The following is a 120016-nucleotide window of genomic DNA, read 5'->3' as shown; positions in this document are numbered from 1 at the left end:
TAAATTCTTTTTTTTTCCTTAATATTTTCAATTTGATTGAGCTTCAAGAAAATAAAAGAATATGAATGACCTTAAAATATTTATCAAATAATTTTTATTTGAAATTTGGGATATTATTAATAAACTCTGAGGGGTCGTTTGGTATGCAGGAATCTAGACACGGGAATGAGAATCTGAACACTTTTCCATGTTTGGTACTGGGTTTGAGTTGTTCTAACTTGGGAATCTGTACTCCAGGGACTTTAACTTTTCCTGATTCTAGGTTCAAGTGAAACCCATCTGACAAGTGGTTTTCAGATACCCAGGAATGTGAAACACTTCAAAATTATTATTATTATTTTAAAAACAATTTTAAACCAATAATTTTTTAGTTAATGACTTATTTTATTTTTGAAGCTTATAATATAAAACAAATATACACGTATCAAACTATAAAATGATAAATAATATTTATTTATTTAAAGAAATTGATTTGTAAAGCCTTTATATTATTATTTTAGTTTAAAATAACAAATGAAATATTATTAAAAGTAAAATAATAGTATTTTTGTAATTTTAAAAATTATACTTGATTCTAGTATTCAATAAATGTATTTTTTTAATTCTATTAAAAAATATTTCATGAGTAAAATTGTTTATAAATTATTTTGATGAAATATATTATTATATTAATTTTATGAAAATATGAAAACTTAACAGATTCTTATGCACAACCAAACACAGAAAGTGATATTCGCAGAAATCATAAATAAGATTACAGTGCACAACCAAACACAATGATGTAAGTTTCCAGACTATCAGATTACCCTCTTCAACTTTCCCAGTAATATGAAAACTGTAAACTCCTCATACCAAACGACCCCTGAACCTAAACATAATTAGCTTTCTATAATATATTTTTTTTATCAAAGATATTGAAAAAAAAAAAGAGTAAATATGATCTTTTCCCTTGAACTATTACCACTTGCAATTCGTGTTTTTCGAATTTTTCACGTTGTTAAAAATTCCCCCTAACTATGCACCGTTACTGAATATGGGACTTCCGTAAGTTTCTGGGTGATGTGGCTAACAGATTGCTGATTTGACACTGCTACATCAGTGCCACGTGTATAATTAATTAAAAAATAAAAATAATTATATATTTTTTTGTAAAAATATTATTTACTTCTTCTTATTGAAATATTAAAAAATCATATACAATAGTAACTTTAATAGTATTTTAGTTGTACTATTTGCTTTAGTTTTATTTGCATATACAATAAATTTCTTATTTGATTAATTATATACTTCAATATCTTTTCCTCAAAGATGGTAAATTTTAAAAATTAAATATATTAAAAAAATATATTTATGAATTGGAGTAGAAAATGATGATATGACTAGTAGAAAAGTTATTCCTAAAAAAAAATTGTAATTATTGGGTAGTGGTGGCCGGGGTCATATTATAATCATACAATATTTATTAATTTATAATTTTATTTTAATCATACTTTTCTACTCCAATTTATAAAATATTTTTTTTTTTTATTTGTTTAATTTTTAAAATTCACCATTTTTGAGGAAAAACAATTGAAGCATAATCAATCAAACAAAAAATTGATTGTACACGCAAATAAAACTAAAGCAAATAGTACAAATAAAATACTATTAAAGTTACTATTGTACATGATTTTTTAATATTTAAATAAGAAGAAGTAAATAATATGTAACGCCCTGGATGGCCAAGACCGTTACACTGTGTACTTATAAAGGTGCAAGACCCGCTAATCAAGTCATTAATTTGAAATCGTGTCGCTAAACATGTAGGAGCTAAGGTTAAAAAGATTTTGGTCTCAAAAGACTCATTTAGCATTTATAAACTGTAGAAACATGGGATCCCATACAAAAACGAAGTTTAAGAAAGTTTACAGACTCCCAAAAACACATGAGGAACCATTAGCCACACTAAGGCCAAAACAGACAGTCTTCAGGTTCCATGTCCTTGCTTAGATCTCAACCATGGCGGCCGAGCACCTGGCTATGTTCATTCTGCTCGCCGAGCTCTCCAGTCAGGGCTGATCTAGCTTGCCCTTGCCTTTACCTGCGCCACGTAGCACCCGTGAGCCAATGCCCAGCAAGAAAACATCACAGATAACTCAAACAATAACAACATGCAAATAGCTCAATAAGCATGTATACTTATCAGATATTCCACAATAGATAATCAGCATATACAATTCAATCCAAGACACATTCTATATCATATAACGTTCATATCGCATAATATTCAGGGCCGACGACTTAGGCCGCACCCTCTGTTTAACCCACTGACTCTGACTCGTTTAAACCAAGCTCAGTGCATAATAAGCTGTCCTCGGATACCAGTGTCTGAGCCGCGCCCTGTGTGCTAGTGAGACCCTTGGCACCCTTAGGCCGTTGGTTCACTAAATGGCTTGCATGGCATAATACCATCTTTTCAAGCATCTACAATAGGGAGCCCTTAGTCCCGTCAGATATATTCAACCAGGTGCAATTTTCTTACCTTTAGTCTGTACGGTTATCGAATTACGAGCAACGTCCCTCAAGCATGATTCGTTCCCGAGCCTAAGCTTTTATCACCTAGCCACAACCAAAGCATAGGGTCTCATAAATAATCAAATATAGGTTTCCAGTTACAAAACTAACTCCCGGGACTCCTAATTCCACCAAGCACGGTGGTGAAACCAAACCCGAGCACCCAAGACCACTCTCCCATGCTTAAAACCCTCAAAATCACAAGTGTGCAACTAAGGGCTGCGACCCCAAAAGCCTAGCCGCGACCCTTCCCCAAAACAGAAACTACCCCTACACTGAACCACACACGCGCCACGGCCCTTGCCTTGGGCGCCGCGGCGCACCCCCTTGGCCGAACCTCCTTGTCTTCTTTGCATGCTAGGGTCGCGGCACTCTAGAACAAAGTCGCGGCCCTCCCCTTCGAACCCAGTTTTTTCACCATTCTAGAGCTCGAAACCTTACCTTAAACCATCCCAAAACTCCCCAACTCTTAACCAATTAATTCCCAACCTCTTTAGCATGATCTAAACAGCATAATTCCCAATAAAACACAGCCTAACACACTTCAATCTCTTCCTTTCAATTTCTGAAACCCAAGTGTTAAAACACACACAAACCAGCCACCAAACTCAATTTAAAGCTTCTAACCAAGAGTGGAAACTTACCTCTGCTGTAGTACCACTTTGCCAAGTTGTAGTCAAGTCAAGTCCCCAAATTCCCTTCCTTAATTCTGCCTTAAAACACCAAAGCTATACTGGTTTCAACACTTAACCAAAAATCCAACTAGAGCACAGAATTCAACCACATAAAAGATGTTTAGATGCTTACCTTAATCCCTGTTCTAGTGCTTGACAAACCCCTGAGCTAGACCTTCAATTCCTTACCTCAATCCCAAAATTCCAGCTTGTTTCCCCTTTGATTTTCTGTGTTTTCTTCCCTTGGTTTTCCCCTTTGTTTTCCTTAAGCGTGAGAGAGAGAGAGAGCTGAGTCTAAATTAAGTCGGTTTATGTTTTTCTTCTAAAAGCTTCCTTAAGTCTGTCTCACATGTCATACTAATCCCAAGGCTTGGGGTGCCGGAACCATCCCCGAGGCCAAAATGGTAAAATCCCCCATTATTCCCGCCTAGACATCCTAACCTCAAATATATCTCCATATATTTATTTTCATGTCCCGATAATCCAATTCACTATCCGCTATCTAATAACATCCCCGACTTCTCCAAAGTCATAACTTAAACCCCATTGTGACTTTTCCCGCTATCTGACCCTAGAATCGTCTTGAGTCATGCTCAACGAACCTGTCCACATAATAATGTGGTTCTCACATATATCACATATCATATTACCACATAATACAATCAATTATCATATAAACAGTATTAAACACATAATTATTCATTAAATCACAATTATTTCAGTAATGCCCTCCTGGCACACTAATCAAGGCCCTTAAGCTTTATTAGCGATTTTGGGTCGTTACATAATATTTTTATAAAAAATATATAATTATTTTTATTTTTTTAATTAATTATACACCTGGTGCTGATGTAGCAACCAAATCAGTATTCTGTCAGCCACATCACCGAAAAACTAACAAAAATCTCATATTCGGGTAACAGTGCATAGTTCGGGAAATTTTTAACAACGTGAAAAATTCATGGGGACACGAATTACAAGTGTAATAGTTCGAGAAAAAAAATTCTATTTACTTAAATAAAAAAAGCACATAAACAAATTGTTTTATATCATAATTGTAAAAGAAAAAAAAATTTAGTTAACAAAATTTTAGAAAAAATACGATTATTAACTGTACCTTGGTTTCAAGTCAATATAATTAAATGTGTAGTGGTTGGTTGGCATCAATTGTTTGTTAATTATTTGTTGGAATTTTGTAACTCAAAAGTCCTTTTCATATGGAAGATGTCCCCTATTACCAGGACTAGGATTCCTTGCCCCATTATTTTTAGTTATCAAATAAAAATATGAAAAGTGTTAAAATAAATTTCTAAAAACAATGTATGAGACAATTTTAAATAAAATAAAATCATTGGAGAAGTATCTGTCACTGCTTATATGAGAAGAAAGTTGTAATTGAGAAATAAGATATATTATGGAGGTGGAAATTGAGATTATTGGAAGAGGAGAAAAAGAAGTAACATGTTCAACATGATCTATCATTAGTTGTAATTAGAGAGAGAAGTAATCGAACAGACTATATAAAGAGAAGGACTTGGCAATTTATATCGATTGACTAATAACTTAGTTGTAATAATTTGATCGATGAGCCTCCGTTGACTCTAATTTATCAATTTATATCGATTCACATCAAGCCAATGAAAACGTGACACCTTGACAACATAATTAATCATTTATCTACATATGTCGCACATCGTATTAGAACTGAGAAGATTCAAAACCTAAAATAATATATCAACTATAATAAGACAAGGACATTAGTGCTTTGGAAGGCATTGCACAACTTGTCATCATTACATCATAAATATATATTATTGAGATTCTATAAGTCGTACGTTGTTAGATCAAACTTAGTGGATAATAATAATAATGAAAAAACTGTTATGATAACCTAATTTTTGACTTGGGTGACTCAGCTGTACTAACTCAATCACCCCCAGTTCCCTCCCTGTGTCTCGCTGGCTTCGGTCGAAATCGAAATTTATCAACGAAATCTGAAAGCAATCTTATTAGTTAACTTTTGTTTTCGTTACTTTACAAAAGAAGAAGAAAAGGAGAGATGAAATAGTTCTCTCCCAAGTTTTTCTGTCTATTCTTGGCTCATGCCTTCTGTTCGAGTTCTTTTACAACAGTCACGCATGTACAAATTCGATGACTTGTGATTCAACTCTAACCCAGGACAGGACCTACCTCTCCAATCTCAATCTCAATCTCCTCTCCTATCTCACCGCCAGCGCTACCAACGATGGTGGCTTTTACCAAACCACCGTCGCCAGCGGCACTCGCGACGCCTCAGCCGGCGGGCTCTTCCAATGCCGCGGAGACATAACTGCTTCCGTATGCCGAGAATGCGTTGGAAACTGTTTCAATAGGAACTTTAGCGGTGCCCACTAGAGGTACTTAAACGGTTTAAGTTGCTAAGACATGTAGAAGCTTCAACAAACAACTGTACCTTTGGTTTCAAGTCAAATTAATTAAATACGTAATGTAATGGTTGGCACATGTAGAAGCATCGAACAACTATACCATGGTTTCAAGTAAATATAAATAAATATGTAATGGTTGGCATTCATAGTCTAAATCAAAGTTTGTTAATTAATTATTGAAATTCAGTAACTCAAAACTCATGTCCCTTTTTCCGGGACTAGGATTATTTGCCCACTTATTTTCTGTTATCAAATAAAAATATGACACGTGTTAAAATAATTTTCCATTCCATAAGCTAGTTTGACCGAATATTTCTTTCTTCACCTCAGATTTTCTTTTCCAGCTTTTTTTCCCCTCAGTTTCTTCAACTTATATCAGTCTGTTTTCTTCCTAGGCCCGTTTGTGAGAGCTTAAAAAAAAAAGCTAAAAGATGCCTTTTAAAAATTATGGAATAATAGTATATGATAATCAGTGAGACTTATTGAAAAATTTATGCAAAAGTTATAGCATAAGCTAAAATGACAAAACCCAATTTTTAGTTTTTTTTTTTTAATATTTTTTTACAATAAACTTATTTATTATATATTACTCAAAATGAAAATACTTCAAATAAATTAATATTATAATAAAATGAACAATATTTAAAAACACATTTAATTTAAATATTTAAATTTGTTTAAATAAAATAAATATGATATTCTCATACAATTTTTTTAATTCATAGCACTTCAAAATTTATAATTTACTAAACATTTAGTAAGTTTTTCCACATAATTGCTACTGTTTTTTCTTACAGCACAATCACAATTGATTTTCCTCACATCACAATTGTACCAAATTGACCCTTAGTCTAAATAGACACTATATTTTTTGTTCATCAACTTACATTTAAATTGTGGTTTTGAATTAGATTTAAATTTTGGAATGGTGTGTTGTGATAAAGATTTGAAAATTTCTAAAAAAACATTTTATGAGACAATTTTAAATAAAATGATATCATTGGAGAAGTCTCTGCCTACCTGAGAAGAAAGTTGTAATCGAGAAGCAAAGAAATATTATGAACGTGGAAATTGAAATACTAGAAGAGCATAAAAGGAAAAAACATGTTAACGTTTACTGAGGTCAAGTTTAAGGGAATGGTAAAACTAGTGCCAAATTTTCACTATATCATAATCTAACGGCACCACATTTATCTCTTCATTTTGTTGATAAATTATAGTATTCTACCAAATAAATATAGTGGGGCACTGAAATATTATAGATATATATATATAAAATAATATAATTATATATAATATACTTTTTGGTATAAATTTGGGTATTGTGATTAAGTTATAAGAAAATGGTGTTAAAATTTTATTATTTTGGCGTTCATTAAACACCCAAATTAGTTTAATAATTGGATCTAGTCTAAGAGAGTTTTTAACATAATAATCATTCAATGAGTTGTAATAATTTTATTGGACGGAGAAGTAATGGAACAGACTATATGAAGAGAAGATCCTAGTCATTTTCTAGTGAGCCAGACATAATTAAAGTTTGATGAGCCTCCGAAATTGACTCGAATTCAGCAATTTATATCGATTGCCATCAAGCCAATGAAAACGTGATATCCTGATAGATAACATAATTAATATTTTATCTATTGGATAAGTACCAAAAATTTGAGGTTTATAACCAGTATGGATTTAATTTTTTTTTTTTTTAAGTAGAAAAAGTACCTAAAATTTCTAAATTTGTAATTCGGTCTAATTTTATCCGTTAAGTTGTTAAGGTGATGACTAGATTGACACGTGTTATTTTTTTATTGGTTCATCTGATAATTATTTTAAAAAATAGTTTTAGTTAATTTTAAAATAAAAAATTAATTAAAAAATATATTTTTAAATAATATCAAATTAAAAAAATAAAACTGATTTTAATTATATATTTATTTATTTTTTTTGAGAAAATTGATTTTAGTTATTTGATTAAAAACAAAATAAAAACCAAAACTAAAATCCAAAACCTAAACTAAATTCGCTTACGTTTCTTCCTCCTCAACGATTTCTTCTTTTGGAGGCTGATGTTGGTTGGCGTGTGGAATTCAGAAGTTGGTGTGGAGCTCCAACGATGGCTGAAGACAACTAGGACTGGGCAAGGCAGAGGCTTCGGGATCGACGGAGGTCCTCTTTTCTTGGCATGGCTATGGGCAAGGCGGAGGCTTCGGGATCGACGGAGGTGGGGGTTCTACTTGGGTTGCTGGTGTTCTTCGTTGGGCTAGGCAAGGCTTTGAGATGGTGGAGGGCTAAGGAACTCGACGGAGATGGTGGTTCTATGCCAAGGCTATAAATGTTTAGAGAAGAGATTGTTTTCTCATTAATATTATTAGCCTTTAAATAGGCAAATACAAGATATTTACAGTATATTTTGGAGAACTAATTCACATAAAGTACTGCTAGAAAATAGCAGTAAGACTAGGTAAGCAAATATGAATTAGAATAAAAAAATATACAAAACATATAACAGAACAGACTTTAATGTGGAACAGACTTTGCATTGTGTATATCTTCTATATTCCCCTGCAAGATGGACGGTAGTTGAGCAAGTCCAATCTTAGTAAATAAGAGATGAAGACGAGACTTAGGTAGTGGCTTTGTGAGACAATCAACCAATTGATCATGACCTGAGATATGTTGCACACGAAGTGTGCCTTTCTGAACTTGATCTCGTACAAAGTGGAAGGCCAGTGCAAGATGCTTCATGCGTGAATGAAAAACTAGATTGGCCGGATAATGAGTGGCTCGAAGATTATCACAATAAGTACTAGAAGGTTGGTGGAGATGAATATCTAACTCTTGGAGAAGAGACTGAAGCCATATAACCTCAGCACTAGTGGTTGCCACAACTCTAAATTCGGCTTCTGTCGAAGATCGAGCGAGGCTCTGCTGTTTCTTTGTACTCCAAGAGAGAGGATTTCATAGACAATATAGCCAGTGGTAGATAAGTATTTATCACGATCACCCGCCCAATCCGCATCGCAGAAAGCATGGAGTTGTGATGGAGATTGGCGATGGATGATAATACCATGTTGAGACGTACCATTAAGGTAGCAAATGAGTCTTTTGAGTGTAGCATAGTGAAGATTCGTAGGCTTGTGCATGTATTGGGAGAGCTTGTTAACCGTAAAGGCAACGCCCGACTTCGTTAAGGATAGATATTGTAGACTGCCAACTAGTGCACGATACTCAGTAGGATTAGCTAAAGGCAAGCCATCAGTGAGGTTGAGAGAGGGATAAGTGACCATGGGTGTAGGTACCAGCTTAGCATCTAACATCTTGGTACGTTCTAATAAATCTTGAACATACTTCTTTTGACTTAAGAACAGACCATGCTCATCGTATTAATATTTCTTCTTTATGACCTTGATATCTGTTTATTAAGAAAAAATATGGCCCATTGGCCCATAAAACCCTCATTGAGCCTATAAATATACATGAAATAGCTCAAGGGGGGATTGGAATCTGAAAAAAAAAACTCTTGTTGAGAGAAAAAAGCGAGTTATATTGCTATTATCCATCATTTTTGTATCTTCTTCCAAGGTCTGTAAAACTCAAGAACCCTAGTTCTTTGATCACGCCTTTGAAGTTCTTAATTAATAATAGCACTAAGTGGACGTAGGTCATTACCAATCTTTAGGGCCAAACCACTATAATTCTTTGGTGTCTTCTTTTTTCCATTAGATTTCAATTATCACTTTATTTTCTTTCACGTATTTGACTCCATGTCAGTTGGCCAAAACGAAGGTCAACAGACTGTTCCTTGACACGAAAAAGAGAAGGTAAGAATTCAATTGAAGTGTTGTTTTCTTGATAAAACTTTGAGATGGAGAGGATATTTCTTGAGATAGATGGAACATGTAGGACATTAGAGAAAGTAAAAATTTTAGAAGGAGTGGTGAGAGAGAAAGAACTAGTATTTTCTATGGGAAGGGACGAGCCATCACCAATGACAATTTCATCTAAGCCATCATATGGTGTGTGTAATGAGAAGTTGTTGAGATCATTTATGACATGGTGGGATGGGCCACTATCCAAGAGCCAGCCACGGGATGAGGTGCCATTGTGAACAGCTTGCATTATGTGAGCTTGAGGTAAGGAAGGAGGCTGTCGACCCATCTGAGCAGGCTGAGCATAGACCGGAGTGGGAAGCTCAATGGTAGGAAAAAGGGTCTTGAATATATTGCATTTGTTGAGAGCATGACCAGTGACCCGACACCATTGGCATTTACCCAAATATGGCCGTTGTGGCTTGGCCGAAGAAGAAGATTGAGGAGTGGGAAGCAGGGGTGGTGATGAAGAGCTTGATTGTTGACCTTTAGAATAATTTTTTTGGTATTGCGTAGCATGCACAGTGGTCGGGAATTGGGCAGGAGAAGATGTGTTAGCAACAACAACCTCCTTTGTGATTAATTGTAATGACCCACTAATCTAGACTAATTGGACCATTATCGAAACTATACATAAAACTTACATTTTTACAAAAATACCATAATTTATTGAGTAACTTGAAAAATAAGAGTTATTTACAAAGAAACAGAATACTAAGAAGGATTATGGGATCCCATTGTTTTTAAAACAAAACATGATTTAAAATAAAAGACATTACATAATAATGCGGAAAATACACATAAAAACCATAAAAACATAAAAGGAGACTATATCCTCGAATCGAATAACGCTCGGCCCCTTGACTCCATTCATCATCGATACACATTCTCCAAGCGTCACGAATCTTTCTGCCTCTAAACTTATTTTCCTGCACATAAACAGAAAGGAGTGAGCCTAATGCCCAGCAAGGAAAATCTAACACAAAATCATATACATAAATTCATAAGAAAACATAAAGACTTAACATAACACATATAACATACACTTATTATAATGGCCATTATTACTTGGGGTCCCAAAGACTAAACAAGCTTATGCCCATGAGATTAGTGGGGTCCTACCAGCTAAATAGGCTTATGCCCACAATCTTTTTGGGGTCTTGTTAGTCAAATAGGGCATAAGCCCAAGCCTACAACATACACATCAATAACATATTCATAACAAAACATAACACATTAATAACATAAAACATATAGATAACACAAGCACATAACATAATAATTCTAGCCTATTTTCCTTACCAAAGTTACCGAGATTATGGACTGAGTTGGGATTGTTGGAACACTCCTAAAACCATAAGAAAGAGTAAGTCTAAAGAAAGGAGATGAAATGAAAGAGATGGAAAGACTAAACCATAGAAAACATACTTACCGACTTATATGCTTAAAAGCTTGGATTCCCTAACCAAAATAAGAATAAGGTTAGGGGACTGAGTAGAAGGTTTTGAGAAAGGAAATAACATAAAAATACAGAAAAGAACTAGAGTTTTTGGGTTTACCTCAAAGATTGCAAGATCAATCTAACATCCACCGAAATACTATAGCACTCACTTCCCAAAGTGTTTGATAAGCTTATGATGTTTAAGCTTATAGTTTTTCCCCAAACCAAGTGTTTACACTCTCACACTCACTTAACACTAGCAGCCTCTGAACTTAGAGCAAATGGTGAATAATGGCTGGGTACTAGGTCCTATTTATAGAGGTTGGGAATGAAAATATCTTGATTTTACTTGAATAAAAATAATGGCTTTTTAAGTGAAAATCATTTGAATAATCGTTCAGCAGAGGCTGAAGACTCGTTCAAAAGATGCTGGACTGTTGAAGGAGTTTGAATGGCTGAAGGGAAAGGAATTCAAAAGTATTTGAATTCATGCTGGTGGAGGCGATATATCGCCTATAGGGCGATATATCGCCTGGACCTTTGTTCCCGAGGCGACCGTGCATCGATTCGTGTTTTCCGTATCTACGTGCTGCGATATATCGCCCCCTATAGTTGCGATATATCGGCATACGCTGAATATTTAAACACGAATTTACACATTTTTAGCTAAGTTTGAATGGATTAAACAGCCTTGACTAAGCCATCAACGTACTCAAGGCTGCTGACTGACCCTATAACATTCAAATTTTACCCTTATTTAATTTAATCCTAAAAAATACTTAATCCTTAATTACCATTCATAACATGTGCTTAAAATCCTATTGGTTGATGTCTAAACCTTATAATATAATAATATAATCCTTAATATCAGTCACATTAATCAAACCTTAGGTTATACTTAATATTCTTAAACTATAGGTTAAACTTAGAAAATCTATAAGTACTACTATGAGTGTCCAAATAACTCCCGGTCTGAACCAAAAATCCAAAGTAACAATGATAACACTAAACATACTATAATACTACTAAACAATTAGCTAAGTAAAGTTCTTGGACTCTACAATTCTCCCTTACTAAAAAGAATTTCGTCCTCGAAATTTACTTACCAAATAACTCCGGATACCGGCTCTGCATGTCCTCTTCCAACTCCCACGTTGCCTCGCGTTCAGAACTATTGCTCCATAGGACTTTAACTATAGGAAAGATCTTGGACCGTAACTGCTTCATCCCCCTATCTAGGATGCTAACCGGTCGTTCCTCGTAACTTAAGTCTTTCTGGAGCGCTATGGTATCGTACTTGAGGACGTGAGATGGGTCTGACACATACTTGCGTAACATCGAGATGTGGAAGACGTTGTGACTATCGGCTAGTGCTGGCGGTAGGGCTAGTCTATACGCAACTGGTCCCACTTTGTCCAATATCTCAAAAGGACCTAAGAATCGGGGACTGAGCTTGCCTTTCTTCCCGAACCGCTTGACACCCTTCATAGGAGATATCTTCAGGAAGACTTGATCTCCAACTTGGAACTCCACATCGCGTCGCTTGGTATCCGCATAGCTTTTCTGACGGCTTTGAGCAGCAAGCATACGCTGTCTAATAAGCGCTACTGCTTCTTGAGCTTGTCTAACAGCTTCGGGCCCTAGAAGCTGCCTTTCTCCTACCTCGTCCCAGTGCAACGGTGATCGGCACCTTCTTCCATATAGCAACTCATAAGGTGCCATCTCGATCGTCGACTGGTAGCTGTTGTTGTACGAGAACTCGATCAGCGGTAAGTACTTGTTCCACGATCCTCCGAAGTCAAGTACACATGCGCGTAGCATATCCTCTAAAATCTGAATCGTACGCTCGGACTGCCCATCTGTCTGAGGATGGAAAGCTGTACTAAGACTTAACTTAGTACCCATGGCTTGCTGTAAGCTTCTCCAAAATCTTGACGTAAACACTGATCCTCTATCTGATACTATCGTCCTGGGGATTCCATGCAATCGTACAATCTCTTGGATGTAGATGTCTGCATATTGGTCTGCCGTATAAGAAGTCTTAACAGGCAGAAAATGAGCCGACTTGGTTAGTCTATCTATGACTATCCAAGCAGAATCATGCTGCTTATTTGTCTTTGGCAGACCCGTCACGAAGTCCATGGCTATATCGTCCCACTTCCACTCCGGTATGCTAAGCGGTTGCAATAATCCTGCAGGCAGCTGATGCTCTGCTTTCACTTGCTGGCATACCAGACACTTAGATACATACTCCGCTATGTCCTTCTTCATCCCTGGCCACCAATAGACTGCCTTGATGTCATGAGTCATCTTGGTAGACCCTGGATGAACCGAGTATGGGGTGCTGTGCGCTTCTTCTAGGATCGTCTTCTTAATACTCTGATCGTCTGGCACGCATACCCGATCCTTATATCTCAATAAACCTTGACTGGATATTGAGAAATCTGTAGTCTTGCCTTCTCTGACTGCATCCATGTGCGTTGCTAGCGAATCATCATGTCTCTGACCATTCCGTATGTCTTCTAGCAGATTTGATTGGATAGACAAGTTAGCCAGCTTGCCTACAACCACTTCTATTCCGGCACTGATAAGCTCCTGTTGCAGTGGCTTTTCTATTCCGGATAAGGCTGCTAAGTTCCCATAACTTTTTCGGCTAAGTGCATCGGCAACTACGTTTGCCTTCCCCGGGTGGTATAGGATTTCGCAGTCGTAATCCTTTACTAATTCCAACCACCGGCGCTGCCTCATGTTAAGCTCTTTCTGAGTAAAGAAGTATTTTAAACTTTTGTGGTCCGTATAAATCTCGCACCGTTCTCCGTAAAGATAATGGCGCCAGATTTTTAACGCAAAGACCACCGCTGCCAACTCCATATCGTGAGTTGGATAGCGTTGTTCATACTCCTTTAAATGACGTGAGGCGTAGGCTATCACCTTGTCATTCTGCATCAGTACGCATCCCAATCCTAACTTGATGCATCACAGTAGACAACGAACTTGTCGTTGGGTGTTGGGACACTAAGTACTGGAGTTGAGCAAAGCTTATCCTTAAGCAACTGGAAGCTTTCCTCACACTTATCATTCCAGTTAAACTTTTGTTGCTTCCGGGTCAAGTTGGTGAGTGGAGTGGCTATTTTAGAAAAGCCCTCTACAAACTTTCTATAGTAACTTGCTAGCCCTAAGAAGCTTCTTACTTCCGACGCGTTCTTTGGTCTAGGCCAATCTTTCACGGCCTCTACCTTCGCTGGATCTACTGCAACTCCGTCTTTCGATATGATGTGCCCGAGGAACATCACTTGTGAGAGCCAAAACTCACATTTCTTGAACTTCGCGTAGAGTTGGTGCTCCTTCAATCGCGTCAAAATCATCCTCAAGTGTTCCTCGTGCTCCCCTTCATCCTTGGAGTAAATTAAAATGTCGTCGATGAACACAACGACGAATTTATCCAAGTAGTCCTTGAAGACCCTATTCATTAAGTCCATAAACGCGCCGGCGCGTTAGTAAGACCAAAAGACATAACCAAGAACTCGTAATGTCCATAACGAGTCCTAAAGGCTGTCTTAGGGATATCTTCTCCCTTTACCTTGAGCTGATGATACCCGGACCGTAGATCGATCTTAGAAAATACAGTTGCGCCTCGGAGTTGATCAAACAAATCATCAATCCGAGGTAGCGGGTATTTGTTCTTAATTGTTACTTTATTCAGCTCTCGGTAGTCTATGCACATGCGCATACTTCCGTCCTTCTTCTTCACGAATAGTACCGGAGCCCCCCATGGTGAATGGCTTGGCCTAATGAAACCCAAGTCTAGGAGTTCTTGTAGTTGCGTCTTTAACTCCTTGAGTTCCGTAGGTGCCATCCGGTATGGTGCCTTAGAGATAGGCTCGGTGCCTGGTACTAATTCTATCGTGAAGTCTATTTCTCTAGTTGGCGGCAATCCTGGCAAGTCATCGGGAAATACTTCTGGAAATTCTTGTATGACTCGAACATCTCCAACTTTGAGTGATGTCTCCTTCTCCACATTCGTGATGTTGGCTAAGAATGCTTGGCATCCTTTCTCCATCATTCTCTGAGCTTTGAGAGATGACACTAACAGTGTGCGTAGTCCTGAAGCTTGTCCCATGAAGCACAGTTTCTGGCCGTCAGGAGTATCGAATGTCACCTTCTTGCGTCTGCAGTCGATCGTTGCGCCATGCCGTGCTAGCCAATCCATGCCTAGTATGACGTCGAAGTCTTTGATCACCAGCTCTATCAGGTCTCCTTCTAGTTCCTTGTCCTCAATCTTGATTGGTACGCCTCGTACAATTCGTGATGATAGAACTACTTTGCCCGAAGGCAACTCGGTTGCAAACCTAGTTCTAAATCTTTCACTAGGTTTGTCTAGTTTATCTATCATTCCTAACGAAATATACGAATGAGTGGCTCCCGAATCAAATAATACATGATATAATTTATTGAGGATGGAAACCTGACCTGTGACCACCTTGTTGCTAGCATCCGCCTCTCCTTGGGTCAAAGCAAAAACCCGAGCAGGAACCATCTTTTCGTCCTTCTTTCCTTCCGGCTTTTGCTGAGGACAATCTTTCTTGCGATGCCCCTCTTGACCACAATTGAAACACTCCTTGGTGTTGGCACGGCATTCTCCGGGGTGCTTCTTCTGACATTTGGCACAGGACGGGTATTCCACGTAGTTTGACTTATTTCCCCCATTATTTGGTCGTGCCCTTTTATTGTTGTCGACTTGCTTGTTGTCAGGATGCCTTCTCTTCTGTCCGTTACCGTTGTTGTTGGACTGATTGTTGCCGCTATTGCTAGACTGAATGTTGTTCCGACTGGCCTGAGGTTGGCTCTGCTGTCTGGGTTCAGGCTTGCTGGCTTCTTCTTTGCTCACGTTGGCCTGCAACCTTTCTACTTCAATTGCCGTCTCAAGAACGTCGGCATATGAAGTGTTTCCCGGGTTCGCTAGTTTAACCCCCATCTCGATCTTCGGGCGAAGTCCTCTAACAAACTTGTTCACCCTTAGATAGTCGGTTGGAACCAACTCTGCTGTGAACTTGGCTAAGCGATCGAACTGACGAGCATATTCCGCCACTGTTAAATTCCCTTGCTTCAGATTGGTGAACTCCTCAACTCTCGTAGCAAGCACTGCTGAATTGTAGTACTTCTTGTGGAAGAGCTCCACAAATCGGGTCCACGTCATAGTGGCAGCATCGTGGGATTGCTGGACCAAATCCCACCATATCCTGGCATCTTTCTTGAGTAAAGATGAGACGCAGGATATGCGGTCAGCATTATTGAGGTTCATGTGGGCTAGGATCGGCTCCACATTCCTTAGCCATTCTTCTGCTTCAAAGGGGTCCGTAGTCCCTTCGAAGTTCGGAGCGTGCTGCTTGCGGAACCTTTCGTACACTGGCTCCATGTGCTGAACAGGATAAGGAGCGTAGTTCGTCATAGGCCATCCCCCATACGGACCAACTTGTTGGGGTGCTGGGGCCATTGGCTGTGGCTGCGGCTGCGGCTGTGGCGGAGGCTGAGGCTGAGATTGAGCCTGTTGGCGTTGTTGCTGCAGAAGTTCCTCGACTTGCTGTCGTAGTCTGGCAATCTCTGCAGTGTTGTCAGCTGGCTGTGCCGGTGCGTTGCGGCGAGCAGTAACACGTACTCTCCTTCGGCGAACGGTAGGGACCGCATTGGTCGCTGGAACATCGTTGGAGGCGTTCCCGTTGGTGCGAGCAGATCTTCGGAGAGACATCGTAGCAGAGTTCTAACAGTTGAAAGAAACATGTTAGAACTTTTCCTAATAGGCTCTAAGGCAAAAACTTATTCTAAACAAACATATCTCGGACCTATTTATTATGACTTCTTATGAAAAATTATATAGGTCTTTATTTATTATTAGAGCGGGTTTCTATACTTAGAAAAACAAGTCATCTTTATTTTCTAAGTGTGTTTCTAATCATCCTATATGACTTAATTCTCAGGCTCGAAACTTATCTTTGTTCCAAAGTTAACCATATTGAGGGAGGGCTGAGATCAGTAAAATCGTTCCCACTACTAAGGCCCCCTAACTCTCAACAAGGAAACCAGGTTCATTGATTCGTATCCACCCTCACCGAACTCAGTCATTATTCATTTTATTTAGTATTTATTATGATTGTGAAAAAAAAAATATATATATATATATTCAAACTCACACATGATATTCAAATAGCATGTTTATTCATTTGGAAAAATAATTTCACTTATTACAATCATAACATAAAAGTAAATAAAACAAACATTTAAAAACTTCTAATCTAAAAATCGGGATCTTCTACATCCGATCCGTCATCTAACATATCATCATCTATTGCCTCATAGTCATCATTATCATGAGCATCAAAATGCCCTCTAGGAAGGTTTGTGAGAATCCTATTCTTTTGTTCATTGGTGAATTGAAATTCAAATTTTGCGGTGAACCTAACTAAGAGGAAATAGTATCTCATTGCTAATGGTGATTCATCCTCATCATTCATTTCTTCCCATATTTCTTCTAAGGCTGCTATTACAGGATGGAAATCTTTAAACAACCTAATTACTAATACATATTGTTCCGTTGATCTTAGCATTATTTGTTTAGCCTCTTGAAGGCCACCTATTGCTTGGTGAAACAAAAGCAACCTTCGAGTAATCCTTTCTAGGGTTCCTACGGTGTTTCTTGGCTCCCTTATTCTTTTTAAGGCCTTAATGGCTCGGATATCTTGGTAGGTTAAAGCTCCATTCATTCTTAACTGAAACACAAACACTAAAGTTGTTAGCTATACACATAGACAAAGTAACTTGTAACTTAAACACTTACTTGGCAGTCCGATTCGGAGCTTTGAGCATGTGTATCGAGGAGAACTTCATGCAAAGGAACCGTTTGCTCTGATACCAACTGTAATGATCCACTAATCTAGACTAATTGGACCATTATCGAAACTATACATAAAACTTACATTTTTACAAAAATGTAAGTTTTATGTATAGTTTCGATAATGGTCCAATTAGTCTAGATTAGTGGGTCATTACATTAATTTTTCATGAAGTTCCTCAAAGGAAATAGGGGTGTCTCAAGCGTTGACGACGTCAATGACAGACTTGTACATCTCATAATCAAGACCTTGGAGCACCTTGTCGATGATGTCTTCATGGTCCATAGGCTTTCCCATAGCAGCGAGACGGTCCGTGCATCGCTTGATGGCTTGCATATACTCATGAATCGATTGATTAGTGTGAGTAAGTTTGGAGAGCTGGGTCTTTATTTGTTTGACGTGACCACGTGATGTACTAGCATATGTGGAGGAAAAGATATCCCACGCCTCTTTGGCAGTGCTAGTTTAAGAGACAAGAGGCACTGTAATGCCCTGAATTCTCCGATATGGTTTAATGGCGGGAATAGTAGGGCGGGAGGGCCATACTTGTTTAATTATGCCATTAATTGATAATATGCATGTATATGTGAATTATATTATGATATGATGTTATATGCGTGCATGCGAGTCCACACTTGAATAATTATGCTATTTTGATAATTTGGCCCATTGAGGGTGAATATGTGTATTTGGGTGCATAACTTGATTTGTGAATGAGATTCCATTATTATGGAGATATATTCGAGTTATTTGGCATGAGACGGTCATATAGAGTGGATTAGCGGTTTTTTCATAACGGGGTCAATTTTGGGGTAATAGGAATGTTTATTTGATGATAAATTGGGAATATTTGAGATCAGGAGGAAATTTTGGAGGTTTTGGCTATAATGTCCCCGGGGGTATTTTTGGGACCCCGAGCATTAGGTTTTATTTGAGGTTACTTAAGCTTGAAGTAGCTGTCAGATAGAACGTACGATTAGAAAACCTCTCGTTCTCCATTTCGACAGTCTGTTTTACCGTTTTAGCATTTTCGAATAAATCTTGAGTTTTAGGAGTCGGAATCAAGCGAGGATCGAGGCATAGCGATCCTAGGAAATATTAGAAGCTTCTTAACCGAAGGATTTGACAGAAAACAACCCAATCAAAGGTAATTGAAGTTTAAGTTTTGAGTTTTTCCGAGTTTCTAAGCTTTGAATTGATTTTGTGAATCGTTGAGTTTTCGGTTCGTTTGAACCTTGAGTTTTGAGGGTTATGGAGCATGGGGATGCTTGGGAACTTTGTTTTGATGATTGGGGAATGTTTAGGCATGTTTTTGGAGGATTTGGAGTGTTGAAAACACGTTTGGGAATGATTCTGGGTTGGGCACCGCGGCCCTAGCTCGAGGTAGCAGGAGGGCTTTCTGTTTTGCTGGGCGCCGCGGTGCTTGGCTCTGGAATTTCTGGGGGCCGCGGCCCAAGGTGCCAGGCCCTTGCCCTTGCCTTGTTTTCACCCTGTTTGCTCGTTTTGACCCCGGAAACTTAGCTATAGGCCTCGGGAGTGTTCCTACTACTTGGGTTAGTTGAGATTAATCTTCCAGAGGCTAGATATTGGTGTGGAAACATATGTTGATCATTATTATTAATGATGTCCCGTGTTTGGTTATGATTAGGTGACCGCTAAAGGACTAAAGGTTAATCGCTCTCAAGGGTCGTTCTTTTTATCATTTTAGCTCGAATATGAGGTAAGAAAACAGTGTATGAATACAACTGCACCCTGTATATGTATATGACATGCGTGATTATTATTGAGGCATGTTGGTTGATAAATGTGGACATGGATTGCATATTATATGCTAGTGAATGTTGTATACTTGTATATGTACTGATTAGTCAGGGTTACTGACCTAAGAGTTAGAGAGATGGCATAGCGTCATGAACGCAGAGCCAAATGAAGATTAGATCTAATCGATATCGGTGTTGAATGGCTCTAAGGCATTAACATTGGACTGACCCTAAGGTCGATGAAACTTATAAGCGCTTGGCTAGTCTATGACTAGTTACTCAGAGCTAGGGCACAGGGCCCGGTGACTGCTTGTCACATGGCTAGGGAACGATGTTCCAGGGTTATGACTCTATGGTCATGAGGAAGGTTATGTTGGTGACTAATCACCAAGCACCTATCCTGTTTAAGCTATGAAAGATTTATTATCTGTTAAGCCCTGGTGATCCTATCGTCACATGGCTAGAGGGGGCTGTAACCATTTCAGTGACTTTTGCGACTGTCACATATCTGTTTTGGACTGATAGTCCTGAATGATTATTATAATCATTGTTGATATTATTTCATGTCATATTGTGTGTTTCTTGCTGGGCCTTGGCTCATGGGTGCTATGTGGTGCAGGTAAAGGGAAAGAAAAGCTCACCCAGCCTTGAGTGGAGAGCTTAAATGGTGTTGTGTACATATGCGGCCGCTTGACCACCACGGCCAAGGCGTTCTCAGAGGAACTAGGGGGTTTACCCTATTTTGCCGCTTAGGTCGGAGGGATTGTAAATCTGAAATAGTAATGACCATTTTGTACTGAGAACAACTTGTAAATGTTTTGATTAGCTCTGCAAAGCAGTTTATAATGTAAAACATCCTTTCCTTTTATTGGTTTTTCTACCTTAACATGTTAATCACATTTAGAGCACATTTTTAACCAAAGGACTCGGGTAAGGGGTCAAATTTCCGGTTCACCGTTCACCGTTCACCGTAACTGTTCTGGGGTAACCAGGACGTTATAGGTACAAGATCTTGGGAAAGAGCCCCAACGAGAGCACCAAAAACTAGTTGATCTTGGCGGAACCAAGTCAAGGCTGCTGGGTTGGGGGCAGAAACACTTCCAGTGGTGATGGTTTTGGGAGGAGAAGGAAAAGAGCCATCGATATATTTCCATAGATCATAACCAAGAAGTGTTGCTTGCAACTGAGTTTTCTAGGCTATGTAATTGGTGGGTGTTAACTTGATGATGTTTTGTAATTGGAGAATAGTAAATGGCTTAGCAGGCTCATTAGTATTAGGAATGGTGGACTGCTCATTCGCCATTGGAAGAAAGAAAAAAAAGAAGAATAATAGGGTGGGATCGTGTGGGCTATGATACCATTTAAATGTTTAGAGAAGAGATTGTTTTCTCATTAATATTATCAACCTTTAAATAGGCAAATACAAGATATTTACAGTATATTTTGGAGAACTAATTCACGTAAAGTATTGTTGGAAAATGGCATTAAGACTAGTTAAGCAAATATGAATTATAATAAATATATATACAAAACATATAACAGAACAGACTTTAATGTGGAACAAACTTTGCATTGTGTATATCTTCTACGAAGGCTTCGGCAAGTTGGCGTGTTCTTCGCTGGACTAGGCAAGGCATCTTCTTATTGGTTTGAAGTTTCTATTTTTTTTTTCTTATTGTTTCCTGGCAACCAAACACAAGAAAAAGTGGGTTTTTTTTTCTTCTTTGCAGGTTGAGATTTGAGCATGAATGTTCTGATTTTCTTTTTCTTTGTAGTGCTAGATTTTGAATGGATATGAGTTAGGGTTAGATTGTTTTATTATTATTTGGATGGGATTTTGATTTTCAGAAAAGAAAAAAAAATTGTGTTTGGTTAGTGAGAAAGTGTGGGAAGAAGAAGAAGAAGGAAATAACACTTAATTTTTTATTTAGTTTTATTGTTTTTAAAAAAAATCAGTTTTTATCAAAATTTTCTATCTTAAATTAATTAAAATTAAATTTTAATAATATATTTTAATTAGACCAATCACGAAGTGATATGAGTTGGTCTAGTTAGCCATAATGGAGACTAGCAAGCAGAACTAGATGTAATTACACTTTTAGGAAGGTACTTTCCTCACTAAAAAAAAATTGAGTCCATGCCGGTTACAAATCCCAAACATTAAGTATTTATGCCGCAAATATTTATCTACCTATATGGTATATATATTGTATCACAAGATTCAAAACCTAAAATAATAAGAGTGATGATTGTGACTCATTTAAATTGTACACCTTACCCACAATAATATTAATTAATTTTATATTAATAATTAAAAGTGATTTGGTCATCATTTAAAATTATCTGTGCTTAAAATTTGACAACATAATATAATATTATTGTGTGTAAAAATTGTGTACACAACATTACTCAAATAATGAGACAATGACATTAGTGCTTTTCAGCCAGCGGTGGAGATGCGACGCTTTGGAAGGCATTGCAGGACTTGTCACGATTACATCATAGAAATAAAATTATCATGATTATAACATGACTCCACAACAAAAAATATATTTATTCATCCTTGCAAAAAAAATACAAAGAGAGATTTTATAAGTCGTTGTTAGATCAAACTTAGTGGTTAATATAAAAAATAAAAATAAACTATCAAGATAACCTAATTTTTGACTTGGGTGACTCAGCTGTAATAACTCAATCACCCTCAGTTCCCTCACTGCGTCTCTCCGGCTTGGATCCAAATCGAAATTAAATCAACAAAATCTGAAAGCAATTTTAGTTAATTTTTAGTTAAAAAGAAAAGAGAGAGATGGAAAAGTTGTCTACCAAGTTTTTCTGTCTATTCTTGGCTCATGCCCTCTATTCGAGTTCTTTAATCCACCTTGGAGAATCAACACCAGCGTACAGCGAACACGCATGTACAAATTCGACGGCTACTGATACTCTTTTAACCCAAGATAGCACCTACCTCTCCAATCTCAATATCCTCCTCTCCTATCTCACCTCCAACGCCACCAAAGATGGTGGCTTTTACCAAACCACCGTCGCCAGCGGCACTCCCGACGCCTCAACTGGCCTCTTCCAATGCCGCGGAGACATAACTGCTTCCGTATGCCGAGAATGCGTCGGAATCGCTTCTACAGAGGTACTTAAGCGGTGCCCACTAGAAAAGCAAGCCGTAATCTGGTACGACGTGTGTTGGATACGGTACCAGGACAGCTCTGTCTTCTTGCCGAACCCGGGCATAGTGCCGTCGACATCGTTGCAGAGTTCGGAGACCGTGACGGAAGCCGAGCGTTTTAACGAATTGTTGGCGACTGTTATGGACGCACTAGCGAACAAAGCAGCGAATTCCGGGTCGGTTAAGAAGTTCGCGACGGACCAAAAGAACTTCCAGAGTTCGCAGACTTTGTACGGCTTGGCGCAATGCACACCGGACTTGTCGGCGTTCGATTGCAACACGTGCTTGCGTAGCGCCATCGGTTTCTTTCCTGATTGCTGCAGTGGCAAACGAGGTGGGTCCGTTTTCTTGCCCAGCTGCATCACCAGATTCGAGTTCTACCCCTTCTTCAACTCCACTGCTACACCTTCAAGTTCAACTCCGGTTCCACCTTCAGGTAATCATTTTTATCTTTCTAAAATAGAGAAGAAATGCTAAGCAACCTTTTAAGCCTATACATATTGTGCAACAGGAAAAAGAAACGGTTCAACAGTTACAATTATTGCCATTGTTGGGCCAATTGGTGTGGTTCTTATGGTCTTCGTGATTGGCTTCTGCTTCCTCCGTAGGAAAGCAAAGATGAGGAAATATCTCTCTATTCGGCGGCAAGACAGTGGTAATTTTTTCATGTTTCCTTAAGATGGTGTTTCTTGCATTTAGGGAAAAAAAAGTGCTATAGCTAGAGCCTTATATTTTTTTTGTCTTGTCGTTGTAGTCCGAAATGAAATTTCAATGGCTGAGAGTTTTCAATTTGCCATGGAGGAAATTAAGACTTCCACTAACCACTTTTCGGATGAGAACAAGATAGGGAGAGGTGGATTTGGTGAAGTTTACATGGTATAAATAATTATGATAAAATTCTCTTATAGGTGTACTGCGTTAATTTATGGGCCAAATTTGAAGTTCTTATCACTCCAGTTTTTACTTTCAGGGTACCTTGAGTGATGGACAGAAAATAGCCGTGAAAAGACTGATTGGAAATTTAGGGCAAGGAGCAGAGGAACAATTTAAAAATGAGGCCAAATTGATGGCCAAGCTTCAACACAGAAATCTTGTAAAGCTATTAGGATTTTGCTTAGAAGGAGAAGAAAAAATTCTGATCTACGAATATGTGCCCAATAAAAGCCTTGATTTCTTTCTATTCGGTATGGCCCCCTGAAATTCTAAATTCATGTATATATATTCTAAGTTACTATGATTTTTAATTATACTAACCTATGAAAAGCATAACACAATAATTTACTGATTGTTCTCCTGATAAGTTTTGATGACTTTTCAAGTGTTGAATTGAACAAATGTATGTTAATTTACCCTTAAATGCCCTTTCTGATTGGATTCAAATACATGTTACAGATGATGAGAAGAAAAACATGCTAGATTGGTCAACACGCTACAAGATTATAACAGGGATTGCGAGAGGAATTCTTTATCTTCATGAAGATTCTAGACTTAAAATTATACATCGTGATCTAAAAGCTAGCAACATTTTATTAGATGACCATATGAATCCTAAGATTTCGGATTTTGGCATGGCAAAAGTTTTTGTTATGGACCAAACTCGTGGAAGTACCAATCGTATTATTGGAACTTAGTAAGTTTTAAATTAGGTCTAATTATTAGCATTGCTTCCAAATTCAAATATTAGTCATCAACCTTCACTTTGAGTTCTTGATAAAGAAAACACAAATTTTGACTATATTAATCATGTTATTTTGTAGCGGTTACATGTCTCCGGAGTACGCCATGCATGGACAATTTTCTTTTAAGTCGGACGTGTTCAGCTTTGGTGTGTTGGTTCTTGAGATTCTCAGTGGCAAGAGAAACAATTTTTTCAATCAATCACACGGTGATGGAGACCTCTTGAGCTATGTGAGTGTGACATTAACTTATTCACATGTGTATAATTGATAAAATCTATTTAGATCATATGTTTATCTTCTTAATGATTGAATGACTACGGAACCAGAAAGGAAAAAAATAGTGTTTTGTAGGCATTGCAACATATTATGAAATTAGTGTGTAAAACTCTATGCAGGCTTGGGAGCTTTGGAAGGAAGGAACTTTCTTGGAATTGTTGGATCCAACTTTAAGAAATTCCTTCTCAAAAAATGAAGTGATTAGATGCATTCATATGGGATTGTTATGTGTTCAAGAAAATCCTGTTCATAGACCCACCATGGCAACAATAGTTCTCATGCTCAACAGTTACTCTGCTATACTTCCACCACCTCAACAACCAGCAGCCCTATCTCATCGTAATAATAGAACACAGTCGAGCACGGCAACTACTGGTGAGCACCAATCTAATCAATCTATGCCCAATTCAACACAATGGTCAGTTAATGACGGATCCATGATCACTGAAGTCTACCCTCGATAGTACAGGGTTGGGTTGGCACAACTGTCAACTATATTTTCTAAATTATCTGTTTACTTTGTATAATAAACTAACTACTAGCATGGTTGCAAATATAGGACCATTGTAATGATCTTAATAGAAACTTATTTTGCACAACTTCCCGCATAATTGGGATAAGAACTTGGTCCAATTCTAGAACATTATGCTAATTCATGTTCAAAACCAATTTTCAAGAGCGCATATGCTAAGGGTTTCCTAAACTATTTTTTAACCTTTTTTCTAGTTAATATTACCTTTCACTCAAAACAAATTCTGGGCTACACCAGGGCTACCTTGGTGAATTGGTAGTTAACCACATATATTACTAATGAATATAAGTTACATAGGTAGTAGGTACGTTGATAGTGTAACAGGCTATACAAAATTACTGATAAAGGTACCTCGAAGGATTCTCACCCCTTTGATCAAGTAAAATGCATACCAACACGTCCACATCCTTCCCTTCCCAACCCCTCTCTTTCTTCTCTGTTTACGTTCATGTTGCAGCTTTGATTTTTCTCTGTTTTCATAAAAATACTTTCTTCAAATTTGTACTCCTCTTCTGTAAATAGTACCAATTACTTTGACGAAGAAGCAGAGAAGATTATGAGTAGCACTGTAGCAGTTTGCTTAGCATGGCCAAGACCATCCATCCAGTCCAAATGGTTTGACGGAAAACAAAGACCGATTACTTATAATTAACAAACCATAAATGATACGTTATCTTCGTTCTATTGATTTTTTATTCATGATTAAGGCATGCAGGTGTCAAGATGGTCGTTAAACACCAGCTACTTTATTATTATTATTATTCTCCTTCAGTTTTATAATTCGTCAAAGTTGATTTTTTCAATCGTGAGGCAGATAATATCATATTAAATTGGAGTTCAATATTCCCCACCCAAAAAAAAATGTGCTTAATTATCATAGTTCGCTCTCATTCAACCACTGCCTATCAATGATTGGTTTTTTTAATATATATATAGGTTATATAAGTGATCCAGAAATATATATTGTTGTACTTTTATTCTTTATCTTAATGTGTTCAGATACAATTTCTTTAGTGGTAGGGAACTAAGTCTCAACTATTTTGGATGATGATTTATATGACCGTTTTCAATAGATTATCTCGGCCATATTTCAGGACCTCAACAATGAACAAGGCTCACAGTTTGATTTCATTGGGGACTTTAAAAATGAGTCCCTTAACTCTACTTCTCTTCTTTCTTTTCACTTTGTTGCACCTTCCCACTCCCAACCATGCCCAACTTATAGACTGTACCTCCAGTGCTGAATACTGCTGGAATTGCAGTTCCAACGTTGGAAACTACTCTGCTAATAGCTTGTACCAAAGAAACCTCAACAGTCTCTTGCTCTCTTTCCCTTCCGTGACACTGCCACCAAACAGCATCGGATTTTACAACTTGTCATCGCCACAAGTGTTCAACAAAGTAAACGTAATCGCGCTATGCAGGGGAGACCTTGATTCCGCCGGTTGCCTGGCTTGCTTAAATACCACAAGTCGCATGATCTTGGAACAGTGTCCAAGTCAGATGGAAGCAATCTTATGGGGCGAGAAATGTATGGTACGGTACTCGAACAGGTCTATATCTCAAGTCCTAGAGGAAGAACCCAGTCGAAATTTGCCAAGCCCGAATCCTGTACCAGACGCTGAAGTGTTTAAAAACGTGTTAAAGCCTCTGCTTGACAAGTTAATAAACGAATCTAGTTCTGATGTAAGAAAGTATGGAACAGGAAATGCCAAGGTCCCTAACGCTCAGCCAATATATGCCCTTGCTCAATGCACACCCGATTTGATCGAGAAGGAATGTAGAGCTTGCTTACTAGACTCTAGTTTAAGGCTCCCAGGTTGTTGCGCTGGAGTAGATGGGGCCAGAATACTTAAACCCAGCTGCACTCTCAGGTTTGAGTCCGGACAGTTTTACAACACTAAGGCACCTCAGCAAAGCGGTGTATGTACAGAGAAGGCTGAATATTGCTGGAACTGTTTATCTAATGATAACGACACTAGTATCAGCGTGTTCATGAGAAATGTCAATGAACTCCTGTCATCTTTCTCTTCTGATAAAAGTCAAAGTGAAAGCGGGTTTTTCAGTTCTTCTTTGGGAGAAAATACGAACAGAGTCAATGCAATTGCATTTTGTAGAGGAGACCTTTCGCCAGAAACTTGCCGGAGTTGCGTGAGTCGCTCTAGTCAGAATATCTTGGCCAGGTGTCCAGATAGGAAAGATGCGATCCTTTGGGACGAGCGTTGTATGGTAAGGTACTCCAACAACTCAATATTCTCTGTGAGACAAGATGACCCTAGGATGTATATTCCGAACCCAAATGACGCTTGGGAGGCAAATTTGTTTGCTCTTACTCTTAAACCGTTGTTGGATAACATAATTAGTAAAGCGTCTTTGGGCGATTCTTTAAAAAAGTATGACTCTGGACAAGCCACTGTTCCAGGGTACGAAACCATATATGCAGCTGTGCAGTGTACTCCTGATTTGAACAAAGAAGAGTGTAGTGGATGCCTAAATGAGGCGGTCTTGTTCATTCCCCAACAGTTTGAAGGAAAGCAAGGTGGAAGAATTCTTAAACCCAGTTGTAACTTAAGGTATGAAGTTAGTCCATTCTTTGATGCTACAGCTGATCAGCAGCCACCGTCGTCGCGTAGCTTCTCTAAAGGTGCAGTTTTTAAAGTTAAACCTAATATAGTGATATTGTATCAGGAAATGATAAGTGAAAACTGAATAAAGAAGAGTGATGACTCTTTTTTTTTTTCTTCAGGAAAAAGTAATACAACACGAAAAGCTGTTGTAGCTGCTGTTATTTCGTGTGTTACAATTGGGGCGATTATCATTACAGTAATAATTTTTTTGAAGTTGAAGAGGAGGAAGCAAAGTGAAAATCTTGAAAGTAAGTTTGATTTAGATTTATTTATTTTTGTACTTAATATTTGCTCTGTTGCTTGCTGCATACGCAATTGTTTAAAATAACATTCCGACCCCTGCTTTTATGTTTTTTTTTTAAAAAAGACTTTCATTATGTTAAATAAATATAAAAACAGCATATGAAATTCAAATTACTGGGTGTACTTAAGAATATACCATGGCTTGTATGTCGGACTCATCTCTTGTGTGTGTGTCACCTATAACCAATTTGATTATACTTTTTGAAGTTACGGAAATCAGCTGGGCTGATTCTTTGCAATTTGACTTAGACACTATAATTACGGCAACTGACGACTTTTCCAATGAAAACAAACTTGGAGAAGGTGGATTTGGAGCCGTTTACAAGGTAAAATCATAACAAAGAAAGTGATTTTCCGTTCATAATAAAAGTTTATATATCAAAAAGTTATTTGATCAGTATCTTGATTGAGATTTGACACATTCACATTGCATATTATTCGATGTACCCCTTCTTCAGGGTATGCTATCTAATGGACAATATATAGCAGTTAAAAGGCTCTCCAAGACCTCTGAACAGGGTGACGAAGAGTTTAAAAATGAAGTTAAGCTTGTTGCCAAGCTTCAACACCGCAATTTAGTTAGACTTCTAGGCTTCTGCCTGGATGAAAAAGAAAGACTTCTCATTTATGAATACGTTGCCAATGCAAGTCTTGATGGATTCATATTTGGTATGCAAAAATATGTGCTTGTGTGTTGCATGGCTGGAATACTTTGACTTTTTTTTAATTTCATAGCAAGCATAAGAGATATATTAGTGTTAACTAAACATAACATGCATGTATATATGCCAATGTAGGTCCAACCAAGCGTGCAGAATTGGATTGGGATATACGTTACAGAATAATTCAAGGCATTGTTCGTGGTCTACTTTACCTTCACGAGGACTCTCGTCTAAGAATTATTCACCGTGATCTCAAAGCTAGTAATATTTTGCTAGATGAGGAAATGAATCCCAAGATAGCAGATTTTGGAATGGCAAGGCTATTTGCGTTCGATCAAACCCAAGGCAAAACATCTCGGATAGTGGGGACCTAGTAAGTGCTTCTCACGAATCATGCTACATTATTTGGTATTTCCATACTTGTGTCAACACATCAATTTCCAAATCCTATAACTTAGACCGTAAGCAAATGGAAACTAAGATAAAAGAAGAATATTATATGACTTTTCTTTTCGTCGACTGCTGAATAAACTAATTAGTGACACGAGTTTGCCTTTTTACAGTGGATATATGCCTCCAGAGTACGCACTACACGGACATTTTTCGGTCAAATCTGATGTATATAGCTTTGGAGTGTTACTGTTGGAGATTGTGAAAGGAGAGAGGAACAGTAGTTTTCAAAATGGGGAGGAAATGGAGGACCTTATCACCTATGTAAGTTCAAATTAATGTTATTCCTCTATGTACACATACAATTTCTCTCTCTGTCTCTCCTTTCAATGTGGGTAACTTGTAAAATATATATGTATATAAATGATGTTAATTCATGCACGACATTTTCAGGCATGGAGAAATTGGAACGAGGGGACTGCTATAAATATTATAGACCCGAAACTTAGACTGGGTTCAGGAACTGAGATACTGAGATGCATACACATAGGATTATTGTGTGTACAAGAAAATGTAGCAGACAGACCAACCATGAACTCGATTGTTATCATGCTAAATAGTCAATCGGTTACACTTGGAGTCCCTTCTAAACCTGCATTTTTCATGCATAGTGATTATGGAGCAGACATGTTATCCTCGGATAGAAACTTAAGAGAGTCTAATTCAGCAGACGGTTCCAAGAGCGGCTCTATTCAAGGTCAAGCACAAGCATCCATAAATGAGGCCTCACTTTCTGAACTCTGCCCTCGCTAGTCATCAAACCTTATCTTTATTATTATTGAATGTGGTTTATGACTAAAGCCACGTTGATATGTTTTCTGTCTTGAGTGTATCAGTTCACGTGGTTCAATAAAATATCGAATTGATCTAGTAATCATATTGAGTTGGAACTTGGAGATATAATGTCATTTAGAAGTGGATATTTACTTTTGGAATTAGTTGCAAAATGAATTATGGTAATAATTTCACCACGAACTAAGAAAACGGTAGAGGAAGAATATATATAGCAAGCCTCCATGAAAAGTCATGTAAATTAGTTGATGAGTTGTCATATTAAGTTTATCAGCTTTCACTGAAAACAAAACAGAGATTGACTCTATTTACGTGAAAATACCTACCCTTTGATTAGGTGTGTAAATATATAGCAACCAGTCAAAATCCAAGTGTGCTGTACACACGTAGGCTAAACACATTCTTCAAATTTGGAGTGGCCTGGTCAACCATGTATAAATAAAGATGTCCAACACTGACACTACATGATTAGTTATTAAAACGTTGTAATTATTATTAAATTAAAATAAGTAAGATATTAGATTATACATATAGGGTTGATAGTACTTTTTAGCAATTCTTATAAATTACACGTGCTGATGTGATAATGCCACATTATAGAATAAATAATCATATCAATATTTTATTAGCCATATAAAATGAAAATTACCAGAAAAATCACTTTACATCACTTTAAATAGTTTTGTGAAGTTTTTAACTGTCTGAATAAAATTAGGAGCTCAATAATATCTACATCATAATTTGGTACATAAAAATCCTAAAAAAATCTTCTTTTTATTTTTTTGTCAAAAACAAATTAACGTTTAAAAAAAAAAAAACAAAAATTCCACATGCTGGCTCGTGTGTTACCCCCAAAAAAACAAAAAAATATATAAAATTTATCAAAATATGCAGCTTTATATAAAAAAAAAAAATATGAAAAACCATTTTTCTATTTGAGATGAGAGAGAAAGGTCCTACTAGCAATGATGCGTTTGTCCTCAGGATTTTGTCTTCAGAGAGACAACGTGGCAGCTTTTGTTAATAAAAAAATTAATGGCAAAAACCGTTGCTATGCGGGATTTCCGTACGAAAGCATAATACAGAATATTGAGTCCATGGTCAATACCATACACCACTAGTCGCTGGCTGCTACTATATGATACACGTCCTCAATTTGTCATTTAGTATTTTGGAGTCAACTCACACCCATTTTTCCACCAATTAATTGGGAGAGACAAGCGTCCGAGCTTCTACCACCCAAAGATTACAACAAACAGATATTTTGTGTTTTGGTAAATACAAATTACCTTAACCATGAATCAAAACGTTGATTTTTCCAAGGAAAAATTTGTTGAATAAACCTACTCTTCTACATCATGTATTCGTGAAAAAAAAAATAAAAAATTCACGGGACCCACGTCAGAAATAAAAATATTATATGAAAATGGAATTCGATCTTTCCCACCCAAGAAAATATATTATTAATTAACGTACTTCATCCTCTTTCCACACCACTACTGTACCTGCTGAAGCAACATTGCATACCCAACAAGGCTAGTCAATGAAGACGACGACCACCAAAAAATCTCCCCAAAACAAGAGAAGATCCTACCATGTTACAGGCAGAAAAGACCCAACCAAGAAGTCGCTCACCACCTCATGATAAATGCCCACAAACGCGATTTTTCACTACCTACTACATTTACTGATGACGATGGTACAACAACTCACCAACCAAAGATCACAAATCCAAAAGTTCGAGAACCTGATGGATCCCTAAAAAAGATCTCACCTGCAGAGGCCGTCTTGACTTGGCAAACGGAGAACATGCTAGCTCAAAACAAAACTCTAGCACAGATCGATGAAAAACTCTCTCACGTAAGCCATAAGGTGACCAAACTCAGTGACGAAATCTCAAGGGTCGACACAACTATGAGCAGACTAGTCTACAGAATCTCGGAGGTACACGAAGAGCTACTGACCATGGCAAAATCCCAGCATGCTCCACATGACATCTTTCGGGCTAAAGAAGCAGAACTTAAAAGTCTAAAAAGCCAGTATGTCGCTATGCAAAGTCACCAAAAAGAAGTCTCTCTATCCCTAGGCGTAAGTCCCACACCATGGATGTTTTCAACAATGCCACAACATTCCCAACCACTAGCAATGCCTACAAAAAGAGGTGATCAAATACTTCGCCTCAAAAGAATCCTTGAAGAGGAAGACCAACTAAAGAAACAACAAAAAGAAAAGCAAGTAGACGACGGTCAGACAAAACACCAGCTCATGGTCCAAAAGACAAATCGCCTTACTGAGCTAATCCATCAACATTGCTTAGACAGCCTCCCACAAATTAATCTTAACGAAGAACTCGATGGCTCAAGCGACGATACGCAATCTTCCTCCTCTGAAAAATCTGAATTATGGGAGACCGACGATGACGACAGTAGCGACGAAGCCCCACATCAATTCATGACACACCACACCCAAGCTTCGGGGGTCGAAAGAGAAACAGGGTTTCCTCCAACAGAACCAATCATAGAAGAGGAGGCGTCATCCTCAGAAGAACAAAACACCACCAGGCACAACTTTGCGACAAGCGGAAAACCTCATACCTTCACGTTAGATGATTTACCACCAAGTCAATGGCGGTCTCGCTTTCAAGAATTCAAAGCCTGGACCTTGCTCGAAGCCCAAAAGCCCAGAGCAGAAATAAGAGACATCCTTCTGCAACTTGTATCAAGGTTCACTGGAATACTGCAAGACTGGTGGCAATGTCTAGGAGAATACATGCAACTTCAATTCCTCCAGGCAGAATCAATTGAAACAGCTGTAAACCACCTCTATGTCGAATTTTGTGGGCAAGATGCCCAGGTAATCGAGAGACTCCGAGCAGAATTCTTCAAAATGAAGTGCTGCTCAATGGATAAGAATGACTTGGAGCTACACTATCAAAGAATGTCCAAAAGATTCTACCTAATTGGGGGAGTAGATGATCCGAACCTAAAGCAAGCCTTCTTGGCGTCCATCCCAGAACCGCTTGGCGAAGAGACGTTCAGACTCCTCTCAGCAAATGGCAGAACATTACAGAACACAACTCTTGGTGAGCTATTCCAGACAATAATGAGAGCACTAGAAAAAATGTGCTCCCAGAATAAATTCCTACAGGAATACATGAAGCAAACAAAACAGCTCGATAAGGTGTGCAGTCCAAGAGATCTAACAATCAAATGCTCAACTAAGTCATCTTGTTCCTGCGAAAGGCCAAGCTATGGTGGGAAGAGATACAAAAGCAAGTCATTCAAACCAAGGACTCCATGGAAATTTCTCCGAAGGAAAAACAGACCAGGCAAGTCTTCTAATAGATGTTTCTTGTGCGGACAGAAATGACACTTTGCCAAGCAATGTCCAAAAGGCAAAACGGCAAAGATGATATCACACATCCAGGATGTAACAGGAGTATCCCTCTCAGACGATGATGTCGAATCCGTGTTCTCTATAGAAGATGAAATCTCCCCGTATACTGTCTGTGCATTACGACCATTCTCCCACTCAGACGACGATAGTGCAGGGGGCATCTTCAAAATGAATGCCATAAATTCTGTTCAACCCATCCCTATGGAAAAAATGCAAATCATCCCAACAAAATACTCCAAGTCAATCAAGGTGGCTGCCTTCTTTGATACTGGAGCTTCCTACACCATCATGAATCCTGATATTCTACCACCAGAATTTTGGAAGAAAAAGAAGCAGTACTTCCACGCAGCAAATAACCAAATTTTCTGCACGGAACTAATCAGCAGGCCCATCAAGCTGCAATTTTTTCCAGGCTGCTCAATCGTCCACAGGATCATCGGCTCCAAACTTCCGGGAAAGGATTTAATTATAGGTTTCGACCTCTACACGAAGAAAAAAGGTCTGAGAATACTTCCACAGGGGTTGGCGTACAAGCAATACTTCACTCCATGGGAGCAGGTTCCGAATTACTTCCACATGACTGAAGATTGTCTGACATCAATCAAAGAGCGCATTATCCAAAAATCATGTGCTAATTCTCATATGGAGTTCTCAAATAAATGCGACCACCCACTATGGAAAAATGAGGAATTCTTCATTTCTCTCCCATTTAAGATGAATGAAGATGCAAACCCAACTAAAGCAAGTCATCCGGGAATGAGCCCCGATCATCAAAGCCTGGAAAACAAGGAATGCGAAGAGCTAAAAGCATAAGGATTAATCGAAGAAACTGAATCTCCATGGGCCTGCCATGCATTCTACGTCAACAACAGATCAGAACAAGCCCGAGGCAAGCAACGACTAGTAATAAACTACCAACCGCTCAACCACTTCCTAACAGATGACAAGTTTCCTCTGCCAAACAGAAATTCCTTGTTCTCCAGCCTATCACAAGCAAAGGTATTTTCCAAATTTGACCTAAAAGCAGGTTTTTGGCAACTAGGAGTCAAAAAAGAGGACAGGCCGAAAACTGCATTCTGTCTCCCAAACCATCATTTCCAATGGACTGTAATGCCATTCGGGCTCAAAACAGCCCCATCCCTCTTCCAAAAAGCCATGAGCAAGATATACAAGCCCATCTTAAACCAGGCCCTCATCTACATAGACGATATCCTCCTTTTTTCCCCTGATATAAAATCCCATACCAATCTTCTAACCCAATTTGCTGGTATCACTGAAAAGTATGGAATAATGTTATCAGAAAAGAAGATGGTGTTGGGCCAGCCCAAAATCGAATTCCTAGGGATGAAATTGCACAATGGCACATACGAAGCCCAACCTCACATAGCCCAGGAACTCCACAAATTTCCAAATGAAGGCCTCACAAAGACCCAAGTCCAACAGTTCCTAGGGATCGTGAACTACCTCAGAGACTTCGTGCCCCACCTGTCAGGTTTCACAAGCCCATTAACCAAGATGCTTCAAAAAGATTCTCTACCTTGGGGAAAAGAACAGACAGAAGCAGTGAAAACCCTCAAAGAGTTAATGAAAGATTTACCACCGCTTCAGATTCCATCAGACGGAAAAAGAATCCTGCAGACTGACGCAAGCGACAAGAATTGGGGGGCGGTCCTATTAGAGGAAGACACCAACAACAAAAGAAAGGTGTGCGGGTACAAGAGCGGAGCATTCAAAGATTCCCAACTCCACTACCACTCTACTCTAAAAGAAATCTTGGCGGTCAAAATGGGAATAATGAAGTTTGAATTCCACCTCATCGGTCATAATTTCTTGGTCGAAACAGATTTCTCATCCTTTGAAGGAATGCTCACATTCAAGCAAAACAAAGCTGTCAATGCCCAATTACTCCGATTAGCCACGTGGTTCTCTCGTTACACCTTTCAAGTCAAGCACATCAAAGGAAAATCAAACACCATCCCAGATTTCCTTTCAAGGCCAAACCGGAGTACTATAAATATAATCTCCCCAGAAACTAATCAACCCATCCCTCTAGTTTTCATGGCAAACCCTGCAGCAATCATCTCTACATTTCCAAAAGATGCCCAAAAAGTCATCAACCACAAAACCCCAAAAATAAAGGCCATCCAAAATGCTTTAGATATCCAATCTACCCTTGTTAGAGGTCATGGAAAATCAATGGCAAAAGAGTTAGGCTTCCATCCAAAGTACCCATTTGCCAAACTCTTTCACATGGAGAATACCATTTTTATGCCAAAAAAGATTACCCACATGTTCTGGTACTTAATGAGCTCCTACACTATTGCTATTGAGGTTCACACCATAGGACTCCGAACGTCAGTTCGTAGCTACATGCAAAGGCCTGACCTCCGTCCAGCATACCAACATCCTATGGATCTATTGCAATGGTTCAAACCTTTATCTGATTGGAATGATCTGCTCACCCAACAATGGGAAAAGGTCCGCAACAAAAGGCCAGTGGGTTTATCTTATCCAGCTGATGAGAACGTGGCAAATCCAACAAAGTGCTACACCATTCTGTTACTAAAGCTAAATGTCAACCAGGATCTGACATTTACACCAAATGTTCAAATACACAGATCCAGCGAATATCCAATGGTTGTCATCGGAAACCCTGAACACCGACAGCTGGAAAAACTTATGTTTAGCACAAATGGCATCATTCCTGATGAAATGTGGCCACGACCAGAAGACGACGCACCTTGGGAACAGTATCCAGCAGATTACTCACTAAGGATGGAAAAGGATATGGATTATTACAATCAACATTACGCTGAATATGAAGTTGATTATAATGATTCAATCTTCCAACAACCAGATACCCTGTGCTCATCTCCAATAACGACTTCATTAAGAGAACTTGATGAAGAAATAATGAGGGGATTATCAATCAAGAAAAGACCAACACGTGGAGAACCAAGTATGTCTGATGGAGATGGCAGTGATGACACATGCATGAGTCCTGATCCAAGTCATAAATAAACCCATGTGACCTCTGAGAAGATTCGCCCACCCATGTGATGCACCCAGCTATGCTGACTAGATTCGCCTAGGTAATAACGTTTTTTCAGAAAGACTACACTGAAATTTGCAGACTCCCTGAAGACATCAGAGATTCCCTGCAGCCTGAAAAGACAACTCTTTGTATTAATGATAAAAAAAAAAAAAGAGTCTGGAATAGCAGAGATTCCCTCAGTCTAGGGAAGGGTGTATTTTAATTTTCTGTTTGTCGTTTTAGTGGAAGGGGATTATAAATACTCCTTCACATTTCACTTGTAAGGGCATCAATTTCCGAATAATAAAATCTTCTCTTTCTCTACAGATTATATGGCTTTCTAAATACCCCTTTGGGCTCTTTCTCGTATAGGGGAAGAAGTAGGATAAAACCGGGTCCAACATTAGTAGTGTAAAGATACATATCGCAACATCTTTATAGAAAGAATCAATCTCAAACAATATCCCGCCCAGGCAAAGTAGACGCCATATTGGGGATGCGTTTTTGAGGTTGGATCTTACTATATTGACTAGCCTTGTATCTACATACTATAAATACCTCAATCCTAAATCTATCTAAACTAATGGTGTTAGGGGTGCATTTTATGGGTTTTGGATGCATCGAGTTCGGATTTTGTGAGTTTTGGGTCGAGGAAAGTGGTATTGAAACCGGTTTGAGATTTTTGGGGTTTGGGGTGATTTCAGGTTTTGAGTTTGGTCGTGTTTCGGGTGGGTTTGGTCAAAAAATGGGATTTGAGCCGAAAATGGGCATTAGTAAATTTTTGTCTAAAATACTATTTTTTTTACACTTTTTAAAATTTTTTTTATTTTTCACATGTTTTTTTAAACTTTATTGTTAGTTTGATAATATTGATTTTTTATAAATTGAGTCTTGGTAATATTTTTTGAACAAATATTAATTTTTTAACCTGAACTCGTGTGCCCTTACTTTCAAATTCTGAACCTGACCCGAAACCCGACCAAACCCGAATTTGACGGGTTTTGCAAAAATTTGGATTTTCGGATTGCGGGTTAGGCGGGTTTGTGAGTTTTCGGCTCAAATGTTCACTCCCAGAAAATGCAGTTCCAACGCTGGAAACTACTGTGCAAATAGCATGTACCAAAGAAACCTCAACAATCTCTTTGCTGAACCAATTTGAATTGGTTAGACTATTATTTTTGCACAGTGTTGAACCAATTTGGTATACCCTTGTGTGTGAACTAATATATTGCAGCGAACTTGAAAGGTTTAGAACAATATGAAAAGTGGTAGTACTAATATGATACACACTTTTCGAGTTAGATGGAAAATGAATCATATATGGTATTGCTATAAAACAAATAAAAACTGTCTATTTAGACAGGAGGAATAGTAAGTCTCCATTGGGAAAGATTGAAAAACTAAAAGGAAAAAACAAAGTCATATAAATTAATTAATGACTTGTCATATTGTTATCATCAGCTTAGACCGAAAAGAAAAGAGAGTAATGGCAATGGAGAAGAAAGTTCAAAGAAGATTGATTATATAAATTAGCTTCACACGTATTCACATGAAAATACCATCTTTACATTGTTAGAATATAGGATTTTTTCATAAATACGGATTTTTAGCCATTAATATGTAAAAATATAGTAATTAAACTTATTTTAGTTTGTATGGACAAATTTAATTAAAAAAAATCAGATTATGGGAAAAAATATGACATAATAATGATTTTTTACAAAAATATGACATAATAATGATTTTTTTACCAAAATATGGGAAAAAATCTCATAGAAGGGAATACAAGTTTTAAAAAGCCATAAAATAATCCTTGTAAAAAAAAAGCCATATTTTTTAAAACTTTATTAAAAAACTCATATAAAATGTAATTTTCACTTAGAATATTTTATATGGACTGACATAATTATGTGTTGCTCACGCAGTGTCGTGATTAGCATGTAAGGATAACTATATAATCGGTATTGCATGCTATTACCATCAGGTCATAATGGGATGAACATAACGTACTAACACGCTCGGGCCCATGGATACGCCCTCCACGTCTTTAGGCCAGCCCATTGGGCCAAAGCAACTAATCATCTCATTGGGTATCTAGGCCTAATAAGCCCATTATGGTTTATAAAAAAGGGTTACACCATTTTATTAAGGGTGTGTGGACAATGGGTGTTTTAGAGAAAAAATGAGAGAGTAGTGTTCATCAAAACCCCAAGCACCCATTTGATCTTTGATGTGTATGTGTGTGAATTGTGATGAGCATAATTATAGAAAATGATGGTTCATAAACTTGATCACAAAAGTACGTAAAACTTACTTTTTCATATTGTGTTTGATGCCTTAAATAAGATGATTTTATAGTACAATATTAATATGAATATGTTTGATCAATTATTGATTATCGTTGGATCCTCAATTAATTTCAACATACGCACATTAATTTCTTCATCTTCTCGTCTCTTTCTTCTCTGGTTCCTTTCACATGTGCAACCATATTTTTTTTGTTTTCACATGAACACATTTGTCCCACAAAATGCATGTTGTCATTATCAAGGGAGGTTTTCGTTGTAGCTAGAGAGGTTGCCCAATTTCTTATTTTTGAAAAATTAATAATATTTTATTTACTTTTGGCCACAAAGTTGCTTCTAGTGCTGATGCTCTTGTGATTGGTTAGCCGCCTCAGTAATTCTCTATGTCATTTAGTTGTAACATATATAATTATTAGTTTTAGAATATGTTCAGGCCCCACCCATCCACGTCGTTGACCAAAAACAAAGACCGGTCACTTATAATTAAAAAGCGATGCACGTGATCTTCGTTCTATTGATTTTTCATATTCATGTTTTATTATTCGTCAATGTTGATTTTTCCATCAATTGGAATTTTCAATTGAGTTGTTAATAATACAAATATCACTAACATGACACAATAATTTTCCGACTTAGTCACACCTCTTATTCACCAACACTTGTTTGTTTTAGTACAGAACAGAAGATGACAAGGTCTAAATTAATTCTTTGATGTTGTGTTTAACGTTGTTGCTCACAAATGTGAGAGGAAACAAATTTCATTAGAAAATTACCACTATAGGTACAAGAACTACCTCTATAGGGGGTATAACTAACAAATGCATAATTATATATATAAAAGAGTCAAAATCCCCCTAACAGAATTCGAATTTTGATAAGCGGCATTATTTATGCATCCCAAAAATTTATAATAACAACCCATTATTAAGTTTACCCCATTTTATTTATCAATTTTTTTTCCCGCATAAATACTCATCTCTTTTACTAAAAGTGCTTTTATTTGAAAAGCAAGACACCTCAATTTTTTTTAAACATTTGAAAATACCAAATTCAAGTAATATAGGATATACATTTGCTTAGTTTTATTTATAATATTTAATAATTATATTTATTAAATTTGTATTATTGTCATATGAATTTCAAATAAATAAATAATATTATATATAAAAAAATAACATAAACATATTAAATAAAAAATTAAACCAAAACATTATTTATACTTATATATATATAATATGATAATCTTTTTAAATATAAATGAAAATTAAAAAAACTAAGATTATATATTATTATTACAATTATATTTTATAATATCTAAATTCATATTAATATAAGTATTAAATATCTAATATTAAATATTATTATAATAATAATATTTTATAATATTTGAATTCATATTAATATGATTAGTAAAAAATTATAATTATATATTATTATCATAATAATATTTTATATCATTTAAATTTATATTAATATAATTATTAAATATCTTGCTTTATATATTATACATTTGAATTTGAATTTATATTAATATTAATATAATTATTATATATGTATTCTTATATTAAATATTAATATAATAATGATATTTTAATTATAATATTTATATTTAAATTTATAAAAATATAATTAATAAATATCAATTTAAAGTTAGTTTTAAATGTATATTCCGTTAAAGTTAACAAAACATACCATTAAAATCAATAATTTATATTATCTATCTACTTTTTATATAGAAGAGAGTTGCATTAGAGGATTTTTATATTGATAAAATTTTAAATTGTTGCTCTAATGTTAAATTGTTTTTTGGGTTTAAAAATGCTCAATTTCAAAGAATGTTTTTAATTCATAAGTATATTATAGATTTGGTAAGTTAGGGTACTTATAAAAGGGAATTAAAATTTAAAAATGTATATTTTAATCATTTTATATAAAAAAAAATATGTGATTATATTATACTACGAAACAATAGCATACTTACAAATTTTTGGAGTGCAAGTATAGCTACCTCTTCGTAATGAAAATTTTGTACCAATATATTTTGGAATTACTAGTAGGCACATCCGGCCCCGCAGGTGTAAAAACCACTTTCTCGCCCCCTCATAGTCATGGACTAATTATATATATAATTTACTTTATTGGTGGGCTCTCGGTAATTTTGACTTTTTGAACCGTTTTTAGTGTAATTTTTTTTATAATTATGTATATTGTAGCTATTTAGAGCATCGACGCGATTTTTAGAAAATTCAGAATAGTTAATAGTACCGAAAACTAGTCCATGTTGTTGCACGCGTGACTAATTTTTTTTATATCGCGTGGAAATCAACATGTTTGAACTTAGTTTTTGATACGGTAAACTATTCAGAATTTTCTGAAAATTTACAGGATGCTCTAAACAACTACAATATACACGGTCATAAAAAAAATCGCATCGAATACTTTTCACCAGTCAAGAATACTGAAGAGATCTTAAAGTGAAGCCAAAATACTCATATATATATATATATATATAAATAAAAGAGTGAATTAATGAGAGATGACATTCAAGGAAATTGTTCAATAAATTACTTACTCTGTTTAATCTTCTCTATGTATTCATGAGAAAAACGGAAGCGACGGACAGATAAAGTATCACACAATTGGAATTCTACGCACCCCAATAAGAAAATATGTGCTATATCCACTTTTATGAGATTAATCAATGAGGGAAAATATATATACATATACAGTAATTTTTTTCTTTATCTTAATATGTTCACATGAAATTTTCTTTGGTGGTAGGGAATTCTTGATGACAGAGACACATCGACGAAGATATGCATATTAGACATGGCTAAGGTTAACATATAACAAACAATCTTGACTCTTCTTACCATAGTTCTTGATGACTCCTGATTTTGATCCATATATCAATTTCAAGCTTTCCTCTGCCATATTTCAGGAACTCAACAATGAACAAGTCTCACAGCTTGATTTCATTGGGGACATTAAAAATGAGTCCCTTAGCTTTACTTCTCTTCTTTCTTTTCACTTTGTTCCACCTTCCCACTCCCAACCATGCCCAACTTATAGACTGTACCTCCAGTGCTGAATACTGCTGGAATTGCAGTTCCAACGTTGGAAACTACTCTGCTAATAGCTTCTACCAAAGAAACCTCAACAGTCTCTTGCTCTCTTTCCCTTCTGTGACACTGCCACCAAACAGCATCGGATTTTACAACTTGTCATCGCCACAAGTGTTCAACAAAGTAAACGTAATCGCGCTATGCAGGGGAGACCTTGATTCCGCCGGTTGCCTGGCTTGCTTAAATACCACAAGTCGCATGATCTTGGAACAGTGTCCAAGTCAGATGGAAGCAATCTTATGGGGCGAGAAATGTATGGTACGGTACTCGAACAGGTCTATATCTCAAGTCCTAGAGGAAGAACCCAGTCGAAATTTGCCAAGCCCGAATCCTGTACCAGACGCTGAAGCGTTTAAAAACGTGTTAAAGCCTCTGCTTGACAAGTTAATAAACGAATCTAGTTCTGATGTAAAGAAGTACGGAACAGGAAATGCCAAGGTCCCTGACGCTCAGCCAATATATGCCCTGGCTCAATGCACACCCGATGTGACCGAGAAGGAATGTAGAGCTTGCTTACTAGACTCTAGTTTAAGGCTCCCAGGTTGTTGCGCTGGAGTGGATGGTGCCAGAATTCTTAAACCCAGCTGTAATCTCAGGTTCGAGTCCGGACAGTTTTACGACAGTACGGCACCTGAAGATAGTGGTGTATGTACAGCCGACGCCGAATATTGCTGGAAATGTTTAGCCGTTGAAAACGACACTGGAATCAACATTTTCATGCGAAATGTCAATGAACTACTGTCTTCTTTCTCTTCTGATAAAACCCGAAGTGTTTACGGGTTTTTCAATTCATCTATGGGAGAAAACTCGAATAAAGTCAACGCTATTGCACTCTGCAGAGGAGACCTTTCACCAGAAAATTGTCGGAGTTGCTTAAGTGGCTCTAGCCAAAAAATCTTGGGCAAGTGTCCAAATAGGAGAGAGGCGATCCTCTGGGACGAGCGTTGTATGGTACGGTACTCCAACAACTCAATATTCTCCGTGAGACAAGATGACCCTAGGATGTATATCCCGAACCCAAATAACGTTTGGGAGGCCAATCTGTTTAGGCTTACGCTTAAACCGTTGTTGGATAACATAATTAGCAAAGCTGCTTTGGGTGATTCTTTAAAGAAGTATGGTTCTGGGCAAGCCACTGTTCCAGGATACGAAACCATATATGCCGCCGCGCAGTGTACTCCTGATTTGGACAAAGACAAGTGTAGCGGTTGCTTAAACGAGGCTGCCTTATTCATTCCCCAACAGTTTGATGGAAAGCAAGGTGGGAGGATTCTTAAACCCAGTTGTAACGTAAGGTTCGAAGTGAGTCCATTCTTTAATGGTACAGCTGATCCTGATCAGCGCCCGGTGTCGCCTAATTTATCTGAAGGTACAGTTTTTCTAATTTATCTGAAAATTATGTCATGAAATTGAAGTTTATGCTATCTGATAAGTCAAAACTGACAAAGGAGAGTATTGGCTTCTTTTTTTCCAGGAAAAAGTAATAGAACACGAAAGGTTGCTATAGCTGTTGTTATTCCTTCTGTTGCAGTTGTGATAATTATCATTATGGTATGCATTTTCTTAAAGTTGACGAGGAAGCCAAGTGAAAATATTGAAAGTAAGTTTGATTTATCTTTTGTTGTTGTTGTCGGTAATTAATATTTGCTTTACTACCTGCTGCATAAGCAACTTAGTTAAAATTTATCAATATGAAAACAGCCTTTGAAATTCAAAATTTATCTAATTTGATCTTAAAATTTGGGGATAAATATACACACACATTTACTTTAAAGGCATTTTAAGTATGAATTAATAAATTTTGTACCTATTTCATACTTTAAAAAATACATCAGTATGTTTTGATAGTTTTCTAAATATATGGGCTTAAATTGTACATTTTCCATAATTGATTTTTTTCTTTCAGGGGATAATTGAGATGTTATTATCCAATAATTTTTTTTCTAGGGGACATTTATACTCTAATAGAAATTACAGAATATATACGGAATATACTCTAGCTTCTTGTATATTAGACTCATCTCATGTGTGTTTTGAAGCTAAAGCTGCAGAGGACATCAGCTGGGATGATTCTTTGCAATTAGACTTCGACACTATAAGGAAGGCAACCGATGAATTTTCTGATGAAAACAAACTTGGAGAAGGTGGATTTGGAGCCGTTTACAAGGTAAAATCATAACAAAGAAAGTGGTTTTTTGTTCATAATAAAAGTTTATATATCAAAAAGATATTTGATCAATATCTTGATTGAGATATGACTCATTCTCCTTGCACTTTATTCCATGTACTGCTTCTTCAGGGTAGACTATCTAATGGACAATATATAGCAGTAAAAAGGCTCTCCAAGACTTCTGGACAGGGTGATGAAGAATTTAAAAATGAAGTTAAGCTTGTTGCCAAACTTCAACACCGCAATTTAGTTCGACTTCTAGGCTTCTGCTTAGATGAAAAAGAAAGACTTCTTGTTTATGAATACGTAGCCAATTCAAGTCTTGATCGATTCATATTTGGTATGTAAATATGTGTGCTTTTGCGTTGAATGGTTGGAATACTTTGATTCTTTTATTTCATATATACTAATCCTAAGATATGTACAAAAGTGTTGGCTAAACATAACATATATACATGTATATGCATACGCAGATCCAACCAAGCGTGCAGAATTGGATTGGGATATACGTTACAGAATAATTCAAGGCATTGTTCGTGGTCTTCTTTACCTTCACGAGGACTCTCGTCTAAGAATTATTCATCGCGATCTCAAGGCTAGTAATATTTTGTTAGATGAGGAAATGAACCCCAAGATAGCAGATTTTGGAATGGCAAGGTTATTTGTGTACGATCAAACACAAGACAAAACTAATCGGATTGTGGGGACCTAGTAAGTGCTTCTCACATCTCATTCTACAACATTTGGTTTCCATAGTGTCATCACAACAATATCCAAATCGTACAGCTTAGACCGTAAGCATTTGGAAACCAAGATAATAGAAGCATAATATGTATAAATATGACTCTTTCTCCTATTGCTGAATAAACTAATAAATAACATGAATATGCCCTTTTACAGCGGATATATGGCTCCAGAGTATGCACTTCATGGACAATTTTCTGTCAAATCTGATGTATATAGTTTTGGAGTATTACTATTAGAGATTGTGAAAGGAGAGAAGAATAGTAGTTTTCAAAATGAAGAGGAAATGGAGGACCTTATAACCTACGTAAGTTCAAATATTATTCGTCTGCATACACGTACATTTTCCCTCACTCTGCCTCTCTTTTTAATGTAAGTAATTATTAGACTGTATGTATATAAATTATGTTGATTCATTGAACTTATTAGTTAACAACATTTTCAGGCATGGAGAAATTGGAAGGAGGGGATACCTACAAATCTTATAGACCCAAAAATTATATTGGGTTCAAGATCTGAGATACTGAGATGCATACACATTGGATTATTGTGTGTTCAAGAAAATGTAGCAGACAGACCAACCGTGAACTCAATTGTTCTCATGCTAAATAGTCAATCGGTTACACTTGGAGTCCCTTCTAAACCTGCATTTTTCATGCATAGTACTTTTGGACCAGAGATGACGTTATCCTCTAATAATAGTAACCCAGGAGTGTCTAAATCAGACGGTTCCAAGAGTGACTCTGCTAAAGCATCATAAATGAGGTCTCAATTACTGAACTCGGCCCTCGCTAGTCAACAAACTATAATATTGAAAATGGTTTATGTCCTCTTAATGTTTTTGGTAAGGTCCTAATTTGTACAAGTGGGCACGGTCGTATATTGCGTTTAAGTGCATCCGTAGTGTGTAGTTAAATCTGAATGTATAACTTTACATGCTTTATATAAAATATCAAATTGCTCTAGTTATCATCTTGGAGATATAAGCTCATATAGATAGAGAAAATAAAAATTATGGATAACATGTATTATTTAAGAGCATAATTTATTTCATATCAACACTCAATCTATACAAAAATCAACCCTTCTTTTTTAAAGAAAAGATAAAATTAATAGAATCCTATTCTTCAGTAGATTGGTACCTACCCAACTCCAAAACCATCTTATTTACCATATCCGATGTGTTAAAATATAAGAAAAACAAATTTTAGGATCACAAAAATCAAATTATTGTTAAATGGGACTGTAATCTATCAATCATTGAACTCGATTAGAGTCCAAAAAGAAGAAATTCTACACTGCATATATATAACTCCACAAGAAACATAAATCTGTTAAAGCCATCTTTTCTAAAAAAAACAAAAAAGAAATCTGTTGAAACCAACATTCACCATAAGAATTGATATTATTTATTTTTTTCAATTAATTTAGGCTATGTTTGATAAGAAAGAGGTAAAGTGTTAATGACCATCAGCCTATGAAATACTGAGAATGTGATGAAGAAGATTGAATAATACCATTTGTCATTTAGAGTCAAAGGATAAATAAAGACATTAGCATAAAAATAATGAACCACTTTGGGCCATAAATATCTTAGATTCTAATCTGTTTGTGGAAAATTCTTCTGTAGTAGGGTGAGGGTCCCCCCCTTCATAAAATATTAGGTAATATCACACTAAATCAATTGTATTGCTCTGTTGACTCTGCAACTCTATTTATCCTCAAGCCTTGCACCTTAATTTCATGCCCAAAAATAAAGATGAGTCTCTCAACTATGCTTTTCTTCCTCCTCACTTTCATACACCTCTTCACTCCCAACCTTGCCCAGCTGCAAGGCTGTACATCCAGAGCTGAATATTGTTGGAGCTGTTCCAATATAGGCAATTACTCTTCTAACAGCATCTACCAAAAAAAACTATACAAACTTTTACTCTCCTTCTCATCTTTGGACCAAAACAGCTTAGGATTTTACAACATCTCCTCTTGTAGAGGCTCCAACAAGGTCAACGCAATCGGGCTATGCAGGGGAGGCCTGGCCTTCGATAGTTGCCGAAGTTGCTTAAATGTGACAAGTCACATGATTTTGGAACGCTGTCCCAATACGAAGGAGGCAATCTTATGGGGGGAGCTTTGTCTGGTACGGTACTCTAACAACTCTATCTTTTCTATCAAAGAAGACGAGCCCATTAGGACGTTGGCGAGCCCAAACGAAGCCGCCGATGCCCAACAGTTCAAAGTGGTGCTAAAACCTCTTCTCGATGACTTGATCAATAAAGCTGCTTCGGATGTTAAAAAGTACGCGATAGGAAGTGAGAAGGTCCCTAATTCCGAACCAATATATGCCCTTGTTCAGTGCACACCTGATTTAACTCAAAGGCAATGTAGCGATTGCTTACAAGACTCGAGCTCAAAGATCCCTGGTTGTTGCGCCGGAAGGAATGGTGCCCGAGTACTTAAACCCAGTTGTACTCTGCGATACGAGTCCGGACCTTTCTACGAAACCACTGGACCTTATAACAATGGTATATGTACTAATACTGCTGAGTTTTGCTGGAACTGTTTTGGCGTTGAAAATGGCACTAGCATCCACATCTTCTGGAGAAATCTAAAAAAACTCTTGCTGTCTTTCTCTAATGATAAAACCAGAAGCGTTTATGGGTTTTTCAATTCTTCTGAGGGAAAAAACCCGTATAGAGTCAACGCAATTGCACTGTGTAGAGGAGACCTTTCACCGGAAAACTGCCGAAGCTGCTTGAGTAACTCAAGTCAAAGGCTACTGGGCAGGTGTCTGAACAGGAGAGAGGCGATCTTCTGGGATGAGCGTTGTATGATACGGTACTCCAATAAGTCTATACTTTCTACCAGACAAGATGACCCTAGGATGTATATCCCGAGCCCGAATAAATCTTGGGAGCCAAATCTATTTAAGCTTACACTTAAACCATTGTTAGATAACATAACCAGCAAAGCTTCTTCGGGTGATTCTTTAAAGAAGTTTGCTACAGGACAATCCACTGTTCCAGGGTTCGAAACTATATACGCAGCTGCGCAGTGTACTCCTAATTTGGACAAAGAAGAGTGCAGCGGTTGCCTAAACGAGGCCATATTATTCGTTCCCCAACAGTTTGATGGAAAGCAAGGGGGTAGAGTCCTTAAACCGAGCTGTAATTTACGATTCGAAGTGACTCCTTTCTTTGATCATACAGCCGATTCGCCGGTTTCTCCTAACTCCTTTAATGGTACTAACCAAGTTTCTGAGTTACGTCTAAAATATTCTTTCAACAATAAGTTGTAAGATAAGATCACTGTCTTTGATGATGAGAAGACACTTGGTTTTTGTTGTAGGAGAGAATAAAACAACCTTGACAGTAGTTGCTGCTGTTTTTATGAGTGTTGTGATGGTGGTACTTATTATTACTGTATGGATTATGTTAAATTTGAGGAAGAAGCCAAGTGAAGAATTTAAAAGTAAGTTTTATTATATTTTATTTGTGTATTGAACGTTGCTTCGCAGCATCAGGCAATTAATATAGTTTCCAAGTTTTAGTAGCTTAGATCACGTCATATTAATTATTACTACATAGTAAGAAAATGCAAATTCTTTAGGTAGTGACCTGCTTTTTAATGATAAATACTTGATTAATTTCTATTGAAAAAGAAAAATAGAAAGAAGAACAGAACATTGTTTTTATTTTATTTATTTTTTCAATAAAAAAACAGAGTAGAGAGTTACTCTGCTTATAAAATAGACATAAAATTAATACCATTTAATAACAAACTCATCTTACTTTTTGAAGCAGCCAAAAAGATTAGTTGGGTTGAATGTTGGCAGTTTGACATCGGCACCCTAAGGGAAGCAACAGACTACTTTTCCGAGGCAAACAAACTCGGACAAGGTGGATTTGGAGCCGTTTACAGGGTAAATTCATAAGAAAAAAATGAATTGATAAATATAAATATTTACATTGTTCATTCAAAAATATCACAAAGCTATTTCAAAGTATCTAGATTGTTGACTTGACTTGTTCTCCTTGCATTTTTTTAATGTACTCGGCTATCTAATGGACAATATATTGCAGTCAAAACGCTCTCGAAGACTTCTGGACAGGGTGACGAGGAGTTTAAGAATGAAGTTATGCTTATTGCTAAGCTTCAACACCGCAATTTAGTTGATCTCTTAGGCTTCTGCTTGGATAAAAATGAAAGATACCTCTTTTATGAATATGTGCCTAATTCAAGCCTTGAACGATTCATGCATGGTATGCATATAAATATATCAGTGAAACTCTTAATTATTTTTTCAATGAAACCCCAGAGAAAAAAAATACACCATATACTTGTCTTAATTCGATTAAAACATATTTTAGTATTTTAGTGTTGACATGACGTACTTGCATGAATATGTAGATCCAATCAAGTGTGGAGGACTGGATTGGGATAGACGATACAAAATCATCCAAGGCATTGTTCGAGGCCTAGCCTACCTTCATGAAGATTCTCGTCTTAGAATTGTTCATCGTAACTTGAAAGCTAGCAACATCTTATTAGATGAAGAAATGAACCCCAAGATTTCAGATTTTGGAATGGAAAGATTATTTGTATTTGACCAAACTCAAGGCAATGCAAGTTGGATTGTGACGACACAGTAAGTGATTCTCAACCCAGCCACACATGTTGATTACATCGATATCAGAATCCTATCATTTTAACTGTAATCAAAAAGAAATTTACATGCAAATTAAACTTAAACAAGTATTTTTGCAGTGGATATATGGCTCCAGAGTATGCACTTCATGGGAAATTTTCATTTCAATCTGATGTATATAGTTTTGGAGTGTTATTGTTGGAGATGGTGAGTGGGGAGAAGAATAGTTGTTTTCATAATGAGGAAGCGGACGAGGGTCTTTTAACCTACGTAAGTGAAATTATTACTCGTAATATTTCATTGGGTAGAAAACGTATGAGACTGGAACCATTATATAGATGATGTTTATTCAACTAAATCAACAACAATTTCAGGCATGGAAAAACTGGAGCGAGGGGACAACTTCAAATCTCATAGACCCTACAATTTCTGGGGGTTCAAAAGCTGAGATAATGAGATGCATTCATATTGGGTTGTTGTGCGTGCAAGAAAATGTAGCTGACAGACCATCTATGAATTCAATTATTCACATGCTTAATAGCCACTCTATCAGTACTCTTGCAGTACCCTCAAAACCAACATTTTTTATGCATAGTTCTTTCGAACCAAAGATGTTGTTAGTATCCAATACTAACTCTGGAGAGACGCAATCACAAGATTCTAAGAGTGACTCTAGTCAAGGAACCGAAAATGAGGCAGCCATCACTGATCTCTATCCTCACTGCAGCCAAGATGAACCTCTAATATAGATTATATATTTATCGTAAGATTTGAAGCAACTTTAAGTTGTACTTCCTGTCTTTTTTTCTCATGTTTAGTGTGATTTCTTGGTACATCTGAGCTGGAAGTCTATTGCTTAAAAGTGTAAATTAAGTTGGTATAATTGCAATGGTTAAAAGAACATAATGTTTCTGCTCAAATTCTGTTTTTGAAGAATAAATTGTCTCAACCAAAAGATAGTTAACATGCATGCCAGAAAAATAGCATAAGAAAACTGAATTCAGACCTTTGCTTTTCTAGCCGAAACATCTTCCAATTGTCACATGGCCCAAGTAAGAACAAAAGCACACACCTGAAATTTTTCTTAAGAAATGGATCAAAATGTAATGCAGATGACAGATATGGTACACATATTAACATTTAATGAGATTTTCACCTGAAAGTTCAGCTAAAGGAAGGTGATCAAGTACAATCTGAATAAGTTTTCTGTACCACTCCAGTTATAAACCTGTGAAAAATGTGCCTCCAGTACAATCCCCATACCAACAACCGATCATAAAGCCACCACTGTTGTCAATCGACTTCTAGATTCTATCTATGCTGATTCACAAGACCTCCTGAATTAAACATCTTGCACAGTTTATATCAATTACACCAAGTTGCCAGACCCCCACGATGACAAAGAAGATAAAAGCTTTAGAAATCACACAAGTTAATTAGGTAAGCAACATATGAAGCAAAAAACTTATAGCAAACCAGTAAACACAAGAGCTGCATTGGGAAGTTCCCTAAGGCATCACAATATACAGGAACGCAAGGAGTTGCAGAAAAATCACGCTACTGCATTTTGGTAGGCTTATAATCTTCAACCAATCAATGATGAAGAAAGTTTTGAAATTGATACTGAGCACGACATTACAACTTCTTTATGGCTGTCATTATTTGTAGATTCATTTTATGTTTTCCATTGCCATTGAATGTGGAATAGCATTGTCTAAAAAAAAAAAAACTCACAGTGCTTTCATAATGTTTAAGTAGTGTTGATGGTGCAAAATTAATATGAAGTCTCCATTACCGGACTGTTGATGTGCTAGGGAAATTGAGATTTACTCTTCTTTTTTAAATAATGAATTATATTTTGTCTCTGTAAATAAAATCATTAAAAAAGTTGTAGTAACGGATTTTTTCTAATTTTTTATAATGGAGTACATTGTAGAATTTAATATATCCTACAAATTTTTTAAGAAATTCAAATAGTTTACAATGTAAAAAACAAAATTGTTGCATGCGTGTCTATTTTTTTGTATGCACGTATAAAATTCAATTATTTGAACCTTGCTTTCGGCATCGTAAACTATTCAGAATTTTTTTAAAAAAAATTTGCAGATGTCTTAAATGACAACAATGTACTCCGTTATAAAAAAATAGAAAAAAAATTATTTAAGTGCCAAAATAATTAAATGACTGTATCGAAGTTGTACCTATATATATAAACTCGCATAATAATATTTCTTCCTAGAGTGTAAAATTTAAAAAAAAAAAAATTAGTGAATGATAGTATTACTGGATTTAAGCCAGTGTAAGAGTACGGACAGTTAATTAAGTTTCATTAGTTTGTAGAAAAAACTTTTTGTTTATTAATTACTGCCAATTATGATTATTATTATTTGAAAGTTGGACACATTTTCATTATAAAGGACCATCAAATTTGACTATAGAAGATTTCGAATAATGCATCAATTGTGAGAGATTTCCATGAAAGTTCTTTTTTTTTTTTTTCTTTCTTTATTCTACTTTGTAAGGAAAGCTTAACCAAATATGCTTCTTAATATAGTGTAATTTTTCAATATGACAACCTTAATAATCCTAATTTGTATGCCCCCAATCATTTTTTTGGTAAAAAATACCTTTTCCATTAACAACTCATCATTAATTTCTCTATCTCTCTCCAACTTTTTTCAAACTCTCTTGATCCATCTCTATCACCACCTCCCCATGGCCACAGAGCACACGACGCCCCCACCTCCCACCACCAAGCCACCATCTCATACCACCATAATTGAAGCACCCTATTGAAGCTCTTTCTTCATTTTTTTATTATTTTAATGATGAAAAATCAAATCCAAAACTTAAATCGAAGGAAAGATTAACCTAAAACACTAATTTATGGATTTTGAATACTTATGTAAAATATTTTTTTATTTTTTTTTTAGATCTAAAACTTAAAAAATTACAAAAAAAAAAAAACGAAGTCACGATGCGCATTAACGATACATATGTGATAGTGGCTTGAAAACATGTTTTTTAGCCCAAAAAATAATGCTTAACAATATACTTGCATTGAAATTTGATGAAAATTTTGGTGATGCATAATTTTTTACTCGGATGCACTACACCAAAAATTGCAATTAGTAACATTTTAATTAGTGACATTTGTCAAAAAATGTCACAATAATAGTATTTTAGTGACATTTGGCAAAAATGTTACTTTATTAAGAATACATGACATTTTAATTAGTGGCACTATTTATATGATTTAGTGACATTTGATCAAAAATGTTACTAATTTGTGAATATATAGTTTTAGTAGCATTCAAAAAATGTCACTAGAATATATTAATAGAGGCATTGCAAAAATGTCACAAAATATTAGATTTAGTGACATTTTAAAATGTTACTTAAATAAATATTTTTAGTGACATTTCAAAAGTGTTACTAGTGAAATGAAATGTTGCCATTTTTAATTTAATAATTATTTTCTTTTAATTTGTTAATTTTTTTATTTTACAAATTTAGATTAAGAGTTTAAATGTAATTTATTCTTTTAGGCCTAATTAATTTCATAAATGAAAAATAACTATAAATATTAGCACATGATTATAGTAAACTTTTTTGAATACATGCAATTGAACTCCATAAAAATTATTAAGACAAATAAAATTATGGAATTTATGCAAAATATGAATAAGAAAACAAAATTACAATCCCTAAGTTTCTTCATCCATCTCATCTGTATCAAATGACACTGATGTATCAATGGTTATGTCTTACATATCTTCCCTAACCAAACTACTCTCTCCATCCCCAACATCAATAGTTGCGCTACAAACTTCAGTTTGCAAATAAGACTCCACATTCTCATCGTGTGATTGCACACTCATATTATAATAATCTCTAGGATTGATTTTTAAAGCAACATGCCATCCATTATGTTTGAGGTCTTCCACATACATTACCTGTTCTGCTTGAGAAGCTAGTATAAATGGCTCATCTTCACGCATCAAATTTGAAAAGTTGACTCTTGTGCAATCCTTCTCTTTTTTAATGCCACTTCTTGAAATCCAATCACACTTAAATAACACAACACGATTTCCCAAAGAATAATCTAGTTCTATAATATCAGTTAATATTCCATAAAAAGTAACCTCTTCGAAAACAGGATTTGGGTCCCTACTACTTGCGAAACTTTGAGTCTTGGCAGTCATAATAACTCCACTATTTTGAGTTCTTAAGTTCTTTTCAATTTCTTTTGTGTGAAACCTGAAACCGTTTATTAGATATCTTTTAAATCGAATGAAAATATTGTTTAGACCTTTTGCCAAACAACGTAAATCTTCAGAAACTCGATCATCCCCATTATCATATAATTCTTCTACCTGATTTGAAAAAATGTAATAAGTACACTCAATATGTGTTTGGCTCATTAAGTTGATGCAAAAATTATTAAAAAACCTTACCTTTTTTGCAAACCATGAAGGAAATGATTGGCTATGAATCCGATCTACGGTCATGGTTGTTTGACGAGAGTTTTGTTGTGCAATCATATTTCGATGTTCCCTACAAAATAAGTTAGCTTTAGTCATATTTATATGATGTTTCACATTTTTATTATTATTGGAGATATAATAAATAACACTTACTCAATAAATGATTCTACGATATTGCAATTAAATAACACATATTGATGTGCCTTAACTTTAGTATCCTCATCTAAATTCTTAGTATCTATTTTGCCCAAATGTCGACCTGTCGTTTGGAAAATAGGCAGTGTTTCTCCATTTGGTTCCACATTACTGTAATTTCTCGGCTTGCAATTAAATTTTGTCTCCACACCTTCCATATATCTTGAGCAAAATGTTAAACATTCATCAGCTAAATATCCTTCAGCAATACAACCTTCCGGTTTGCTTTTGTTTCAAACATATGAATTTAATTTAGACAAGTACCATTATTTATTCATACAAACATTAGAAAAAATATTGAAACTTCTTACAGTTAAATAAAATGAAAATCAATCAAGATTTTTACCTTTCAATAGGGTATATGCAACGGTAAACTGATGGTCCAGCAATTCTTGCCTCATATGCTAAGTGTATCACCAAATGAACCATTATATCAAAAAATGCAGGAGGAAATAATTTTTCAAGATTACAAAGAATGATAGGTATTTGTTGTTCAAGTTGCATAAAATCTTGTGGTAGAGCAACTTTTGAATACATCATGCGAAAATTGTTGCTTAAAGGAGTTAGATGTAGACGAACATGTGCACTCGATATCCCCCTTAGTGCTAGTGGTAGTAATTGAGTCATAATGATATGAAAATCGTGACTTTTGAGCCCATAAATTTTTCTTTTGCTTACATCAACACATCTAGAAATGTTGGCAGCATATCCATCTCGAACCTTAATTGTCTTTAGAAATCGACAGAAGACAATTTTTTCTTTTTTGCTTAATGTAAAACATGCAGGCGGAATGACAGTTTTCTTTGACTCGCTCTCCTTTGGATGAAGTTCAGATCTAATACCCATATATTTTAAATCAAGATGTGCATTCAGATTGTCTTTATTTTTTGCATCTAAACTCAATAATGTCACAATCAAACTTTCACATACATTCTTTACAATATGCATCACATCAAGATTGTGTCGTAATAAATTATCCTTCCAATATGGCAAATCAAAAAATATACTCTTTTTCTTCAAATTGTATGGCAATGAAGGATTAACAGCTGTCTTCCCAAATTTAAGTTGGTAGCCTGCTAACGTATCCAGTATTATAGAACCACTTAATGGTGTTGGAGCCATTCTTTTCTCTTTTGTGCCATCAAAAGACTTTTCATCATTTCTAAATGGGTCGTTGTTTTCTAACCAGCGTCGATGTCCCATATAACAATGTTTTTTGCTATACTTCAACCATAAAGAATAAGTGTCTTGATGACAAGATGGGCACGCATATTTTCCTTTCGTGCTCCATCCTGATAAGTTTGCATATGCTGGAAAGTCACTGATAGTCCATAATAGTGATGCCCGCATATTAAAGTTTTTTTTGGTAGATGCATCAAAAGTTTCAACTCCAACTTCCCATAACTCCTTTAACTCTTCAATCAGTGGCTTTAGATATACATCAATATTATTTCCAGGTGCGTCTGGACCAGGTATGAGCAAAGACATAATGAAATTAGGTTGCTTCATACACATCCATGGAGGAAGATTATATGGTATCAAAATAACTGGCCATGTACTATGGCTTACACTTAATGTTTTGAAAGGATTCATTCCATCAGAAGCTAGCCCAAGTCTGACATTTCGAGGATCTGCAGCGAAATCCTTATGATTGTGATCAAAAGTCATCCATGCTGGAGAATCACTTGGGTGTCTCATACAACCATCACTTGTACGATCTTGTTTATAATGCCAAGTCATAAAATCAGATGTTTTTTATGACATAAATAATCTTTGTAATCTTGGTATCAATGGAAAATGGCGCAAGACTTTAGCTTCACTCCTATTTTGATAATTAAAATATCAAGTTATTATAATCTAGAAATTATAAATCAGGTAAAAGAAAAAAAGATTCTTATTTTGATTTTTACAATGTCAAGTTACTCTAATCTAGAGAAAGTATAAGACAGATAAAAGAAAAAAATTGTTATATGTAACGTACCTTGGTGTAGAGCATACTTCACATTCTGTGTCATTTGCATGTTCTTTTCTATACAACATGCAATCTTTTGGACATGCATCAATTTTTTAATAATCAAGTCCTAGAGCGTTGATTAATTTTTTGGCTTCATAAAAAGATTTGGGTAATGTTTCACCTTTTGGCAATGCTTTTTTGAATAAGTCAAGTACCTTGCCAAACGATTTGTCACTCCATCCACACACTACAAGAAAAAACAATATTCATAATACTTAAAAACTGCTAACCGGGAGTATTGATAACGCTTCTGAAAATGCTAACATAGCTCTTGTTATTAAAAGTCCTGTCTTTTCTATAACAGTATTCGAATGTTATGTTCGATGTTATCTTAAACTATTCAATAACACATTTTAAGTTGCTATAATATTCAAATAATAACATTTAGTTAGAGTATTTGGTTATAAATTTGAAGTTTAATCTTATACTTTTTGCATAACACTTTTCAACTGTTACATTTGATTATTTTGATAACATTTTTAGTTTGTTATATTATATAAATCATAACAATTTATTACGCTTATAATATGTTTCTAAATCATAACATATTAAGGTTTTTTATTGTGATAATGGTACTTATAAGTTTTTTTTTTAATTAAAAGATTTTCATTATTGTATTTTGATAAAAAAAAATCAAAATTAATCATAAAATATTTCATGAGATCTTAGTTCTAACTTAAGTTTGAAAGCATAACATAATAAAGTTTTATAATCTTGAACATTTTTTACTTCAAAAATGAAAAACAAAAAATTACAAGATACACAAAAGCAAACCATGCATGAAACTTGCTCCATCCTTCAATTCATCATCCTTTGTGCACTTGTCTTTGTTGTGAGTCCATTTGTTGTGCACTTGTCATATTCCTGTTTCCCTTTCTTCCACAGGTCCATGTGTAATCCCCTTTGCAATAAAGTCAGTTGTAGTCCACAAAAGGCCTATTGTTGTCAAGCTTATGTTAAGCTCCGTCTTTAGAGCACTATGAGCTCCAGTCACATCTACACACCTGTAATATTCGAGTGTAATAATGGAATCACACCAGCAATTACTTAAAGTAGTAATTCTAGGGCTTTTATAAAAAAAAAAAACAGAACCAAATTGCCTTGTATTAATTAAAAATGCATGAAAGTTGTAATTCTAGGTTTCTATGTTGGAAGTAATGAAATTATAAGATTTTATCAGTCAATCCAAGTATAGGTGTCAGTGTGTGCCTATGCATGTGTGTAATCGGTCACTTGATATATTATGTCACTGCACAATATAGTATCTGATAAAACTGGAAGATTAGAACTTATTAAAGTGGTAGCTATAGTCATCCATGTTGCATTAATGAAATTATTAGCTCTTATTAAATATATCTGTATTATACTTTCAAAAGCATCAATCAAGCAATCAAAGAATATGTACTATTATCTTATAGAAGTGTCAAACGTAAGCATGAAAAATCATAGACAACCTATGACTTCAATGCAGTAATGTGTATAAAAAGGAAGAATGAAAAGGCTAATAAAAGCAGACATTACATTTATAGGCTAATAAAAGGCTAAGCAGAAACCTCCTGTCAAGATAAACTAAAGCTTAATATACTTAAACAATTAAACTCTATAAGAATGCTGCAAGAAAATCCCAAACAAAAATACTAGTTTCTAGTTACCAAATAGAGATTAACAATTTTCAAATAAACCTTATTTACATTCAATCCTAATGCCTTGTTTCCTTCATCCAAGTCTTCCAACTTTTTTAATCTTTCACGCTCCAACACTCATTCCAACACTCAGCACCCCTCCATAGAAGCTTAGCTGCAAGACCATAATACCCAACATCATTAACATCTTACATGAACACCCTATTACATTAACTGCGAATTGTCTAAGAATTTGGCCAACTAGAACTAAATAAGTTAATCACAAATTTAAATGTTGTATTTATCTTTCCTGAAACTTCATAGAAAAAAAATAAAAATACTATTCAATGCAAAAATATAAACCTAAACTTCAGTTTTCCTTAAAACTACTGTATTTGAGACTTAAAACCCATTATCATCTCTATCAAGCCATAAATCCAGATAAACAGAAGAAAAAACCAAAACTGTATTATTTTTCTTCAAACTCATGAGTTATTTTAATATATAATAATTATTATAAAAAATAATCAAAGATGATGCCTAAGAATAAAAAATCGTCATTACCCTTTTAGATAAGTGGGGATGTAATCAAAATAAACCATTTTCTTCACGGCAACGGTACCCTAGTCGCATTGAAGTCCCCGCTGTTACAACACCATCCCCACAGTCCCACCTCCATGCTAACATCTGCAACAACAGAGAAAGAAAGAGAGAGAATGAGATCGTGGGTGAGAGGGAAAGAACTAAATCTGGAGACACAAACAGATGTACATATATCCTTGTATATATATAATACCTATACATGAAATAAATACATCAAAATATAACAACATTAGAGCAGAAAGAACTAAGCACTACTAGAAATATAGGTTTTTACTTCGGTTTTTATAGTGAGCATACAAAAAAAGCGAAGTAAAAACCTTTTCAAACTCTTTTACTTCGCTTTTCAAATTGGCGCTCTGAAAAAAATTACTTACTACTTCGCTTTTTTAAAAAAACGAAGTGAAAAATTCATAGTGGAGAGGGCCGTGTTTGTTTGCACAAACCCTTATATTATGTTTAGAGATAGTAAAAATGCAAAAAACTGGCCAAACCAAACGCGGCCCTTGTGCACTTTTAACTTCGGTTTTTAGGTAAAAACCGAAGTAGAAAGTGTACCTTCCACTTCGGTTTTTACCAAAAAAACCAAAGTTAAAAGTGTCCAAGGGGTATGACTAAAGGACCTTTAACTTCGGTTTTTTGGTAAAAACCAAAGTGGAAAGTCCACTTTCTACTTCGGTTTTTACCAAAAACTGAAGTTAAAAGTGCTTTATAAGCCCATTCCCTAGACCCGAACGGTCATCTTCTCAAAACCTCTCTACCCTCTGTGCAAAAAGAAACCCCCAAAACCTCCATTAACCACCGTGAGCCAACACCCATTTTGATTATCCAAGCCTTTTTTTTTTCTTTATTTCTTGCAATATTTCTACCCTATAAACCGAAATATAGTCCAAATTTTTTTTTTTTTTTTGTTTTTTAGAGAAAAAAAAGCATTTGGCCGTGGGTTTTTTCTCCATTTGAAAGTGGTGTTTCTTGCCGGATTTTGACCGGATTTTTGACATTGCAAGGGGATTTTGAGCTTCAAAACAGGTATAGATTACTAAAATGTGGTTTTGATGATAATTTTTTAATTTTCTATGTTTTTTTTAATTTTTTTTATTATTCCGAATTTAAAATTAATATAATTAATATTTTATTAATTTTTATAATTATTTGTTAATTTTGTTAGTTTAAATAATGTGATAAAAATTAGGTTTATTATAAATATATATGCATATTAGTTAGTTTTAGAAATTTTGACAATAGATAAATTTGTTTTTTAAATATTTGAAAAAAAATAAATAGCTTGAAGATGATCAAAGTGTTGTTCATTAGTTTCATTAACTAGTTTGATTTTTTTTATTTATTGATTTGATAATTAATTATGTAGTTTACTAATTATGTAATGTTTTAGTAGGGTCGTTGATTGAGTGGTGAACTTTGTTGTTCATTTCGGGTGCATTGAAGATTAATATTGAAGGTTAGTTATTTTTTGTATTTATATTACTATAAGATTTATGTATAAAGATAAGACTAATGTAATCATGCATATTAGATTTAGTGAAAGTTATGTTTGAAAATTAGTGAAGTAGGCTCTGGGAAATTTGCGTGCTATGGTGATATAAGGATGGATTGATTTATGCTTGATTATTTTGTTTGTTTGTGTTGTTGTTATAGGAAATTTTGAAATTGCGGTATGCTATAGAAACAGAGGATACTCTGCCGAATTTTTAAAAAAATTTATAAGACTAGAATCTAATAATGATAGATTCATCTATGCTTGATTATTGTGTTTGTTTTAAATGGTTTTATAGGTAATTTTTAAATTACGGTATGCTATAGAAACAGAGGATACTCTGCCGAATTTTTAAAAAAATTTATAAGACTAGAACCTAATAATGATGGATTCATATATGCTTGATTATTGTGTTTGTTTGTATTGATTTTATAGGTAATTATGAAATTACGGTATGCTATAGAAACAGAGGATACTCTGCCGAATTTTTAAAAAAATTTATAAGACTAGAACCTAATATAAGTTTTTTTTCTAACTTATTAGGAATTGAATATTGTTATTAGTATGGATAAATCATGGATGCTTGAGAGGAGAGAAACATCACAATTTCAAGATGGATTCAACAAATTTTTAGAGTTTTGCCTAAAGAATTGTAGTGATCCACAAAAAATTCGTTGTCCTTGTATCGATTGTGGTAATGGAGTAAAGGAGAATATTACCATGATAAAGGATCATGTATTTTGTCGGGGATTTGATATGAGTTATAGTAAATGGTATTGGCATGGAGAATTATTAAATGATGACCCATATCCATTAGGTAGGCGAGGTGTAGATGATTTTGAGAGTAATGATTTTGATGATCATCCTATAGAATTGCTTGATGAAGCACAAGAAGAGTTTTTTCATAATCCAGAAAAAGTTGATAGTATGGTTAGAGATGCAGACAGACAATTGTTCAGTGGTTGCAATAAACTAAGATTGCCCACAATGGTTAAATTTTATAACATAAAAGCAGAAAATGGAGTTAGTGATAAGTGTTTCAGTCAATTTTTAGCTGCTTTCAAGGAGATTTTGCCGCTAGAAAATTGTTTTCCGGAGTCTACATATGAAGTAAAGAAAACATTAAGTTTGATAGGGTTGAAGTATGAGAAGATTCATGCATGTCCGAATGATTGTATTTTATATCGTAAGGAGTATGCAGACATGGATGCTTGCCCAGAATGTGGTTTTTCACGGTACAAACCTAACAAAAGTAAAGAGATTAGGAAACTTATTCCTCAGAAAGTGCTATGGTACTTACCTTTGATTTCGCGGCTGAAGCGATTATATCGAAGTGCAGAACACTCTAAGAACTTAATATGGCACGAGACTGGACGAGTGAAAGATGGTAAACTCCGGCATCCTGCAGATTCACAGGTCTGGAAGAAGGTAGATTATATCAATCCAGAATTCAAAAATGAACCAAGACATCTTCGTCTTGGTTTAGCTGCTGATGGAGTAAACCCGCATAGATCTCTTAGTAGTAGGCATAGTTCATGGCCTGTCTTCCTAGTTATGTACAATCTTCCTCCTTGGTTGGTGATGAAAAGGAAGTTCATGATGCTTTCATTAATGATTTCGGGCCCAAAACAACCAGGACATGATATCGATGTTTACTTGGCACCATTAATTGATGATTTGAAAGAGTTGTATGAAAATGGTGTTGAGGCATATGATGGTTTTAAAAAAGAAGTGTTTAATTTGAAAGCGGTGTTGTTATGGATTGTTAATGATTTTCCAGCATATGGTAACCTATCAGGTTTAAGCACAAAAGGTTACCAAGCTTGTCCAATTTGTTGCACCAACACAAGGGCCCGTCGCTTGTCAAATGGACGCAAAATGTGTTATATGAGTCATAGACGATATTTGCATTTAAGTCATCCTGACAGAAATAAAAAAAAAAAGCATTTGACGGTACTGTGGAACGAGACATTGCTCCTTTGCCATTGTCAGGTGAGCAAATTCTTAAGGAAGTAGAAAAAGTTGACTTTAGGTATGGGAAGAAGAATAAAAACAAAAAAGTCAATGGATGTTTTCAAAGAAAATCAATTTTCTTTCAACTTCCTTACTGGAAAGATTTACTCGTTAGACATTGCTTGGATGTCATGCACATAGAAAAAAATGTATGTGAAAGTATAATCGGTACATTACTTGATATCCCAGGTAAAACCAAAGATGGTTTGTCTAGTCGTTTAGATCTTGTTGAAATGGGTATAAGACACCGCTTGGCACCTGAAGAAAAAGGGGCTCGCACATATTTGCCTCTTGCTTGTTTTACATTGTCTAAAGAAGAGAAGCAAGCCGTATGTCAATCATTGGCAGGGATGAAAGTGCCTGATGGCTACTCATCGAATGTTCGAAACTTGGTGTCTATGGAAGATTTGAAGTTAATTGGAATGAAATCACATGATTGTCATATATTAATGCAACAATTACTTCCAATTGCCATTCGGTCAGTTTTACCAAAAAGAGTTAGAGATAGTGTGACAAGTGTGTGCATCTTCTTTAATCAACTATGCGGAAAAGAATTGGAAATGAAGAAGTTGAATGCATTGCATGATGAAATAGTTGAAACTTTATGCAAGCTTGAAAAATATTTTCCACCATCATTTTTTGACATCATGATACATTTGATGGTCCATTTAGTAAGAGAAGCCAAGTTGTGTGGGCCAGTTTGAGCGAGATGGATGTATCCATTTGAAAGGAATATGAAGGTGTTGAAAGGATATGTACGTAATCACCATCGCCCTGAAGCTTGTATGGTTGAGTGTTATTTAGCTGAAGAAGCTGTGGAATTTTGTTCAGAGTACATGGTTGGAATCGACACAATCGGAATTAGCAAACCACGGAATAACTCGGATGGAGTTGATAGAGGATTACGAGGGAAAGGAACAGTAGTGACCATATCTCGTGCAGAATTAGATCAAGCTCATTTAGTTGTGTTGGAAAACAATCCCGAAGTTCAACCCTATATAACGTAAGTTATAGATTTAATAAACATTATGCTCATTTTTATGTATAATTGAAATTTTAATATGTTGTACTTTGTATTGTAGTGAGCACATGGAGTTATTACAATCAATGATTCCCAACAAGGTTAAAAATAAACAGAAATGGATTATAGATGAGCACAATAAAACATTTAGTCGATGGTTGAAAAATATTATTCTAGCAAGGTTGGGAGAAGAAAACCATGGAGTGTCGACAGAGTTAAAACGCATATCATTTGGACCAAGTGTTCATGTAATAAAGCACAATGCTTACATTGTTGGAGGAAAAAGATTTCACACAAAGTCACGAGATGATGCTCGAATGGTTCAAAATAGTGGAGTAAGTATTGTGGCAGAAGCAGTGCATTTCGCTAGTGCAAAAGACAATAATCCAGTTGCTGGTACTATGGCATATTATGGGGTTGTTGAAGAAATATGGGATCTTGATTATTCCTTATTTCAAATTCCTCTGCTCAAGTGTTCTTGGGTGGACAACAATGTTGGGGTTAGAATTGATGAAGTTGGATTCACTTTGGTTGATTTAAGTAAGAAAGGTCACAAGAATGACCCTTTCATCATGGCTACCCAAGCAAAACAAGTGTTTTACATAACTGATCCTGCTGATGATAAATGGTCAGTTGTTTTACGAACCCCGGAAAGACAGTTTATAGAAGATGAAAATGACGAAGAAAACGATGATTTGTTCCATGACAATTTTATTGTTAGACAACCAATACATGAGCAAGTTGAGAAAATCCATGATTTCCATGAAGTTGATGATGATGGGGAATGCATTAGAAATGATATTAGAGACGGAATATGGGTAGATTGTGGATCAACCAAGAAAAGAAAAAAGAAAAGAAAATGTGTCCAGTGAGTAATGTATTCATTTTTATGTTAAATATGTATTTATTTATGTCATAATTGTAACGTTAATTCTTGTTTATGTGCAGATGACAATTTCTGAAGGGGAGAACACACCAAATAGGCGAGGCCCAACAAAGAAGAACAATATCAATAATAAAAAAGCTAAGGGAATAAAGAGAAATATTCAGTTTAATGATAAAGGTCAACCTATAGGGAAAGCATATAGTGAGATGCAATCGTACCTTGGAGTTAAAACTAGGAGAACGGTCTCTCTCAATTATAAGGATTGGAGACAAGTCCCACAAGAATTGAAGAATAGAATATGGGAGGATGTATATGTAAGAAAATATTTTATGAATATATTGATCATTTTCATGAATTACTTTGCATTTCATTAATCATTTTCTTTCTATTTCAGGGTGCCTTTAACATTCCAGAAAATTGGAAACCAGAATTAATGAAAAGTGCGGGAAGAATGATGAGAGATTTTAAGACCAACATCACTAGTGACTACATCTACCCTTTGGCAAAAGACGGTCTGATAGATGAACTCCAAATCCTTCCTAAGAAATATCCAGAACTTGACCTAGAAGATTGGAGGACATTTGTTAGCCACCGTTTATCTCCTGAGTTTATGGTACTATTATGTATATCTATTATGTATATGATTTATTAGTTTTGAAATACTAATAATTGCTTAAAAACTTATTGTTACCTATTTAATGTAGGCTTTGCGGGAAGCACAACGTGAAAGAGCTCTCAAATATACTTCGAGGCATCGTACATCTCGTAGAGGGCTTGCCAATGTTAGAGAGGACCTGGTAAGTAATTCGCATCACTATTTTATAACTGTCAACTTGTTATGAAGAATATTGCACTCACCAACTTTAATTAATTGTTGTATGTTGTAGAAAACTGAACTAGGTGTGGTAGATGTAGAACGGTACCAAGTATGGATAAGAGCACGAGAAAAGAGGAAGGTTCTTGTCACAGATTTGGACAAACAAATTGAAGCAAGAATTGTAAGTGGTTTCAAGCAAGTATTTTAAAGTAATTTAGGAATGATAAAGTTCTTATAAGTCACTAATATAAGTGACCACTGGTTTGTTCCACAGAATGAGCTGAAAGAAAAAGTTAGTAGTGGAGAAATCATTGCAAAGGGTCGGAATGACATATTAACGCAAGCTTTAGGGACACCTGAGCACCCAGGGCGTGTTAGAGCACTTGGGTATGATATTATTTTTTATTTGTTGCATTTAACTTAATTCTATAATATTTTAGTTTTAAAATAAATTTGGTTGATTATTGTAGGTCGTTTGCGAAGATTTCGTCCGTCTTTGGAAGAAAACCAAAAATAGCAATAGAAATGGCTGATGTTGTTAGTAAGAAAGATGCAGAAATTGCGAGGCTCAAAGCAGAACTTAAAGCTTTAGAGGAGGAAAAAGCTAAACAAGCAGGTGGGATAGATGATATGGATGAACACGACAATGATGACGAGCAGAGCGACGAAGAATACCACACACCGTACATGCAGGATGACACACCGTACATGCAGGATGTGTTACTTTGTTCGGATAATATTCATAATGTGGTGGCAGAGGGTGTTATCATTGATGGGGTGGGTCCACTGACTATTCATGGTGTTCAACTGACAGACAAATACGTGAGGGTGCGAGTCACCAAAATGTTACAAGAGGATGCTGAAATCCCATGTTCTGTTGGGGAGATACACTATGTTCGAGATACTTATGACACATTCCTTCCTTGGCCAAAAGATTTAATTATGACTGACCAGGTATAAACGAATTCTTTAATTTGTTACCTATTAAAATATTTGTTGGTCCAGTATTTTAATATTATTTTTACTTGATGTTGCGTAGGGTCCTCTAAGAAATAAACCTCCTATGTCAAAAAGTTCATCCAAGGATATGTCAAAACCTCCTATGACTAGCCCGCATCTGTCATCAGCTGGGTCTCACGTCAATCCAGAAAACACGCTGACCGAAGGCCAACCATTTGCCGATCACATCATGAATCGCATCCATGTTAGCCTTCAGTTTATGGTGAGAGAATTTTGCAGAGTTAAGGGAATAAACTCAGTCGTCTCCATTCCAGTGGACCCAACATTCATGAATCGCGAGTCAATATTCCTAACTTCAGAGGATGTGGAACAAGTTGCTACCTTGCATATGATTGGAGGCTCAGCAATGATATTCGGATTAAGGTATCCCTTAAACTAATTCTTTGGAATGATAGGAATTTAGAATCAGTTATGAGTACTGCTCTGTGATCTGTTGAAAATTTTCATAGACATTGAATGTTTACAGGTTTGGGAAGTCCTATTTATAAGGGAAACTCTGCAGAAATTTTTCAAAATATTTAACACTAAAGAAAATTTTGCAGATGCATTTGGGAGTCCCTATTTCCAAATCAGCGTGTCTATTACAAGTTTTATGACATTGAACGTCTTAACATTAATAATGTTAACGATGTAGAGCGATCAACCATTGACTTGGCGAATTGGTTGATGACCATGGATAGAGTTGGTCAACTTTACTTTATACCTTGGAACATACGGTAAGAAATAGTGTAAAATTTTCTTATTTGATTAGTCATATATTAAAAATTTAATTATTTTACTTAACATACGCTTCTTATTTTAGGGAACATTGGATGTTGGTGATTGCTATGCCAAAAGGAAAAATCGTGTTCTTAGATCCATTGAAATCACACAAACGTCCAGAAGAAATTGATTCAATGATAATGAGGTAAGTTTTAAATTTTTTAAAATATTTCTTAATATGCAACAAATATTACATGTTACTACATTTTAATAACTTTTGTTAATTTTCTTTTTAAATAGTGCATATTATAGAGCTTCTTCCAATGCATTACTCGGCAATCCCACAAAGATATTCAATGTTACATGTCCAAGACAACCACAAAGTCATGAATGTGGTTTTTATGTCTTGAAGTACATTAGAGATCTTGTACGGGCATCAAATGCAATGACTACCCTAAAAGAAAAAGTAAGTTCATTTTTTATAATTTATTTGCTATCGATAATCTATGAAATTAATTTATATTTATTAATTTTACAGTTTGGTGGGAAGACGCAATATTGTGAGATTGCAGACCTCTTGCCAATCCAACACGAATGGTTAGGCAAATTGATACCATACATTTATCAGTAAGCCTATTTTTGTTTAGTTGTAAGTTTAGTCTTTTGTAAATGTATTAATGTTAAGGCTAGTTATCTTACTTAAGTACTTGTATTTTATATGTTTATGTACAACATTTTTAATTAATAAAAGTTATCATATTTTCATTCAAAAAAAATTCTTAACCAATTTCAATTGTAAAAATATATATAATTGTAATATCATATAATTAAATTGTTGAAAAATAATTAGGCCAAAAAAAAAAAAATTAATTAGATCAATTAAATAAAATTAGGCCAATATATATATATATAAAAATAGAAACCATCCATTTAAAAATAATTAGAAACATATATTAAATAAAAAATTCAGGCACTTTCTACTTCGGTTTTTAGGTAAAACCGAAGTAAAATGTGCACTTTCTACTTCGGTTTTACCTAAGAACCGAAGTAGAAAGTGCCATTTTACTTCGGTTCTTAGATAAAACCGAAGTAGAAAGTACACCTTTTACTTCGGTTTTCCCTAAAAACCGAAGTAGAAAGTGCCCAGGATGCTAGCGTATATACACTTTCTACTTCGGTTATTATGTAAAAACCGAAGTAGAAAGTGGGGATTCTACTTCGGTTTTTAGCGAGTTTTTACTTCGCTCCGAACTACTGCGGTTGCGAATTTTAGCGAAAACCGAAGTAAATCAAGCTTAAAAACCGAAGTAAAAGCCCCTTTTCCTTGTTGTGAAGAAAACTTAAGAAAAAATAGGACAGAAATGGCAAAATAGACAATGAGAGTCACTAAGGAGGGACAAGTGACTAGCATAACAACCAAATAATAATCGCACCACACTTAATTCATAGTAACTGCTCTTTAAAAGTTCTATGCATCTGCCTTTATATAATATGCAATGTCCTAATGGGAATTTATATTTGAAAAGACAACCAAAGAAAAAAAGTTACTTTTTGTGAAAAAAAGTTACTTTTTGTAAACAAAAGTAGACCCTACAAACAAACAAAATTAACATAAAACAGATGAAAATATTGAATACACCATAACAGGTGGAAATACTCATCACAAGCTAAAATGACATGGTCAAAACTTATAAGAAATCAAGCTATAGAATCATGCCTTGTGTAGTCATGATAGCAACAAAAAGGATTATGCCAACATGTTGCACCTTAAAAAAATGCCAAGCTTGATCACTGGTTAAAAGAGATACATACCATCGAGCCTACACCTCGCCTTGCCAAGCCCTGCCACCATCAACATCATCATTAGAGAGAATTAAGGCAGTCTCTTTGATTGATTTCCTAACCTATAAATAAGAGACCAAAAATTGAATGAAAGTTAATAGAAGAATTAATAAACAAATCATCAAATAGCTATATATGAAGATAAAACTCCAAAGTAAATTAGATAAAATATAATCACGTGTGAAGACCTGTTGCCATTTTTTCCTTTCTGTTTTATGTGCATCTGGTTGTTTTTTATGCTCTGTATTTTGAATTAGTTTTCTATTTCTATTGTTGCTCTTTCCAACTGCTTAGAAAGACCTTAAGGCATTAGTTGATTAATATATACATAAATAAAGAAACCCATGTAAGAAAGCTCAAATACCTTGAACCTGAATATTAATCAAAGAAACTTCCAACATTGAATGTTGCTTTATGCATTTTAATTTCTCATTAAGACCTGGCTAAAAGAATTGAAGCAATCAATACAAAATATTATATTACCACTGTGTCAAAAAGCAATCAGTTGAATATTTATATTAGATGAAATTAGCGCATAAATGATCAACTCTTAATAATGGACCCATTCTAAAGATACTTTCATCTTTTACCAAAACATTGATAAGTGCTTATAGTAACTCTTAAAAAAACCATATTAATTATCAATAGCATCAAACAAAGAAGCCTAAATAATATAAATATGCATATAGAAATAGACATGTTCTGTAAAATTATTACTAGGCAGCCACAGAAAAGTCTTCCCCCCATCAATTGCAGGAAGCTTGCTTTTCCCTTTAGTCTTCACCACAGCTGCCATATGACTGTTGCCCTTCTGAAACTCGTTTAATATATCGTACAGTGGCATATCGGCAGGAACTCTGAGTATACAACATACAAATCAACACTGGATACTCTGACTGAATGTATTTTCTGAAAAATAAAAAATTAGTAATTGAAGAGTTAAGCAAACCGTGGTATTCTCCGGATGGAAACGGCACTGACTGGAGTCTCTGTTTCAGGTCGTACAGTAAGAAGACTTTTCACCTAACAATAAGCAGAATTGAACAAGTTAAAGAGCAGAGTACAAAGTATGTTGCCCGCTGTTAGTTCCTTTGATAAGTCAAATTTAAAATGCATCTAGTATACAAACATCTTCTAAACATTCACATTATACTATTCTAGCACCCACCAGAAGCAGTCCAATAACGTTCTTCGGATTCCCAGAATAGACAGGAACTCGACTATGCCCCCGAGCAAGAACTTTTCCCATAGCCTCCCTGTGTTATTGAATAAAAGGAGGAGAAAAATGTGAAATACAGTAAAAAAATATAATTTTTTTTCTGCAACAAACTTCTGCTAAGAAAACAGAAAATAACTGTACGACGAGAAAACACATTGAGTTGTCATGTGATTCAAACATTCCTAACATTTCAATTGCAGCATAAGACATGTTTCAGTAAAACATGGGTCACGCCATTATGATATGCCAGAGCACTGTATGCGAAAATAAAAATAAAATGTGCAAACTATTCTCAGTGAAACTTTGTGTAAAAAGGTGACAGAACTATTGACAAGCCAGCAACTAATTGGGATAGTGTTCCTAAGATGATAGGCTAGGAGCCTAGGACTGATATCACAGCTAAAATATCCTTCTTTTAACACAATCTATCACTACAACAACAACAAAACTTTCTATATTTTCTTCTTTTATAAAAAAATAGTTTCTAAGGTCGAGTGACTGAATCTTTGAAAATCAGCTAAAAACAGCATGTAAACAAAAATTGTGAAAACCAGTAAAATCCAATTGACAGAAAGAAAGAACAATGAATTCATGACCAAAACTCACCAGTCCAACTTTGAATTGACATCTAAGGAAAACGTTGATTCAATGGGTGTCATAGCCTCCTCAGCTGTCTGTTTTTTAAGATTTAAAAAAAATTAATAATAGAAAGAAAGTAAGATGTTGATTTTCTAATCATGACACATTATTGCAAGCTTACTATCATATTCAAGTTACAATTTCAGTATGAGCATAAAGAGTGAAATCATTATACATCAAAATGAAACTATAATGACAAGAAAAGTTTCAGAATGCTCTTTGAAGCAAAAGATAAGATGACTGGGGAGTAAAGTAAAAAAATCCAAACAACTTTAAAACAGAATATTGAATAAGCGAGCTCGAGAGAGAGAAAGATTTAGCATGAGCACAGAGTTTCAAATAGCTATACTTCAAAATGAAATTACAATTAAAAAAAATAAGTTTTAGCCTCTTTGGTATAGTTCTAAAGACTCAGAGAGAGAGAGAAGTAAAATAAACTTTCATATTCACCAGGATTTACGTCCACCTCATATAATAGTTGGATATAATACTATCACTGGCATACATGCAAATTAGAAGGAAATGAATGTAAGGAATAATGATATTTCTGTTAAGATCTTACCTTCTCAGTTAAATCTAGTGCCCCACTTATAATTGTTGTCTCGTCATGTGTAAGCTCACCACCCTTGTCGACCTATTATGACAAGATAAGGAAATTAGAACTAATGCCAATATATATATGTGGTAGATGATAGCAATAATTCGTATTTTCAACTTGTAAAGCTATTCCTTAAGTTAAAGAGCATATTAATTATCCTCAACAGCTTTACTTTACCTCTTGGCTGTGGATGGAGACAAGGACTTTTAACTAAGCTCGCCTAAATAAAGCTTCATTATGTCCTAATACCCAATCCAAAATCTGTATTGTGTATATCTTAAGTCAAAAAATAGATATAAATCCCTTATAATCTGATATCATTAAGAATCCATCGTTTTGCAACCAGATTCCACAGTTTTGCTTTACATTTATGATTTATTTTTAACCACTGAAAAAATACTTAAATTCAATGACTAAAACACCAGTTTAAAATAGTATAGATTAGAGGGTTGATAAATGCAAATTCCAAGTTCACATTTAAATGTTTAAACATCAACTTTCCATTGGAGATTGTACCTTTCCAATTGGGTATGAAATTGGGTAGCAAATTATCATCAAAATCCGAACAAGCCAAACAAAGTTGGAACCTACTGCAAGTCCATATCTAGTGCATATAGCTTGTGGGATAACCTGATTTAGAAAAACGAATATCAAGTTTCCATCATAATAAGCCAACAAAAATATTGACACTTTACTGTTAAACCAAGCATGAAAGTTAATGGAACAAAAAATAAAATACCTATCCAAAAAATAGAACAAAAGTCACAGAGAGAATTATAGCCACATACTGATTGAACATTTTATCCAAGTAAATTGGAAGGGCCTGCAAATTTGTGAATCACCATATCAAAACATCAATCTGGATTGTGAATACTCGATAAATATATAATCTATGCATAAAATCACATCAAATTCCAAATGCCAATAGAAAAAATTATTCCAACACAAGCATATATATATTGATAATATTCAAATTGGTTTTTTGATATTAAATTGAAATCTGAAAAAAAAAAAAAACAAATTATACCTCACAGAGACAAACGGAGGTCTCCAGTTCTTGCTCAAAGCCAGCGGGAGAGATAAACAGAGAGGGGGGGGGGGGGGGGGACGAGAGACTCAACGACTACAGCACGGGCGTGGTCGTGGTGTGCTTCAGTTGCGTGAGTACCGGCGTGAAGGAGGCTTCAGCAGGGGTGTGGTTATGGTGTGGTTCAACGACGCGAGGGTTAGAAAGCTGAGAGAATGTGAGAGAGCGAATGAGAGAAAGAGCAAGGGAGAGCGAATGAGAGAAAGACTGAATGCACTGAGAGATTAGGGATTAGGGATTGGGGATTTGAGACTGAATGCACTGAGACTGAATGCAATGAGAGAAAGACTGGTAGAGATTAGGGAGATTAGGGATTTGAGAGAGGGAGAGGCACGCTGGTAGAGATTAGGGATTTGAGAGAGGGAGAGGCACGCTGTTTTCCTTTGTCAATTTGCTGTTCTCTTTTGTCAATTTCAGGCGGCAAAAAGTGTTTCATTTGCCGCCTAAATTTTTTTTCCCGTGTCTTTTTTTCTTGTCTCCGTATCAATAGCACTTCTAAAATTATGTTATATTTTAATGTAATATTTGAGAAAAATTGTTGTAGTGACAAATGCATTTAATATGAAATAATTGAATTAAAAACGAGAGCTTCGTAAAACTCGTACAACCTGGGTAAAGTTCTTTCTCTGCATCTTTTATCAAATTGTAAAATTCTTTTGCTTTCGCATTTGGTTCATTGCCTTGATCACCTTGAAGATTATCATTTTCAATTTCACATTCGTCGTCTCCAATACTATGTCCAATTGCATCGTATATAACTCCTTGCATATCAATGGTATAATTTGACTCATGAGTATCACTAGGAGTGTCAACATTTTGCGTAGCATGCGAAGAAGTTTCTCCGTGCAATACCCATTTAGTGTAACCATCTACAAATCCGTTGCATATCAAATGTTCAAATGCAATTGTACGGATGACAGGTGTGATAAGACCGCACTTTACACAGGGACATACAATTTTTTCTTCATGACTTGCATTTTTAAAGGCAAAATCAAGGAAAAAATTAACACCTTCTTGGTATGAATCACTTAATCTAGAATGGTGCATCCAACTCTTATCCATTGATACTGCGAATGAAAAAAAATCAAATTAATTTATATTATAATTAAAAAATATTGGTGCTTATGAAATAAAGCTTTTGATTTATTTTTTTTAAGAAAAAATCATAAATAGCGCTTTATTAGATTTGAATGCACACTATTGTTTATCAAAATAATAAATACACATATAAATCCAATTAATTTTAGATTTGATTATATTCTACAAGAAAAATAACAAGATGAAAAACATAAGAATAAGAATTACCTCAAAAAAAAAATTAATACTTTGGTTGCTTTTAGTTTGAGAAACAAGTATTATGAAGTGTTTTGTAATGAGACCAATAAAGAGAGAGTAAGATGTAGAGATGCAAAACAAGTATTTTATAATATATCTTTTTATATGCATGTATATATATATATATATATAGTTATTCTTAGTCATGATATTTATTTGTAAATTAAAAATTTCAAAGTAATTATAATTTAAAATTAAGTTTAAAAAATAGAAGTTGGTTTAAATATTTTTTATTTAAAATTTGAATTAGATACTACATCACCTATATTTTTTGTTTAAAATTGATAATATATGATGTATATATCTATATATCTATTATAGGAAAGATATTAGAGTTTGTTTAGAAATATTGATAACATAAGTAGTTTTCATTTAAATTATATTAATTTTAATTTGACATATGTTTAAAAGATATATAATCATATAAAGATAAATATCTTACGTTCCATCACTCTTGTTCCAAAATCTAAGTGTCCAGATAATGTGGGGGATTTTAGGCCAATAGCTTGTTGCAATGTAATTTATAAGGCAGCCACCAAGTTAATTTGTTCAAGATTGAGGAAGATTTTGTCGGATTTAGTAGCTGAAAATCAAGGAGGTTTTGTTCATGGAAGATATATTGCTTACAATATTATGGTTTGTCAAGATTTGGCGCGTCATTATGGTAGGAAAAACAGTAAACCAAGCTGTATGATAAAGATTGATTTGAGGAAAGCGTATGACACGGTGGAATGGGATTTTCTAGAAGAAATGCTAACTGCTTTTAAGTTTCCCCAGAATTTTATTGACCTCATTATGACGTGTATTCGAACACCGAAGTTCTCCTTATTGATCAATGGCGAAATTCACGGATTTTTGCTTCCAAGAGGGGTTTGCGTCAAGGAGATCCATTGTCCCCGCTATTATTTGTTCTTGGAATGGAATATCTCTCTAGGATTCTGGCCAAAGTTGGTAAGATGGCAGAGTTTAAGTTCCATGAGAAGTGTACCCCCTTGAGATTGAATCACTTGTGTTTTGCAGATGATCTCCTTTTATTTTGTCATGGTGATTATGTGTCTATATTATTGCTGCTGAGGGGGCTCACTTTATTTTCTAAAACCTCTGGTCTCTTTCCTAATGCTACAAAATCATATATTTTTTGTAGTGGTATGGCAGAAGCAGAAGTGAGAAGAGTTCTGGAGGTGTCGGGTTTCACGAGAAGTCGCCTTCCTTTTAGATATCTAGGCATCCTGATATGCTCCAAACGAATCAGTACTACTGAATGTGGGATCATCATTGATAAAATGGTCCAGAGGATTCACTTATGGAGCTCGCAGAATCTATCTTATATGGGAAGAGTCACTCTTATAAATTCTGTCAACACGTGCAACCATGTTCAAAATCTGCTATTAAAAAAAAGATAAGAGCATTACTAATGAGAAAACAAAAGAAGCAATGATATGATCCAATTATTCTTAATTAATGTGTTATTTCTTGCTTGTTAGTTTAGTTTAATCTTAACTTACATGTTTACAATATTAAATCAATAATAGTTACAATTACAAGAGAAAGAAGAACTGATTGAAGATGCATCAAAAGAAAAGAGTATGAATGACGTTTTTTCTGAAGTTATGGGTAAAGAAAAACATGGATCAGTTCCCATGTATGGATTTGGTGTTTGCCCATCTGATGTGTGGAAGGATAAATCAACTTGGAGAAGAAACCAAAATGAGTATGCAGATAATCTGCAGTCAGAAGTAAATGATCTAAGGTCTCAAATTCAATTTCTTACTAAGACTATTTTGAGCAAGCAAAATAATGGCAATGATATATCTACACTTCAGGTTAGTCAAACTACTAGTTTTTCATTTATTTTAATTATTGACAACAAGTTGTACTAACTACATTAAATTTAATTATGTGCAGTCATTACATTATAATGAAAATGCTACATCTTCACACCTGGTTAAGATTTATTTTATTTTGTTGATTTTTAAGTTACTAACCGATAAACTATATATAGTTATTTTGCTAATTTATTGTTATATATGTAGGCCATAAATGCTAGTACCTTACATAACAAAGAAACCCAACGTCAACTATGGCTTTCATCTTCAGCATATGATACTCCTGTTGTTGAGGTACTACTATTATATTATCATTTTTTAAAATATTTATAAGTGGATCCTCCACTATTGAAATTATTCATTTATTAATATAATACATACAGGTTGGAGAAGTAGTCAATCTTATGAGTGTCACTAGTGAGCCTGAAACAATTGCTATTGGTATCGTTTTACGTAGAGATCCATCAAAAGAAGTTGGAGGAAAAAAGCTCGGATCCTTTTTTTCTGAAGTTATAGTACAAGTTCCTATTAAGCCTGACGAACAACTGATTAAATCATATGGACATTTTAAGACAATTGGTCAAGTTATTGGAGCCCCTATTGCATGGCCAACAACATTTGTGGTAAGCTAAATAAAAAAATTACAATAATTATCTTCCATTAAATGTCATTATATATGTGTGTGTATACAAATAATTTTATATGATTTCTATTCTCTTGCAGATTCCAAGGGAATCATATACACAACTTGGTGACTCAATGCTATGCTTTTATGTTGTAGAAATTAAACTCATGTATGTATTTTTTCTTTTCTTTTGTTGGTGTTTATTTCAATGTTTTTGTACATAGAAGTTCCATTGTTGTTGTTGTTTTAAGAAATGTTATTTTGCTACAATTATGTATTATTTACAATATTTATCAAACTTTTTGTTGTTGGTTATTATGATATATTTGTGAATATTACTTAAGTTAAATGTGTATAAAAATATTTCAAAATAAAAAACATCTTCAATACTTGAAAAATAAAACGCAAGAATTAATTATCAAATATGTACTTAATATTCTTTTAAATATATTAAAAAATACTTTAATAACATTTTTAGTTTAGTAACATTTATTAAAATGTCACTAAAATTATTTTTAATATAAAAAATAAATATAAAATTTATTATAATAAATAATATAGTGACATTTGAAAATGCTATTAATTATTATTTAGTGACATTTTTAAATGTCATTAAAAAAATACTATTGTTACATTTGAAAATGTCACTAGTTTTTACTCATATGCATATCTTTCATTTGCTACAAATGTCACAAAAATTATAAATGTTACTAAAAGCATTAAGTAGTCCCATTTTCAAATGTCAAAAAATCAATATTTTGGTACAGTGATGTCAGTTTAATATATATCTTTTTAATTTTAGTATTTTTTCGAAATCTAAGTTTAATAATAGTTTTTACTAATATCTTTTAAAAAAGGGGTAAGTTTTTAACATGATATATAATATTAACTGTGGTGGTGGTTATTAATCACAGGGGTGTTTTTGACCAAAGACTGATTGGAGGAATACAAATATCTAAGAATTATTAAGGTTTGCTTTTTACACCGAAGGTGTTCCTAATAGAATATCTAGATGTAGAGAATCTAGACAGAAAATCAAGTCACGGTATTAATCCTTTAAATAAATATATTAATATCGTTGACTACGTCAAAGTCTCGTGAACTCCCCTTTACGACCATATAAAAGCCTACATGTGCCACTATCATGACATATAGTTCGGTGACAATGATGATAAAGATTATTCGCTCATCAACATTCTTCAACTTATGTTCCATATTGATCATATTCCTCAGCAACGAAGCTGCTACCATTAGTATCGCTGAGATAACTCAGCCATTCCTATATTACTCTTGTCGAAATGAAAGAGGTAATTACACTACCAATAGTACTTATCAAGCCAACCTAGACCGCCTCTTGTCTAACATCGTCCCCTCTAAAGACAATAATGGCAACTACGGTTACGGCTTCTACAACTCCTCTTACGGCGAAAACTCCAACCAAGTTCACGCAATCGGATTCTGTCGAGGAGATGTTAAGCTTGATTCTTGCCGTAGTTGCCTCAACGACTCCATACATCTCATCACAGAGGTTTGCCCCAATAAGAAAGAGGCAATCGGGATGTACACGCTGTGTATGTTACGTTACTCAGACCGCAACATATTCGGCGGCGGCGTGGAACGTTTTCCTAGATATTGGAGGGCCAACGGCCGAAACGTATCGTCGTCTAACGTGGATGAATTCTTTCAAGATCTCAGGGCCTTGTTGAATAGCTTGAAGAGTCGAGCAACCGCCGCTTCTTCTGGTTTTCTTAGAAGGTTCGCGACAGGGAATGCCACCGCTGCCGGCTTTAAGACCTTATACGCGCTTGTACAGTGCACGCCGGACCTGTCTTCGCGAGACTGCAACAATTGCTTGGACGGGGTTTTTGAGGTTATGCCTGAGTGTTGTTCAAGTAAGGTAGGAGGAAGAGTTCTTAACCCCAGCTGTAACTTCAGGTATGAGACATTCCTCTTCTATGATCGGGTAGAGGATGTAGTTACTGCGCCGGCATCGCCGTTAGTATTACCTCCGCCGCCACCAACTAATAGTACCATTACTTCCACTAGTGCTAAAGGTAAGTGCAATTTTTTAAGTTTTATTTTAGATTATAAAAATATAGTTTTCATATTGCCAACTTGCTCTTTATTTTAATGATATTGCCAACTTTGTTGATCTTCATATATTCATATACGTACCAAGCTTTGCTGCGAAATCTAGATCTAGCACATAGTTACTTATAATATTTTATATTTTAAAAAGACCAGTCATCAAAGGCTGCTGCGCAATAATATGCTTGGCTAAATTTACGTATTGTTTGTTTATATATAGTTTAGAATACCAAATTACCTGGATGCTGCACAATCCACATATTTTCAAGTTGTATAAATAACAAGTAATATCTCTGACCTATATAATCTGATAATCACCTATAATGTTAATTATAAAATATTATTTAGGGAACAAAAACATTAGTATGAGAGCAAAAGGAAAAACATATTTATTAACACTCGAAATTAATATTATTATGTAAATGATTAATCACAAAGAAAATATATGTTATATAATTGCGGCAACATGTCTAGATGAGTTTTAGATATTTATTAAAAGTTATGAGAGATTTCTAAAAGAATAGATATAACCATAAGTTTAAAAAAACGAAGAATATGGAAGCTAAGGAAAATCAATCACAGTTTCAAGTACACCAGCAATAATAGCTATTATTATATTATCAAGGCTTCTAGAGTATAATTATTTTCGCCAATTCATTGTGATATGTGAAATTCTAGAGTATAATCAATTAGTTACAAGATTCGTTTGGTTAGTTTTATTTATAGAACATATTAACTATATTTATTAAATTTGTATTATTGTTATATAAAATTTAAATGAATAAATAATATTATAAATAAAAAAATAGCATAAATATATTAAATAAAAAATTAAAGCAAAACACTATTATTTTGATTTTTAAAAAATATATATATATAATATGATAATTTTTTAAACATAAACTTAAAATTATATATTATATATTATTATTATAATGATATTTTATAATATTTATATTTATATTGATATAAGTATTAAATATATAATTTTGTATTTAATTATATAATATTTGAATTCATATTAGTAAAAACATAAGATTATATATTATTATTATTAGAATATTTTATAACATTTAAATTTATATTAATATATTTATTAAATATCTATCTAGTTTTGTATTATATATTATTATAATACTAATATTTTATAATTTTTGAATTTGAATTTATATGAATATAATTATTATATATGTGACAGGCGTTATGCATCTACAGCCTATTACACACATTACTATAAATTAATCAACAATAGTTAATATTAAAAAAAAATCATCACAAACTTTTGCTTTTAATTGTAAAATTAATATCTGGGCAGCACTAATTTGTACGGACAATTGAGCTGGTTTCCATGTATTTGCAGGAAAGAAGAGCAACTCATCTAAAGCTACAGTCATTGCTGTGATATCAACTTTAATTTTCGTGGTACTAAGCATCTCCATCTGCGTCTATTTCATAAGAGTGAAGAGGGCAAAGAAAAAGGTTACATGTAAGTTGATTAATATTAATCTTTAATTCACGTTAAAATATCATTAATTATCTTAAATGTAATAAATTAAGCTTTTTTTTCTCCAACTTCTCTATAAGAATTTTTTTTAAAGGAAGATACGGCAGAGAGGATAACCTGCTAAGTTATATAGAGAGGTCTACTACTCTTATATATATGTCAATCAATGTTCTTATTATATATATTAAATTGAAAGCTTAAGTACCATCTTTGTAAATTGCACTAATTAATGAAAAAGCTGATAACTTCTCAATTTGATATATCAAGATGGCCCCTCATTTGAAGAAGAAGAAGATATTATAAATGATGAGTTCTTGCAATACGATTTTGGCACAATCAATGATGCGACGGATAATTTCTCAGTGGAAAATAAACTTGGAGAGGGTGGATTCGGTGCTGTTTACAGAGTAAGCTAGCATTTGTGAGAGAAACAAAGTTATTGCTCAATAAAATTATTAATAATTTTGTTATTAATTAGTTGTACATTTTATCATGAATATTCAGGGTAGGCTTCCAAATGGAGAGGACATAGCCGTGAAAAGGTTGTCTACGGATTCAGGCCAAGGAGAGCTGGAGTTCAAGAACGAGGTGTTGTTACTTGCCAAGCTTCAACATCGAAACCTTGTCAAGTTACGCGGTTTTTGCTTGGAAGGAAGTGAAAGACTTCTTCTTTATGAGTTCGTTCCAAATGGAAGTCTCGATCGCTTCATATTTGGTATGATTACATTTTTAATTTATCAAAGATATTATACATTTTAATTACACTGTACCTTACATACTTTCTTGATTTTATTATTTTCTTTAATTGATCACCACATCTGCTTATGGTATTATAGATCCAATCAAGCGTGCAAATTTTGATTGGGACAGTCGTTATAAAATTATACAAGGCATTGCTCGAGGTTTGCTTTACCTTCACGAAGATTCTCGTCTAAGAATTATTCATCGTGATCTCAAAGCTAGTAATATTTTATTGAACGAAGAAATGAATCCTAAGATATCAGATTTTGGCATGGCAAGATTGTTTGTCCTGGAAGACCAAACTCAAGACAACACAAGACGAGTCGTGGGGACCTAGTAAGCATAACTCAAACTAAGCTCTACATCTTATTCTATCATTTATATATAAATATAAATTGATGTATATAGGAAGTTTATTAAGTAAGGACATTCTTTTGCTCTTATCGTAAGAGCGTTTTTATTTTTGGTACTTGAAAAAATTAGAACTTAATTTTTTTTTGTATGATAGCGTACATGATAGTTATAGTAGGCATTCCGCTAATTTGAGAAATTATGAATAATTTAGAGTGTTAAAATTAGAGTTCAAACAACATATTTTCCATGTGTATAAAAAAATCAAGCACGAGCGTGGAACTGACTATTTGAACCCTGATTTCAGCCCCATAAATTATTCATAATTTCCAAAAAATTAGTGAGATTTCTCCTTATATTTTTAATGTACGCCATCATACAAAAAAAAATTATAATTTTTCCAAATATTGAAAATAGAAAATGCTCAAACGATAAAAGCAAAACTAATACCCCTTCCTCTATATATATATATATATATATATATATATCCACTCTAACTAAACTTTACACCTAATCCTAACAAGTCTCGTACTTAATTAAAAATTCTACCAAATATATATACTAAACCACCACATGCAATTAGAGTAATTATAATTGTATATCTGATTTTGTCATCAGTGGATATATGGCTCCCGAGTACGCAAAACGTGGGCGAATTTCATTTAAATCTGATGTGTTTAGTTTTGGAGTATTATTACTGGAAATACTGAGTGGACAGAGAAATGGTTCTTTTCGTCATGGTGAGAACACAGAACACCTATTGAGCTATGTAAGTACAGAGAACTAGAACAATGTGACTATAATTAATACAGCATTTCCCTTTGGCCCAAAATGTATACACATATATTCTGATCAAGTATATATATAATAATTTCAGACATGGAGAAGTTGGAGAAACGGGACAATTTCCAATAATCTTGTGGATCCCCTAATGAGAGTTGGTTCAGGATCTCACGACATAATGAGATGCGTACACATTGGATTGCTTTGCGGTCAAGAAAATGTAGCTGAGAGGCCAACCATGAATTCAATTGTTCTCATGCTCAACAGCCACTCTTTTTCTCTTCCAATACCCTCACACCCTGCATTTCTCATGCACAGTGACGCATCAGCCATGTCATTAGCGTCCCATCCAAATTCAGGGGACTTGTTAGTTCAAGCATCTCGAAATGAAGCTACAATAAGTGAACTACATCCACGCTAGCGCGACCACTTGTCATGATTAATAGGATTGAGGTTCTTTCTTAAAACTAATTGATGTTAAATATAGAAACTCTTTCTTTTATTAAGATATTGATGTTCTTATATATTACTTTTTTTTTTTTTAAGTTTGAGCATAAAACTGCACCGAACGTAATAGCATGTTTCAAAACATGGAATATAGAACATCACAAGGCTGAGGGGAAAGACCACTAGAATTAGATTAGGATTGATGATATTATTGTTTCTATATATTTTCCAAATTTTTTTTCACATCATATAATAATCCCCTTTTAAGTATTTTTCTTCATGTTTTTAGGTACTAATATTAATAAAAGAAGCAATTCGTTTGAACTTGAATGCGTATTTGATAATCTGACCAGGTTTTAACGAGATTTTAACTTGTTATAGGAACACTGATCACCATAAGACTGAAAAGGACTCAAATATAGTCTTGGATCCACACGCCAATTTAAACCAATACGTACTTGTGAGTATCGGTGCAGCAAAGACTACGCTACGCTTTTTCGATTAAAAAAAAGACATTTGACTAGGACTTTGTGGGACTCGACAAAAGTTTAAACTAACTAATAAAATTAATCTAACTTGGTTTCAACTAACTAATAAGAAGAAGAAGAAGAAGAAATGAGATTGGTTGGTTTTCAATGCTCACTCTTAGTCACTTGTTAAACAAACTTGCAATTTAGTATTTGTTTAAACTCACTTATTGCCTTTTTTTTTACTCATTTTATTTCAAATTCTGGGACATAGCTAGTATCCTTCTGTTTTTCTAAAATAATATAAATTTCAGAACCATCAATCCTTCATTAAAATGTACACGAGAATTTGATACTAAATAATGACAAATATGAAATACGGCAGCTTCTTCAAGAGCATCTTTCTTATTCCTTTCTCCAAATATATTACACCTTCTTCTGATTCTAAGTCTATCTACCGCCATTAATGGCGAAACGGCACAAGTTACTACACCCCCAACAGCACCTACGACATCAACCTCCATAACCTCCTCTCCTCCCTGCTGATCCCCAAGGACAATAATATCAGTACATCTGACAGGTTTTACAGTGAGGCCTTCGGTGAAAACCCTGATAAAGCATATGCCACCGAACTCTGCCGTGGAGATCTCAAGCTAGACGAGTGCCGGAGCTGCCTTAACAACTCTATATCTCTTCTCACACACAACTGTCCCAACCACAAGGAGGCCATTGGATGGTACCGAACATGTACGCTTCGCTACTCAATTAGATACTTGCACGGAATCAGCGAGATGCAACCTGCTTTCTACTCTCCTGCTTGTTGCCTTTTCTGGTATTAATTGTCACCGTCTGGTTTTACTTAAGAAGGAGGAAAACATTAAAGAAGAAGTTACAGAGTACGTTGAGATACATTAATTTGCTACTAAGTCTTCAAAAACTGTTATGGTTCATTTATCATAAAATACATAAAAGATAATAATAGTGCCCTGTATGAAATTATGTTGAAATAACAAAAAACGTTCTTTTCAGAAATTGAATTCACTACAATAATTTTTATTTAAGAAAATATTATTGCTATATCAATACATTATTTCTAGCAACGTCCTGTTGTGAATTAATCCATTAATTTAGCTAGCGTCAGCTTTTGACTCATGTGATGACCCGGAAGAGATTGCTAGTGAGTTTTTTCGCAATTCGACTTGGACAGAATTAGAGATGCAACAAATGACTTTTCTGAGAAAAATAAGCTTGGACAAGGTGGCTTTGGAGCAGTTTACAGAGTAATAAACAAATCAGACAAAAGAAAAGACTTTCTTTATGTTCTCTTCATATAATTTTTTATGAAATATATATATATATATATATATATATATTGTAAGTGTGTGTATTTGGTATTTTGTGAATTTCATGATTCATCATTTACTTTTTCAGTTGCATCTGTATTTTGTATTTTGACAGTATTTCAGTTCATCTGCTATTTTGCCAGTTGCATCTGAAAGTTTGATATTGTCTTAATTGTCTGTTGCTTACGTGGCTTAGTTTTATGTGTCTGTTATATTTAATTGACTGTGTTTTTAGGTTTCAAGTTTTTGTGTGTGAGGAGTTAATTAGTTTTCCTAACGATTTTCTGGTTTGAGTGTGGCTGGGTATTTGAGTTGGTTAGAACTCAGATCTAAATTGGTTAATTGGTTTTTTCTTAGCTCTGTGAGTTTTTGGGGTTTTTGAATGGGTTGTTTTTGTTGTCTTTCTTTTACAGGTTGAAGAACTTGATTTTCAGAGGGCGTTCATCCATGGCTAGCTGTGATTGTTCTTCAGGCTAAGTATTGGAAGAAAGTTATATCTGCAAGAGTTCAAGTGTAAAGATTCAAATAGATCAAGCTAAGGAATTTTGCAAGAGAGACAAGTATAGATGATTTACTGTTTTGGTTGTAAAATCAGAGATACTGTGTAGAACTTGCATTTTATATCTTAGTAGAATTCTTTTTCTAGACTAGGTCCCAAGGATTAGCCATTACTTTGAGTAGTGGTGAACCTTGTAGAAATTGCTTGGTGTGATTCTTTTACTTGCTCTTTGTTATTTCTTTAAATCTTGTTTTACTTCTTCAATAATCTAGATTCTTAGGTAGGAAATCACATTCATATATGATGGAATTATATAATGATTTTAATTCCAGGGTCGGTTTTTGAATGGAAAAGAGATAGCAGTGAAACGACTTATAAGGGATCCTAGTAGTCTTGGACAAGGAGATACATAATTTAAAAATGAGGTCCTCTTAGTTGCCAAGCTCGGACACCAGAATTTAGTGAACCTCTCCTAGGTTTTGTTCGGAGAAAAATGTAAGAATTCGTGTGCCTAACTCCAATCTCAATCGCTTTATATTTGGTATGTTTGATGTTATTCTTATTTCATATAATGGGGTTGTATGCCTTGTGAAAATAGTGAGCTGCAACATTTGTATGTACTTGTTAAATATGCAGATCCAATCAAGCGTGAGCAGTTGAATTGGAACCAGCGCACAACAGGCATTGCATGAGGACTCCTTTACCTTCATGAAGAGTCCCCTCTTAAAATTATTTATCGTGATCTCAAAGAAATAAATCCCAAAAATTTCATATTTCAGAACAACAAAGCTTTTTCCTCTTGATCAAAGTCTTCAAAATAGAAAGAAAATTGTCGGAAACTAGTAAGTAATTAATAATGGCTAAAATCTCATCATAATATTCTATAAATGCAGTATGTTTAATGTACTATGTTAAAGCATATGAATCTGTGTTTTGACTGTGCCAAAGTTTGATTGATCATTAGATTATTTGTTCCAATGCATGCCAAATTGCTCTGATGCTGCAATTCAAGTAGGAAAATTCCATTAGCAGCACTCACATTCACATCTTCCATCGTTTGGAGAGGCTCTCTTAAAATCAATTAATCCAAATGAATTATTAATTTATGTATAATTTGATAAGCCAATTAAATCATAAAATTATCCTAATATAGTTGAGAGAATTGAGCTGAAATCATTAATGTTGTGCGGTAGATATATGCCCCATAATATGTTCGGTGTGGAAATTCTCAACTAAATATGATATTTTTAGCTTCAGTGTATTAGTTTTAGAAATTATTATAAATGGACAGAAAGTCAAAAATTTCCGTGAAGATCTAACATGTATTTTCATTGTAAATATACTTAGAGCAATTCCTGTGGACATTGCTAGGAAATGAGTTTTTCAAATGGTAGGGTCAAGTGATGAGATGAACGAGTAATTGTTAGAATATAACAAGCAACAACGTTGCTATGCTATTTATCTTTTAATTTTTTAATTTTTTTTTAAATTTTTTAATTATTTTGCTATGCTATAGGTTTTTTTGTGTTTTTTTTGGAGCTGGCAAAAGAAACAATTTTTGTAGGGCATTAAGAGATGATGAATAGTAAGATGCATCCACATTGCCATTGGATTGTTAATTTGTTATGCGTCCAAGAAAAAGTGTGATAGACCAACTCTGGGTTCAGTTATTCTCATGCTAAGTAACTCCTCTCTTACATTCCGATCACCCTCCCAACCGGCTTATTTCAATGAGTCCATATGTGAATCATCGAGGGTGACAAACTTGATCAACTCTATCAGAAAACTATGTTTAAATTACTGAATTATGTCCCCGTTAGATTATTACTGTTTACACTACTTGTTATTTCTTTAATTAGCTAGGAATAGATAATTAATTATTAAATGTTAAACTCTACAATTTCTTTCACTTCTCTCGTTCATTATTTATCGTTTATGTAAGTACAGTCGATCAATAAATTTATTTTCCCAAAAATTATCTTACCTCTTTCTTAACGTTCTGTTGAACATCTTTTTAGTGACTTTTGCTATACAAATTTTCTCCCGTCAATCCTTCGACAATTACATTTGTGAGAATATTGGTCAACGAATTATATATATGTTGGTCGTTATACTCTAGTCAATTTCTTGCCGAGCCTATTCAAAATAGAATCTTGCTTTTTGTCTATAAAAGTCAAAAGTTAAAACTGAATCGTGGAATGAACGTAAACTTTCCAACTGTAATCCTCTATCAATTTAACTCTATAAATCTTTTCAAAGGTTCAACCACTAATTCATGTGCCACAAATGTGCATTGTTTTTAAACTTTATCCTTTGCATGTTTGGAATTCTCAGAATTTATTACGTATGAAAAAAAAAAGAATTTGAAAGATTTTAGTTTTTTATGTTTGGATTCAAACAAAAAAAAAAAAGATAATATATTTATAGAAAAAATAAGACTTAAATTTAATATAATTTAGAATAATTGAAAATATATTCAATAGGAAAAACGATGAAAAAATATCTATAATAAAATGTAGGAAAATATTTTCCCCTCTCTTATCTTTTATTGTTTTATTTCCTTCACAATTTTTTTCCTTAAAATAGCTTTTCAAATATAAAAAAATATGTTTGAATATATATTTTTTCCTTGATAAATTAGAATAAGAATAAAATAAAAAATCTATTACTACAAAATGAATAAAATTGAAAATTTTAATATTTTATTAAAACTTAAAATAACTTCCTTTATTTTTTTTCTTTCAGAAAAGATTCATGAAAAGGCTAGTAGCACTACAAAAAATAAAGCATATACCGAGAACACTATACCGAGAACACGTTCACGGTATAGACAATTCAAAACCGCACCATATCTACGCAGTTTTTTTTCATTTTAATTGATGTATCGAGGACTCTATACCCAGAACATGTTCTCCGTATAGGTTCTTTATATACTTCGTTTTCCCCAAACAGAGAGCTCATTTCTCAGAAACTAAAAAAAACCTCAAACTCGTTTTCTCCGCCGTTTTTTTTTCTTTCCATTTTCTGGATTTCGGCCCCCAAAAGCTAGGTTTTTTATAAATTTTACCTTCCAAAGAAGATTTAGTCATCAATATGGTCTATTAAGGTATGCATTTATATATATTTCATTTTATTTTGTGTATAAATTTATCAATTTTTTTTTTCTGTTTTGGTCTTCTCTAATGAGTTTTTTCTTTATTTATTTTCAGATGTTGCATTATTCACAAGTGGTTTTACAGGTATCACGAATTTTCTTTATAATTTTTTAGATTTTTTTTATATTTTTTGCATAAATATATTTGAGGTTTTATGTATAATTTGTTTAATATTGTTAATATATTGTTATTTGTCATATTATATATATAATTTTTTATTATGTATTTAAAATAGGTAAGAATAATAAGTAGAAATGCAAATTAGTTAAAAGTTTAGTGATATCCAATTTAGAGGAAATAATGTTGTGTAGTATTTTAGTAAAATACATATATAACTTTAGGATTTAGTTAGTGTAATCATATGGATAAATAAGTAATTTATTAGTATGAAACTTTATTAATTTAATAGTTTATTTTTTAGGTATATAATTTGACTTTTAGTTATAAAAATATGTTTGTATGAAAATATAATATTTGAGTGTTTGTTTTTTAGATTGGGTTAAATAATTTTAGTGTTAGATTATTAGATTTGGTTAATAAAGTTTGATTATTAGAGTGAGTATTGTTTATTTAATTTGAATTTTGTTGTTGTTGTTAATTTTTTTATTCTTAGTGTTGATGAATATTGATGCTTTGTTTTTGTTGTTAATTTTTAGTAGAATTATGATATTTTAAATAGAAAATTGAATAATTAATAAAATTTAGAGTAATAATTATAAATTATATAGTCATTTACAATGTATTTGTAATGCTTTGTGTATGTTCTGGGACTGAATATTTTTTTATGTGTTATTTGCAGGGTTTTAAATTTTGAGATATATGAAAATACAGTCGTTATGCTGCCCAATTTTTTTATAGAATTAAAAGTACTCAATAAAATTTCTAATTTAAGAAATAGTGAATTGATAAGTAGTATAATATATTTTTAATTATGATTAAATAAAATTAACAATAACATTATGCAATCAAATTTTAATAAAAATAAACATTAATCTTGAAATTTTATTTAAATAAGTAATAAATCTTAAAGTAATTAAATAACTTTTAAACAAATCTTAAAAAATTTGTGTAAATTTATAAAACTATTCAATAAAGTATAAGTAAAATATGTTATTTAATAAATAATGAATTAATATGTAAAAATAAAATTAACAATTATATTATTAGAAAACCAATTTTAAACACAATCTTAATCATTATTAAAATTAAAATTAATATTTGAAGTTAGAAAAAAATAAGTCAAATTTAAATAATTTTAATAATATTTACACTCAAATATATTATAGTTAGATATCATAAAACAACATAATTAGCTTCAAAGAGCATAAGACATTATAAAAACAATATTTAATTTTATTTGTTTTTTTCTTTGGTTACCAAAGATATGATAGTGTGTTATTATCACCTAGTGATAATGTTTTATTTTTTTAGTGTTCATCACAAGAAGCCTTAGACTCGTTCAGAGAGGGTGAGACATTGAAGACTCTTGAATTTGCCTCTCTCTAAATTAGGACACACACACAAATATGGATGATGTTATTGCTCGATCTCACGGGGGTGATGGTGGAGGATGCGATCCTCCACGTGGAACGTCAGATATCCCAGCTGATTGTGAACGAGGTAATACTTTACACATTGATATACTCCTTAAATTTTAACAATTAATCCATATTAATTTTAAAATATTGAATTTGCATACAATAGCGTCTCCAAACAAACGTGGACGCCATAAAGGATTGAACACGCGGGAAAAAATGGAACAGTTGGGGCGTCCTCTCCCTCTCGAGTGGGATGTGCGGGGGAGAATATATAAAGAGATCGGAGATTACAGCTCAAATTTCTCAAGAGAGCTCGAATTACTTGTTCGACAGTACACAGATCCGGACTATCCTCAATGGTCAAAAGTATCAAATGCCTCGAAACAAAGAATACTTGCACATTTGGAGGTAAGTAGTTTATGTATTTTTATGTTAATTCTCATTTTATGTTATATATCATATTTACTAATAAATGTTTATAAATTAGGATGATTTGTTTGATATTGGGCGTACTAGATATGGACAAGGGCACATGCCTGGGATCTTAAGAGACATTGATACTTCGTGTGCTAAAAAGTATTTTGACTGGAAGTACGATATTAAAGAGCATTTAATGATTAATGAGCCACAAAATCGTTATGGTGGTTGCACGGATACGCAGTGGCAAAAAGCCATTGAATTTTTCCGATGCCCAGAAATTACGATATTAATTTCTTGATAAACTTAACTATCTTAATTAAATATATTACCAACGATAACTTTTTGCAGAAACGTTCTGTGGTCAACAAGGAAAATAGGAAGAAACTGAAAGAGCTTAGCTATGGAGGTTCCCAGTCAATCCCAGCGCTGCGTTATAAAAAAGTTAGTTAATTAATTATTTTTTAGTTTGTTTTTCTTATTTATGTTTAATTATTAATTTTATAAAAATATATGTACGTGACAACGCAATTTAGAGACTGGGCAACTTGAGCCCATCCCGGATAGCTGGATGGATACTCACCATAAATCAGGCACAGGGTGGGTGACAGAGACAGCCAAAAATACTTGGGTACGTTAAGTTTTTTTAAACATTTTTCAAAATTTTAATTCTTTGTTTACAATACATAATTACATTATACATTGTATCATAGGAGGAATTGCGTGCATATCGCGACACACAACAGACACAGACAACTGATACTGAGAGTTCCACACCAGTTTCGAGTGCACCCGAAGATGAAGACATATCTTTGGTACAAACTGTCTTCGGAAAACGACGGGGCCACCAGAAAGGATATGGACGTATCCTTAACATAAGGGACCGAACTCCATTTGATTTTCATCCTTCACAAACTAGAGATGAAGAGATGTCTGAGATGAGAGAGCGTCTTCGACAATTAGAGGAGCATGCCCAGACTCATTGTATCACTCCGGGATCTCAATGTGCCCCACCACCACCTGATGATCCTAATGTTGGAGCACCGACTCAGTAGGACTTATGTATGAATTTTATTACTATGGACTATTACATTATCATGTTTAGGACAACTCTTTATTTTTATTCAACAAACATACTCTTATATTTTTATTTATATGTTTAATATAAGTGTTTTAATTTTATTCTATTGTTTTATATTTAATTCAATTTAAATAAATAAGTGAATAAACATTACAAATATAAAAAAAATTCCGGTTTAGTCTATACCGAGGACATTGTCCTCGGTATATCCCATTAATATGACAAATTTGGGTTGGTTGTGCTGAGGAAATTTTTCACTCTATACCGATGACATTGTCCTAGATACAACCTATACCGAGAACATTTTGATTGTCGTTGGTAAAAGTTTACCTCTACCGACGCGGCTGTACCGAGGACTTACTGTCGACGACATGTTCTCGGTATAAGCTCTACCGAGAACATTTAGGTTTATAAAGATGATATTTGTTCTCGGTATAAACCTTGTTTTTGGAGTGTAGAGACTTACTATTTTACAAAGAGTTTGCAAATTAACTCAAAAATACATTTTAAAAAATTCACACAAACACTCTCCAAAGTACTTTTTGTACTCTATAAGTGTTTTTAAAGTCATGACAAATATGTACACCAAAATATTACACACACATGTGACACATATATAACAAGTTTTTCAAAATACCATGTTTATTTAAGATGGAACTTACTATACATATTAAAAAGATTTACCACATGTACGTAGAAACTTAAATCAGATGAGATATAAAATTTATGAGATGGAGCATATATAACTAAATAATTAATATAATAAAAAATTATAAATTAATATAATTTTTTTAGATGGGTCTATGCTCACACTTATTCTAGTACGGCTTCGTCCTTGTAATGTTTTTAGGATATTTGCGATAAAATCTCCTATTATTTTTGAGTTGATGATATTATTTTTGAGTTGATGAACCAATAATCTTAATAAAAACTTTTACATCAATATCCCAACAATTACAATTTCTTTGCGGCCGTCCACTTTGGATTAATATTATGCTTTTATAATGAGCCAATATTGCATTATTTGGAATATAAAAGCTTAATACAAATATCATGTGTAATTGTATACATTTATATATATATAATAAAATAATACATAATGCATTGCAGTACAACAATTTGTAAGGTTTCGCAGTAAATACACATAAATAAACACTCTAATTTATATCATATTCTCGTATAAATAAATAAATAAAGAGTTGAGTGTTGTAATGACATAATTGTAATAAATTTAAAATATTATAATTTAATGACATTTAAAAATGTTAGTATTTTTTTAATTTTTGCGACACTACTTCAATGTTTTGCAACTTGCAAAATAGCTTCCAGCAAAAAAAACTTGCAAAATAGCTAATATTGTGTGATTTTCTTGTAATAACAAACACTACAACAAAAATGATTTTTATAGGCGGAATTATTACCGGCGGAGAAAGTCCGCCGGTAATAATACCATTTTTACTGGTGGAAAATGTAGTCCGCCGGTATTAATCCGTTTTTTATTTTTATTTCTATTTTTTTAAATTATTTGATTATTACCGGCGGAAAATTTATTATTACCGGCGGACAACCCGCCGGAAATAATCAAAATTTATTACGGCGGCAAAACTGCCGCGCAATAAATATTTCAATTTATTACCGGCGGATTATTACCGGCGGGTTCCGCCGGTAATAATATCTCGATTATTACCGGCGGCCTCCGACGGTAATAATATCTCGATTATTACCGGTGGCCTCTGCCGGCAATAATAATCTATATATTTGTGCAACCCGATTCCCCTCCCCCATTTCCTTCTCCTCCATTTTTTTTCTTCCAATTCTCTCTTCTAATCCGCCGAGTACTCTCTGCCCGTGGAGTTTTCCGGCGTTCCAAAAGCTATTCCGGTGGCCGGCAACTGTAACAGCGAAGGGGTACGTCTATATATTGTTCTATTATAGTTTTATATAAAGAAAATAATTATGTTATTGTTTATATAAAAAAACTTAATTTTCTTTTATTGTTTTTTTTTAGCCATTCGGATTCCTCTCTGCCTATCTTAGTGGACTTCGCTCTTCCTAAGTTTTTTCCGGCGTTCGGCGATTCCGGTGACCGACAGTTAATGTTGAAGATTTTTTAAATGAATCTTTTGATGAAGACAATAATAATTAGTTTAGGTTTTATTATTTATTATTAAATTTAAGTGTATGTTTTTTTATTTTGAAAATACAATTTTAGTATTTTAAAGTTGTATTTTTAATTTGGATATTAATTTAAATAATATTGATTTTATTTCTAAATTTTATTAATGTTTTTTTAATTATAAGTTTAGTTATTTAATATTAATTATATATAATTTATAAAAATTAAATTTTTTTTTTAAATATGTTATTACCGGCAGATTATTACCGGCGGAAACCGCCGGTAATAATGTGTCAGACATGAATTCCGACCATATTATTGACGGCGGGATCCGCCGGTAATAATATTATTACCGTCGGGAGGCTAGTTCCGCCGGCAATAACGACCTTTACCGACTGGTTTTTACCGGCGGATTTTTGCCGGCGGAGCCCGCCGGTAAAAGCATTGCCAGCGGTTTTGTTGACTATTGCCGGCGGTTTTCTCCGCCAGTAATAAACGTTTTTGTTGTAGTGAAAATACATATAATATCAGTGCATCTCCAACACTTTACATGCTGTGAGAATAGTGTAATGTCATGATTATAAATTCACAATATATGATTGTACAAGACCACCAATAAAGTTAACAGATTAACTAGACTAAAAACAAAATTAGAATGATATGCTGGCGTTGTAAAATTTCAAACACTTACAAAATAATAATTGGAGTACCACGTGAATTCGGCAAACAAAGAAAAACATAGCATTCATTCCTGTCGTATTCAATAGCTCAATTACACTATATAATAATGTGAGATATTCAAATCAAAAGTCATATGCTGCACGACCAACACTTATTGAAACAATGCCCTGAGTAATAATATAATATAATATAATTAATACAAAGTAAAATGATTATGAGAATTAACCTTTGGGTTGAAATAGTAATTGAAGATTGTCTTTGCCGAATCAATTAGCTAATCCCGTAGTACAAAGAAAGACCCCACCGAAGCCCACATCTTCTCCTAATACATATGCAATGTTCATATAATAAAGTGAATGTAAGGTTTGATGTAAGAAAGAGATGATTAATTCGAAACAAAACACATGGTCTTGAAATTAAAAATTAAGAATAACAAGGGAGAAGAGAGATGGGTGGTAAGATGAAAGCCTTGAAATCTCAAAAATACCACGAAACACAAAATCAAAGTGAGAGGGATCCTATAATAAACTAAATGAGACATAGTAAAGGAGAGCGAGGCGACATAGGGAGATCTCGAACGTGTCGAAGGATAGGGGAGCGGCAAAGATAAGGAGCTGTCGGAGAGAGGGGCTCAGCTAAAGAGAGTGACTACAAGAGGCGAAAAGGTGAAAGGGAAGAGAAAAGGAGGCTGTAGATGGAAAAAAAAATATTAATATTTTTTTAAAAAAAAAAATAACTAAGTCACAGTTTTGAAAGTTCATGAAAATTACATTTTACAAATATCACAAAATTGATTTGTAGTGGCATTTTAAAGAGCAGAGTATGTTGCCCGCTGTTAGTTCCTTTGATAAGTCAAATTTAAAATGCATCTAGTATACAAACATCTTCTAAACATTCACATTATACTATTCTAGCACCCACCAGAAGCAGTCCAATAACGTTCTTCAGATTCCCAGAATAGACAGGAACTCGACTATGCCCCCGAGCAAGAACTTTTCCCATAGCCTCCCTGTGTTATTGAATAAAAGGAGGAGAAAAATGAGAAATACAGTAAAAAAATATAATTTTTTTTCTGCAACAAACTTCTGCTAAGAAAACAGAAAATAACTGTACGACGAGAAAACACATTGAGTTGTCATGTGATTCAAACATTCCTAACATTTCAATTGCAGCATAAGAGACATGTTTCAGTAAAACATGGGTCACGCCATTATGATATGCCAGAGCACTGTATGCGAAAATAAAAATAAAATGTGCAAACTATCCTCAGTGAAACTTTGTGTAAAAAGGTGACAGAACTATTGACAAGCCAGCAACTAATTGGGATACTGTTCCTAAGATGATAGGCTAGGAGCCTAGGACTGATATCACAGCTAAAATATCCTTCTTTTAACACAATCTATCACTACAACAACAACAAAACTTTCTATATTTTCTTCTTTTATAAAAAAATAGTTTCTAAGGTCGAGTGACTGAATCTTTGAAAATCAGCTAAAAACAGCATGTAAACAAAAATTGTGAAAACCAGTAAAATCCAATTGACAGAAAGAAAGAACAATGAATTCATGACCAAAACTCACCAGTCCAACTTTGAATTGACATCTAAGGAAAACGTTGATTCAATGGGTGTCATAGCCTCCTCAGCTGTCTGTTTTTTAAGATTTAAAAAAAATTAATAATAGAAAGAAAGTAAGATGTTGATTTTCTAATCATGACACATTATTGCAAGCTTACTATCATATTCAAGTTACAATTTCAGTATGAGCATAAAGAGTGAAATCATTATACATCAAAATGAAACTATAATGACAAGAAAAGTTTCAGAATGCTCTTTAAAGCAAAAGATAAGATGACGGGGGAGTAAAGTAAAAAAATCCAAACAACTTTAAAACAAAATATTGAATAAGCGAGCTCGAGAGAGAGAAAGATTTAGCATGAGCACAGAGTTTCAAATAGCTATACTTCAAAATGAAATTACAATTAAAAAAAATAAGTTTTAGCCTCTTTGGTATAGTTCTAAAGACTCAGAGAGAGAGAGAAGTAAAATAAACTTTCATATTCACCAGGATTTACGTCCACCTCATATAATAGTTGGATATAATACTATCACTGGCATACATGCAAATTAGAAGGAAATGAATGTAAGGAATAATGATATTTCTGTTAAGACCTTACCTTCTCAGTTAAATCTAGTGCCCCACTTATAATTGTTGTCTCGTCATGTGTAAGCTCACCACCCTTGTCGGCCTATTATGACAAGATAAGGAAATCAGAACTAATGCCAATATATATATGTGGTAGATGATAGCAATAATTCGTATTTTCAACTTGTAAAGCTATTCCTTAAGTTAAAGAGCATATTAATTATCCTCAACAGCTTTACTTTACCTCTTGGCTGTGGATGGAGACAAGGACTTTTAACTGAGCTCGCCTAAATAAAGCTTCATTATGTCCTAATACCCAATCCAAAATCTGCATTGTGTATATCTCAAGTCAAAAAATAGATATAAACCCCTTATAATCTGATATCATTAAGAATCCATCGTTTTGCAACCAGATTCCACAGTTTTGCTTTACATTTATGATTTATTTTTAACCACTGAAAAAATACTTAAATTCAATGACTAAAACACCAGTTTAAAATAGTATAGATTAGAGGGTTGATAAATGCAAATTCCAAGTTCACATTTAAATGTTTAAACATCAACTTTCCATTGGAGATTGTACCTTTCCAATTGGGTATGAAATTGGGTAGCAAATTATCATCAAAATCCGAACAAGCCAAACAAAGTTGGAACCTACTGCAAGTCCATATCTAGTGCATATAGCTTGTGGGATAACCTGATTTAGAAAAACGAATATCAAGTTTCCATCATAATAAGCCAACAAAATTATTGACACTTTACTGTTAAACCAAGCATGAAAGTTAATGGAACAAAAAATAAAATACCTATCCAAAAAATAGAACAAAAGTCACAGAGAGAATTATAGCCACATACTGATTGAACATTTTATCCAAGTAAATTGGAAGGGCCTGCAAATTTGTGAATCACCATATCAAAACATCAATCTGGATTGTGAATATTCGATAAATATATAATCTATGCATAAAATCACATCAAATTCCAAATGCCAATAGAAAAAATTATTCCAACACAAGCATATATATATTGATAATATTCAAATTGGTTTTTTGATATTAAATTGAAATTTGAAAAAAAAAAAAAAACAAATTATACCTCACAGAGACAAACGGAGGTCTCCAGTTCTTGCTCAAAGCCAGCGGGAGAGATAAACAGAGAGGGGGGGGGGGGGGGACGAGAGACTCAACGACTACAGCACGGGCGTGGTCGTGGTGTGCTTCAGTTGCGTGAGTACCGGCGTGAAGGAGGCTTCAGCAGGGGTGTGGTTATGGTGTGGTTCAACGGCGCGAGAGTTAGAAAGCTGAGAGAATGTGAGAGAGCGAATGAGAGAAAGAGCAAGGGAGAGCGAATGAGAGAAAGACTGAATGCACTGAGAGATTAGGGATTAGGGATTGGGGATTTGAGACTGAATGCACTGAGACTGAATGCAATGAGAGAAAGACTGGTAGAGATTAGGGAGATCAGGGATTTGAGAGAGGGAGAGGCACGCTGTTCTCCTTTGTCAATTTGCTGTTCTCTTTTGTCAATTTCAGGCGGCAAAAAGTGTTTCATTTGCCGCCTAAATTTTTTTTCCCGTGTCTTTTTTTCTTGTCTCCGTATCAATAGCACTTCTAAAATTATGTTATATTTTAATGTAATATTTGAGAAAAATTGTTGTAGTGACAAATGCATTTAATATGAAATAATTGAATTAAAAACGAGAGCTTTGTAAAACTCGTACAACCTGGGTAAAGTTATTTCTTTGCATCTTTTATCAAATTGTAAAATTCTTTTGCTTTCACATTTGGTTCATCGCCTTGATCACCTTGAAGATTATCATTTTCAATTTCACATTCGTCGTCTCCAATACTATGTCCAATTGCATCGTATATAACTCCTTGCATATCAATGGTATAATTTGACTCATGAGTATCACTAGGAGTGTCAACATTTTGCGTAGCATGCGAAGAAGTTTCTCCGTGCAATACCCATTTAGTGTAACCATCTACAAATCCGTTGCATATCAAATGTTCAAATGCAATTGTACGGATGACAGGTGTGATAAGACCACACTTTACACAGGGACATACAATTTTTTCTTCATGACTTGCATTTTTAAAGGAAAAATCAAGGAAAAAATTAACACCTTCTTGGTATGAATCACTTAATCTAGAATGGTGCATCCAACTCTTATCCATTGATACTGCGAATGAAAAAAAATCAAATTAATTTATATTATAATTAAAAAATATTGCTGCTTATGAAATAAAGCTTTTGATTTATTTTTTTTAAGAAAAAATCATAAATAGCGCTTTATTAGATTTGAATGCACACTATTGTTTATCAAAATAATAAATACACATATAAATCCAATTAATTTTAGATTTGATTATATTCTACAAGAAAAATAACAAGATGAAAAACATAAGAATAAGAATTACCTCAAAAAAAAAATTAATACTTTGGTTGCTTTTAGTTTGAGAAACAAGTTGTTATACCCAAAAATTGGAGAATGCATCTAGGAGAGTGCCTCCTAGGAGAAGTTGAGGGGTGTGGTCCTAGGAGACTCCAAGGAGGGTGTGGTCCTAGGAGACCCCAAGGGTGTGTAGGAGGCAAGCCTCCCAAGGTTTTCTAAGTGTTGGCTCGAACGTGTCCAAGGTAAATAGCTAAGGAGGAGGAGTCTCATGCAAGAGAATGGAGACTTAGATTTTGATAAGGAGAGCCTATACAATGTTCGATTGGACATGTTTGGGAGATGCTAAAGGAGGTTGCCTCAATGTTGTCCAAGGTGAGGTGCCAAGGAGGTTGCCTCGGACCACCTTGGTCCGAGGAGAAGCCAAGGAGATTGGTTCAAGGAGGAACATGGCATGCTAGAGGAGAGTGCCATGTTAGAGGAGAGAAGTGCATGTCCTACCACCATGCACGTTCAACCCACGAAAACATGTCCTACCACCATGCACGTCCGACCAACACTTGCATGAGTGGTCAGTAGGAGGTGGATCAACTAGCTAGAGGAGACTAAGTCAAGATTCCCAGAGACAGCTTCAACAACATACGCAGGAATCTCTCATTCTTCCCACAAATGGGGGGTTTGTTACATTTTGAATTTTGAATGTTTCTTTGTAATTTAAATGTAATAAATATAATAAAATATCCCGGTTCTAGGGGATACCGTATGTATGACCCTAAGCCTATAAATAGAGAGCTTATGAGATTAGAGAGGGGCTTCTTCTGCTTCTTCTTTCTAGAGAGAGAAAACTGAGAGTGAATCTGTATTCTAGAGAGAGAAAGTGTGTTGTTCTTGAGAAAAACCCATTTTTGTATTCTGGAGTATCTCACACTGAAGAAACTCAGTTGACAAGGTTCATCTGATCTTGAGTGTGAATATAGTAATAAAATCTCTAAGTGGATTAGGCTATTACCGATCATCGGGGCTGAACCACTATAAAAACCTTGTGTTATTTACTTTCGTTCATAAAAAAAAAACTGTCTGTTGTCGTTTATAATTCTCTTGAAGGTTGTCGTAGTTGACGTTCTCACGTCGTTGGCTAAATTCACAGTCAACACAAGTATTATGAAGTGTTTTGTGATGAGACCAATAAAGAGAGAGTAAGATGTAGAGATGCAAAACAAGTATTTTATAATATATCTTTTTATATGCATGTATATATATAGTTATTCTTAGTCATGATATTTATTTGTAAATTAAAATTTTCAAAGTAATTATAATTTAAAATTAAGTTTAAAAAATAGAAGTTGGTTTAAATATTTTTTATTTAAAATTTGAATTAGATATTACATCACCTATATTTTTTGTTTAAAATTGATAATATATGATGTATATATCTATATATCTATTATAGGAAAGATATTAGAGTTTGTTTAGAAATATTGATAACGTAAGTAGTTTTCATTTAAATTATATTAATTTTAATTTGACATATGTTTAAAAGATATATAATCATATAAAGATAAAGATCTTACGTTCCATCACTCTTGTTCCAAAATCTAAGTGTCCATATAATGTGGGGGATTCTAGGCCAATAGCTTGTTGCAATGTAATTTATAAGGCAGCCACCAAGTTAATTTGTTCAAGATTGAGGAAGATTTTGTCGGATTTAGTAGCTGAAAATCAAGGAGGTTTTGTGCATGGAAGATATATTGCTTACAATATTATGGTTTGTCAAGATTTGGTGCGTCATTATGGTAGGAAAAACAGTAAACCAAGCTGTATGATAAAGATTGATTTGAGGAAAGCGTATGACACGGTGGAATGGGATTTTCTAGAAGAAATGCTAACTGCTTTTAAGTTTCCCCAGAATTTTATTGACCTCATTATGACGTGTATTCGAACACCGAAGCTCTCCTTATTGATCAATGGCGAAATTCACTGATTTTTGCTTCCAAGAGGGGTTTGCGTCAAGGAGATCCATTGTCCCCGCTATTATTTGTTCTTGGAATGGAATATCTCTCTAGGATTCTGGCCAAAGTTGGTAAGATGGCAGAGTTTAAGTTTCATGAGAAGTGTACCCCCTTGAGATTGAATCACTTGTGTTTTGCAGATGCTCTTTAACAGCGGGCAACGGATTTTTGATTTTTTAAAAAATATATATATAATATGATAATTTTTTAAACATAAACTTAAAATTATGTATTATATATTATTATTATAATGATATTTTATAATATTTAAATTTATATTGATATAAGTATTAAATATATAATTTTGTATTAAATTATATAATATTTGAATTCATATTAGTAAAAACATAGGATTATATATTATTATTATTAGAATATTTTATAACATTTAAATTTATATTAATATATTTATTAAATATCTATCTAGTTTTGTATTATATATTATTATAATACTAATATTTTATAATTTTTGAATTTGAATTTATATGAATATAATTATTATATATGTGACAGGCGTTATGCATCTACAGCCTATTACACACATTACTATAAATTAATCAACAATAGTTAATATTAAAAAAAAAATCATCACAAACTTTTGCTTTTAATTGTAAAATTAATATCTGGGCAGCACTAATTTGCACGGACAATTAAGCTGGTTTCCATGTATTTTGCAGGAAAGAAGAGCAACTCATCTAAAGCTACAGTCATTGCTGTGATATCAACTTTAATTTTCGTGGTACTAAGCATCTCCATCTGCGTCTATTTCATAAGAGTGAAGAGGGCAAAGAAAAAGGTTACATGTAAGTTGATTAATATTAATCTATAATTCACGTTAAAATATCATTAATTATCTTAAATGTAATAAATTAAGCTTTTTTGTTTCTCCAACTTCTCTATAAGAATTTTTTTTTAAAGGAAGATACGGCAGAGAGGATAACCTGCTAAGTTATATAGAGAGGTCTACTACTCATATATATGTCAATCAATGTTCTTATTATATATATTAAATTGAAAGCTTAAGTACCATCTTTGTAAATTGCACTAATTAATGAAAAAGCTGATAACTTCTCAATTTGATATATCAAGATGGCCCCTCATTTGAAGAAGAAGAAGATATTATAAATGATGAGTTCTTGCAATACGATTTTGGCACAATCAATGATGCGACGGATAATTTCTCAGTGGAAAATAAACTTGGAGAGGGTGGATTCGGTGCTGTTTACAGAGTAAGCTAGAATTTGTGAGAGAAACAAAGTTATTGCTCAATAAAATTATTAATAATTTTGTTATTAATTAGTTGTACATTTTATCATGAATATTCAGGGTAGGCTTCCAAATGGAGAGGACATAGCCGTGAAAAGGTTGTCTACGGATTCAGGCCAAGGAGAGCTGGAGTTCAAGAACGAGGTGTTGTTACTTGCCAAGCTTCAACATCGAAACCTTGTCAAGTTACGCGGTTTTTGCTTGGAAGGAAGTGAAAGACTTCTTCTTTATGAGTTCGTTCCAAATGGAAGTCTCGATCGCTTCATATTTGGTATGATTACATTTTTAATTTATCAAAGATATTATACATTTTAAGTATACTGTACCTTACATACTTTCTTGATTTTATTATTTTCTTTAATTGATCACCACATCTGCTTATGGTATTATAGATCCAATCAAGCGTGCAAATTTTGATTGGGACAGTCGTTATAAAATTATACAAGGCATTGCTCGAGGTTTGCTTTACCTTCACGAAGATTCTCGTCTAAGAATTATTCATCGTGATCTCAAAGCTAGTAATATTTTATTGAACGAAGAAATGAATCCTAATATATCAGATTTTGGCATAGCAAGATTGTTTGTCCTGGAAGACCAAACTCAAGACAACACAAGACGAGTCGTGGGGACCTAGTAAGCATAACTCAAACTAAGCTCTACATCTTATTCTATCATTTATATATAAATATAAATTGATGTATATAGGAAGTTTATTAAGTAAGGACATTCTTTTGCTCTTATCGTAAGAGCGTTTTTATTTTTGGTACTTGAAAAAATTAGAACTTAATTTTTTTTTGTATGATAGCGTACATGATAGTTATAGTAGGCATTCCGCTAATTTGAGAAATTATGAATAATTTAGAGTGTTGAAATTAGAGTTCAAACAACATATTTTCCATGTGTATAAAAAAATCAAGCACGAGCGTGGAACTGACTATTTGAACCCTGATTTCAGCCCCATAAATTATTCATAATTTCCAAAAAATTAGTGAGATTTCTCCTTATATTTTTAATGTACGCCATCATACAAAAAAAAATTATAATTTTTCCAAATATTGAAAATAGAAAATGCTCAAACGATAAAAGCAAAACTAATACCCCTTCCTCTATATATATATATATATATATATATATATATCCACTCTAACTAAACTTTACACCTAATCCTAACAAGTCTCGTACTTAATTAAAAATTCTACCAAATATATATACTAAACCACCACATGCAATTAGAGTAATTATAATTGTATATCTGATTTTGTCATCAGTGGATATATGGCTCCCGAGTACGCAAAACGTGGGCGAATTTCATTTAAATCTGATGTGTTTAGTTTTGGAGTATTATTACTGGAAATACTGAGTGGACAGAGAAATGGTTCTTTTCGTCATGGTGAGAACACAGAACACCTATTGAGCTATGTAAGTACAGAGAACTAGAACAATGTGACTATAATTAATACAGCATTTCCCTTTGGCCCAAAATGTATACACATATATTCTGATCAAGTATATATATAATAATTTCAGACATGGAGAAGTTGGAGAAACGGGACAATTTCCAATAATCTTGTGGATCCCCTAATGAGAGTTGGTTCAGGATCTCACGACATAATGAGATGCGTACACATTGGATTGCTTTGCGGTCAAGAAAATGTAGCTGAGAGGCCAACCATGAATTCAATTGTTCTCATGCTCAACAGCCACTCTTTTTCTCTTCCAATACCCTCACACCCTGCATTTCTCATGCACAGTGACGCATCAGCCATGTCATTAGCGTCCCATCCAAATTCAGGGGACTTGTTAGTTCAAGCATCTCGAAATGAAGCTACAATAAGTGAACTACATCCACGCTAGCGCGACCACTTGTCATGATTAATAGGATTGAGGTTCTTTCTTAAAACTAATTGATGTTAAATATAGAAACTCTTTCTTTTATTAAGATATTGATGTTCTTATATATTACTTTTTTTTTTTTTAAGTTTGAGCATAAAACTGCACCGAACGTAATAGCATGTTTCAAAACATGGAATATAGAACATCACAAGGCTGAGGGGAAAGACCACTAGAATTAGATTAGGATTGATGATATTATTGTTTCTATATATTTTCCAAATTTTTTTTCACATCATATAATAATCCCCTTTTAAGTATTTTTCTTCATGTTTTTAGGTACTAATATTAATAAAAGAAGCAATTCGTTTGAACTTGAATGCGTATTTGATAATCTGACCAGGTTTTAACGAGATTTTAACTTGTTATAGGAACACTGATCACCATAAGACTGAAAAGGACTCAAATATAGTCTTGGATCCACACGCCAATTTAAACCAATACGTACTTGTGAGTATCGGTGCAGCAAAGACTACGCTACGCTTTTTCGATTAAAAAAAAGACATTTGACTAGGACTTTGTGGGACTCGACAAAAGTTTAAACTAACTAATAAAATTAATCTAACTTGGTTTCAACTAACTAATAAGAAGAAGAAGAAGAAGAAATGAGATTGGTTGGTTTTCAATGCTCACTCTTAGTCACTTGTTAAACAAACTTGCAATTTAGTATTTGTTTAAACTCACTTATTGCCTTTTTTTTTACTCATTTTATTTCAAATTCTGGGACATAGCTAGTATCCTTCTGTTTTTCTAAAATAATATAAATTTCAGAACCATCAATCCTTCATTAAAATGTACACGAGAATTTGATACTAAATAATGACAAATATGAAATACGGCAGCTTCTTCAAGAGCATCTTTCTTATTCCTTTCTCCAAATATATTACACCTTCTTCTGATTCTAAGTCTATCTACCGCCATTAATGGCGAAACGGCACAAGTTACTACACCCCCAACAGCACCTACGACATCAACCTCCATAACCTCCTCTCCTCCCTGCTGATCCCCAAGGACAATAATATCAGTACATCTGACAGGTTTTACAGTGAGGCCTTCGGTGAAAACCCTGATAAAGCATATGCCACCGAACTCTGCCGTGGAGATCTCAAGCTAGACGAGTGCCGGAGCTGCCTTAACAACTCTATATCTCTTCTCACACACAACTGTCCCAACCACAAGGAGGCCATTGGATGGTACCGAACATGTACGCTTCGCTACTCAATTAGATACTTGCACGGAATCAGCGAGATGCAACCTGCTTTCTACTCTCCTGCTTGTTGCCTTTTCTGGTATTAATTGTCACCGTCTGGTTTTACTTAAGAAGGAGGAAAACATTAAAGAAGAAGTTACAGAGTACGTTGAGATACATTAATTTGCTACTAAGTCTTCAAAAACTGTTATGGTTCATTTATCATAAAATACATAAAAGATAATAATAGTGCCCTGTATGAAATTATGTTGAAATAACAAAAAACGTTCTTTTCAGAAATTGAATTCACTACAATAATTTTTATTTAAGAAAATATTATTGCTATATCAATACATTATTTCTAGCAACGTCCTGTTGTGAATTAATCCATTAATTTAGCTAGCGTCAGCTTTTGACTCATGTGATGACCCGGAAGAGATTGCTAGTGAGTTTTTTCGCAATTCGACTTGGACAGAATTAGAGATGCAACAAATGACTTTTCTGAGAAAAATAAGCTTGGACAAGGTGGCTTTGGAGCAGTTTACAGAGTAATAAACAAATCAGACAAAAGAAAAGACTTTCTTTATGTTCTCTTCATATAATTTTTTATGAAATATATATATATATATATATATTGTAAGTGTGTGTATTTGGTATTTTGTGAATTTCATGATTCATCATTTACTTTTTCAGTTGCATCTGTATTTTGTATTTTGACAGTATTTCAGTTCATCTGCTATTTTGCCAGTTGCATCTGAAAGTTTGATATTGTCTTAATTGTCTGTTGCTTACGTGGCTTAGTTTTATGTGTCTGTTATATTTAATTGACTGTGTTTTTAGGTTTCAAGTTTTTGTGTGTGAGGAGTTAATTAGTTTTCCTAACGATTTTCTGGTTTGAGTGTGGCTGGGTATTTGAGTTGGTTAGAACTCAGATCTAAATTGGTTAATTGGTTTTTTCTTAGCTCTGTGAGTTTTTGGGGTTTTTGAATGGGTTGTTTTTGTTGTCTTTCTTTTACAGGTTGAAGAACTTGATTTTCGGAGGGCGTTCATCCATGGCTAGCTGTGATTGTTCTTCAGGCTAAGTATTGGAAGAAAGTTATATCTGCAAGAGTTCAAGTGTAAAGATTCAAATAGATCAAGCTAAGGAATTTTGCAAGAGAGACAAGTATAGATGATTTACTGTTTTGGTTGTAAAATCAGAGATACTGTGTAGAACTTGCATTTTATATCTTAGTAGAATTCTTTTTCTAGACTAGGTCCCAAGGATTAGCCATTACTTTGAGTAGTGGTGAACCTTGTAGAAATTGCTTGGTGTGATTCTTTTACTTGCTCTTTGTTATTTCTTTAAATCTTGTTTTACTTCTTCAATAATCTAGATTCTTAGGTAGGAAATCACATTCATATATGATGGAATTATATAATGATTTTAATTCCAGGGTCGGTTTTTGAATGGAAAAGAGATAGCAGTGAAACGACTTATAAGGGATCCTAGTAGTCTTGGACAAGGAGATACATAATTTAAAAATGAGGTCCTCTTAGTTGCCAAGCTCGGACACCAGAATTTAGTGAACCTCTCCTAGGTTTTGTTCGGAGAAAAATGTAAGAATTCGTGTGCCTAACTCCAATCTCAATCGCTTTATATTTGGTATGTTTGATGTTATTCTTATTTCATATAATGGGGTTGTATGCCTTGTGAAAATAGTGAGCTGCAACATTTGTATGTACTTGTTAAATATGCAGATCCAATCAAGCGTGAGCAGTTGAATTGGAACCAGCGCACAACAGGCATTGCATGAGGACTCCTTTACCTTCATGAAGAGTCCCCTCTTAAAATTATTTATCGTGATCTCAAAGAAATAAATCCCAAAAATTTCATATTTCAGAACAACAAAGCTTTTTCCTCTTGATCAAAGTCTTCAAAATAGAAAGAAAATTGTCGGAAACTAGTAAGTAATTAATAATGGCTAAAATCTCATCATAATATTCTATAAATGCAGTATGTTTAATGTACTATGTTAAAGCATATGAATCTGTGTTTTGACTGTGCCAAAGTTTGATTGATCATTAGATTATTTGTTCCAATGCATGCCAAATTGCTCTGATGCTGCAATTCAAGTAGGAAAATTCCATTAGCAGCACTCACATTCACATCTTCCATCGTTTGGAGAGGCTCTCTTAAAATCAATTAATCCAAATGAATTATTAATTTATGTATAATTTGATAAGCCAATTAAATCATAAAATTATCCTAATATAGTTGAGAGAATTGAGCTGAAATCATTAATGTTGTGCGGTAGATATATGCCCCATAATATGTTCGGTGTGGAAATTCTCAACTAAATATGATATTTTTAGCTTCAGTGTATTAGTTTTAGAAATTATTATAAATGGACAGAAAGTCAAAAATTTCCGTGAAGATCTAACATGTATTTTCATTGTAAATATACTTAGAGCAATTCCTGTGGACATTGCTAGGAAATGAGTTTTTCAAATGGTAGGGTCAAGTGATGAGATGAACGAGTAATTGTTAGAATATAACAAGCAACAACGTTGCTATGCTATTTATCTTTTAATTTTTTAATTTTTTTTTAAATTTTTTAATTATTTTGCTATGCTATAGGTTTTTTTGTGTTTTTTTTGGAGCTGGCAAAAGAAACAATTTTTGTAGGGCATTAAGAGATGATGAATAGTAAGATGCATCCACATTGCCATTGGATTGTTAATTTGTTATGCGTCCAAGAAAAAGTGTGATAGACCAACTCTGGGTTCAGTTATTCTCATGCTAAGTAACTCCTCTCTTACATTCCGATCACCCTCCCAACCGGCTTATTTCAATGAGTCCATATGTGAATCATCGAGGGTGACAAACTTGATCAACTCTATCAGAAAACTATGTTTAAATTACTGAATTATGTCCCCGTTAGATTATTACTGTTTACACTACTTGTTATTTCTTTAATTAGCTAGGAATAGATAATTAATTATTAAATGTTAAACTCTACAATTTCTTTCACTTCTCTCGTTCATTATTTATCGTTTATGTAAGTACAGTCGATCAATAAATTTATTTTCCCAAAAATTATCTTACCTCTTTCTTAACGTTCTGTTGAACATCTTTTTAGTGACTTTTGCTATACAAATTTTCTCCCGTCAATCCTTCGACAATTACATTTGTGAGAATATTGGTCAACGAATTATATATATGTTGGTCGTTATACTCTAGTCAATTTCTTGCCGAGCCTATTCAAAATAGAATCTTGCTTTTTGTCTATAAAAGTCAAAAGTTAAAACTGAATCGTGGAATGAACGTAAACTTTCCAACTGTAATCCTCTATCAATTTAACTCTATAAATCTTTTCAAAGGTTCAACCACTAATTCATGTGCCACAAATGTGCATTGTTTTTAAACTTTATCCTTTGCATGTTTGGAATTCTCAGAATTTATTACGTATGAAAAAAAAAAGAATTTGAAAGATTTTAGTTTTTTATGTTTGGATTCAAACAAAAAAAAAAAAGATAATATATTTATAGAAAAAATAAGACTTAAATTTAATATAATTTAGAATAATTGAAAATATATTCAATAGGAAAAACGATGAAAAAATATCTATAATAAAATGTAGGAAAATATTTTCCCCTCTCTTATCTTTTATTGTTTTATTTCCTTCACAATTTTTTTCCTTAAAATAGCTTTTCAAATATAAAAAAATATGTTTGAATATATATTTTTTCCTTGATAAATTAGAATAAGAATAAAATAAAAAATCTATTACTACAAAATGAATAAAATTGAAAATTTTAATATTTTATTAAAACTTAAAATAACTTCCTTTATTTTTTTTCTTTCAGAAAAGATTCATGAAAAGGCTAGTAGCACTACAAAAAATAAAGCATATACCGAGAACACTATACCGAGAACACGTTCACGGTATAGACAATTCAAAACCGCACCATATCTACGCAGTTTTTTTTCATTTTAATTGATGTATCGAGGACTCTATACCCAGAACATGTTCTCCGTATAGGTTCTTTATATACTTCGTTTTCCCCAAACAGAGAGCTCATTTCTCAGAAACTAAAAAAAACCTCAAACTCGTTTTCTCCGCCGTTTTTTTTTCTTTCCATTTTCTGGATTTCGGCCCCCAAAAGCTAGGTTTTTTATAAATTTTACCTTCCAAAGAAGATTTAGTCATCAATATGGTCTATTAAGGTATGCATTTATATATATTTCATTTTATTTTGTGTATAAATTTATCAATTTTTTTTTTCTGTTTTGGTCTTCTCTAATGAGTTTTTTCTTTATTTATTTTCAGATGTTGCATTATTCACAAGTGGTTTTACAGGTATCACGAATTTTCTTTATAATTTTTTAGATTTTTTTTATATTTTTTGCATAAATATATTTGAGGTTTTATGTATAATTTGTTTAATATTGTTAATATATTGTTATTTGTCATATTATATATATAATTTTTTATTATGTATTTAAAATAGGTAAGAATAATAAGTAGAAATGCAAATTAGTTAAAAGTTTAGTGATATCCAATTTAGAGGAAATAATGTTGTGTAGTATTTTAGTAAAATACATATATAACTTTAGGATTTAGTTAGTGTAATCATATGGATAAATAAGTAATTTATTAGTATGAAACTTTATTAATTTAATAGTTTATTTTTTAGGTATATAATTTGACTTTTAGTTATAAAAATATGTTTGTATGAAAATATAATATTTGAGTGTTTGTTTTTTAGATTGGGTTAAATAATTTTAGTGTTAGATTATTAGATTTGGTTAATAAAGTTTGATTATTAGAGTGAGTATTGTTTATTTAATTTGAATTTTGTTGTTGTTGTTAATTTTTTTATTCTTAGTGTTGATGAATATTGATGCTTTGTTTTTGTTGTTAATTTTTAGTAGAATTATGATATTTTAAATAGAAAATTGAATAATTAATAAAATTTAGAGTAATAATTATAAATTATATAGTCATTTACAATGTATTTGTAATGCTTTGTGTATGTTCTGGGACTGAATATTTTTTTATGTGTTATTTGCAGGGTTTTAAATTTTGAGATATATGAAAATACAGTCGTTATGCTGCCCAATTTTTTTATAGAATTAAAAGTACTCAATAAAATTTCTAATTTAAGAAATAGTGAATTGATAAGTAGTATAATATATTTTTAATTATGATTAAATAAAATTAACAATAACATTATGCAATCAAATTTTAATAAAAATAAACATTAATCTTGAAATTTTATTTAAATAAGTAATAAATCTTAAAGTAATTAAATAACTTTTAAACAAATCTTAAAAAATTTGTGTAAATTTATAAAACTATTCAATAAAGTATAAGTAAAATATGTTATTTAATAAATAATGAATTAATATGTAAAAATAAAATTAACAATTATATTATTAGAAAACCAATTTTAAACACAATCTTAATCATTATTAAAATTAAAATTAATATTTGAAGTTAGAAAAAAATAAGTCAAATTTAAATAATTTTAATAATATTTACACTCAAATATATTATAGTTAGATATCATAAAACAACATAATTAGCTTCAAAGAGCATAAGACATTATAAAAACAATATTTAATTTTATTTGTTTTTTTCTTTGGTTACCAAAGATATGATAGTGTGTTATTATCACCTAGTGATAATGTTTTATTTTTTTAGTGTTCATCACAAGAAGCCTTAGACTCGTTCAGAGAGGGTGAGACATTGAAGACTCTTGAATTTGCCTCTCTCTAAATTAGGACACACACACAAATATGGATGATGTTATTGCTCGATCTCACGGGGGTGATGGTGGAGGATGCGATCCTCCACGTGGAACGTCAGATATCCCAGCTGATTGTGAACGAGGTAATACTTTACGCATTGATATACTCCTTAAATTTTAACAATTAATCCATATTAATTTTAAAATATTGAATTTGCATACAATAGCGTCTCCAAACAAACGTGGACGCCATAAAGGATTGAACACGCGGGAAAAAATGGAACAGTTGGGGCGTCCTCTCCCTCTCGAGTGGGATGTGCGGGGGAGAATATATAAAGAGATCGGAGATTACAGCTCAAATTTCTCAAGAGAGCTCGAATTACTTGTTCGACAGTACACAGATCCGGACTATCCTCAATGGTCAAAAGTATCAAATGCCTCGAAACAAAGAATACTTGCACATTTGGAGGTAAGTAGTTTATGTATTTTTATGTTAATTCTCATTTTATGTTATATATCATATTTACTAATAAATGTTTATAAATTAGGATGATTTGTTTGATATTGGGCGTACTAGATATGGACAAGGGCACATGCCTGGGATCTTAAGAGACATTGATACTTCGTGTGCTAAAAAGTATTTTGACTGGAAGTACGATATTAAAGAGCATTTAATGATTAATGAGCCACAAAATCGTTATGGTGGTTGCACGGATACGCAGTGGCAAAAAGCCATTGAATTTTTCCGATGCCCAGAAATTACGATATTAATTTCTTGATAAACTTAACTATCTTAATTAAATATATTACCAACGATAACTTTTTGCAGAAACGTTCTGTGGTCAACAAGGAAAATAGGAAGAAACTGAAAGAGCTTAGCTATGGAGGTTCCCAGTCAATCCCAGCGCTGCGTTATAAAAAAGTTAGTTAATTAATTATTTTTTAGTTTGTTTTTCTTATTTATGTTTAATTATTAATTTTATAAAAATATATGTACGTGACAACGCAATTTAGAGACTGGGCAACTTGAGCCCATCCCGGATAGCTGGATGGATACTCACCATAAATCAGGCACAGGGTGGGTGACAGAGACAGCCAAAAATACTTGGGTACGTTAAGTTTTTTTAAACATTTTTCAAAATTTTAATTCTTTGTTTACAATACATAATTACATTATACATTGTATCATAGGAGGAATTGCGTGCATATCGCGACACACAACAGACACAGACAACTGATACTGAGAGTTCCACACCAGTTTCGAGTGCACCCGAAGATGAAGACATATCTTTGGTACAAACTGTCTTCGGAAAACGACGGGGCCACCAGAAAGGATATGGACGTATCCTTAACATAAGGGACCGAACTCCATTTGATTTTCATCCTTCACAAACTAGAGATGAAGAGATGTCTGAGATGAGAGAGCGTCTTCGACAATTAGAGGAGCATGCCCAGACTCATTGTATCACTCCGGGATCTCAATGTGCCCCACCACCACCTGATGATCCTAATGTTGGAGCACCGACTCAGTAGGACTTATGTATGAATTTTATTACTATGGACTATTACATTATCATGTTTAGGACAACTCTTTATTTTTATTCAACAAACATACTCTTATATTTTTATTTATATGTTTAATATAAGTGTTTTAATTTTATTCTATTGTTTTATATTTAATTCAATTTAAATAAATAAGTGAATAAACATTACAAATATAAAAAAAATTCCGGTTTAGTCTATACCGAGGACATTGTCCTCGGTATATCCCATTAATATGACAAATTTGGGTTGGTTGTGCTGAGGAAATTTTTCACTCTATACCGATGACATTGTCCTAGATACAACCTATACCGAGAACATTTTGATTGTCGTTGGTAAAAGTTTACCTCTACCGACGCGGCTGTACCGAGGACTTACTGTCGACGACATGTTCTCGGTATAAGCTCTACCGAGAACATTTAGGTTTATAAAGATGATATTTGTTCTCGGTATAAACCTTGTTTTTGGAGTGTAGAGACTTACTATTTTACAAAGAGTTTGCAAATTAACTCAAAAATACATTTTAAAAAATTCACACAAACACTCTCCAAAGTACTTTTTGTACTCTATAAGTGTTTTTAAAGTCATGACAAATATGTACACCAAAATATTACACACACATGTGACACATATATAACAAGTTTTTCAAAATACCATGTTTATTTAAGATGGAACTTACTATACATATTAAAAAGATTTACCACATGTACGTAGAAACTTAAATCAGATGAGATATAAAATTTATGAGATGGAGCATATATAACTAAATAATTAATATAATAAAAAATTATAAATTAATATAATTTTTTTAGATGGGTCTATGCTCACACTTATTCTAGTACGGCTTCGTCCTTGTAATGTTTTTAGGATATTTGCGATAAAATCTCCTATTATTTTTGAGTTGATGATATTATTTTTGAGTTGATGAACCAATAATCTTAATAAAAACTTTTACATCAATATCCCAACAATTACAATTTCTTTGCGGCCGTCCACTTTGGATTAATATTATGCTTTTATAATGAGCCAATATTGCATTATTTGGAATATAAAAGCTTAATACAAATATCATGTGTAATTGTATACATTTATATATATATAATAAAATAATACATAATGCATTGCAGTACAACAATTTGTAAGGTTTCGCAGTAAATACACATAAATAAACACTCTAATTTATATCATATTCTCGTATAAATAAATAAATAAAGAGTTGAGTGTTGTAATGACATAATTGTAATAAATTTAAAATATTATAATTTAATGACATTTAAAAATGTTAGTATTTTTTTAATTTTTGCGACACTACTTCAATGTTTTGCAACTTGCAAAATAGCTTCCAGCAAAAAAAACTTGCAAAATAGCTAATATTGTGTGATTTTCTTGTAATAACAAACACTACAACAAAAATGATTTTTATAGGCGGAATTATTACCGGCGGAGAAAGTCCGCCGGTAATAATACCATTTTTACTGGTGGAAAATGTAGTCCGCCGGTATTAATCCGTTTTTTATTTTTATTTCTATTTTTTTAAATTATTTGATTATTACCGGCGGAAAATTTATTATTACCGGCGGACAACCCGCCGGAAATAATCAAAATTTATTACGGCGGCAAAACTGCCGCGCAATAAATATTTCAATTTATTACCGGCGGATTATTACCGGCGGGTTCCGCCGGTAATAATATCTCGATTATTACCGGCGGCCTCCGACGGTAATAATATCTCGATTATTACCGGCGGCCTCTGCCGGCAATAATAATCTATATATTTGTGCAACCCGATTCCCCTCCCCCATTTCCTTCTCCTCCATTTTTTTTTCTTCCAATTCTCTCTTCTAATCCGCCGAGTACTCTCTGCCCGTGGAGTTTTCCGGCGTTCCAAAAGCTATTCCGGTGGCCGGCAACTGTAACAGCGAAGGGGTACGTCTATATATTGTTCTATTATAGTTTTATATAAAGAAAATAATTATGTTATTGTTTATATAAAAAAACTTAATTTTCTTTTATTGTTTTTTTTTAGCCATTCGGATTCCTCTCTGCCTATCTTAGTGGACTTCGCTCTTCCTAAGTTTTTTCCGGCGTTCGGCGATTCCGGTGACCGACAGTTAATGTTGAAGATTTTTTAAATGAATCTTTTGATGAAGACAATAATAATTAGTTTAGGTTTTATTATTTATTATTAAATTTAAGTGTATGTTTTTTTATTTTGAAAATACAATTTTAGTATTTTAAAGTTGTATTTTTAATTTGGATATTAATTTAAATAATATTGATTTTATTTCTAAATTTTATTAATGTTTTTTTAATTATAAGTTTAGTTATTTAATATTAATTATATATAATTTATAAAAATTAAATTTTTTTTTTAAATATGTTATTACCGGCAGATTATTACCGGCGGAAACCGCCGGTAATAATGTGTCAGACATGAATTCCGACCATATTATTGACGGCGGGATCCGCCGGTAATAATATTATTACCGTCGGGAGGCTAGTTCCGCCGGCAATAACGACCTTTACCGACTGGTTTTTACCGGCGGATTTTTGCCGGCGGAGCCCGCCGGTAAAAGCATTGCCAGCGGTTTTGTTGACTATTGCCGGCGGTTTTCTCCGCCAGTAATAAACGTTTTTGTTGTAGTGAAAATACATATAATATCAGTGCATCTCCAACACTTTACATGCTGTGAGAATAGTGTAATGTCATGATTATAAATTCACAATATATGATTGTACAAGACCACCAATAAAGTTAACAGATTAACTAGACTAAAAACAAAATTAGAATGATATGCTGGCGTTGTAAAATTTCAAACACTTACAAAATAATAATTGGAGTACCACGTGAATTCGGCAAACAAAGAAAAACATAGCATTCATTCCTGTCGTATTCAATAGCTCAATTACACTATATAATAATGTGAGATATTCAAATCAAAAGTCATATGCTGCACGACCAACACTTATTGAAACAATGCCCTGAGTAATAATATAATATAATATAATTAATACAAAGTAAAATGATTATGAGAATTAACCTTTGGGTTGAAATAGTAATTGAAGATTGTCTTTGCCGAATCAATTAGCTAATCCCGTAGTACAAAGAAAGACCCCACCGAAGCCCACATCTTCTCCTAATACATATGCAATGTTCATATAATAAAGTGAATGTAAGGTTTGATGTAAGAAAGAGATGATTAATTCGAAACAAAACACATGGTCTTGAAATTAAAAATTAAGAATAACAAGGGAGAAGAGAGATGGGTGGTAAGATGAAAGCCTTGAAATCTCAAAAATACCACGAAACACAAAATCAAAGTGAGAGGGATCCTATAATAAACTAAATGAGACATAGTAAAGGAGAGCGAGGCGACATAGGGAGATCTCGAACGTGTCGAAGGATAGGGGAGCGGCAAAGATAAGGAGCTGTCGGAGAGAGGGGCTCAGCTAAAGAGAGTGACTACAAGAGGCGAAAAGGTGAAAGGGAAGAGAAAAGGAGGCTGTAGATGGAAAAAAAAATATTAATATTTTTTAAAAAAAAAAAATAACTAAGTCACAGTTTTGAAAGTTCATGAAAATTACATTTTACAAATATCACAAAATTGATTTGTAGTGGCATTTTAAAATGTTACTAAATTAGAGTTTTCGTGGCATTGTTAAAATGTCACAGTGGGTTTTTTTAGTTACATTTTAAAAATGTCACTAAATTAGCATTAAAACTTGTGTTAAAATATTTTGAATAATTAGTAATAGTTTTCTCAAAATATCTGTAACTTCATTTTTTTTATGACATTTTAGAGCAAATGTCACTAAGTGACAATTTTGGTGTAGTTAGATGGGCCCGATAGCATTGAGTGTAAGAGGGTTTATGTAGAAAAATGCAAAAAAAAAATATTATGCGTAGAGAAATGCAAATAATATTCAACGTTTCACATTGACAAAATTTAATGTTGTACGCAATTCATAATTCATGCATTTCACTCTCTTTTAATTTGGCATGGACCAAATTGTTAAATGTACTATTTTGTTAAACATACAATTTTCTTAGCAAAACACATGATCATTTAACAAAACATATAGTTCGATCGGTAATTTTTGTAAAATATATAAGCTAAAATGGTATTTACTCAAACTAAAATGTTGGTTATTGTTTCATCTTAATTTTCAAAATTATTGAAAAGCAACCTTCCACCCATGATGAATATTTTCACAGATCTATATGTATTCCATATTTTCTAATTGAATTTTACAATTACAATAATCTTTCACATTTGGTCACGACTCACAAGTAATTGTCACATGCAATGATATTTTACCATGATCTTGATCCCGTTTGGAAAGCCAAATATCTAGGACATTTGTTTTTTTTTTTAAAGAAAAAAAGCCATTTTTTAGCCTTTTTTTTTTAAATGAAATACAATAGTTGTCTCTAAAAACTTAGATGCCCTCAACTTTACTATAATTTGTTCATTGTTAAAACAAATTATATTAAATATGTTATACCCAGATTTCGAGCCATAGTAAATATGACCTCGAAAGCTGAGTTCGCAACAAATGGTCTCGTGAGGATTAGAGTGATCTAGGATTGTAAGTCGAGCCTGCAAAGTATGATATATGATCTCGAATGCAGTGATCTTGAAATGATCTCGATCTCGAAAGGTAGTTCCGAGAACACCTTCATCTTCAGGAACTTCGGAGCATGGGTCTTGAGCTCGATATCCCATCTCGAAAGCAACGTTAGCTCGGGAGATGTCAGTGGCTCGCACAATGACATGAAACCTGAAATGCTGGAGCCTTGAAGATACGTTATAACCACCTTGAATATCTACAAGTATTGTAAACATGAGATGTAACCCTCATTAATTGATGTAAATCCCCAAGAATTGTGGGATATTATTTATTCAGTTATGCGCCCCCTGATCTTTGGGGGACGTTTCCTTTTATATCTGATTATTAGCATTTAAAGCCATTTATTTTTATTCACAAAAGAGTAACTACCCAAAATATGTGGGATAGTATTCTGCATCCTTCTCTATAAATAGAGAAGCCATGCATCATTGTGGAGGACCGAAATTCTGATCTTTGAGAGAAAGCTCTAGAGAATTCATGCTAAAGAATTGTCCAGAGATAATCTTGAGATTAATAACAGAGACTCGTGGACTAGGCAGATTTAACTGCTGAACCACGTAAAAAACCGTGTGTTTGATTCGTTTGTTTCTTTTGGCCATTGTCTTTAATTGTTTACGTGCTCTCTTCTTTTATCTGTTGACGAAAAACGGCGTCAACAGTTTGGTGCTTTCATTGAGAGCCTCAAGCATCCATCCCTGAGAGATTCATGGCTGCAAACAATCAGAACACTCCTGAAGAAAATTACCCAAGGCGTCCTGGAAAACAGCCAATGAAGAACCCGGACGCTGATGAAAGGAGTGGGTCCTCTGATTCCCGGGGACCACCTCCACAACCAAGGGATGAGGACATGTACTATAACCCTGAACGTTATGTCCCTATTGTAGAATTGGAGAATCGGCAGCTGAAACAGTTGTTGGCAGAAGCCAACAAACGTAACGAGGAGTTGACTAGGATAGCCGCAGAGGCGCAGGTGGCTCAGCCCCCGCCTCCGCGCGAAGACCAAGTCCCTCCTCCAAGGGACGTGCACGTTCCTCCCTGGAGCACCCGTGGACGACCACGAAAAAATGCTGCCACAAGGAGGCCGGCACAACCTCCAGCACCAGCAGAGCCATCTGCTCCTTCTAGGCCTCAGAGGAGTACCCGAGCTCGGGTCCCGCCTAATCCACCTGTGGGAGTGCCTGCAGGAACTGAGAACAACCGAGCTCCTGCCGAGGCTCGGACTCAGGTTCCTGGTAGTGCACCGAACGAAACTGGCCCATCTCGGGAAAATTCTGGACCCTCTAGGCCGAGGCAAGGACGACAACCACCGTCACCAATACGGTTCCCTCCGTCTCCCATAAGATATCCTTCACCTCCCCGCAGAAACGCTCAACCTGTTCGAGATCAGGATCAAGGGCGTGCAGGGGAAAGACAAGGAAACAGGGAGACGTTCCAGGAGCGGAGAGGCGCGCCATCTGAGAGAAGTCAGACGTCCCGATCTCGCACTGCGGAGACAAGGCGACGTAGAAAGGATCCACCACGAAATGACCGATCAATGAGTTTCACCAATGATGAGTCCGGAGAAACTAGGTCTGTCAGTAAACACGACCGGGGTCGTAAAAATACCGGAAATCACAAGAGTCATCCTGACCTGCGAAATCATTTGAATCAGAGCAGGGGGAAAGGAGATCAGACAAATCCGGATCTAAGGAATCATCTGAATGGGCGTAGAGATCCCTCACGGAGACGCGAGCCTGGGATCGCGATTAATGACTATCAATTCCAGGCACCACCTAAGGACCCAGTCCAAGAAAGGATTGATCAGCTCGAAAAAGCCTTTAGGCTTTTGAAGAATGAATGAGGGAGTGGTCGGTACGAGGACTCTGATGAGGAGCTCGAGCCCTTTGCTCCCAATATTTCTAACACTCAATTTCCTCAAGGGTTCCAGATTCCTCACGTCCTAGCATTTGAAGGAAAAACCGACCCATGTAGCCACCTAAGTACATTCAACACTATTATGAGAGCCAGTAACGTAGGTTACGAGCTCAGGTGCATGTTGTTTCCGACATCATTGGCTGGACCTGCCAAGAGTTGGTTCGAGAAGTACAAGAGACACTCGATAACTTCGTGGGATCAATTGTCTAGAGACTTCAAGAAGCAGTTCCGAGCTATGATGGGAGTCAGACCAGAGGCGTCCACTTTGACTAACGTCCGGCAACAGCCGGGTGAAACACTGAAAAGCTACCTGACAAGATTTAATCTAGAGGTCACCCGGGCACGAGATGTGGACGATAGTGGACACTTGATGGCTATCCGAGCTGGTGTGTTGCCTGGAAGTGCCCTTTGGGATGACATGCAAGGGAAACCGGTGAGGTCGATAACCGAGTTTAACAAGCGGGCGTAGAGATTTTTCAATGTAGAGGAGGCGAGGTCAACGCTAAAAGCAACCTCGCAAACCGAAACCACAACGATAAACATTAACTCCGCCTCAACCTCGGCTGATCCAGTAACTTCACAGCCTACCTCAGAGAATCCCTCTAAGAGGAAAAAGAGCGAGGGAAATAACCCCGAGGCTGAAGGGGGAAAGAAAAAGAAAGGAGAAAGGTATTACTCCGTATATAAAGTACACACCGAGCTCAACGAGTCTCGGGAAAATATCTACCTGGCTAATGAAAACCAGGTCCCCTTCAGGCGTCCGGACCCTATGAGGAATCAAAAGTCCAAGAGGGATTCCAGTAAGTATTGCCGGTTTCATAGGGACACCGGACACACAACTGATGAGTGCCGACAGCTGAAGGACGAGATCGAAGGGTTGATCTCGAGAGGTTATTTCCGGCAGTATGTCAAAAACCAGAGTACTAGACAGACTACTGCCAGCCAGAGAGTAGCCGCGCTTCCAGCAGCACAGAATAATAACTCCCGATCTCGGGAAGAAGACAGGCCTCCGCCGATAGATGGAGAGGACGTAATAACCATCTCGGGAGGTCCTCATCTCGCAGGAGGGGGTAGAAATGCTCAAAAGCGATATGTGAATGAGCTGAAGATAGGGGACGGGTCTCCTTATGAACCCGAACCAAGGGCACCAAAAAGCCAAAGGGTTGAAACTCAACCTATAACCTTCACCGAGGAAGATGCCTCCCATGTCCAGTTCCCTCATCATGATCCACTTGTCATCACCCTACAGCTTGCCAACAAAAGAGTGCGCGGAGTTCTCATAGACAATGGGAGCTCAGTTAACATTCTTTATAAAGCAACACTAGAGAAAATGGGACTCTCCCTTCGTGACCTGAAGGCTTGTGCAACCACTTTGTACAGCATTTCTGGAGAAGGAACCGCCTGTATGGGGTCCATCGAACTCCCTGTGACCTTGGGAGACTATCCAGTCTCGGTGACCAAGATGATGGAGTTCGTGGTAGTAGAGTTACCATCTGCCTACAATGTATTGCTCGAGAGACCCGCCCTGGTCGGGCTGGGGGCAGTTTCATCTGTAAGGCATCTAGCCCTTAAGTTTCCAACTCCGAGCGGGGTCGGAACATTGAAAGGAGATCAATTGGCAGGAAGGGAGTGCTACAGCATTTCCTTGAGGGGAAAGAAACAAACGAGCGCTCAAGCACTAGTTGTCATACAAAATAAAGATGGGACAGTTTTAGAAATTGATGAGGAGATCGATCCGAGGATTGAGGAAAAGGTTGACCTCCAACCTTTGGAAGAGCTCGAAGAGGTTCAGCTCAAGGAAGCTGATCCCTCAAAGAAGGTGAAGGTCGGGAAACACCTCCAAGACGAATCAAAATAGCAATTAATTTGCTTTCTGAAGAAAAACCAGGATGTCTTCGCGTGGTCACACTCTGACATGGTGGGAATAAGCCCCAATGTAGCGAGTCACGCATTGAATATAGACAAAAGCTTTCCCCCGAAGCAGCAAAAGCGAAGGTAGCTGGATGAAGACAGAAAGAAAGCACTAAAGGAGGAAGTGGACAGGCTGAAAGCAAATAATTTCATAAGGGACGCTTTTTACCCTGACTGGGTGCCCAATCCAGTGTTGGTCCCGAAGCCCAATGGGACGTGGAGAACGTGCATTGACTACTCGGACCTCAACAAGGCCTGCCCAAAAGACTGTTTTCCCCTGCCGAGAATTGACCAGCTTGTAGACGCCACGGCGGGGCATGGTCTGATGTCATTCATGGATGCCTATTCTGGATATAACCAGATTCCCATGCTCGCCCCCGACCAAGAGCATACGAGCTTCATCACAGATAAAGGACTCTACTGCTACAATGTCATGCCATTCGGACTCAAGAATGCCGGAGCCACGTACCAGCGGCTCGTAAACATGATGTTCTTAGAGCAAATAGGGAACAACATGGAAGTTTATGTTGATGACATGCTTGTAAAGTCTCAACTTAACAAGAACCATGTTGATGACCTCGAAGAGTGCTTTGGCGTGCTCAGAAAGT

The 120016-nt window shown here is 34.4% G+C and overlaps 8 protein-coding genes, 3 long non-coding RNA genes and 1 pseudogene across 14 annotated transcripts; 7 read left to right on the top strand and 5 right to left on the bottom strand.

Moving 5' to 3' along the window:
* The first annotated feature begins 22268 nt into the window (after positions 1–22268).
* On the top strand, positions 22269–25366 carry LOC133794306 (cysteine-rich receptor-like protein kinase 44). Its single transcript, XM_062231508.1, has 7 exons — positions 22269–23224; positions 23300–23443; positions 23543–23664; positions 23759–23972; positions 24181–24418; positions 24546–24696; positions 24863–25366. Exons 1-7 carry the CDS (start codon positions 22417–22419, stop codon positions 25205–25207), a joined length of 2022 nt encoding a protein of 673 aa, XP_062087492.1. The 5' UTR covers positions 22269–22416; the 3' UTR covers positions 25208–25366.
* Positions 25367–26400: 1034 nt separating this feature from the next.
* On the top strand, positions 26401–30167 carry LOC133794314 (cysteine-rich receptor-like protein kinase 44; annotated as a pseudogene).
* Positions 30168–41705: 11538 nt separating this feature from the next.
* On the top strand, positions 41706–45849 carry LOC133794290 (cysteine-rich receptor-like protein kinase 10). Of its 4 annotated transcripts, none has more exons than XM_062231487.1 (7): positions 41706–43339; positions 43445–43570; positions 44016–44137; positions 44270–44480; positions 44614–44851; positions 45041–45191; positions 45330–45849. In XM_062231487.1, the coding sequence occupies exons 1-7, from the start codon at positions 41797–41799 to the stop codon at positions 45642–45644; spliced, it is 2706 nt and encodes a 901-aa protein (XP_062087471.1). In that variant the 5' UTR covers positions 41706–41796; the 3' UTR covers positions 45645–45849. The 4 variants fall into 4 exon arrangements, with proteins under 4 accessions (XP_062087471.1, XP_062087470.1, XP_062087473.1 ...); XM_062231486.1 differs by having other exon boundaries at positions 41707–43339; positions 44010–44137; XM_062231489.1 differs by lacking the exon at positions 41706–43339 and having other exon boundaries at positions 44275–44480.
* A 736-nt stretch (positions 45850–46585) lies between these two features.
* Positions 46586–50449, top strand: LOC133794928 (cysteine-rich receptor-like protein kinase 26). The gene is made up of 7 exons (XM_062232370.1): positions 46586–48123; positions 48230–48352; positions 48682–48803; positions 48945–49143; positions 49292–49529; positions 49649–49799; positions 49904–50449. The coding sequence occupies exons 1-7, from the start codon at positions 46644–46646 to the stop codon at positions 50276–50278; spliced, it is 2688 nt and encodes an 895-aa protein (XP_062088354.1). The 5' UTR covers positions 46586–46643; the 3' UTR covers positions 50279–50449.
* Positions 50450–53296: 2847 nt separating this feature from the next.
* Positions 53297–55879, bottom strand: LOC133794927 (uncharacterized). Its single transcript, XM_062232368.1, has 4 exons — positions 54558–55879; positions 54170–54436; positions 53987–54086; positions 53297–53905 (listed from the first exon to the last, which is right to left on the bottom strand). Exons 1-4 carry the CDS (start codon positions 55877–55879, stop codon positions 53297–53299), a joined length of 2298 nt encoding a protein of 765 aa, XP_062088352.1.
* A 9967-nt stretch (positions 55880–65846) lies between these two features.
* On the top strand, positions 65847–66507 carry LOC133794286 (uncharacterized). Its single transcript, XM_062231484.1, has 2 exons — positions 65847–66062; positions 66242–66507. Exons 1-2 carry the CDS (start codon positions 65869–65871, stop codon positions 66417–66419), a joined length of 372 nt encoding a protein of 123 aa, XP_062087468.1. The 5' UTR covers positions 65847–65868; the 3' UTR covers positions 66420–66507.
* Positions 66508–68221: 1714 nt separating this feature from the next.
* On the bottom strand, positions 68222–70735 carry LOC133794926 (DUF21 domain-containing protein At4g14240-like; the record flags this gene model as incomplete). Its single annotated transcript, XM_062232367.1, has 7 exons — positions 68222–68305; positions 68615–68686; positions 68941–69100; positions 69193–69266; positions 69412–69499; positions 70069–70136; positions 70664–70735. Coding segments are annotated over 7 exons (618 nt in total), but the record flags the coding sequence as incomplete, so codon positions are not given.
* A 146-nt stretch (positions 70736–70881) lies between these two features.
* On the bottom strand, positions 70882–71596 carry LOC133794289 (uncharacterized). The gene is made up of 3 exons (XR_009875178.1): positions 71439–71596; positions 71216–71329; positions 70882–70960 (listed from the first exon to the last, which is right to left on the bottom strand). It is a non-coding gene; the product is annotated as an uncharacterized LOC133794289 (long non-coding RNA).
* A 5116-nt stretch (positions 71597–76712) lies between these two features.
* On the top strand, positions 76713–81543 carry LOC133794285 (cysteine-rich receptor-like protein kinase 26). The gene is made up of 7 exons (XM_062231483.1): positions 76713–77626; positions 79021–79146; positions 79432–79571; positions 79669–79879; positions 80001–80241; positions 80875–81025; positions 81134–81543. Exons 1-7 carry the CDS (start codon positions 76717–76719, stop codon positions 81458–81460), a joined length of 2106 nt encoding a protein of 701 aa, XP_062087467.1. The 5' UTR covers positions 76713–76716; the 3' UTR covers positions 81461–81543.
* A 12158-nt stretch (positions 81544–93701) lies between these two features.
* Positions 93702–95035, bottom strand: LOC133794288 (uncharacterized). Its single transcript, XR_009875177.1, has 3 exons — positions 94959–95035; positions 94364–94431; positions 93702–93792 (listed from the first exon to the last, which is right to left on the bottom strand). It is a non-coding gene; the product is annotated as an uncharacterized LOC133794288 (long non-coding RNA).
* Positions 95036–95148: 113 nt separating this feature from the next.
* LOC133794287 (uncharacterized) lies at positions 95149–95781 on the bottom strand. Its single transcript, XR_009875176.1, has 3 exons — positions 95734–95781; positions 95511–95624; positions 95149–95255 (listed from the first exon to the last, which is right to left on the bottom strand). It is a non-coding gene; the product is annotated as an uncharacterized LOC133794287 (long non-coding RNA).
* A 3584-nt stretch (positions 95782–99365) lies between these two features.
* LOC133794925 (cysteine-rich receptor-like protein kinase 10) lies at positions 99366–102534 on the top strand. The gene is made up of 7 exons (XM_062232366.1): positions 99366–99399; positions 100006–100131; positions 100418–100557; positions 100655–100865; positions 100987–101227; positions 101863–102013; positions 102122–102534. Exons 1-7 carry the CDS (start codon positions 99366–99368, stop codon positions 102446–102448), a joined length of 1230 nt encoding a protein of 409 aa, XP_062088350.1. The 3' UTR covers positions 102449–102534.
* Positions 102535–120016: the final 17482 nt, after the last annotated feature.

The sequence above is a fragment of the Humulus lupulus genome, chromosome 8 (genome assembly GCF_963169125.1).
Source record: "Humulus lupulus chromosome 8, drHumLupu1.1, whole genome shotgun sequence".
NCBI lineage: Eukaryota > Viridiplantae > Streptophyta > Magnoliopsida > Rosales > Cannabaceae > Humulus > Humulus lupulus.
The sequence above is the reverse complement of the archived record's forward strand: the minus strand, read 5'-3'. Positions and strand labels throughout refer to the sequence as shown.

Bases quoted from the DNA above. Each gene is read 5' to 3' on its own strand.
- LOC133794306 (XM_062231508.1), top strand. From the start codon at position 22,417: ATGGAAAAGTTGTCTACCAAGTTTTTCTGTCTATTCTTGGCTCATGCC. The intron at 23,665-23,758 runs GTATAAATAATT...TTTTACTTTCAG, and splicing joins GATTTGGTGAAGTTTACATG to GGTACCTTGAGTGATGGACA. The intron at 23,973-24,180 runs GTATGGCCCCCT...TACATGTTACAG, and splicing joins CCTTGATTTCTTTCTATTCG to ATGATGAGAAGAAAAACATG.
- LOC133794290 (XM_062231486.1), top strand. From the start codon at position 41,797: ATGAACAAGTCTCACAGCTTGATTTCATTGGGGACATTAAAAATGAGT. The intron at 44,852-45,040 runs GTAAGTGCTTCT...GCCCTTTTACAG, and splicing joins AATCGGATTGTGGGGACCTA to CGGATATATGGCTCCAGAGT. The intron at 45,192-45,329 runs GTAAGTTCAAAT...CAACATTTTCAG, and splicing joins TGGAGGACCTTATAACCTAC to GCATGGAGAAATTGGAAGGA.
- LOC133794928 (XM_062232370.1), top strand. From the start codon at position 46,644: ATGAGTCTCTCAACTATGCTTTTCTTCCTCCTCACTTTCATACACCTC. The intron at 48,353-48,681 runs GTAAGTTTTATT...TACTTTTTGAAG, and splicing joins GCCAAGTGAAGAATTTAAAA to CAGCCAAAAAGATTAGTTGG. The intron at 48,804-48,944 runs GTAAATTCATAA...ACTCGGCTATCT, and splicing joins GATTTGGAGCCGTTTACAGG to AATGGACAATATATTGCAGT.
- LOC133794927 (XM_062232368.1), bottom strand. From the start codon at position 55,879: ATGACTTTTGATCACAATCATAAGGATTTCGCTGCAGATCCTCGAAAT. The intron at 54,437-54,557 runs GTAAAAATCTTG...TTGAAACAAAAG, and splicing joins TGCATATACCCTATTGAAAG to CAAACCGGAAGGTTGTATTG. The intron at 54,087-54,169 runs GTAAGTGTTATT...CTTATTTTGTAG, and splicing joins ATCGTAGAATCATTTATTGA to GGAACATCGAAATATGATTG.
- LOC133794286 (XM_062231484.1), top strand. From the start codon at position 65,869: ATGAATCGCATCCATGTTAGCCTTCAGTTTATGGTGAGAGAATTTTGC. The intron at 66,063-66,241 runs GTATCCCTTAAA...AAAATTTTGCAG, and splicing joins GCAATGATATTCGGATTAAG to ATGCATTTGGGAGTCCCTAT.
- LOC133794285 (XM_062231483.1), top strand. From the start codon at position 76,717: ATGACATATAGTTCGGTGACAATGATGATAAAGATTATTCGCTCATCA. The intron at 79,147-79,431 runs GTAAGTTGATTA...TGATATATCAAG, and splicing joins GGCAAAGAAAAAGGTTACAT to ATGGCCCCTCATTTGAAGAA. The intron at 79,572-79,668 runs GTAAGCTAGCAT...ATGAATATTCAG, and splicing joins GATTCGGTGCTGTTTACAGA to GGTAGGCTTCCAAATGGAGA.
- LOC133794925 (XM_062232366.1), top strand. From the start codon at position 99,366: ATGGAATATCTCTCTAGGATTCTGGCCAAAGTTG. The intron at 100,132-100,417 runs GTAAGTTGATTA...TGATATATCAAG, and splicing joins GGCAAAGAAAAAGGTTACAT to ATGGCCCCTCATTTGAAGAA. The intron at 101,228-101,862 runs GTAAGCATAACT...TTTTGTCATCAG, and splicing joins AGACGAGTCGTGGGGACCTA to TGGATATATGGCTCCCGAGT.